Source organism: Cucurbita moschata, unplaced genomic scaffold (genome assembly GCF_002738365.1).
Source record: "Cucurbita moschata cultivar Rifu unplaced genomic scaffold, Cmos_1.0 Cmo_Scf00098, whole genome shotgun sequence".
Lineage (NCBI taxonomy): Eukaryota > Viridiplantae > Streptophyta > Magnoliopsida > Cucurbitales > Cucurbitaceae > Cucurbita > Cucurbita moschata.
In genome coordinates this window covers 168,929-302,149 of record NW_019268614.1, presented here as the reverse complement: position 1 = coordinate 302,149, position 133,221 = coordinate 168,929, and the positions used below count along the sequence as shown (strand labels likewise).

General features: G+C 37.3%; 6 protein-coding genes, 1 non-coding gene and 1 pseudogene across 11 annotated transcripts; 3 read left to right on the top strand and 5 right to left on the bottom strand.

Moving 5' to 3' along the window:
* Positions 1–42,204: 42,204 nt before the first annotated feature.
* LOC111439628 (DNA-binding protein BIN4) lies at positions 42,205–47,890 on the bottom strand. Its single transcript, XM_023077225.1, has 13 exons — positions 47,701–47,890; positions 46,151–46,317; positions 45,525–45,660; positions 45,208–45,269; positions 44,734–45,013; positions 44,474–44,553; positions 44,334–44,387; positions 43,982–44,099; positions 43,736–43,782; positions 43,527–43,553; positions 42,738–42,813; positions 42,532–42,659; positions 42,205–42,444 (listed from the first exon to the last, which is right to left on the bottom strand). The coding sequence occupies exons 2-13, from the start codon at positions 46,196–46,198 to the stop codon at positions 42,343–42,345; spliced, it is 1,158 nt and encodes a 385-aa protein (XP_022932993.1). The 5' UTR covers positions 46,199–46,317; positions 47,701–47,890; the 3' UTR covers positions 42,205–42,342.
* An 8,771-nt stretch (positions 47,891–56,661) lies between these two features.
* On the bottom strand, positions 56,662–58,422 carry LOC111439629 (protein EARLY RESPONSIVE TO DEHYDRATION 15-like). Of its 2 annotated transcripts, none has more exons than XM_023077227.1 (2): positions 58,254–58,422; positions 56,662–57,338 (listed from the first exon to the last, which is right to left on the bottom strand). In XM_023077227.1, exon 2 carries the CDS (start codon positions 57,300–57,302, stop codon positions 56,976–56,978), a length of 327 nt encoding a protein of 108 aa, XP_022932995.1. In that variant the 5' UTR covers positions 57,303–57,338; positions 58,254–58,422; the 3' UTR covers positions 56,662–56,975. The 2 variants fall into 2 exon arrangements, with proteins under 2 accessions (XP_022932995.1, XP_022932996.1); XM_023077228.1 differs by having other exon boundaries at positions 56,662–57,340; positions 58,259–58,402.
* Positions 58,423–59,567: 1,145 nt separating this feature from the next.
* Positions 59,568–59,649, bottom strand: TRNAS-CGA. The gene has a single exon. It is a non-coding gene; the product is annotated as a tRNA-Ser (tRNA).
* A 677-nt stretch (positions 59,650–60,326) lies between these two features.
* On the top strand, positions 60,327–60,764 carry LOC111439627. Its single transcript, XM_023077224.1, has one exon. It carries the CDS (start codon positions 60,327–60,329, stop codon positions 60,762–60,764), a length of 438 nt encoding a protein of 145 aa, XP_022932992.1.
* Positions 60,765–81,362: 20,598 nt separating this feature from the next.
* On the bottom strand, positions 81,363–83,801 carry LOC111439634 (lycopene beta cyclase, chloroplastic/chromoplastic-like). Its single transcript, XM_023077230.1, has one exon. The coding sequence runs from the start codon at positions 83,352–83,354 to the stop codon at positions 81,861–81,863; it is 1,494 nt and encodes a 497-aa protein (XP_022932998.1). The 5' UTR covers positions 83,355–83,801; the 3' UTR covers positions 81,363–81,860.
* A 5,292-nt stretch (positions 83,802–89,093) lies between these two features.
* LOC111439635 (RNA polymerase II transcriptional coactivator KIWI-like) lies at positions 89,094–100,468 on the top strand. 4 transcript variants are annotated; one of them, XR_002709829.1, is made up of 5 exons: positions 89,094–89,271; positions 89,358–89,463; positions 99,604–99,626; positions 99,736–99,935; positions 100,153–100,468. XR_002709829.1 is itself a non-coding variant. In XM_023077231.1 (4 exons), the coding sequence occupies exons 1-4, from the start codon at positions 89,155–89,157 to the stop codon at positions 99,802–99,804; spliced, it is 315 nt and encodes a 104-aa protein (XP_022932999.1). In that variant the 5' UTR covers positions 89,094–89,154; the 3' UTR covers positions 99,805–100,050. The 4 variants fall into 4 exon arrangements, 3 of the variants coding, with proteins under 3 accessions (XP_022932999.1, XP_022933002.1, XP_022933001.1); XM_023077231.1 differs by lacking the exon at positions 100,153–100,468 and having other exon boundaries at positions 99,736–100,050; XM_023077234.1 differs by lacking the exons at positions 99,604–99,626; positions 100,153–100,468 and having other exon boundaries at positions 99,736–100,050.
* Positions 100,469–102,012: 1,544 nt separating this feature from the next.
* Positions 102,013–110,650, bottom strand: LOC111439633 (auxilin-related protein 2-like). The gene is made up of 8 exons (XM_023077229.1): positions 109,754–110,650; positions 104,635–106,351; positions 104,410–104,548; positions 104,236–104,333; positions 104,056–104,121; positions 102,838–102,927; positions 102,562–102,738; positions 102,013–102,484 (listed from the first exon to the last, which is right to left on the bottom strand). The coding sequence occupies exons 1-8, from the start codon at positions 110,383–110,385 to the stop codon at positions 102,446–102,448; spliced, it is 2,958 nt and encodes a 985-aa protein (XP_022932997.1). The 5' UTR covers positions 110,386–110,650; the 3' UTR covers positions 102,013–102,445.
* A 2,339-nt stretch (positions 110,651–112,989) lies between these two features.
* On the top strand, positions 112,990–129,953 carry LOC111439626 (annotated as a pseudogene).
* The last annotated feature ends 3,268 nt before the right edge of the window (positions 129,954–133,221 follow it).

Sequence of the window (133,221 nt, the reverse complement as noted above, 5' to 3'; positions counted from 1 at the left end):
AAAAAAAAAGAAAAAAAAGAGAGGAGTTGTCCCATTTCACTTATAACTGAGAAGTGGGGGGTTGGCCTCCGCGGTAAAGGGGAGTCCCTCACTTCATTTTAGCATCCCATTCAAACGGTTCAATGTCGGTTGTAGAATACACTTTCGCTGATACGGCTTGAGTCTGATATGCTTGAACCATTTTCTCTTAGTTTCAAATTCTTTGGAAGCTTAAATTATTTATGCACGAATTTAAAATATTTATGCATAATTAGGCTTAGTTAGTTTAAATTATTAGGAGTAAGTTTTTATGGATAATTAGGCTGAGCTATTTTAAATATTTTAAATTATTAGTAGATTTAAAATTATTTTATGCAAAAATTAGGTGAGCCAATTTTCATGGTAATTCTAGTTTATGACGAGGTTGGACTCTCTAGACAGAATTAAATTTCAGAGAGCAATGTTACGTAGCACTAGCATCAAGGAGTCGTAGTAGCTTCAGCTTAGGCCAAGTAAGTGGTCTACCGTCATTTGGTTATAATTGCATGTTGTATGATGACATGTGCCTATGTCTTCACACGTGTGCCTGTATTTGCAAATTGTTTGCAAATTGTTATGAAATGATATGTATATGTTATGATATGAGATTTTTGTAATGTATTTGATGAATTGATATGTTTATGATATGATATGTTAAGATATGATACGTTGAAAATATGCTTGGGATATATTATGTGACTGTTATGATATATGATATGTTATGTACATGATGAGATAATTATGTCTGAAAGCATGAAACGTTATGATATGATATATGTGCGACATGAATGATATGATATGATTGACATGCAAAATGATGAACTAGCATGAAGTACAACTCCGGCATACGCATGAAAGATAAAAGATATGATAAAAAATGATATGATATGAAGAAGAGGCTAGCAGAGTTGTATTAAATGATAATGAAAGTAGAAAAATATTGGGATCTCATGCATTATTGTGTGCTCATGCATCGGGCGATATCCATACTCCTTCACGATAGTACGGACGCATCCACTACGAGACAAAGGAATGATCATTATGTTTATAATGCTTCCTTGACGGTCGCTACTACTAACGGGTGTCCGACATCAACAGTTACCAAAGAATGCTTGCCCGACAAAAAAGGGGCCCAAGAAGTGTGCAAACCGATTGGTGGGTCCATATCCACACGTGTATAGAAAAGTTAAGTACGCATCCAAGTTGCTCGTTATTATAGCTGTCGTAGGAAAATAAACTATTATGATAGGTCCCATTCATGAAATTGTATGTGTTTGCATTTAATCCCGGTAGGGGGGTTGCTTACTGAGTATTTCTTAAAATACTCCAGCCAAGCCACATGCTACTCTTATTTTTTAGGTAAAGGCAAGGTTCCCTCTACGGCTAACGACAACATTGCAATTCGAGACCATGACACATCCGTAAGGCAAATATACTTATTTTCTTAGACTTAGGTTAGAATAGGGTGTTTTTAATCTGAACATTTATTTATTTTATTTAGTACTTAGTTGTGCCGTTTTAAAGATGTGCCGTTTTAAAGATGTTTCGAATACGTAAGTCCATGACAGTGTTTTAAGATGAAGTTTATGTTTTATGATAAAGTTTAAATGCTTATTTCCATACAAAATGATTACATTATGATATCGGTAACAACTCTAGGTAAGTAGAAATCTAGGGTTACCTAAGATTTCAAGAAGTTTGGATCAAGTTTAGAACCTAAACCGAGTTAGGGATATAAGTAAAAGCACAAGGGAAAAGATTATGCCTAACGACTCCTTAATCAAGATTCATGATCTTTCTAGAACATTCAATGAACATTTTATGACTTTGTGATACGTTGAATGATTTGTGCATGTTAGTATGAAATGTTCATAACGGATGAGATTGAAAAAGGGTTTAAAAACTTAAGACTTATGCATCTAGAATGACCCTTGCAACAAGAAATTAAAACCCCAAGCGCAAATAAAACGCTCTTGTCCTAAAACCCCAAGAGAAAATAAAACGCTTTAAGGACAAGAGCTAAAGAGAAGTATAACACGAAGTCCTAAATCCACTAAGACAAGAAGAATGTTAGGTGCCACTCAGAAATAAAGGACTGTAGTCCTCAGACTCAAAAACTAAAGAAACCCTTAAACCTCCCACGGTAAGACATGTTCACAATCCAAAATACATCTATTGGAACGTAAGAAGCCTTTGATGAAGGTTTAAAGACTACATCGCTTGGAACGTAAGAAGCCTTGGATGCAGGTTTTAGACTACGCAGCTTGAAATGTATGAAGCCTTAGACATAGCTATTCAAACTATGCCACTTCGAATGTATGAAACTTTTGACATTGATTTTCATATTTCATCACTTAGAACGTATAAACCCTTAGACGTAGGTTTCAGACTACACCGCTTAGAATGTAAGAAGCCTTGGGTGTAGGTTTTAGACTGAATCACAAGAAACACATAAAGTCATGGATGTAGGTTCAGACTACACCACTTGGATTGTCAGGAGTCTTGGTATCTATAGAACTAGCTTATGATTTGTGATTGTACTCTTTGGAGATTATTAGGGAGTTTTTAAATTAATTTTCTCTTAATGATCTTATCATTAGTGATAGGGTTCACAATAATTCTTGAAAAGTTGGTTAAAGTTCAAATGGCATGAATCTTATAAAGTTTAGAATGCATAAGCCTTAGGGGGTTTCGAACCATTCCGTAACTATGATCTTATTCATATGAGTGTAAGGGACCACACAGATTGATGAGAGATGACCAGATTGAGGGTTGCTACCTCTTTATAATGTTTATGTTACGGGACCTACCTGAGTGATGGTAACTAAGTCCTATTAAAAAAATCTGAGAACAATGTGATGGAGGAAAAAGTCCTAACTTCACTAAGAACAATAATTGATCAAGATCGAGATAACTTCATATTTATTGGACTTGATTTCAAGTTAATATGTGAGAATTGTTAGGGTTATCAAACCAAATTTCTGACCGTGAATTTGTCACAAGTGACTAATGTCCACATAGCATCATAGTAACTAGCAGAAGCATATGGGTCACTCCCACTATTAGTACACAATGAGAGACCAATTAAAAGTCATCTATTAACCTTTAATAATAAATTGTCTCATAGACAAGGTCTAGATCGTACCATATTGGATTGGATGGTTTAGGATTGTGCCCTAATTAATTTCATTAAGTGGGATATTTAAAGGATTTTCAACTATCCTCTAGTAGTAAACCTATTCCGAGGGACGATGGTCCGCATAATATCGAGATAGCTGGTAGGTACATGGGTCATCCTAAATGATTATAACTATATGAAGACTACTAGAGAGCCACCAATTAGCCCTTAATAAAGAATTGTCTTGCAACACAAGGTGCATAAGTCCAGGGTTGGATTATTTAGGATGTTGCACCTCAATCATTGTGAAAGACTCATAGGAACGTGACACCGATAGTCAAGAAGTGCTTAAAAAAGTTAGATGATATGAACTAAATCATTGAAATAAACTCGGAGTTCGATAATGACTTAAAATTCACCGAACAGTTCGGTTATTAAATTTCTTCAAAAAGATGGAAGAGAAGAGTAGAGACTCTTTGAAACCTCTTAAAGCTTGGCACACAGGTTATTCAAAATAACGTTGGCCAAAAACCACCACAATTATATATATATATATATATATATATATGTATAATACAGATATATATATATATGTATATGTGTATATATATATTTACTACAGCCAAAATCAAAGCCGACAAAGAACAGAAAGACACTGTACTAAAACAGTAGCTGAAAGCTCAACAGTTTTGGTTGAACCTTTGCTGTTTTGTGTGGAATATAATCCCACTTGCATGTCCTCTAATAAACAACTCTCCTTTTGTAAACATCCCATGCAACTTCCCCATACTTTTCCCATGTCTTTTATGTCAATTCGACAATGCCGAGTTTGATTGACGAAACTCGTACAAGTACGTAATGTCGCCTTCGGGCTTGATGTATCAATGAGTGATATTAATTTCTTGATCTCGAGAGTCTATTAGTGAATTACTTTTAAAGTTGCCTAAACTAGGCTGATGATTTTTTGTTTTCTCATTTAATTACGATCCATAATGAAAGGATATTGAAAATGATTGATCCATTGTTTTCAAAGATGGATAGGAATGTGATATAAGAAAATGAGATCCAAATCTGATTCATATCTATCGTATGTGTTTCATGACTTTTTTGAATTATTTTAGATTTGAACTCATTAAAATAATCATAATTCGAATCTTAATATATTCAATTAGTAGGGATGAACGGAAACATCAAGTATAGCATTTTTCTTTCGTATTTTCTTTAAACTATATAAGAAATTTACTCTAAACTATGAAAATGAGATTATAATTTTATTTTCAAGCCAAACCTAGGACGGATAGAATAGCTCGTGGAGGTGACTAGGTGCCACTATCGGGTGTGAAAATAGTTAGGAGTCCCTTGAACAAGCTTGCTTTATTGTAAACTCGCCTTGAGAGGGGTGAGGGACCACACGGGCATACTGAGTAACTAGCAGGCATACGAGATCACTCCCCCAAATGTTGACTGTATGATTTTTCTCGTGGAAGGGTCGTCATAACTTTACACATATGTATTCAGATAAGATGTCATATTGTCGTATGAGATGTGATGAGGTCGCGCCTCAAATCAGGATACCATATCTTCACTGCCAGCGCTATATAAGCGTACTAAGCATGAGAACAGAAAGTTGGTTCACCCCGAGTTGAGATTCGTCATCAAGGAGATCTACAGTGCTAAAACATAATGAACAACTTCCAGATCCCGATAGGGTCTATGACATGTAAGAACCAACCAACTTGCTTGAAACTTCGAGACCTTCTCAGAAACTTAGATACTTATGGAATTAGCCCTTAACTTCCTAAACCCAAAAAACAAAAAAAAAAAAAATGTGAATACTTATTAGGTTAAGGATGCAATGAGAACCTACAAGTAAGTTGGTTACTTAATATTTTTATACTCACCCCTTTTCCGTTTCTTTTCTCAGGTGTTCGCATGCTAGCATACGAGGTGGAGGAGCATTCCAGAGCTGCATGGTCACAAAAGTGGTAATTCTAGAGCGTTCATCCGTTTTAGTATTTCATTTTGTTATTGTATCACAAACTCATTTTCTCCTTTGTAATAAATTTGAACAACTTGTAATGAAATTAGTTTTGTATTTAATTGAGGTGTTATTTGTTCGTGAGGGTTAAACCTCTGGTTCGCTATTCAACTTATTATAGTTTTAAAAGGTTGCGAAAATTATTGTTGTGTATATTTTTTTCGAAAAAGAAAAAGGGTATGATAGTTGAATTGTTCATATAACTAAACCAAATTTAACACCTGTCTTGAGAAATTGTTCGGTTGAGCTAAAACAGTGTGGCATGACAAATTTGAACGAAAGAGAAATTACACCAGCCATTTGAATTTGTATCTAGTAGTTATTAAGAAGTGTATGGATTTTCAAATTTATGGTTATTAAAAAGGGTCATTATGGTATTCATAACTTTTAGTCACTCCCTCCTTAGTAACCAATAGTTTGAATCTGTATCTAATAGTTATTAGGAAGTGCACGGATTTCTTAATTTATGGTTATTAAAAAGTGTCATTATGGTATTCATAACTTTTAGTCACTCCCCCTTCCTTCTAGTAACGAGCGGTTTGAATTTGTATCTAGTAGTTATTAGGAAGTGCACGGATTTTTTAAGTTATGGTTAGTAAAAAGCGTCATTATAGCATTGTTGTTGAATAATTTTTAGTAGGTCACTCCCGACCTTTTGGGTGCTTGAATCATTAATAACGGGTCCGACGAATGACCTAATTTTTCACGCAAACCATGAACATTGCTTCCCCCAAAGTATGGTTTTGGAGTGCAACAAAGGTCCCATCACCTTTAGTTTTTCTTTCACAAAATAATCGTTAACAATTTATAGCATACTACAAAACTCAAACCCTTCCTACAAACCATGTTTCATCCTTCCATTTATTCAAATTTATAAATTTGTTTAGGGTTTATACATAGTTAGGTCGTAGTTAACCATTTTTGAGTCAAAGTTACTGTACACTTTTTCTGATTCAATCATATTCCAATCGTTTAAGTTTGAACCGAGATTTTTTTTGTAAATTAAAGAGGGTTATCTTCATTGTTAGAGATTCATTAAAGTAAGTGACTTTTTTATTGGATAGCCTCATATAGCTAGATTAAATGGATTGGTTGTACATAAATGCATTGTGTGTTGGAGTGGCTCGGCTACACTAACCGAGTGCTAAGTCCTATTGGTTGATGTAAAGCCTATCAAAACTCCCTTACATGTAACTTGGAGAATTTATATAATATTTTGTCATGACGATCATATTTGGAGTGATTCTATTTTACTGATCCGATGTCAATTCTTATCAATTAGAGTAAAGTCTACTAAGATTTTTTGCCATACAAAATTTAAGTCCTACCGTTCCACAGTACATATTTAACTCCAACCGTCTTAACAGGGTTACTTATTCAGTATTTTAATACTCAATCTTCTAAAAAACACGTTTTAGATAAAAGGAAAAAACATAAGGGGGTGATGAACACATTATTTCAAATGTTTGTGATTTTTATTTCTAGGAGTGGAGCAATGAAACTATTTCAAATTTTGTATGTATTATATGCTTTTTTTTTATAGTATTTTTAAGGGATCTCAAACAAACTTTTGATTATTCTTTCTCGATTATACACCATTTTGTTTTCTTTTTGAGTTTTTTAATTTATAACAAATATGCATTTTGTGGTAGTAGCAGTCAAAGATTGTTAGACCCAACATCAGTTAGAGAGAGGAATGAAACATTTCTTACAAAGATGTGAAAACTTCTCCCAGCAAATGCTTTTTAAAATCATGAGGTTGACGAAGATACGTAGAAAGCTAAAGAGGACAATATTTGTTAGCGGTGGGTTTAGGCTGTTACGGATGGTATTAGAGCCAGACATTGAGTAGAGTGCCAACAAGGATGCTGACCCCTAGCCAGTGAGATCCCACATTAGTTGGAGAGGGGATGAAACATTCTTAACCCTGTGAAACTTCTCTCTAACATAAATATTTTAAAACCATAAAGTTGATGGTCATAAGCAACTTGATACAATAGAAAATATTTGCCAACCGCCCACCTAGACATTGCAATTGCAATCCTAGTCAACCTAGTTCTAAAAAAAGTATGGTTGTTACATTTTCTCCCAACCAAAAAGAACAATTTTCATCCTATACGGTAAAAGATTATTTTGAGAAATGTAAAATTCACAAATATATATATACCAAGAATTGGAGGAGGTCCGAACTATCCATGTTTCTATGCATATAACTATACACCTCTCAAGCTAAAAATATATAATTTAACACAAACGATATAAGATTTAACACGCTATTATTCTTTTTAAAGTTTCCAGACCAATAAATACACAGATATCAATAAGCTCAGAAACTAAATTCGTAATTTAACTCTATCATAACTACCTTACTCCTACGAGCCCTACAAACTTCAAGTTATGGTTCGTACCCCTCCGAGCCCTACAAATTTAGGGTTATGGTTCATACCCCTAAAAGCCCTACAAACTTAGGGTAATGGTCCACACAAAAAAATTCCCCAACTACAAGTATGTGCATGTTTTAGGAGGTGGGTAAAGAAAGAGAAGTCATAAAGTGGGTGGAGATAGGTGTATATTGGGAAGTTATCTAAGGTTTTTAATGATACTTCATAGTTGATATGACAGCACAAGGATCGTATATATAAAGAGAGAGAGAGAGAGGGGTGATTTAGATATGGCTTGAATTGACCTCTCCAACACACTTTGATCATCACAGCAGAAGGGCAGATATTAGAGTGAGAATGGTACAAACACACATCTCATTATTGCACAATTAAAGACTCTCTAAACCCTAACTGATTCACCTCTTTTCTTCCTCTTCTTTATTGCTTCTATACTCATTCACTTCTTGTCCCCATCCTTTTCTTTCTCAATAATGTCCTCCTACCTAAGCTCTATTCTTCCCTTAGATCCGAAATCGATCAAATTGAAAACTAGAGTTCGAGTTTGAGGAACCATTTACGAAAAGATAGGTTTTACTGTAATTGCATGTGATTGTATTTTCTGATCTTTTACTGAGTTTACTTAATGTGAGATTTCACATCGGTTGGAGAGGGAAACAAAACATTTTTTTTATAAGGGTGTGGAAACCTCTGTCTAGCAAACGCGTTTTTAAACCTTAAGGCGAAGCTCAGAAGAGAAAGCCAAAAAGAAGACAATATTTACTAACGGTGGGCTTGGGCTGAAATAGTATCAAATCAAGACATCGGGCGGTGTGCAAGCGAGGACCCTAAGGCCCAAAAGGGGTGGACATTAAGCGGTGTGCCAACGAGGGCGCTGAACCTCGAAGGGAGTGGACAATGGAAGGTGTGCTAGCGAGGGCGCTAGGCCCTAAAGGGTGATGGACATCGGACAGTGTGCCAGCGAGGACAATGGGCCCCGAGGGAGGTGCATTGTGAGATCTCACATTGGTTGGAGAAGGGAAGAAACATTCTTTATAAGGGCGTGTAAACCTCTCACAAGCAGACATGTTTTAAAGCTTTGAGGGGAATCTCGAAAGGAAAAAAACCAAAGAGACAATATCTACCCGCGATGGGCTTGAGGTGTTACACTCAAACTATGTTTTCTATACTTTTTTTCAAATAAAGATAAGACATTCATATACGACGTCGCTATCGAAGCCATGAAAATAAAATCAAGATAGTGGTATTTTTCATTTAAATGGTAACTCTTAGGTTATATGCCATTCTTTTAAATTGTTGTCGTTTTAGTTAAGAACAAGGTTAAACATATGAATGAAAAGAGATGTTAAAGTGTAATTTATATTTGGTTATGGGGGGGAAGGGTTGGAGGGTGACATAAATACACAACAGATTAGTACTATTCGTGGACAGTGCAACAGTGAAAGGAATGGGCTGTGGAAGGAGAAAGAAATGCGAAATGAGAAACAAATAAATCTTATTGTAAGACATTTTCAGAAGGGCACTGATTCCCACGTGCTAACTGTGTGTATGCACATGCCAATGTGTAATAATATTTCTCAATTTTGTACCCTCTCTCATTTAAACCTTTTAAACATTATTACATCAAATCATACATTCATAATCGAGCTCGTTGGAGTAGAAATCCGTTAAAACTTTGAATAAAAAACAGATTTAAAATGAGTATGTCGATGATTGAGAAGGACTGTAAAAATATTCGAGATTCAAACTTTGAAGGAAGTGATTTAGGGTTCGATTAGTAGAAACAGAAAACTAAGGCTTCAAATGAGCATGTAACAACTCAAGCCCATCGCTAATATTGAACGTTTTGTCTCGTTACCTATCACCCTTAGCTTTACGGTTTTAAAACGCGTAGATTAGAGAGATCTTTTCACACTCTTATTAGAAATGTTTCATTCGTTTCCCTCTTCAACTGATGTGGGCTCTCACAAATCCACCCCCCTTATAAGCCCAGTATCATAACTGACAATTGTCTAGTGTCAAGCTCACCACTAGCAGATAATGTCCACTTTGATCCGTTACATATCGTCATCAGCCACATGATTTTAAAACACGTCTACTAGGGAGATGTTTTCACACCCTTATTAGAAATGTTTCGTTCGTTCCACTCTTCAATTGATGTGGGATCTCACAATTTACCTCCGTCATCAGCCCAGCATCCTAACTAGCACACCACCTAATGTCTTGTTCTAATACCATTTACAAGAACTTAACCTCACCGCTGGCAGATAATGTCCACTTTAGCCCATTATGTATCATCGTCACCTCACGCTAGCAGCCTCACAATTTTATAAGTAATGTCTCTTTTCTCTCTCCAACCGATTAAGGATCTCACCGAAAAGGATCATAAGAATGGTCAAGATTCAAATTTTAAAATAAAAGGTTTAGGATTTGATTAAAAGAGAATAGTGGGGAGGTCTCCCTCATTCCTTTTGCCTTTTCAACCTTCAACCTCTGTGACTGTCATTCAAAATATTCATCTCTTTCTCCCTCCTCTTTTTTTCTTCCTCTCTCTCTCCTACTGTTTGGAACTGAAGTTAGACAGTGACCCATATTAGAAATGTGTATATATATATATATATATATGTAAATGTATATATAGATATACATGTGTATACATATGTGTATATATATATATATACATATGTATTTACATTTAATATTCATATTTATAAAATAATATATGCAATACAAAAAGACGGTTAATTTTACATATGACGATTCTACTCTTTTGCTCAAACCCCTTAAAAATCCTCCTCTTGAGCAAATACAAAACCCCTATGGTCTTTCTTGATGATCTTGAACAAACACAAAACTCCGAAAAAAAATTGTCTCCAAGTCTAGTCACCTTCTTTTATTTATTTATTTATTTATATGAAAAATAAATAAATAAATAAGATTTGATCATTGTGAAACTATATTCTAAATAGTATAAATTCGTACTCTAAATTTTGTTAGATCAGAAGGGTTACGAGTTTTGAACAAAATAGTGACTGAACTTGAAAGATTTTAGTAATCAATTTATTGTCTGTGGGAGATCTGGATCGAACATGTGATCTATTATGGAAAAGAGAAGGTGGGTACGATTTAAGAAATTTGAAGTGAGTTGAAAGATGACTATATGAAGAGATGCTCAACCATTCATTATATTAATTCGATCTAACTAAATCACTAATTTAAAAAAGAAATTAAATTGATAATTTAAGCCCATATAAAATTAAAATTAAATGATTTTTTTTTTTTTTTTGTGTTGGAGGAGACAAGCGTGGGGGCTGTCTTGTCATATCAGTGTACTGTCTCTTCTCTCTTTGACTCTGTCCTGTCTCTTCGTGTAACTTTTTATTTTTATTTTATTTTCTTGATTTTCATGATATTATTAGGCATTTTTTTAATAATATGTATGAAAAAATGAGAAGGATGTAGGGTAAATTATGGGGTATGGGAGGCTGTTTTGGAATTGAGGAGAAAAATAAACATATGGGCTATTGTTATTCATTCGTCTTAGCCCACTATTCTATCTTTTGGGTTAGGATAACAAAACAAAAGCCTTCAACACTTCAAATAATATTGAAAGCCTTATGACCTTATTTTTTTATTTTAAAAATAAGACACGACTTTGTGTTCAAAATAATTTTGAGAACATTTTACTTTAAAATTTTCTAGGGACTTGCATAATTCATAAACATTGGAAACGTGGTAAAAATATCATTGAAATATAGGTAAAAGACATGGTTGCAAAGTTTAAGGATCCTACCTATAGAACTATATCATAATGGTGAAAATTATATGTCAATGACTTTATTCTATGGTCACCTCACTTGATGCTGTCATTAGTACACAAGTGTTGTGGAGTGGCATGCGGTTTGGGTGGCGTGTGCTAGAGCATGTTGTGGGTGTCTGTTGAGTCGCCTGAGTTTTTGAACTTGTGATTCGATTTTGAGCCTACAATATAGGTAGGTGGGTCAGTAAAGCTGAGATTCCAACTCGAGTTTAAATTTTGAGTATGAGAGACGCATGTCAGACTAACTTTTCATCCGATTTATCCTTCCTCCAAACTTATTTATCCTCTACCATTTTTCACTCTTACTCTTTTTTTTTTTCTTTTTTTTTTCTTTTTTATATTGTTGCTTATTCTCTTTTTTTAGACTGAAATCCTAATGGGATCCCCTGCAACATATAAACCAAATCACTTTTTTCTCTTTGAGCGAAAATTGTGAAGATTGCAAAGAAATTTGGGACGTTTTGAAAAGGGAAAGAAAAATTGGGGATTGATTTATAGTAACAGTCTCTTCAAGCGATAATTTTTTCTTACTAATAAGATTGGATCGACGTAAAGTTGAGAGAACAAATTGAAACGTTCTAGAGAGATGGGTGATTCACTTTTACATGAAAGAATGGCAACTAAGGTTTGGGAGGGACTTAGTGATTTGAGGAAAAGATTAGAGCGTTGTGATATATAGGGGAAAGTAGGAGTTGCGATTTTTAAATTTTTTTATTTTTATTTTTTATAAATGGTTGTTATAGCATACCCATCTAAAAGAAACTTGACGAGCTTTATTATTTGGATGGAAGAATGTGTCGAGGGTTTAGACAATGCACGGTAAGACATTGTTCAAATGGTCTCCGGAATGTCAGGGGACATAACAACAATGAGGTAATTAGGGTTGTAGTGGTGGATTTGAGCACCAAGCTAAACCTCACCATGAGATGCAGTCCAATTTAACAAAATGAAGGTCTTGGAGCCCAAACTCTTTTGTGAAGCTTGAGATGATAAGACTTTGAAGAACATTATTTTTTACCTTAAACAATACTTTTGAGCTATAAATATCGTGACAGAAGAAGCAAAGATCATGTTCGCAATGATGCATCTAGCTGATGATGCAAAATTGTTGTGGAGATCCAAGTTCATGTATATTTGGAATAGTTGATGTAAAGTAGAAACTTGAGAGAGCTTAAAACAAGAATTCCACTTGATTTTTTTTTAGTAAATGTTGAAATAGTAGCAAAAGTTAAAATAGTTTTCTAGGCTTACATTAGATATTCATGATATGAACGAGAAATATAAGGTTTTTCAATTTTTCGAAGGGCTGAAGTTGTGGGCAAAGACCAAAATTTAGGAATACAATGTTCAAGAGCTTTTTATGACTTATGCTACAACGGAACGATTGTCAATAGAAATTAATGATTCAGCTCCCCTAACACTTGAAGACACTTGAAGCTAGAAGAGAGGATAGTGAATCCTCCCAATAGAGAGGTTGAACTTTATGGTGGAGGCCTCCCAACTTAAAAAAAGCTACCGTTGAATTTGGGAGGGGCCACCAAAAACCTAAGTTCCCACAAAAGGTGGCCGTTTATGTGTTCCAAGCCAAATTTGGAACGAATTCAAGAGTCAAGTATGAGACTGCCAAAGTTGAAACATAGCTGGTTGAAATTGTTCAAAAGTCTTGCATGGGAATGAGACAATGAAATGGGGTCTTATGTATGTCATTTTCTAGGTTATCTATAGAGCGGCCGTGAATACTATTTTCAACTTTGGAGCCATTCACAACTTCATAACGAAAACTGAAGTAAATTGCTTAAATATCCTCTAGCATCAAGACATAGGAAGGATGAAATTCATCAATTCGGTAATCCTACATTTTTTAAGAGTTGCAAAGAAAACTCCGATCAAGATGGAAACTTGGACTAGATGAACCAAATTTGTGATTGTCAAAATGGATAACTTCAACACTGCGTTAGGGATGGATTTTCTGCTCGAACGCAAAGTCATTCTCATGCTCCTAGTGAAATGCTTAATAGAAACAGGGTCTAACCCCACCATCATTCAAACTACACAACCGTCACCAAAATGGGTGAAGATGATGTCGACAATACAATTGAGAAGAGATCTTACTAATAATGGACTATGCTCATTGCCATTGTTATGGTTGAAGAAGAGAGCTCGAGTAAACTAACTCTAACATAACAATCGTGGTCATTAGGGGAACACCACGACGCAAGGCCAAAAGGTCAAACTAAGAATTTGACAAACCGAGAAGATACGAAAAGTTGAAAAATCGAGAAGAATTCCACCGCGAAGGAAGTAAAAAAGACTCGGGTTGAGAAAATACGAAGAGTTGACGGGCCAAGAAGTAATTTTCAACAATTCTTGGTAGATTGGAAGAGACTCCTTAATGTTGAGGTCAGACATGTCAAGAAACCTGAAGTCAGTTTCATCTTGCATTCATGAGTTCACAAAGAGTCAATTGAACGAGATGTTACCCAATTGAGTGAGAGAAGTGTCACGATCATATTTGTCTAAGGCATTTTTCCTATGGTTGTGTGTCAGATGTTCCAGTCATACTTGTCTAGGGCGTGTTGCCTATAGTAGCATCCCGTTCCAAACTCCTTTTTCTTTTGTTTTCATGTTTGTTAGGTTTTAAACCGCACCAAATTGTGATAAATTTTTTATTGATAGCCTTTGAAACATAGCCCTAATGTGTTACTTTTATTCCAACAACTATAAATTCATCAACTTATTCAACCAAAAATTACTTTCCCCACACTAAATTTTAAATTTGTGTCAATTTTAACCAACCTATTTAAAGTAAACAATATCCTAAATTATAGCTCAAACAAAACAAAAACTATTCTATTAGCCAAGAACATTTAACTCAATCATCTATATAAACATGTGTTTGAGAATTAAAAAGTCGAATTACAAAGACAAAAGGTTCTGTAAAACTAGCCAAACCGAGACCTTTGTAATTCCTATTCGCTAAACGATGGCTCAGAAAGGCTTATTTCCCTTCCTTTTCTTCTTCATTCTCCTTGTCACGACCACGGGTACCCTTTATTCCTTTTCTTCCTATTATTGTCTTTTTTAAACACGAATCGAGTTAGATCTTATTCATTGTGCATGGTGTTTTAGGTTGTTTGGGTAGAACGAAATTGGTAGAACAGCCAAGCAGAAGAGCCGTGGAGGAGACGAACCTTGCAGTCCGTGGCTGGACACCACATGGTGAGAATGCGTTTTTGGTGAAAGATTATGCACCGCAAACAAAGAGATCTCCCATCCATAACAAATAATGTGTGGAATTTAATATAATGAACAATATTTGAAGTGTATTGGGATTATTGATTCATAATCTGTGTATATGTTCTTTATGTTCATACATATCAGAAACATTTGATGAACGTAAACAAAACAAAGATTTGGGATTCAAAATAAGATCTGGGTTTTAGCAAATAAATATATATAATATGAAAAGAATGGTTATTGAATCTTGTTTAAATTATATAAAATTTTCAACAACTATATAGTTTAAATCTACGTTAACCAACATTTTAGAGATACAGACTTCACAACTTAACACTACACCAACAGTGTCGTACATGGTCTGAACGGTCATACGGTGTCGTACATGGTCTGAACGGTCATACGGTGTCGTACATGGTCTGAACGGTCATACGGTGTCGTGCATGGTCTGAACGGTCATACGGTGTCGTGCATGGTCTGAACGGTCATACGGTGTCGTGCATGGTCTGAACGGTCATACGGTGTCGTGCATGGTCTGAACGGCCATACGGTGTGTCATGCATGGTCTGAACGGCCATACGGTGTCGTGCATTGTTCGTCCGGTGTCCGATTGACACCAAATTTGGTGAGTATTCATATTTCATATGGACGGACTTAACTCCCGAATCGCATGCCCAAATTCCCTCTGGAACCCCGACTTTTGAAGTTAAGGCCCGGGGCCATACTTGGCCTTTCAACAAGCCTATCTTTGCCCCTCTTGTCTATTCGATGTTTCTATGATGCTTATGTCTCAACTTGTCTTCAATGTCCACTTCGTGTGGTATGTAAGATGATGCACCATTCTCCTTGGTCGCATCATGACACTCGTCTAGGCCCTCGTCTAAGCCTCGTGTGGCCGGATGGGCGACACTTGATGGTCGCCGCTTCTCTTGTCGCAACGTGAGGGTCACAACCTACTCTCTTTGTTGAACATTTTGGAGATTGAAAAATGATTAACATTATTTAATGCATCATCGATCAAATTAACGTTCATTCTCTTTCTGTCGAAAGAAGATATATTTCTAGCCTTTCAGTAAATAATGATAAAGTGAGACAAAAATTTTATGGTCCGGATCTCTCAAACCGATTCTGATTCTTCCAATCTTTCATTATTTAGTTGATTTTTCTCAAAAACAAAACTTTGTGACTTCCTCGTTGAAATAGATTGTGATAGCGAAAAAGCTTTCAACGCTGCCCGACGCCTCGATAATTTCCACAAGCACAAATCCCGCTTTAAATCAGGTGTTCTTCTCTTTCTTCTCGTTGAAATAGTAGTAGTTAAATAAAACAAAATGAATGGTATTGAAAAATAGTGATCTCTTCCTTCTCTTCGGGCTCAATTGCAATGATTTGATAAACGGCTTATTGAAATAGATGTAAATTAACAATACCTCAGAACCGTATAGACCGGTCCAATTTCGTTAGGGTCCATTTACTATAGAAGTTTTCAGAGAATTCACTAGAGAAATATTTCGGATAAAAAATGTTTGTTCTCGCCTATCCAAATTAATCCTCCATACTTTTCAATTGAATAATTATTTTGGAAAAATAGCATTAACAAAATGCTTTTTGGATAATGTTTTTCATTAAGAAGTTAGTGGATGCATCTTACAATAGATACAAAAAAAAAAAAAAAAAAAAGTGACAAATTACAATAATACCCTTAAAGAGAGTGAAAGTGAAAGTAATAGTGATAAAGAGAGGGCCAACCATAAGCCTGTGTTCACGCAAGGTGGTTTGACCTTCTCGCAATTATACATGTCTACCCATATGGAACCATCTATCTCAAAGTTAATAATGATGAAAACTTGATGGTGAACGGGAAGAGGGGGGGGAAGAGGGGAAGTCGTATATATTGAAGAGATTGTGATGCAAGACGTCACGACTCGGGGTGACTGGGGTCGGGGTAAGAATAATTGGTTAAAATTTGAAAGGAATGTACATGACTAAAATTGAAGGTAAGAAGGTGGAAGACGAGACTGGGACATGCATTGAATTATTAATTGCAAACAAACTTTGAAGTGTGCAGTAGTTGGGAATCGAAGCCACGCCTGACCGAGGTAGCCTAGCTAGACTATGCTTGAGCCAACTCACATAGTTGTGCACGTGCATGAGTTACATGAAAAGCGTGTGAAGTTCCTACCAGAGAAATTTCTTAGAATTTAGAGCATTAAGCAAGCTCAAAAAGACATGCACGCTTAAGTAAGTAGTCATTCAGACATTCTTTGAGTAATGCGTGTAGGACCACTAGGACATGGTAGCATGCGAGAATAAACTTGCTTCAGATAATTAGATTATGCGAATTTAAAAGGAAATTTGAATGAGAGTACAATGTTTGTTATGAAAAATTATAAAATATTTAAGATGAGATTTTTAAGATGCAAATCCTTGGAGAATTGAACATTGTGATTTGTTCTCTGGGCGATTGATTGATGTTATCTCCTAGTTGAGATTGCATGTATGTTTTGTTAAGGATTTCACTCATATTGAGCATGTATGTATGCTTATAGAATGATCTCTTTATGCTATGTAATTGATATTGCATGTATGTTTTGTTAAGGATTTCACTCATATTGAGCATGTATGTATGCTTATAGAATGATCTCTTTATGCTATGTAATTGATAGTATTATCCTCCTATTTAAAGCATGTGTAAAAGCATCAAATTAAGAATATGGTGCTAAAGTAAGAACCGTTTCACAATGATCTATGTCAAAATATTTCAAGTAGATTGAGCACATTAGGATCGTGAATAGCGATTAATGGTATAGATCCTATGTAAGGATCGAGACTCAATGACTCTAAATGGACAAACAAGATTTTCACTCTAAATGGACAAACAAGATTTTCGCGAAAACAAATAGAATTTAAAACATAAAATGTACATCATGTTTACATTATATCAAAATAAAGTTTATACATAAGTATTTAGAACACAACAGAAGGTTAAAACACAAAACATTTAAAACAAAAGGGTTGAAGAAGACGTGTGAGGCATGTCTATGACACCTGCTCTAGAGTCCACTCCCAACCTCGATCAACTCCTTGTATACATGAAAAACATGAGAAACATGGAATGAGTACAAAGACTTAGTAAGTAGCCTACTTGTAGGCTCTTAATCGTGTCTTTGATATGCTAGGGTACCACGCTATTTTTTTTTCTTGTTGTAAGTACTTAGACCCTTTAGCTCTATTATTTACTTGTGGGTTCTTATCATGATCTATCTTGAGGACCTTGTTTCTTAGATCCTCAAACCTTGATTCTAAAATAAAGTCCTTAGTACAATGGTTCTTAGTTCTTGGTTCTTGTTCTTAGAACTTGGATCTTGATCCTTTCAGAATTTAGTGCAACTTATTGCTAGTTTGAATTAGTTAAGATATTCATAATCAGTTAATATTTGGAGGATGTATTAGTTATGAAATATATCTTCGATATTCGTAATCAGTTAATATCTTTCCTTTGTGACATGATTAGTAGTATATTTTATTTTATTTTCAAGATTTTGTTAGTTTACATTTTTCTTGTAGGTATTAGTTGGTAGCTTGTATCCTATTGAAATGTTGTGAATATCAATGAAGATTGAACCTTCGATCCCAATTTTATTTCTCATTCTTAACTTTGTTTCGTATCCTTGAGTAATAACATTTTCAGATCTATTCACACTTTTGAGTGGTAGATATTGTGTCTGTTGGTATCAGAGCTAAGTTGGTAACCAAGGGTTTAATATTATTACTCAACTAGATGAATGGTGGAAGTGATCCTATGGGTATAGCTATGGAAAAGCTGGTTGGCAATAATTATAATTATTGAAAGTTATGTATGGAAGCTTATCTACAGGGGCAAGATTTGTGGGATTTAATAATTAAAGGTGATGACACAGAAATTCCAGCCGATACTCCATAGGATGCTGAATTACGCTGAAAATGGAAGATCAAATGTGGAAAAGCTTTATTTACCTTGCGAACTTTGATTAGTAAGGAATATATTGATGATGTTCGTGATTTAAAGTCACCAAAGCTAGTGTGGGAAACACTTCAAAAGTTGTTCCCTAAGAAAAATACCGCTCGATTGCAATTTCTAGAGAATGAACTAGCTATGGTAACTCAAGGTAATTTTTCTGTTGAAGAATATTTTTTGAAAGTGAAAAATCTGTGTTCTGAAATTTCAGAATTAGAAGTTGAGGAGCTAGTGAGTGATGCTCGATTACAGCGTTATCTTATTCGTAGATTATGAAAAGACTTTATGCCCTTTGTTTCCTCAATACAAGGGTGGGAAAATCAACCTACAGTTATTGAATTGGAGAATCTGCTTTCATATCAGGAAGTTTTGATTAAGCAAATGACGAGCAGCAATGAGCTTTCCCCAAAGTCAAAAGATGTGTTGTATGTCAAAGACCAAAGGAGACAAAATTTTCATTCAAAGCCTCATCAAGCAATGGGAATCAATTCAGAAGTGAGGAATCGTGAAATAAGCCATATAAAGCTTGTTACAGGTGTGGAAAACTTGGCCATTTTAAACGAGATTGTCGGGTGAAAGTGGTGTGTCATCGTTGCGGAAAGCCATACCATATTTAAGCCAAATTGCCTAGTCAAAATGTAGGAATTAGAAGCAAATGTTGTACATGAAAGTAAAAGTTCTTCAGATCCAATTTGGGAACACTGCTTAACCACTGAGGTTTTTGACCAGCCAACAAATGTGACTTTAGCTATACATCAAGAGGATGTCTCTGCAAATGCTCATGCCTTTATAAACTACAATGAAGAATGGATTGTTGATTCTGGTTGTTCTCATCATGCAACTGGAAACGAAACTCTTCTATTAGATGTTCATCTACATTGTCATAAGAAGGTCATTGAAGAAAAAGGGAATGTTCTACTCAAGGACGTTTATCATGTTCTTGGTTTGAAGAAAAACCTTGCTTCTATATCACAAATAATAGATTCAGGAAGGTGTGTTCTTTTTGGTCCTAAAGATGTTCAAATACTTTCTAATGTGAACATGTTGCTGCTGATATCCTGTTTTGTGGAAAAAGAAAAGAATCTTTGTATGTTTTATCAGCTAGTGATGAATATATCAAGAAAGTTGGTTATAATACAAGCTCAACTCTTTGGCATGCTCGTTTGGGTCATGTGGTTTTTCAGTTGTTGCAGAAAATATCCAAAAAATAACTCCTTGATGGTGTCCCTATCTTTAAAGATATTCAACATGATGAGATTTGTCCAGGTTGCCAATATGGCGAGTCTCATCGTCTTCCTTTCACAATCTCAAAGAGTAGAGCTTCAATAGTATTGGAATTGATTCATTCTGATCTTTTGGGACCGATGCGAACAGCAAGCTATACCGACCTTCATTACGTGATGGTGTTTGTAGACGATTTCTCTTGCTTCAGTTGGGTATACTTCTTAGAACACAAAAGTGAAGCTTTTTCAAAGTTTATTCAGTTAGCTCATCTTACATCAGTTTGCTTGTCTTGGTTGCATGCGAAGAATCTTCCAAGAGAGTAATGGGCACCAGCTTTTCAAATAGCTTGCCATGTTGTAAATCGGCTGCCTCCATGGGCAGGGACAGAATCATCACCATTCGAGTTGATTTATCATCGTAAACCCAATGTGAGTTATTTTCGTATGTTTGGGTCTATTTGTTATGTTCATGTACTGAAACATAATCGAACTAAACTTGACCCAAATGCCAAGGAATGCATTTTTGTTGGCTATGATACTCATAGAAAGGGTTGGAAGTATATGGATTTGGAAACAAAGATGGTTATTGTGTCCCGTGATGTGGTGTTTCATGAAATTTCAAGTTACAAAGACGATGCAGATGGCAGCAAAAGTACAATTAATGTTGCACTTTTTCCTGATGATTCTACGTTATGGAGAAAAGATTTTTCAATTGCGACAAACATTCAAGTTGAAGAGAATAAATAAGCCACCGCAAATATTAAAGTTGCCACAAGAAAAAATCCTCAAAGACAGAAAAAGTTACCAGGTAAGTTGTCTGATTTTGTAGTTGACATTAATCAATTTTCTTTCTGTCTTGTTTTTTTATGGAAGATACAAGTGAAAATGAGCTGAAGTTGTACAGTGAAGCTAAAGGAATTTCAAAATGGGAAAATGCAATGATGGAAGAAATTTCAGCACTTCAAAAAAATGACACTTGCGAGCTTGTTCCAAAGCCTCAAGATGCCGATTTAATTACTTGTAAGTGGGTTTACAAGGTAAAGAAAAAAGCGGATGGTAGAATTGATAGACACAAAGCTCATCTTATTGCTCGTGGGTTCCCTCAGCAATATGGTTGAGACTATGATGAGACTTTTAGTCCGATCGTAAGGATGGTAACATTACAAACAATCATCTCTTTAGCTGCTAGTAAAAGCTGGAAATTATGGCAGCTTGATGTGCAAAATGCTTTCCTTTACAGAGAGTTGGATCGTGATATTTTTATGAAGTAGCCGCAAGGATTTACCTCTAAGGAATATCCTGATTATGTCTGCAGACTTAAGAAGGCATTGTACAGACTCAAACAAGCTCCTCGTGCTTTGTTTGGTAAGATTGCTCAATATCTTAATTTTTGTGGTTTTAAGTCTTCATGTGCTGATCCGAGCTTATTTGTTAAGAAAACAACAACTTGATGCACCTTGCTCTTACTTTATGTTGATGTCATGATTATTACTGGTGATGATATTGTTGAAATCAGTAGTCTCCAAGATACCTTGTCTGTTCGTTTTGAAATGAAAAGATTAGTTGAAGCTGATTGTTTTTTGGGTTTGGAAATTAAGAAATGTAATGATGGTTATTTTCTCTCTAAAAAACGATATGCATCAAGTTTATTGCCGTGGTTTCGTATGGAGAATTCAAGAGGAAAAACTACTCCTATGGAACCAAATCTCAAATTAGCTAGAAATGAAAGGAAGTCATTAGTAGATGCTACATTCTTTAGTCAACTTGATGGTAGTTTATTCTATTTAACTATCATAAGGCCAGACATTGCTTTTTCAGTAGGAGTTGTGTCTCAATTCATGGATCAATCACATGAGACTCACTTAATTGCAGCAAAAAGGATTCTATGTTACATCAAGGGCACTCTAAATTATGAATTAATGTATGAGAAATCAAAGTCATTTTTATTGAGTGGTTTTGTGGATGCTGATTGAGCTAGTGACGTGAACGACAAACGCTCCACAGTAGTTTTTGTTTTACAGCAAGCTCTACTGCAATTTCATGGTGCAGTAAAAAGCAAAGCACCGTTGCTGTGTCAAGTTGTGAAGCAGAATATGTAGCTGCTACAATGGCTACTCAGTAATGTTTGTGGCTTAGGAGGCTTATTCAAGTAATGGTGACTATTCTAAGTCAGCCAATTCAAATTAATTGTGATAATGAAAGTGCAATAAAACTTGCTGAAAATCCAGTGTTTCATGCTCGTTTGAAACATATTGAAACTCATTATTATTTTGTTCGAGAGAAAGTGTTATCGCAGGATGTTGAATTGCAGAAAATACATACTAATGAGCAAGTTGCAGACATATTTGCTAAGACACTTGCTAAAGTGAAGTTTGAAGTTTTTCGTAAGGCTCTCGGAGTTATGGAGAAATAAGCTTGCACTAAGGGAGACTGTCAGAATTTAGTGCAACTTATTGCTAGTTTGAATTAGTCAGATATTCGTAATCAGTTAATATTTTCAGATCTATTCACACTTTTGAATGGTAGATATTGTGTCAGATCCATGTTCTAGTACTTAATTTTTGTCTTTTTCTTGGTACTTTCTAGTTTCTTCTTCTGTTCTTGGTTCGTTAACCAAGATACCCCCTAGGATTTACAATATTAATCATGAACCTGACAACTTATGTTTGAGGCTTCATGCGTTCCAAGTGACATAGTCTAAACCCGCATCTAGGGATTACCCTGTGATACGGTCTGAAAATCTATGCCCAAGGCTATATGCGTTCGAAGCGGCGTAGTTTGAAAACCTATATCCAAGGCTTCTTACGTTCCAAGTGAATTAGTCTAATCCTGCATCTAGAGTTTATCTTGTGATACAGCCTAAATACCTATGCCCAAGGTTTCATACATTTCAAGCGGCATAGTTTGAATACCTACGCTTAAGGCTACATACATTCCAAGCAGTGTAGTAGAAGTCATGAGCATGCTGTACCGTGGGAGGTCTCAGGAGGTTCTTGATTCGTGGCTAAGATAACTTACTCTCTTCTTGTTCCATCATGGCTCTAGATTACTTCCCATGAAAAACCAAAAAGCTCATGTAGTCAATGCAAACATAAACATGACATCCTGCAAATCTTAAGGTACCCATAACATGGTGTAGGGCATCTCATCTAGGTGAGGAAAATATGAGGTCAAACATGACATCCAACTAAGAAAAACATGATGTAGAGCATCCCACCTAGAAGAGGAAAACATGGGCCTATGAAAGCACCCTGTGGTAGGAGATCATGGGTAACATTGGACATGATTTGTGTTTACCTAGCATTCTTGAGTTTCTGAGACTGAGGACCTTGGTCCCTTATCCTTGAGTGATACTTAACATTCTTCTTACCTTGGTAGTTGTAGAGCTTGTGTGGTATTATTCTTGGTTCTCAATCTTGTAAGTCTTTTAGGTTCATAATTCTTTGAGACATAAGTTAAAACATACCTTCATAAAAATATGAACCCTAGCAAGCATGAGTTATTTTAGAAAGTCATAGAATCATAATGAATTATATAAAGGATTCTAGAAGAGTCCTTAGTCTTGAGATGTTTACTTTAGGTGTTTCTTGCGTCTAAACATGGTTTAGGTTTCAAACTTGCTCCAATCAACTTGAAATCTCAAACATACTTTCATTTATTTAAGAATAGGCCTTTTAAAAATTAATACGCCATTTGGAGCGCATATAAATCTTGAAATATCATAAATAGTCTTAGGGACATTTGGGTCATTTTAACCTTAATTCTTTGCTTTTCTATTTAATGTGTTCCAATGGCTTTCAAACTTCAAAACATTATCAATTATCATAAAATAAGATCTACTATAGAGTTTCATAGCATTTGAAGGTCATGTAGGTCATAAACCGAAGGTAAATTACCATAAGGGCATTATGGTCATTTTACACTGTTTCTTGGTTTACTTAGCCTTATCCAATGACAACAAAATTTCATATATAACCTCAACGTACCATAATATGCTTAACATTAAACTTTTACCGGCAGAAAAGTTAATTTATTGGGTTATTTTAATGTTACTTTAATCCTGAACAATTTGATCGGTTCGAGACCTTAACTCTCGGTTCTTGGTATTTTTCTTTCCTATATCCTTAATTGATACTTGTTTAAGGGTTCATATAAAAATCAATGTGATTCCCACAAGTATTTCTTAATAAAATTCCAAGAGGCTACTTACCTCATCGTCAACGTTTAGGACCTTTGTTATTGAGATTTCATTATCCGAATTACTTCAAATTTTCTTCCATAGATTCCTTTTGTGTCTAGTTTTTGGAACAATAAGATTTTGCATGAGAATTGGTCTAAAAGGGGGGTCAAAATTGAGAAAAACCAAGGTAAGTTGGATTTTGCGTTAACATGGCCGGTTCAGTTGAACCGGCCACATCATCGTCTTCTTCTTCTAAATAGGAAGAAGACGTGCGCGTTCTTCGCACCATCGTCTGAAACTCACCTTCTACAGCTCTTTTTACAGTGTTTCTTTCCTCGATTTCTCCATAAAACTTTAATATGGTGTTACAAGAAAGAGCTAGGGATTGATTTCATACCTTCTCGTGGATTGAAACCTAAGATATTTGCCTCCAAAGTTCATCCAAATTTTTTTCTTGCTCGAGCAAAAACAGAGGATTTCTTATGGAGCCCCCAATTTTAGGCATTATAAGGCCCAATTGCTTCATGGAACCTCTTCCTTGTCCTTCCCTCGAGATAAGGGAATTAGCTTTTAGGGATGTCTTTGAATGTGTGTCCCCAATTTTGGAGAACCGTTCTCGGTCTACAAATTGCCCAAAACACCAAATTTTCATTCTCTTGGGTAAATTGTTCTACAACGTTTCAGCTCTCGATTCCTTCATCAAAATTGTTCAACTTTCATCCTCTTAAGCTAAATAAATTCTCAATTTTATGGAAAAGGGACCGTAGATAGTTGTTCGACACCTACCCCAAATTTGAGCCCGAAACTTATTTCCTTAACATTCCTGAGGTTATTTATCTTCGTGATCTTCTATGGAAACACTCTTTGGAGGTGCAGAAACTCATTGAGATTGTCCTTGCTTGACGAATTATTATGCATCCTCGAATTGAACTTTTGAGTTTTCTTTAAGCTCATCAATGATAGATTGGATTGGGGGAATTGTTTCTAGGCACTTTCAACACTTGATTTCTTCATAGAACTTGTGGGTAATCTTGTTTAGAAAATGTTGGAACAAGTTTGAAGGGAAATGGTGGAGAACTGATCTCGAATTTAGAAGAAATCCAAGATTAGGAGACCCAAAATCTAAATGCTTATAGCTTGCTATTGGGAGCTCGACCTTGCTCGATTCTTGTTCCATACTATTACCCCAACTTCAAACTTTAGAGGGGAAGCTTCTACGTACGTTGAAACCACCATAATCTTTGTGATTTGAAGATTGAATTTTTTGGACAATTCATCAAAAATATCCTCTTTGATTGAATTTTCTTGAATTCTGACCATTTGATATGATGATCTGAGAACGTTCTAAATTGTGTCCAATTTTAGAAAATATCCAAAGGCTAGTCTTTTAGATTCGATGGTGCAGAAGGCCACTGCGGAAGTTCTAATTCAGGGCAGAAAAGGCATCGTAATTATATATATATATTTTGGTAATTTGGCATTTTTTTTTAATATTTTATATTGATTTTTCTCCAAAAATCAATTTTTTTTTTATAACGTTTTCATTGTTTGCAAGTCATTTTTCCTTTCATCTTGAAAAAAAATTGGAGAAGTAATTCAAAATCTAAAAAAAATCTTAAAAATTGAAAAAATGTAATTTTTTTGGACTTTTCGCTTGCCTTTTCATTTCTCAACTTTTTTCGAAAGCCTTCCATCCTTAAAATTACTTATTAGGGGATACAAATGTCTTTCTTAAGACCCTTGTCCTTGTGTAAATGCCCAAATTTCTTTCCTTAGTTTTTTTGGGTTACTTTTATCCTTACTTTGGGGTGTTACAAAAACTTTATAATTGATTCATTTATAATCTTAAGGACAATCATACAAGATCTCACGAGTGGATTAGAACATGTTTGGGGTATGAATCATGTGGAAAAGGATAAAAGTACTCCTAAAGACCCATTATAAGAAATCAAAGTTCTACGAATACCAAATGACTAGATGCTTAAGAAAGATTTATGCATGTGAAGAAATGTTGAGGATACTTATGGATGATGACTTACCTGTTAAGAATTTTACCTTCGTTATGCCTCAAGAGTTAAAAAGGAACTCTTAGAACTAGAACCCAAGATGCTCCAAAAACCAGATGGGAAGTGCACCAAGGTTTTATGACACATACTATACTGCAGGGAATGCATGAAGCCCTAGACATAAGTATGCGGATTGTAACACAAGGAACGTGTAACACCTGAAGTAAGGTTAAAAGTAACCCAAAAGATCAAAGGAAAGAAATTAATGCATTCGAGTAAGAACAAAGGTCTTAAACAAGTCATTGAAATGGTATAAAAAATAATTTTAGAGATCTAAGGCCTTTGAAAAACTATCAGAAAGGAAAAAGAAAGCAAAATGACGAAAATGTCATTTTTCAATTTGCAAGGAAATTTCCATATTTTTAATTCCTTATCTTCAAACTTTCCTTCTTCAATCCCTTTGACATTTTCTTATTTTCTTTCAAGAAGACTCTCACAAGTCTGGGCCTCGTGTTCGAATTATAGCACGGAAGATCTTGTAGAATGTGAAGAACTTCTGTGTGGTTGGAATACTTCAAGGAGTTTCACAAGCTTCGGTTTATACAAAGGTAAAATTCTTGCTCTTGAATTTATTGTTTTCTTTTAATTTTAATAAAATCAAAATAGTTCCTAATGCTTCCGCTATACGGATGAAGAGTTCATTCCCTTTGATCGCTTGTGGATGTATATAATAAAATGATGTAAAATTCACAAGAATAAGTGCAAGTATACACTATCACAAGTATAGCAAATAATAAGTAAATTATCGATTTCACATAGAACCTATCTTTTTGGTTAATTTTATCGCTAGAAATTAAGTTTTTGGGTAACATTCAAATGAGTTTAGGTGATTTTAACTAATTAAAAAAACTAATGCAAAGTATTACTTTTGACGAAAAACAGAAAATAATGAGAAAATCAATTATAATGAGGAAGGTTCGGTTAAAAGAGATTAAATTGATAAGTTGTTGAGTTTTGTGGTAGATTTTAATTCCTTTTAATAGATTCTCAAGCCCACTCTCGAGGGTCATGCAGAGTGATTATTTCTATAATCATTTTTAATTTCTATTAACAATGCTATAGGAGAAGAATTATTAGTAACTCTTCTATTACATTCAAGTATCTTTTCAATGGAACTGAAGTATTAAAGAAGATTTCATTGCTCTCTGTTCTTCCGAATAAGAGACCAACTATGTATGTAAAATAGCTAATTAAACACACATATAGATCATTAAAAACAACTCTTTAAAAACTAAAATCATCCGTCAACATACTTAAAGTATATAAGACTCTCTCGGCTCCCCTATAAAGTTTAGCTCCCATACAAACTGAATTAAACAAAAGAACTCACATCTCAATCATATAAAATTTATAGAATAAGAGAAGAAAGTAAGGAAATAGAGAGTTATCAAGCTTGTTGCTCTTCAATGAAAGTTCTCGGGTTCCTTTGAAATCTCACGTCCACCTATTTTCCTTCTGCGATCAACAGCGGCTGAATTAGGGTTTTATTTTCTTCTTCTTCTTCTCTGGTTTCAGAGCAGCAGAGGTTGCTGTTGGCTAATCTAAAAAATTTGCTTTCTAAAATGTGGTTTCCTTCCTTTTTTAGGTATCATTTTCCTTTCATAATGTTTGTTTCTTCTCATTTAGGGCCGAGAAAGGATAAAATCGTCCACCTAGGATGTTTCTAATTTGGTAGTCAATGACCCACGTGGATTGCTGATGTGGATTAAAATATCCATATCATCCCCGAAAAGTTTGCTTTCCGAGTTGCTTCAGCATCAGGGTCAGCAATTTATTTCTAGATTTGCTACAACATCATGGTTCATCATAAATGTTTTAAAATTTTACCAAATAACTCAATTAAGTATATAATTAAGCTCGATTCATGCAAATTGATTTTCTTTTTCATATCAAAACCACAATTGACTATTCCATATATAATAACTAGAATAAAAGAAGCGATTAATGAGAAAATGGTGAGTATTAGTGCAAAATTAACTCTAAAAAGACTTAATATAACTTACTTTTGGAGAGTTATCACACTCCAAACTTAAGAAATTGTTCATTCTCGAGAAATCATTCTCTCCACTCCCCATTTTTTTTTCTATATATTTATGTTGGCAGAGTATTCATCAAAGACATGATTTAGATCACACTCCTTATATTCCTTCCTCAACTCAGTTTTTCCCCACAATTCACCATACACTTATACCCAAATCTTATCGAAAAAAATAACACATTCCTCGCTTACACACTATTCCTAAAAACATTTCTAGAATGATTATCATTCCTTTTGCTTTTGCTTTTGCTTTTGTGACTTTGCTTTTCATCATTTATTACATTTTTTTTTTTTTTGTCACAAGAATTCTTCAAGCCATCTCCCTATTCTCTAGGTGTCTCCACTTGTGATGCAAATGACCTAATTCTTCGAGGGATGACTATATAAGCTAACCCTCATTCTCCCTTAGCTCAACTCTCTTGTTAGCATCCTGAAGCTTTCTAGCCACATTTGTGATGCAACTCACGTGAACCATAAGGATAACTTCTTTTTTCTTTCTTTTTTTTTACATCCCCATAACCTTTGATTCAGACACCTTCATTGGTGATGCAGATTATCTAACAATGAGCAATTAGAACAATTTGTTTGTTTTTTTTTTAATTTTTTTTTAGCATTGTGAGTTCAAGCTTTAGATTGAAGAGGAGTGGTCTCGTATATGAATTTTTTTTTTTTGTAGAATTACTTTAATACCCCCAAACTTAAACTAGTCATTGTTCTTAATGAGCATTGGTGTGGGTGTGGAATCATTCATTGAAGTAAATTGAGGTGTGGAAACTCTTGTTTATTGTTTCGGTTGGAAAAATGGTCTAAAGTTGTGAATTATGGGAATTCTTGCTAATTAACATGAATTATAATAGATTGGATCCTTACCTTACCTTTTTTATGAATACTCCTTTCCACTTGAACTTTAATTTCCTTAACTCTCCTTTTTTTTTCTTTGAGTTATGATTTATTTGTGTAGAGAAACACATCCCTCACCTTAATGTTTTATTATCCTTTTGAAACATTTTACAATGGATCCCTAGTGTTGCATAAAACATTTCTACTGCATATTTGAAAATGCATGATATATTACCCTATCTAATAAAGCTCATGTTTCTAGAGTGTATGCATGGACATCATTCAAAATTATATACCGTCAACAAAACAAAAATATACAACAAAATATGGATGCATGGTTCTAAACGAGATAATAAAATTGTAAAGGGTGTGCTTAGAGAATCCCCCATCTTTAGACATCGTGAAGATTCCTTGCAGCTCCATTCTTTTAAAATTTTCTCTAGAAACTTGGAAATACTGCTACTATAAATCCGCTATGAGTCCAATTGCTAGTGCTGCTGCAGTAAGTCTGCTACAGCATGTGAATTATGATGTCTAGCAACCCCTTTCTTATCATTTCAAGCTTATCTAAGAATGCACAAGAATTTTCTGTCCATTTCTCTTTTCCATACGAATTTTAGCAGCTGCAGTAAGTCTGCTGCAGCATGTGAATTATGATGTCTAGCAACCCCTTTCTTATCATTTCAAGCTTATTTGAGAATGCACAAGGATTTTCTGTCCATTTCTCTTTTCCATACGATTTTTTTTCCTGGTAGGGGGTTCGAAATCTTTTAGGATGTTCCTAAAAAAATTTCTTTGGTGGTGGTGCCTTGGCATGTAGTTGGATGAGAAAGTGCACAATATTCAAATAAAATAAAACCGTATGAAAAATGAAAATGAAGAAGGCAACTATGTGGCAAACTGCACTACAAGAGAATAATATTTGTCATCAATCACCTCCTAGGCACTAAGTGTAATTAGCCTCCTTAATATGCTTAAATTAACATTCCTAACTACATCTAAATCCCCCTAATTCATCTACAAAAATTGACTAACTTGGGCATGCGAGTCATTCACTACAAAAAGTAAAATAAAATCTAAAAAACTATCATGCTAAGGAAAGTGAAAATAACTATTTAAAAACAACTATGTAAGTACATGAATAAAAAGAGAAGAAAAACTAACTTGGTTTACTCGGAGCTTCATAAATTTGTTTGTAAATTGTGACTAGCTCCCTCTTTCTCTTTTCATTTTGTTTTAGTTATCCATCGTCAAATAAATGATTCCCCTTTGGAACTCTACATCCTGCGGTGGGTGGGAATAATTTCGTAAAGTCTATCCCCCATATATCAAATAGTTCTTCTTCTAAGATGTAGCTCAAGGGTGTGTCATCAATAGATAACTTCATTGATGAATTTAATCTTTCCTCTAATTCCAGTGATTCAAAAACTTGTACGGTTTTCTCCAATTCTGCTTGATGTGTAGTGCAATTATTCCACATGCTGTCTTTTTGTTGTTGTTATTTTTGTAACAACCCTAAATTTCCACATACTCAGAGTTGCTATTAACGTCTCATGTTCTCCAATAATGCAAAAATATAACTCTTACATGAACATCATTTATAACGTAAACTTTGAAAAACGCTTAAAACAACTTCTTCTTTGAAAAACACAACCATGGTCTTAACGTGTTAAATACGAAACACTAAAATTTAGAGAAAATAAAAACCAATACAAAATAATTTAAAACAATGAAATGCAAAACAACCTATTCTAACTTAAGACTAAGAATTTAAACATGAGTCTACCCTATGCACGTGCCACAGTCTCTGCTCGCAATGTCGCCATCCTCCGTACAAGTGTGCCTTGCCTTTACCTGAAAAATGATGTGGCACATGACCTAAGTATTTCAAAGAGTACTCAGTAAGTGGCCCCACTATAGGGAGCCATGCAAATGCAAACACATGCAATCACGATTTAGGGACCAATCTCTAATCATCATAAAGGTGGCCTCTAGTCTCGAACAAATTGGATATGTAGTACTTCCCTACACACGACTCACACATGCGAATGTGAATCCCCAGGGTGCTCGTACACCCCCTAGACCCTCTAGTCAAGCTAATCTATAGAAATGAGCGAACACAATGTTAAAACTTGTGAGAGCCTCTTAAAATAAAATGGATTACAGAAGAAAATTTTAAAAGAATTATAGGAGAGATTTATTCTCTGAATAAGGTGCGAGATATTAGTGTCTCTTGGCTCAACACAAGGGTTCTATAGATAGGTACTCAATAATTTTTATCAAATAATTATATCAATATCTCATCTATTTGGATATAATATCTTATTAAAATCATATTTAAATATTATAAAATATTTAATATGAGAAATATTAATTCGAACCTTTTAAATTAAATTAAATCTATTTTCTTTTTTATATTTAATATATATATAATATATTAAATATTAATTTAAAAATTTTCTTTCAATTTAATTGAACTTTTGAGTGTTATTAGAAGCTGGCAAGAGCTTTATGACCTACGGATTATAAATTTAAATGATATAAAGTTAATGAATTAAACTTTTTAATTAATCAATTTTCATTTATTAATTATAGTTCACTCCACTGTAGACCTAGAGTTGCACTCTTATGCATAGTAGAATAAGTTATGTTGATTGATATATCTATTACAAGTAAGTCAATCTTTCACGAGACATTCATAATTACAGTTGGGTCAAAAGCTCATTTTACCATACCACCAATTCTTTAATGAACAATTTGTTTATAATCTAATCATAAATCAAGTTCCTCTCGAGCCAATGAAAGGGTGGGCCCTGTTGTTCAAGTCCCAAAATCTGTACTTACGAGAAAAACTCATCTACTTCCCTTATATGGAAATGAGTCAATTCCATCTCATGATATTATGTTTGGAATTTCCTATTTAGTTAAGTTCCCAAAATAGTAGGCATATTGAATTGGCTACATTCGTCATTCTCACCCATGCAAATTAAGAACAAGTCATCACAGGTAGAAGTTCATAACTCACCTAGAATCAAAATCGAGTCAGATATGATCATGATGTGAAATATTAATCTTCTCAATTAACAAATTTATAAAGAGAGATGAAATATTTCTTGGTCTAGTATTATACAAACTCATTGTATAGGATACCCCAACCAACATGTCTTCACATAAACGATTTGGATCAAATCATGTGTAACAATTGCAAAGTGGGTTGTATTAATAGTGTTAACCGAAGAAGACATCCAACCTTATCTATATACTATAGACCCTTTAAGTTATTACTTAAACATTATCCTCCTATATTTCAACAACATATTATTCAAGATTACATAAATAACTTTTGATTTTCATACCATGGATAATATTAAATTATAAATAAAATAATAAAATTTATTATTAAAAATTAAATAAATAATTAAGAGGCTTTAGGGCATAAATCTTAATAGATCCAACTTCTAAATCTGCATTGACTCAGTCTAGTGACTCGACCTGTAACGACCCTAGATTTCTACTATAACCTAAAGTCGCTACCATCATCATAACCTATACTCTTATGCATAATTAAACATTTAAAATTTTCTCACAACACAGTCATGGACTACTTTATACTAACCTAAGTCTAAGAAAATAAAATAACATTATTCTATGCACGTGTCATGGTCTCTAATTGCGATGTTATCATCAACCGTACATGGGTGTCTTGCCTTTACCTAAAATAGAAGTAGCACAAAACTTGAGTATTTTAAGAAATACTCACTAAGTGACCCCACTATTGGTGTTAAGGCTTGCAAATACATGCAACTCATGATCAAAGACCTATCGTTAAAACCATCATAGGGGTGGCCTCTAGTCCTGACAAAATTAGATGTGTAGTACTTTCCTGCACACAACCCACACGTGCGAGCGTGGATCCGTAGGAAGTTCGCACCCCCTGGACCCATCATTGTCGACCTAGCTTCCCGTAGCGACGTCCGGAGATTAGCAAACCCCCGAGTGTCATGCGAGGCATGGTGATGATCATCATCATAGCATATGCATTCATACTCATTATCATCAATGAGAAAGTAACTCGATGTTTATGTACACACAAAATGCATGATGTCCCTATAGTTTTCATCCTTAAATCATCTTTATGACACAACCCTATATACCATTCACACATTACTCTAAGTAATATGCACGCATTAGTCTTCTTACATTCATCATCATTAACATTAATTAGGGTTGTGTGTTTGAAAACTCATCATCATAATGCATCATGACATTTAATACATACACATCATCTTAATATGGAACATCATCATATTAAATCATTTCATCATTATATGTCTCACATCATCTTGTTATCGTGCATCATCATCATCATGTCAATATCATGTACATCATCACAAGATCATATAACATCATCACATCATCATCTAACGTCATCACATCGTCATATAACATCGTCACATCATCATTTAACATCATCACATCATCACATCATCACATCATTATATAACATAAAGCATAAATGACACGTGCAAGGGCCACTAGGCACGTGTCGTCATAGATAAAATAAGTCTTCTGTCCGAGTCGATAGTAAGACTACTTACTTGGTTGGCTTTAGCCGACGTTCTATCCTATTTTTGAGATTAACTTGACTTGTCCCTCGAAGTTTGTAATGACCTACACCAAAGTATTCCACCATATTAAGAACTTTTGTCTAATTCTTGAAGAAAATTACGGGATGGAAGGGAAGAACTAACAAAACCTTGGAGTGGAGTGGAACGGAGCGAAACGTTGAATAACCCACTCTCAAATCAAGTTCGAGAACTTTTTGTAAAAATTGAAGTTACTAACCACTCACACCTTTTTTTCATTGTATGGTAGTTTTTGGAGTGCACGGAATGAGAAAAAGAAGTTGGTTGGGGAGAGTTTTGAGAGTATGAGTTGAAAAAAAATATGGGGGAGTGGTTGAAGAAGCCATATTTTTCTTTATTAATATCATTATTTTATTTTTATTTTTATTACTCATGACCTGATTTGAACTTTGTGACTCTTATCTTACTATTTTAGACCATTTTAGAGCTATTTTTAGCATTATTGGAAGCAATTAAGGTGAATACATCACCAATTTAAAGTAAGTTAAACTAAATTAGGGAATTATTTGAGACTATTAAGCTTTTACATATTTTAACTCATACCATATACCTATATGACTCGTGCTAAAAGGTAGTTTCAGACTAGCATCAATGATAAGATTATAACTCAAGCTTAGGCGAACCAAGTAAGTGACTTCACTATTGATTGGTTGGACAAATTGTATGACATGTGATGACGTGTTTCATGTGACTCTTGCACATACCATGATTATGATTGTTTGACATGTGGCACGTTGTGGTATGTTATGTTATGCTATATTATGCAATGTTATGCTATGCTTATATCATGTCATGTTTCATGTCATGTTATGTCAATAAGCTATGATATAATTGTTATGTTGTGGAATCACGATTTATTTTTTTATTTTTATTTTTTAAGATACATCACACCATATAAATTATGTTAAGTACGAAAGATAGGAAAAGAATTACGTATACATGTTCCATAGGCTCCTTATGTTATGAATGAATGGAGGTATCGAAAAGGCAATCATAATCATCAGCCCAACGATTCAAGCAAGAACCCTTCAACCAAAGTAATTAACTCCTTCTTGTACAAAATTTGGATCAATCAAGAGATAAGACTAGAATTAAATTACCTCTTACGATCGAAGATCTAGAAGCAAGATTTGGAAACTTGTTCTAAATTGAGTCACTCCACACTCGAAATCAAAGCCTTATCGAAGAACTCAGATGCAATTCTACACCATAATTGCTTGAAACTTAGAAATGGCAAAATTGATGCTCGGATTTCTAAGGAAAACATCTCAATTTGAGATTTCGATTTCATTCATTCATGAATCTGATTTTTACATAACATAGTATTTATAGTCTCCCGACTAAAGACGTTTGTGGTCGGAATTTATTCCCGATCCCCTTAATCTCCGCAAACACGAACTCAAATGACCATTTGACCCTTTCATAATTTATGAAATTAAAAATAACACATTTAACAAAGGTGGATGTGATTGAGTGACTAAAGAGATAGACTTGAAATCAATGGTTTGAACCGGTTGTTGACATAACTGCGATTCTTATTGGATATGACTTGCATCACAAACTTATGCTATAATTTTAAGCTATCATCTAATCATATCATGCATTTAAGTATGTCACGTGTTGTCAATGCAGATGCATGTACTAGTTTAAAGAATTCTGGCGTCCACACAACCACCACCCTTCAGAAACGCAGCTGCAAGAGAGAAAATGTGAGTGATAGAGAGGAGGGAAGAGGAATAGTCAGGAACTCAGAGTTCACCGCCGCCGATGAACGGAGCCGCGGATGGTCTCATTGTAACATAATCTCGCTCACATAAACGGTTTCAGGAAGCTAGAGAAAGTCGTCGGGTTAGTCAAGAAGACGAGATCCATCAAATCTGAATCTGGGTCGGGTACCCATCTGCAACCCAATATCCAACAACCCAACTCCTCTATACTCAACCAACCCAATCCCCAAGTCATGGCCCAGCTACCACTTGACCCACACTCAGTAAACGCCACCCGTCTGCAAAAATCATAACCTCGTCCCAATCGGCCTAGCCGGCCAAGGCGCCTCGGTCCAGACCCAGTAGCCCTTGGCCCAACTGAGTACATGGCCCAGCTTCGCAACCCACGACCCAATAACTTGCGCCCTCTACACGTAATGCAACCCGCGATGTGTCAGCTCCTCCTTGTGTTTGTCATGCTTGCAACCAGCAACCCGCTTTGGCTCAACCAGCAACCCGCTTTGGCTCAACCAGCTTGATTCGGTGCAGCTTCTCGGCTCAAAATTCAGCTATTCGGCTCGGTATAAGGAAATTTTACCCATTTCCACCTTTTCAACCGTCTCGTGGTTGAATTCGACCTTATTGAACACGGCTAAGGTCAGTATGATGCTAAATTCCTCGATTCAAGTTAAATTAGATCAGGAAATTTGAGTTATTAATAGAATTGAGGATATGTTCTATATGAAATATCTTGGCAATGCTTTGACACGTGCCCAATGGTTTCGCACGTGTCATATGTCTTTTATATGCGATGTGATTATAATATGTTATGTCTATGATATGATATGTCTATGATATAATATGTTTATGATGTGATATGCTTTGGAATACGATACATGTTGTGACATGATATGTTTACGGTATGACACATGTATGATATGAATGACATGTGATAAGATGTTTCGACATGATGCACAACCTCAATACACGTCTTGAAATCTATCCTAAAAATGATATAATATAAAGGAAAATGGAAGGGGTTGTTTTACATGATTTAATGAATGAAAATGTTAGGACCTCATACATCAGGGAATCTCTCCTTTTTATAATGGTATGGACGCGTACGTTATGAGGCAGAAAAAACGATCATTATGTTCATCATAATGCTGCGACTGTCACTATTCCTACCAGATGTTCGACAACAGCACCAGAGAATGCTAGCCTGACCAAGAACGGGACACAGGAGATGTCCAAACTAACGGGTGGGTCCATACTCGCAAGTGTGGGCTATGTGTAGAATATTTAATAAATTCATGATTGTATGTGCTTGCATCTAACCTAATAACAGACCCACTTACTAAGTATCTTATTTTTTCAAGAAAAGACAAGGCTCCCATGTAGACTGATAGTGGCATCGCAACTTAGAAGACCATAACACATGCATAAAGTAGTTTGTATTTAAATTTGTAGACAATACGTTAGTATAAGGTATTTCTATTTTATTTTACTTATGTCTATTTTAATTTCTGTTAAATTATTTTAAAGACCTTCGATAAGTACATGTAGGTCCATGACAACATTTTATGATTATAATTCAAATGATTGTTTCCACGTAAAATGATTATATTATATCTATATATATATTGTAGCGATCTTAAGCTAAGTAGAAATCTAGAGTCGTTCCATTTAGTACTGAATAGAAAGTTATTTTAACGTGTGGAAACTTAAAATTGATGAAGTGGTTGTTCCATTTTTCCTATGATTCATGTGCTATGACGTCGTGCTTAATTTTTAAGAAGGATGGAAGAATAATTAATAAATAAAATTTTATATATATATATATATATATATATATATATATATATATATATATAAATCTTAACAATAATTCGAGTCGGTTTAGTTCAACCAGCTCAACCAATTTGGGACCCAAGAAACCAAAGATCCAATTCAATCTATAGCCCAACTCAACTTAACCCAAATAAATTCATAATCGAAACCTTAAACCGTATCGGTTGGATTAGGTTAATTAAATTTTGATCATCGATATTTTTTAATATCCCTAATGCCCTATTTTGAATGAAGTCCTTAAAGATCTGACGTTGAAATACATGTAAGAACAAACCATAAATCAAAAGCAACAAATCATATAGAAATTAAATAACACGTAGAGGATGACATTATTACACTTAAATCATAAGAACATATACTAGGTTATATAGTGATGGTGCATAAAGAACATATACTAGGTTGTCACTTAGGAGCTCATTTCTTGTTATGTTTTGGACTCGGAGCAGACTTGTGGATCGGTCCCTTCGGCTTGATGTTTAGGAAAAATGAATCAGGTAATGGTTGCTTACGAAGTGGTGCAATATTAGTAATCGTTGTGACTTGTAACGCTTTTAGATCCGCCCCTAAAGGGAAGATGAGTCTAGAAGACGCCATGGGCATGGAAGGAAAAGACATGGTAAGGAGGAAGAAGAAGATGAAAAAGAGAGCTCCACGTTGTAAAGACATTGTCGAATGTAAAAAAGTAGACAGATTGGGTGTTGTGAATGATGTCTTAAATAGAATTTGAAACATTGATGTTCTTGTCTTTGTGTTTCTTTTTAGCCTCATTTTACCATACCCTTCTTATTCACCATATCTTTTTAATCAATAATTTACCATTACAATTCACCATATCTTTTTAATCAATAATTTACCATAAATTTTAAAAGTTACCTTTCTTAATCACCATATCTTTTTAATTAACAAAATTTTGTATTTCTTAAAAAATGAAAACAAAAATAGAAAACACTAGATGGGAATGAATAAATTTGGATCTAAAGCTTTAATTTTGATAGAAATAATATTTAATTTTAACTCCATTGAAATAAAAACAATAATAAAAGTAATATCACGTGATAGGAAGGTCTCTCATGATCAAATTTTCGACACTTCGAATTTCCGACCATAACTAAAAAAACATGACATCAGCAAACAAATGAAACCAAAAATATGGTAAAATTTAAATCGAATTAAAAACCCACAACACCTCAGTTAAAAATAAAATAAGCTCCTCAGTTAAAAATAAAATAAGCTGATGTTCAAATTTATTACAAATGGAGAACAGAGTTTGGGATACATTTACAAAATACAAAAGACTCAAAATATAAAGACAAACTTATGCCTCAGAATGACCCTCTTTGTGATGTGACTGTACAACTACCAAACGCCCTTCAAGATTTACCGGTAGTTAGCGAACACTTGAGAAAAATAAAGAAATGAGTGATTATAAAAATACTTATTGAGAAACCTACTTGTAGTCACTCGTCGCATCCTTAAACTAGTTGGTTGCCATAGGATTTTCTCTAGGCTATAAGAAATTTAGATCTGATTCTACATCTATCTAAGCTTTTGGGAGGACCTCAAAGTTCTGAACGAATCTCATGACCAACCCATCGTGGATCTGAGGTGGTTCACACATCTCTAGTGGCATATCCATGTGCAGAAAATCTCATCTCTAGGGGAACTACTTTACTGTTAGACTGAGTCAACTTGCATAGTCACAATAGTGAATGACGAGTATCATGGTTTGAGGCACTACCTCATTAAATCTATTAAGGATAGTATGACATCTAACCGGACTGTACATCATCCATGAAAGTTTAACTAGCATATCCTTCCATAGGGCCATAGACACTCTGAGTGTAGGGGTGCGACCTCATGTGCTTGCCAGCTACTAGGTTACTTGCATGGTCCCATGCCCCCTCTTAAGAAGAGATTACAGCATGAATATCATGTTTGGGAGACCCCTGGCCATTTCCACAAGATATGGCTCATGGTCGCCTCGATGTGCTACACTATCTGGCCCATGTCTAGCTACTTGAAATTATACAACTTAATATGGAGCTGCTAACACTAAGGGCATATTAAGTTTTCTTAGTCATCTTTGTCATAGAGGTGTGCTAGGTTAATGGGAGTTGTTTAGCACTTTAAATACCACCTCACATTTCGAGGATGTTCCGGGTTATCTCCTTAGAGCTAATCCAATCTTTGGGTACACTTAGGTCTAGACCTCTTATCTCTTCTCACGATCCTTGGGTGCTCGATTTCCTGGAAATATACTGACCTAGTTAACGTGAAAACCGTTCTAGTTCTAATGCTCTAATCTTCATTTGGTTTTCTCATGCATACTTTTTCAGGGAGATATTCCTATCAATCACCCAAAGCAAATAAAAAATAATATGAACATTCATGTAAACTCTACAAAGAAATAACATCCATCAATCATCTAAGCATAGATTGCACTATCTCATCTTCCTTTTTTTAACACAGTGGGCATTTCGGTAATTATTCATAACATACATATTCATCCAAATTATCTTTCTAGAATCCTAAATATGCATATTTTAACTACCTAAGATAAGATGTGCCCACATACTACACGATCCTAGCAATCCCTATAAATGGTATCTTAAGATAGCTCGAATGGCTACTTACATGATGACATGTGTCATTCCAAGCTAACTTTTTCATGTGTTAGATGCTCCATAATTTTTAAAATATTTCTGGTAGGTCCTAATTCAAAGTCATAATAAGGTTAATATCAAAATCGAGATGAAAAGCAGTTGAACGAGCAAAAAATTAACCTCATGTGCGTGACACTCGCTTAAACATGCCTGAAGGTAGCCCCACATGCGCTACAGGGGAAGGACACTCACGGGTTGGCGAGCCGGATTGGGTTAGTTAGAACGGGTTGCCATTCAGAGGAAAAGCATGTCACAGATTATGAATTGGGTCAAATGTCGAGTCGCGCATAGATCTTGGATCTCCCTTCGCGTCTAGTAATTATCTGACACATGTCCAAGAGGTCTAGGGGTGTTAAGCCATGACTTTTAAGGATCAAATCAAGTCAGAACACCCTTGATTTGGTGTTAGATACCATAATGGTAGCAAAGGCACAACTAGAAGCAAGGATGAGATATGGAGGAAAGCAAGTTGTTCAAGTCCACTCCTTAGTGTTATATTCCAAGTTTATGGTACTAAGACCAACCTCCCACCAAGGTGGCAACTTTTTAACACACCCAGATAGCTAGGTACGACTCTACGAGACTCGTCTCATGCCCTAATATCACCTTAGACCTCCCGATGGTGGTGCAACATGATCTCAGGTTTTTTCCCACCATGGTGGGGTACCCTGCCTATGTTTCGTTGCAGAATGTCATGACTTATACCACGTTGTAGAGGACACATGGAACCTTGAACATAGATATTCAAACTATGTTGTGGGGATGCATGAAATTCAAAACATAAGACTATATCAGAAGGGATGCATGAAACTCTGGATATGGTATCATGATAAGATTCATGTTGTTCACCGACCATAGGACCTAACAAGTCTTCCAAATGATCATATTAGGATCAAGACTAGTGTTGTGTATTATGTGTGGACTGGAAGTGGACAACCCATTAGGATCCATTCTTCTAAAACTCGTCCTAGGATGAGAGACCACACAAGCGAGAATAGTAGTGGGTCAATTTAGTCAAATTTGAACCTTCTCCGTAAAAATGGTTTAAAAAAAATATTGATTCAAACTCCCCAAATATTATTTGCACATGCGGGTTTGGATTATAAGGTCTTGTACACCTAGCCACAACTATTTTGTAGTCCTCATTTTAGTCTTACTATAATCTCTAGTGAATATTGTAAGAGACCGAAACAAGAAATAAATTTTTCTAAACATCTCAATAGCATTCTATTTCAAGAATGAAAAATGTCGTCAATGGCACCCTTATGGTACCCCTATATTGAAAATAACCCAAAGATGATTGAGACCGAAACATAAAACCCTAAATCCATTGCTTTGGTTGTAAGGTCTTATGGTTTAAGGTTTGAGTTTAGAGTTTAGGATTTTGAATTTAGAGCTTAGAGCGTTAGAGTTTCGGGTTTAGAGTTTTGAATTTAGAGCTTAGAGAGTTAGAGTTTCGGGTTTAGGGTTTTAGGATAAAAACTTAAAACCCTAAATCCATTGCTATCTTCTCTCTTGGCAAGTCTACTATTGCCCATAGATAATTTTGTCTTATAGCATTCATCCCCTCCATAACTATACGAACTCCCTTTTTGGATCATTTAAGGCTTCTTATATGTATTTGAGATGGTCTTCTTTTATCATAAAGCTTCTTATATGTATTTGAGACAGTCTTCTTTAATCATAAAACTTAAATTGAGGATCCTTTTTTGTAGTAATTTTCCCCAAAATTAGAAGTTTAATAGTTCAGATCGAGTTGGGTCGAGAGATTTTTTTGAACCAACCCAAAAGTATGGGTTGGTTGGATTGGTACCCAACCCGAAAATTCTCACAACCCAACTTAACTCAAACCTCTATTTTCAAGTTGGGTTCGAGTTGTTCCAAACTGAGAAGAGACAAGAAGTCGAGTAGAGAAACAACGTAGCACCGGTCGGAGAAGTTCGACGACAAACACAAACCGAAGAAGTCCAATAAAAGTGGAACGGAACACCGAGCTAAGAGATAGTCGACAACGTCGTCCGATGAGAAACACAGAGATGATGTCAAACAGAAAAATGGAAACTGAGAAGGTAGTCTAACGGAGAAATAAAGAGGCATCTAGTGAGCAACGTCAACTTCTGCTATGGGATGAGAACGATGTTGACGAAGAAATAAAGAGGCTAATAACAAAGTCGAATGCTGTGAGATGAGAAAGATGAAGACAAAGAGTAGAAAGACAATCAGAAAGATGAGAAATAAAGAGGCTAATAACTAAGTTGAATGTGTGAGATGAGAAAGATGAAGACAAACAGTAGAAAGACAATGAGAAATATGAGAACGATCAAAAGCATATTTCATCATTACAATTATTAATTCAATCTGACAGAGACAGAGAGTTATTAATTCAATGGGTTGGGTTCTCGAGAACTAAGGTACAAATCTCATCCATTTTGCCTCATGGGTACAATAAGAAACAACTATTTGACCACCTCGGTTCATAAGCATACAACAAAAATTCAAACCTCATTTCTTGCTCTTTGTACTTTTAGTCTTAGAACCTTGAACTTTCTTCCTCGCTTTCTTGGGTGCCTGCACCTTTCCTCCTGTTTTAACACGCTTCCGCCCCTACATTGCCCATTCCGGATCATAATCATACACTCATTCAACAGATAACATAAGCAATTGAATATCAAAGCTTAGAAAGAGACATACTGATGATTTTTCGTCTTTATTTTTAGATTTCTTGTTAAGCGCTTCGGCAAGCTCGTTTTGGTCTGTTGGAACTTTACTTATTTTCTCGCCCTCATCTTCAGAATCAAATAAGAAGCCATCCAATGTTCCTATAGATGAAGCAGATTGAATGAGGATAGAACAAGTTAGAGAAGTTGACAAAGGTTTAAATTTCAATGCAAGTCAACCTTCAACCATGGTTTCAGCCTCATCAACGTTGGAGAGTGCCTTCAGCTGTATGAAGTCATTCATGATAGATTCTATCTGATCAAGTGGCATACGTCCAATAAGTCATATTTTCTATGGCAGTTCTAGGACAATGTAATGAAAAATACAGCAAACGAAAAACAAAGAGGTGCTTAATAAGGAAAATGGAGAAAGTTCGTGAGAAATCAACCGGCCCAAGCCCACCACTAGCAGATATTGTCCTCTTTGGGCTTTTCTCTTTCGGGTTTTTCCTCAAGGTTTTTAAAACGTATCTGCTAGGAGGAGGTTTCCACACCCTTATAAAGAATGTTTCATTCTCCTCCCCAACCGATGTGGGATCTCACAATCCACCTCCCTTTAGAGCCAACGTCCTCGCTGGCATTCGTTTCCTTCCCCAATCAATGTGAGACTCCTCAATCCACTCCCCTTTGGGACCCAGCGTCCTGGATGGCACACCGCCTCGTGTCCACCCCCTTTCTAGGCTCAATCTTCTCGCTGGCACATCGCCTGGTGTTTGACTCTGATACCATTTGTAATGGCCCAAACCCACTGTTAGCAGATATTGACCTCTGGGGAGTTTCCCTTTCGGGCTTTCCCTCAAGATTTTTAAAAAAGCGTCTATCAAGGGAGGTTTCCACACCCTTATAAAAAATGTTCCATTCTTCTCCCCAACCAATGTGGGATCTCACAGTAAACGTTCCAACGAACTACATTATTATTAATATACAAGAGAATGTGAACAAGGTAATAGATGGGAGAAAAGGACAGACCTTCGCCTCCGACTGACCGAAGCTAACCTGAACAAGACAAGATCTACATCAACAAAGCCAGGTGGAAAATTTCTTAAATAATTCATTTTGGAACAATAAAAAGCAATAAAAAAAGGGTCGTTCATTTCAACATGACTTTCACGTACGGAGTTTGTAATAAAAAAAAAGTTCCATTTGAAGAATCAGAAAAGTGGAGAAGGATAACATACAACGCAAAATGTCCTTGAAGGAACTACTGCCGCTCTATAAATTGTACCTGAGTTGGGAAACCATAGGCAAGTTACCAACAATGGCAAGACATACCAATATCTTTGAAATAAGCCAACGAGGTCCAAAAGAACGATATAGAAACTCGACATTAATCACGAGTATGGAATAAATAAACATTTGCAAATATATGTTGAAGTATACCTGCCCCTTAATGGAAAAACATAGCACATATGAATGAAACATACCTTTCAAATCGAGGCAAAGTTCATTTTTTGCAAATGAGGAATCAGAAACTACAATTCGTCCAACAGCACCCATATCACCACTCAAATCTATTGAATTTCCTTCACACTCAACAAGTGCCTGCATAAGACAATAGTTTTTACAATCTTGTATTAAATATTCTTTCTTCACTTCCCCTCTTCCCTCCAAAACCCGACTCAGAAACTAAAAAAGATGTACACGGGCCCATAATAGAATGAACCTCATTTATATATATATGCGTATATAATGAAGCAGAAAGGTTTAAAACCTAAATCATGACAAGAGGCAGCTGCCAAAAGAACTCGTTTATCGTAACCTATGTTGCAACACTACCTTCAATCTCTGAACTTTGTCAGACAGCACCAGTGGCAACCTTGAGGAGGAAACCTGTAAATTGAATTGCTAAAGCAAATAAGTGGTCAGAGTATAATGAACTATATAGGTTTGTTCTCTTTAGTTTGAGCAAATCTTACAGGACGTTCGTTGCAGTCATCCAATGCATCTTTTTCTATGATCTCCACATCTCCACCATTGCTTACATAGCATTCAGATCCTGAATGGACGAAAGTTTTGCACAAAATATTCCAATACAAAATCATGCATAACAGGCAGTAGCTTTCATGCATGATGCAGCATACAAGATCAAGACTCGAGTAATTTTAATGTTTTCTTCATTAGTCACTAGAGATTCTACCTTTTAATGTTATGCATTATTATCGTACTATTCTCTCACCTTCCAACGTAAGTCGTTCTTTATTTGTATCAGAAATGACTATCTTCTCTTCGGGCGAAGTGCAAACTTGTGATTTGACCTGTTTTTTTGACAACTTTTTATCTGATATTTTCCTTGACTTAGATTTTCCACCTGCATTTTCATCCTTCCCTCTCCCTTGGAAGTGAGATGTCGTAAGTTCAGATAATTCTTCATGATGACCATAATCCTCCTTTATAAAACTATTAACAGGCGATAACTCAGAATCCGATGATAACATCAAAACTGACTGCTTTGAGATCTGATAAATGAAAACAAGAATCTCCCATCAGAAAAGTAGATTTTACTACAAACAATTTAGACTAGAATATTAAAAAGTTATCCCAACCATCCCGTACTATGTAGAACTCTTGAAACAAATTAGATGAAGATTACTAATATTCCTAATAATACACACACTCACAAAAGTAAAAATCCAGAAGTAAATTCTCTCACTTCATTCCCTGTACGTTCCTCAAGTTTCACTTCCTTTGCCAGATTATGGTTGTCACTGTCCCCTGCATTATAACAATCAGACAAAAGAGTTATTGATCCAGAAAGCATAATTTAAGGATGATAATCCAAGTCCTAGTAGTTAGGAATCCACATAAGGTCATTAAAGTTTCCAGCTTAGGATTATTAGAGTAACACCAAAACCAAAGCCCTTTATAAACATGATTTCTCTCTTGCCCTTAATTTCAATTCCTCTTGGGTGCCAGACAATGTTCCTACAAGATGAGAACTGAGACTTTTTAAGTTTAACTTTGATATACCTTGAATCTGATCTCCATCTGAATCTTGTGTGGTTTTAAGTGAAGATGGACCCTTTTGATCAATTGAATCATCCATTGATAAGCTACCATTCGTTGAAGATTCAGAATTAGAGGATAGCGCAGCACTAGTTGGTGCCTATTCAACAAAGTAAATTGTTCTTGTTGGTATCAATTATCATGAAAAAGATATGAACTTTGAAATGATCTCAAAGTGCAGGATTGATAATGAAGATGAAGACATATACTAGTAAATAACTCTGCAATAATTGCTTCACGATTTCAAACCTTTAAAGACAATTCAAACATACAAACTCTAGAAGGAAAAACATGACTGAAAACTTGTATCTTAACCTTAGTATCAGTGTAACAAATATATGATTTGTCTCTCTCCTCTTTAAGACAACTATTTCAACAACTTTTGGGAAGAATGAGTATGATAGTTCTTACAACTACAAATCAGCCTTTTGAAAAGCAAGAACGTAGAGTTGAAACCCCTGCAATTGTTCAAAATTACCTGGGAAGACAGTTTTTGAAGTTCATATATGAATAGAAAACTTGGAAAATTCAAATCCACGTGAAGAGTGATCTATAATAGTGAAACAAAACCGTCAAGTAGACAAAATTACTTGGAAAGAACGCATCCAATCCGGAGACTGCTCTCTCGAGCTGCTCATTTTGGCCTTCAAGCGAATTCAGAAGTCTTCTGGTCTTTCCACAGTAGCATGCCACTGCCAAATAATATCCTTGGATTGGAGATCCACTGCCAAGCTCTTCCCCAGCACTCTCCTCAAATCTAGTTGCAAAAGCAACACTACATTACTTATCATATCAAATAAAGAATTCCCATAAACATTAATCAAACGCGGCATGCCAAGAGCAGAAATAGTTTCGTCGAGTCATAAAGAATGCAGATGTTCTTAAACAAAATAATTTTCGTTCATTGCTTCTTCATTTGTAGATGCAATAAAATGCATAATTACCCTCCAATAAAGTATGTAGCAAAAGATAAAGAAAATTTTGACAGCAGAAATTGAAATTAGATCTCCAAATGAAAATTGTTTAGTACTAGCTCACTCAGCATAAATAACATAACCATAGAAATAGGGATTCCCAGGTAACGAGCACATGCACAGATTTTCAAATATTAACTAGAACACAGAAGAAAAAAAACCGAGCTCTAGTATTCTCGTCACAAGATCGAAAAACACTGTATTCAGTAAAAGATAAACAGCTCAGTTTTCAAAGCATCAAGTATAACAGAGTTGATGTTCATTCACGCCATGATACTTGAAGGACATAACATGAACAACTAGAGAGACCCCAAGTATTTCTATTGAGACACGTAATTGAAGGTTGTAAGTCAATAAGCTTGACTTAGTAAAAGAAGTTATTAACACGGAGCAACTTTATAAGAATTATTAGCCACTATTAACTTGTGGAGCTAAGTTTAGGAAAATGGTTAGTGTTTCCTTTAGGAGAATGGTCCATAGTTTTTAACTTGTAAAGTAAGTTTAGAAATATTGTTAGTACTTTCTCCCCTATAAAGGCATCAACAAAAAGAATTGAAAAACATAGTAATTAAAATTCTTTAGTACAAAAAAACTCTCCCCTCAAGTTGTTCTTTATGTTTCGGCTTTTCATTTCGGTGTGCTTTGATTGAGGATCAAAATCAACATTTGGTATCAGAGTCCCTCATTGCGTATCTAGTCGGACAAGTAAGTCAGGAAAACGAACCCAAGGGTTGAATGAAGACTTCACAAGTGCATCAAGAACTTGAGACAGGCAATGGATGCGTTCTTTCCAAGTGATATATCAACAAATTGATTGACCATCCAAGAAACTCTAAAGAAAGCCCTAAAAAACCAGCTCTCCAGATCTTAAAATAGTAGAATGGTATACCAGGAGAGCCGAAAAATAATGAGAAAATCAAAAGGTGAGTGCAGCTGGAAGGACCTTACAGAGTGCCAGATTTAACATTATCTCAACTCTAGAGACCACAACATCTAATTAAACGTATTACGAAGATCTGGAGATTAGGGAAAACAACAAATACTTAGCACTGGAGAGTCGCTTTAGACTAATAGAAAAGACATATGAATGTTTCGATACAGATGTTAAGGGGAATTGAATATGAGGTGCTAAGAAAAAGCCAGAAAAGGAACAGAAAATCACTCACTTGATCTTGAGAGGCCGCACGACAGCACCAGAGTAATGGAAAAAAAAACAATGAACAAACGACGGCGCGCTGTCTCCCTCCTCCTCGCTCTCTTCCTCCTCCTTCGGAAGCAGAAAATGTAATGGAACGCCAGAAAGTAGGACGGGGCAAAATTTCAGTCAGCGCCCGCTTGATCCACTTTTTTTTTTTTCTTTTTTTCTTTTTTTTTTTCTTTTTTTTCTTCTCTTTCTAAAAATAAATAAAAAGAAAAAACACAAACACCGAGGAAATGAGAGAAATCCGAAGGAAGAGCCAACCACAGAACCCGACCCAGACTCTAAGGATATTTAGTCTTTAATTATAGTTTAACATATCTATTTTATTTGATCTTCTATTATAAACCATGTTTGTTTTTGGTGGCAAGTATCTTTCCCTTTATTACTCTTACCATTTATTACTGTTTTCCTATCCTAATTTTTTTTATTATAAATAGAGAACTTTCACCCCTAGTAGGGTGGTTTTAGCAAATATTCTCTATAGCCTCTTTCGGTTTAGCAACTCTAATCTTTTATTTTCAATGGCTTCTGAATCCTCTACTCATATTCTTTTTCACCACCACTACTGGGTTTGATGCCGTAGGAGCAGTCTCTATGGCTACTGCAGGTGAAGCCGGTTGATTACTCATCAGCTCCCAAATCATTGGCCCATCTTTCGCCGTACTCTGTATATACAATCTCACTTTCTCTAACACAATTGGTTTCCCCTTAGCCAACATAGTCTCTTTCGTTTTCTTCTCAATCTTCCCTTCATCCTTCATAAAAACCCTAACCTTAGAATATACAAATCTCGAGAAGCCTATCGACCTTCTAGAGAGATTTACCCTCGGAATCTGGGTGTCGCACTAGCCTCTTTGCCAACCAAGTCGCCGCTGGCCTCCTTCACCCACTGTGGCGACTCCTCTGGCTTCAACACTATCTTCGTTCCTTGCTCCAGGGGGCGCGGCTCCCTCTCCGTCCATTGGAACTTCACCACCTACTATAGAGTCGATTACTTCTCTACGGGCTCCACCTACTATTCCATCGTCGACCTTCACTCCTGACAATGATGGTGCTATGAACAAAATCTATCATTGTGGCTCTTCACCCACTCCTGATGGTCTCTTTATTAGTCAATTAAAATATGCTCAAGATATTCTTACTCGTGCTCATTTGCTTGATAGTAAACCAATCCACAAGGTGCAGACCCCACTCTGTCTTCGCCCCTCTCTTTCTTTCTTCGTCTAAAACACACCTAGATGACGTTTTTTTTCTTCGTCTAGGAAGAAAGAAACAGAAAGTGCAAGAAAATAACAAAAGGAGCACGGGAACGAAAGCTTTGGAATTTGTTGTTGCTGAAACATGCGTACATTTGTTTCTCCTTTGATTGCCCTGTTTAAATAAAAAATCTATCTTAAAAATGTTCGTGGCCAACTAAACTTGGGCCACTTTCCTATAAACATGGCACAAATGTCCAATTAAAAATGCTTAAAATCTTCCCGAAAAAAAAAGTGAATAATCTAAACAAGAAAAACAACATGTTTTTATCAAACAATCAAATTTTAGGTGTGCCAGATACTTGGTGAAGATTTCTCTAAGTTGTTCCTCTGTTTGGATGAAGTAAATCTTAATAAGCCCCCGATCTGCATACTCCCGGATGTAATAGAACCTGATTTTATGTGCTTGCTTCGGTCGTGCAAAACTGGACTTTTGATCAGGGAGATCGTAGCTTTGTTGTCCACGTATAACATTGGTGGATCGTCTTCTCTTCCAATGAGTTCTTCCATCAGCCGCAACGCCAGACCCCCTGTGTGGTCGCCATTGAAGCGGCGATGTACTCTGCTTCGCAAGAAAACAGAACAACTACCTTATGTTCAGTTAATTGCCAGCAGATCGCGCCACCTGAGAGGAAGCAAATCATCCCGCTGGTGCTCTTACGATCATCACGTCACCGACCATGTCACTATCATTGTAGCCGACTAGCTCAAGCTTCTTCTTTTCTCTCCGTACACAGTATCTCACACCCTAGCCTCTGGTTCCAGCCACATAGCACAGGATGTGCACAGCCATGAGATGCTCCTCCCTAGGTGCTTCCGCAAACCTGCTCACTTATCCAATGAAATAGGCGAGGTCAGGGCGTGTGTTTACCAGATAGCGCAGACTCCCGGCAATGCGTAGTAATTGGTGGCGTCGACTGCCAGTGTAGTGCTAGCCTTCCTTAGCTGGAGTCGGGCCTCCATTGACATCCTTATAGGATTATTATGTGACTGTTATGATACATGATATGATATGTGCATGTTATAGATTGTTATGTTTGAAAATGTGAAAACGCTATGATATGACTGATATGTGACATGAATGATATGTTATGATTGATATGCAAAACGACAACTAGCATGAAATACAACCCCGACATATGCATGAAAGAAATGATAAATTATATGAAAAATGATATGATATGTATGAACTCTAGCAAGGTTGTATTATGATAATTAAAATGGAAAAATGTTGAGACCTCATGCATTATTGAGTGCTCGTGCATCATGGGTACCCCTATTCCTTCACGATAGTACGGACGCGTACACTATGAGGCAGGGGAATGATCATTGTGTTACCATAATGTTGCCGCAACGACCGCTACTTCTAACGGGTGTCCAACATCAACAACTACCAGAGAATGCTCACCCGACCAGAAAGGGGGCAAAGAGATTTACGAACTGATTGGTGGGTCCATACCCGCACGTGCGGACTGTGTGTAGTGAAATAAGTACACATCCAAGTTACCCATTAGGATAGTCACCGTAGGAAAATAGGCTATTACGATAGGTCTCATGCATGCATTTGTATGTCTTTGCATTATAACCCCAATAGGGGTCGCTTACTAAGTATTTTTAAATACTCAAGCCACGCGCTACTATATGTTTTAGAGTAAGGTAAGGCGCCCCTGTAAGCGTGATGGTGGCATGGCAAACTCCGAGATTGTGGCACATGCATAGGATGGATTTGCATTCAATTTTAGTAGACTATAGATTAGTATAGGTTCATTGCATTTTTTCCATTTAGTAGTATGTGAGTTAGGATAGGGCATTTTCTTCTGTATTATTTTTCATTTTATTTATTTTCTTTGTATAAGTTTTATTTCAAGGTAATAAATGAAGCACACAAGTTTGATGTCATAATATAGAATCAATTCCGCATTAAATGTTCAAGATATGGGTATAGTAACAACCTTAAGTAAAAAATTTAGGGTCGTTACGATAAAAACTCAGGATACTCTATCTTCATATTCATTTTATTTGAGCTCTATCTATTTAACAGCAAAATTTATGAGAAAGGTCTTAGCAAAAAGAAAGAAAAAAAAAAAGTTAACGATGGATGCCAGAAGTACGTAAGTGAGTTTTGGAGTAAGTGCTAGTAAATTTGGCACCTTCATTCCTTTAAAAAATCTTTGATCCGAGCATAATGTTCGTTCTAGAAAAAAAATTAAATTTGAAAAGGTGACAAGTGAACGACGAATAATCTATAAAAATAACAAAGTAAAGAAAACTTGAATTGGATTTGATGGGGAAGAACCCCAGAGACCACAATAAATAAAATTCAACACATGAGAAAATCTATGTTCATTGCGCGAACAAGACAATCGATGATTTTTCGCAAGTTGACTAGTACTGCATATTGATGGAGAAGTCAATAAAGACAAAGAGAAAGATGTCCTCTCTTATTTAAAAACGAAACAACAGAATAATTCACATTACCGAGGCGAGCATATTATAAAATCATATGAAGCATCGATAATTAATTTTTAAGGAAAGAAATAAAGTTAGAGTTGGCACACTCCACCACATAGAGCTCTTTATCCCTTTTCAACCTTTTTACCGGTCACCACCACCCTTCATATTTGACGATTTTAGACAATAAAAAGATTATTAGTAAATGTAACCGAGAAAGAGGGAAATCAAACCATTAATTTACTTATTGAAAGAAGATTTTTTGTGATATGAAAGACAACCCATATATCTAATAAGTGAATATTTGAAACATGAGAAAGAGTACAGTTGGTATTGGTAATGGGTAGAGAGACACTGTTTCCTATAATCACAGAGTCTTTACCCGTGTAATTTCTGAACTAATCCAAAATAGATGGATTTGTGGTCATATGAGCTGAAGACACCGTGTTCAAAAACCAATTTGCATATCACGTCCAGCAATAGAATTGGATATGTTGAAAGCTTCGACAAGGTGAACATGAGCTAAGTCAGTCCGAGCATACTCTTGGTCGCAGCGATTAGTAGAATGGCCCTCTGTGCGACATATTTGGCAGTGAGGTGATCGATGACTTTGACCATAGTGGGTTCCTCCTCGAGTGGAAGAGATGTTGCGTAACAACCCAAAATTTTCTACTTAATTTAAGGTCGCTACTGTATATGTACTATAAACATTGAATGCGGAAGACTTCATTGAAATTCCATAAAACATAACCTTTATCTTAAAACACAGCCATGGACTTACGTGTTTCAAAAACATCTCTAAAACGACACAACAAAAGACTAAATAAAATAAATAAGAGTTTAAGTTAAAAACATCCTATTCTAGCCTAAGTCTAAGAAAATAAATACCACTATCCTATGCATGTGTCATGGTCTCGAATTGCGATCCCACCGTCAGCCGTACAGGAATGTCTTGCCTTAACTTGAAAAATGTAGTAGCACATGGCTTGAGTATTTAAAGAAATGCTCAGTAAGTGACCCCACTATTGGGGTTAAATGAAGAACATGCAAATGCAATGACGGGACCTATCCTTTCAGTCTATTTCCCTACGGTACTGTCCTAACGGGTAATTTAGACGTGTACTATATACTCTACACACAGCCCATACATGCGAGTATGGGCTCACCAGTCAGTTCGCACACCGCTGGGGCACATTCCTTATCGGGCGAGCATACTCTGGGAGCTCCTTAGGCCGGACACTCGTTAGAACTAGTAACCGTCACGGCATCGCTATGCAAAACATAACGATCGTTGTCTTGCCATTGGATGTACGCGTCCGTACCCTCGTGATGGAATAGAGGTATCCCCCAAAATGCATGAGCACACATAATGCATGAGGTCCCCAATATTTCTACTTTTATCATTAATGAATATAACCCCGCTATCATCTTTCATGCTTAACATGTCATTTCTCATTTTTCAGTCTACGTATCATACATAATCCTAACGGGGTTACATTTCATTTTATTTATCTAAATTGTTGTATACATACAATTTAGAAAACATAACGCTCCATGCTTTTAATATGTCATTTCATACAACAATTGCCTCAATGGTCACACAAAACAATCTAAACATAACACATCACATCACAATATATCGTATTATAACATGTCATATCGTAAACACTTCGTAGTCATATCGTTCCCATATCGTAAACACTTCGTAGTCATATCGTTCCCTAACTTATCATAGTCTTAACGTTCTTATACCTATCACAGTCATATCGTTATGTCAACGTACCTTAGTCATATCCTTACAGGAACATATTCTAACGCTATTGTTCTATCAATCTAATTCATATAACAATTACCTCAATGGTCACATGAAACAATCTAAACATAACACATCACATCACAATATATCGTATCATAACATGTCATATCGTAAACACTTCGTAGTCATATCGCTCCCTAACTTATCATAGCCTTAACGTTCTCATACCTATCACAGTCATATTGTTATGTCAACGTATCTAGGTCATATCCTCACAGGAACGTATTCTAACGCTATCGTTCTATCACTCTATCACAAACCTATCCCTTTCTACCCATATTCTTTCATCAATCTCTTCTGTCTATAGCACTACGGTATGTAACCTAACCTTAACGTTTCATGAACGTATCTTACTTCTATCGTTACATTTCGTTTTGTGCATCCTTCTCATATCCTATCTCAAACATATCCTTGAACACATCGTACCATAATTATTATCATACAATCCACATATTATAACATAACATAAACATAATATAAACATACCGATTCACAGATGATTCACACATATCAGTATATATGACACGTGCAGAACCACAAGCATGTGTCAACATCAATATAAACATGTCGATAGTAAGGGCACTTACTTGGTTAACTTAAGTTGTCACAAATATATCCTTAATGAAAGTTCGATTCCGTCCTTTGAAATCCAAATCAACCTATGTGAGCCCATGACATCAGTTTCAAGTTTGAACTCTATAAAATTATTTCTCTAATTTACACTGGCCATTGTAAAATTTTGATATTTCTTATTAGACAAAATTTAATGGAGTTCCATGCCCTTCTATATTTACGGATTTATTTTTAAATTCTGTTTAACAAATCTTTCCTCAATCTTCCTCCTCTCTCTTTATAATTAAATAGCAATCTTCTCTCCTCTCTCCTTGTAATTATTTTCGGTAAACATTTTCAATTCTGTAAACAATATATTACTCTAACCCTGTATTTATTATATTATTGGCCAATTTTAATAAATTGTTTGGCTACTATCTTATAGATTTATAGATCTGCAACTGATTCTAACCTTATTTCCAACTTCAAATGCTAACAAAAAAAAATCTAATTAATTAAATATGGATCTGATTATTACAGGATCTGGTAGAATAGGAAACAAATTTGATCTTAAATTAATTTCTTATAACCATCGCTATAAAACAAAAAGTAAATCTGAGATAGGATTTTATCCTAATAACAGACCAAAACCTCTGAGGTAAATCTGCATAGTATCCACCGTTGAAAAGCATTTTACTTTTTCTCAAATTTAAAATTTTTATGTTTATTTTTATTTTCAAGTAATCCTTTTTAGTTATTTATGTATGAATTGTTATTATTATTATTATTATTTTGACGTATATATATTTTTTATTTGTTTATTTATTATTATTATTATTTTGGCTATTACATGTTGTCGTGGGGATGAGAACGATCTTGCTGGTTGCTACGGGAAGTAGGGTGACTTCCATGAGTGCAGCCATGATTTGGTTGTGAATACAACATAAGAGGAAGCATAAGACTAAAAGGAGCACCGGAACAACTCAAAACTTTAGTTTTAGAGACTAAAATTGCAAAATAAGGGAGAAGGATTAGAGTCATTTGAGTAGCAGTAAATTTTGAAAAATTGGTGTCAAGTTCACCAAGGAATTAGTGCACTTTATCCAATGTCCTCGTCGGGTCTACAAATGACTTGAAGTTGATCACATATTATTTTGAAGGTACGAGCATACTCAACAATAGGTTTGGTGTCGCATTTCATTTGCTGCAAACCATCCTTCAATGTCAATGCATGGGCTTTCCGATGATGACTAAACGTAGTCTTCAAGGTGAGTCAAACGTCACAAGCAGTGGAGAGACCAACAACGACAACAATGACTTCCTTGGTGAGAGAGAAGAGCAAGAGATAGAGAATTCATTGATTGACTGCTTTCACGCCAAATATTTGGTGTTGAGTGTTAAAAGAGATGGATGGTTCAAAGTAGGGTGGTGAAAGTAGAGTTCCATCAATGTGGCCCAACATGTCATGACTCTCGAGTAGATGGAGGAGTTGACTTCTCCAAACAAGATAATTGGAGTAAGAGAGCTGGATGGTGATGAAATGAATTAGAATGTTGAAAGGAAGAAGATAAGAACAAAATTCAAAAGCCATGGAGAAGAAAGGGATCGGGGTTGCTAAATCAGGCCGCCTTCGATATCGTGAGAATATTTGATAACACCACCGCACATAAAGGATGACTAGAGTTTTGTATGTGTAATCATTTACGTAATCAAATAAATAAGAAGAGAAAGGGTTAAATATGGTACATATATTAAACGGTAATGGAAGACTAAATATCCTCAACAATACAAGATGTTAGCCTATAATCAAGATACGGTAAGGGAAAATTAAGCATCGTCAAGTTGTAGGCAGAGGAGGCAATGGCGAGGGTTTCGGGTCAAGAAATTCGCATCTTCCATGGGGTGAAGGAGAAAGAGAGTGAAGAGATTGGTCCATGAAGAAGGAAGAATAAAGGGATGGATATGGGTGTGACCTGTGACTGTGAGTGCATTAATTTGATTCGTTATAAAGGTGCTATTGAGAAATTGTTGAAAGGGACTAAAACGTAATTCACCATGCATGGAATCCTTTTTGCCACGTCATACCAAATATATTTTAATTTTTATGTTTGAAATTCTGAAATGGATATTTTAACCCATGAATTAAAAAGATTATAAGTGTATATTAATAGTAACTAAAACATATATTTTGACGATTTAAATATTTAAATGAAATAAATTTAAAAGTTTAGAATATTGTTTTGAATCCACAAGGGGATAGGATAAGGGTAAGGATGGTAATTAGTTTAGTAGATCTATCATTCTTGTTTCATATAAAATTAATTTCAAACTCAAAATACTTTTATGTTGTTAGACATAAGCTAGAGAATCTAAAAACTGCAGTTTCAATGTTTTACTAAAATTGTTCATACCTAATTTCACAATGAATTAAATAAACTTCGATTGCATTGAATCAATTGAATTGAATGCAAGCTTCTACTCCAGATTGTAACTAAGTCTTTTATTAAGCAGCCACACACAAGCAACATGTGTGGCAAAACCAGCTTGAATTCCACATTTTTTGTATTCAATTGTTGCAGACACAAAACCAAGAAGGCAAAATCCACATTTGTTGTATTCAATTGTTGCAGACACAAAACCAAGAAGGCAAAACTGAGAAACCAAAGCTCATCGGCATCGATGCTCCAACATAGCCACAAACCTCATCCAACGTAGCCACAAAATCGAGTGAAAAATAAGAAAGTCTAGATCGAAATAGGGAATGATTCGTTCTTGCCTCCATCCGGTAGTAAGGGACTCTCAACTTTCTTATTCGTAACATAGAATAAGAAACCTATTAACAAATCCCACATCAAAATAAAATCCTAGAGAATGAACATCTCTTTCTCATTAAAAACTATTTCCCTTTTTTTTTTTACAATTTTTCGGGGACACTTATAATGAACAAGATGGGCTAGCAAATGTTGCAAAACAAGCAACCTTGCTTTGTAAACAAGTTACTTTAAAAAGAAGATGAAAAAGAACGAAAGAAAGAAATAAAGAAAAAGAAAACTGCGAATTGCTTCATACGCTTATCTTATCGACATGGTAAACCAGAAAATGCAAGCTGATCATGAAGGAAGAAGGAAGTCTCTTGCGGTCACCTTCTTAAGGTTAAGGTAGCTACTACTTCTCGAGGTGGTACCCTTCAGTAAGGGAAGCTTGAATGAACTCCTCAAATTCAGCTTCCATGGTGCGCAGTTCTTCATTTGCATCGAGATCGAATGCCTCTGGCAAAAAATCAGCAATGTCGTTACTCAAATCATCTTCGCCGTCCATGTAGAAGTCACCGTCTTCCTGGTGTTGGCTGAGCCAGTAATTGCGGTACCATGTCGAGGTTGTGACCAATTGCCACCATTGCGGGGAGAAGTCCTCCACCTGGTATGCAGCCGGGATGAAAAGTGGGGCGTTCGGGTTTAGCTTTGATCTTCCATCAACAGATGCTAGAGCCATTGTTTTGGAATGCAACTATACAATTGATCTACGGACCTTCAGAAAAACAAACAAAATCAGCCAAATGTAGAAAAGCTATTACAAAACCTTAACAGATATGCAAAGCAGGGCGATCTATTTCGTTCACTGTTCTTCAAATTTGCTAACATTGTTCTTATCAACAATGATTGTATTACTTATTTTCTCATCATGTTTCATCTTGTTTACAGAAGGATTGAAATTCTTTGTCAAAAGTATGAATCAAAACAAAAAAAAAAACACTCATATTAGATTAGTATTACTTAAACACACGATTAGATACATATACAAATCTGATTCCAGTCATCCAGATCAATCAAAATCAAAATCTCAGAGCATCCGTCTTCAAATCAAAATTAGGAATTCATCTCATATCACGAAGATTTAAATGTTCAAATCCTAGTTTATAAACAAAACAATTATAAGATTTAAATGTTCAAACCCTAGTTTATAAACGAAACAATTATCAGATTTCCAATCGAGAGATCAGAAATCCCGATCAACGAAGGAGAACGCGTAATTAAAACTCCGATCTAGATAAATTAAACCAAAATAATAAAAAGAAAAAAAACGTACAAAAAAGAATCCCCCTGTCCGCAACGATTTCCAAACCCGGCTCCACAAATCAGATTGCAAACAAAACGACTCACAACAAGTAGATTTAAACACCCATCAATGAATCAAAACCGCACAGATCGCAGATCAGAAATCAGAGAAATCACAACCCGGTCCATTAAAAAAAAAAACCCGAATATTCACAATCACAAACATCACCGCCATACTCTCCGCATCTAAAGCAACACCAAACGCACAGATCTAATACCAAAATTTCCCTTCCATTTCATCGTTCCATTCCCCCAGTATTCTCGAGATCGAAACGGAAAAAGAAAAACAGGAGACCAAATTCAACAGAAAAGGAGAAGAAAAATTTACCAGTTGAGAGAGAACGGGGGAATTCAGTTTTGACCAAATTGAAAAGAAAAAATCAGTGGGAAATTTCGAGGTCTTATCCTCTTCCTGAGAGACTCACAATTTCAACGAAGTCCACAAATGGGGTTACCGAAGTTGAAGAAGAGAGGGCCGTTTTTATAGGGAACAAAAAGGGATTTATTCTTTTCTTAATTTATTTTATTCTTTTTAAATTCCTTTCAGTTTTATCCAACTAATCCGCGTGATTTCAGCGGCCGAGCGCGAGTGGGATTTTTTTAAAAGCGCGTGTGGTGTAGTTCGTTTGACTTTGACCTATCCCTATCAGTTGGGAATGGGAACATGCCACGTTTCAAATTTGTCTGCTAACGACCGTACCTGAAAATTATTGGCTTCTGTTCGTTTTAAATTTACGATTTTGCCCTTTTTGTATTATGATATATATATATATATATATATTTTTTTTTTCCTTTCTTTTTTGGTGGAAAAGAAAAGATTTTTTTTATAATTTGATTTATGTCTAAAAGTAATTTTCAACCTCGATAACAGGATTTGAACCTACGCAAGCAAAGCTCAACCAATTTTGAGTCTATCTCCTTAACCACTCGGACATATCGACACTAATAAAAATTACTATTTAGTGAAAATTCTTTCTGTCGAAAAAAATTCACAACTAAGACAATGTATCTAAAAAAATACAGCAACTCGATCCAGCCTATGAAGACCCCGATTTCAAGATTCTCTTCGTAATCACTAAACAGATCAGCGTTACTGAAAATTATTATTTGATAAATTAAGTCTTAAATTACTAGAAGGAGACCGTTCTTAGAGCGTTAAGACCTAGAACTTTAGAATGTTAGTCAATTATTGTGTCTAACAGAGTACTTTAAGATGGGAGAGAGGTTAATTAATTAAATTCATTAAAATTACGGTTACTTACCCTTGTTACAAATATAGATTAAGATTATAAAAAAAATTAATTGCAACCTATTTTTAGATTTGGTATCTATTAAATCTCGAAATTTTAATTTATATTTTATGAGTTATACATTTTTAATTTTATGTTGAATAAATCTCTAATAAAATTTAAATTGTTAAAAATTAATTAATCTAATATATAAATTTAAATTCTTGTTATTGTTTTTTATTTAATAGATTCTTTAATTTTAAAAAATTTAAAAATTTTGAAACTAAATAATCACTCAATTTTGTATTTTAATTAAATTTTTTTTATTTACAAGTATAAGTTGTATTTAAAGGTTATGAATATCAATAAGAATCAATTCAATTGATCTAAAAGATATATATTTTCACTCAACCCGTCGATAGCAGGATTTGAACCTACGCAGGCAAAGCCCAACAGATTTCGAGTCTGTCTCCTTAACCACTCGGACATATCGACATTGATAAAAATTATTATTTGGTAAAAATTATTTCAATTGAAAAAATTCACAACTAAGACAATTAGCTAGGTCTAAAAAATATTGCAACTCGACCCAACCTATGAACATCCTGGTTTCAAGTTTGTGTCTTTAACCACTCAATCATATCACATTATTGAAAATTATTATTTGATAAAGGTACTTGAGTTGATAAAAATTTTGTTACCAGATTTTCTGTAAATTTTTAGGTAAATTTTTTAATTATCTATTTATAATCTCAGTATATATAGAGCTTTATTGCACTTCATAATACAATCTTCTCATCAACCCTTCAATCACTCATTCTTTCGCTAACAAATTGGTATAAGAGTAGTCTTCTTAAGGGATCTGTAAGATCAAATGGAAGGGGAATCCAGTTTTTTAGCTGTTGCACCACCAGTCTTTGATGGAGACAATTATCAAATGTGGGCAGTTCGTATGGAGACTTATATGGAGGCTTTGGATCTTTGGGAAGCAATAGAAGAGGATTACAAGGTCCCTTCACTTCTAACAAATCCTACTGTAGCACAAATCAAAGCACTGAAGAAAAAAAAGACAAGAAAATCAAAGGCAAAAGCTTGCCTATTTGCAACTGTATCTAAATGATCTGCAAAACTTGCCTATTTGCAACTGTATCTAAATGATCTGCACGCGAATAATGTCCCTCAAAATAGCAAAGGAAATTGGGGATTACCTCAAGACTGAATATGAAGGAGATGAGAGGATTCGTGGAATGAAAGTCCTGAATTTGATTAGGGATTTCGAGTTGCAGCAGATGAAGGAGTTTGAGTCGGTAAAAGAGTACTCTGACAGACTTCTCAGCATTGCCAAGAAGGTGAGATTGCTTGGTTCTGTGTTAAATCATTTCAGGATTGTTGAAAAGTTGCTGGTCACTATTCTAGAGAAGTTTGAAGCCACCATTACTACTCTGGAGAACATCAATGACCTATCAAAGATTTCTCTTACAAAGCTCTTGAATGTTTTACAAGCACAAGAGTATAAGAGGTCTATGAGGCAAGAAGGGCCATTGAACAAGTGTTTTGTGTCAAATCTAAATCCGATGGAGAAAGAGCAGATAACCCTTCTTGCCTCATAGACCTCCTTTGTTTTTGTGCTGGTAAAGCATTCAAGAGCTCTGTAAGAGAAATCTTTGATAGGTTTTTGGTGTTCTCCAGAGTAGTAAAGGTGGCTTCAAACTTCTCTAGAACAGTGACCAGCAACTTTTTAACAATCATGAAATCATTTAACACATAACCAAGCAATCTCACCTTGTTGGCAATGCTGAGGAGTCTCTCAGAGTACTCTTTCACTGACTCAAACTCCTTCATCTTCTGCAACTCGAAATCCCTAATCAAATTCAGGACTTTCATTCCACGAATCCTCTCATCTCCTTCATATTTCCTTTGCTATTTTGAGGGACATTATTCGCACGAAGATCATTTGAGATACAGCTGCAAATAGGCAAGCTTTTGCCTTTGATTTTCTTGTCTTCTTTTTCTATTGTGTTTTGATTTGTGCTACAGTAGGATTTGTTGGGAGAGGAGGGACCTCGTAATCCTCTTCTATTGCTTCCCAAAGATCCAAAACCTCTAGATAAGTCTCCATACGAACTGTCTACATTTGATAACTGTTTCCACCGAAAACTGGTGGTGCAATAGTGGAAAAACTTGATTCTACTTCCATTTGATCTCACAGATCCTTAAGAAGACTATTCTGATACCAATTTGCCAGTCAAAGAGTGAGGGATTGAATGGTTGATGAGAATTATACTATGGAGAGCAACAAGGTACATGGAGAATATAAAAAGATATTAAAAAATCTACCTAAAAATGTGAAAAAAAAAAATCCAGTAACAAACAAGTAAATTAAATCAAAACTAATAACTCCTAATTATAAATAGATTTAATCAGATACTAACGGACAGTTATCTAAACAAACACGTGATCGGTCACTTCTTCTACCGTTAGGTCGTTCATGTCAAGCAATGTCTCGATTGAAATCCCGACTTGCTCGAGGTGATGTGGGCGACCTGGGCAACCTGCAGCATCTTCTTCACGATTTCCGTCTTGTTAATGCTCCTACCATGAGTGGTGATGCTGTTGGCGAGCCCCGTGATCTGCATGGAAAAATCGTTGACAGATTTGTCGTCCTTAAAGCGGATCTCTGAGAACTCCTTCCGCAATTGTTCGATGTTGGACTCCCATACTTGCCACACACCAACCGAGACGGATTTGATCCCCTCCCAAGCCGATTGCGCAGTGCGCTTGGTGGACAGAGACACCAGCATCTTTGGAGGTACAGCCCACAGTATGGCGGCGAATGCTAGTCGATCCTCCCGGTACTTGATTGCTTCTCCTTCCTTAGGCTCGACGGCGTGCCACAACCCTTGTGCCTATAGGTTGACGCGCATTAGCAAAGCTCACTCATTGTAGTTGGACCTTGTCACATCAGGTACTGCACCAAAGCAGTCGTCTCCTTGATCACGCGCTCAACGACGACTCAACGTTCGTCTTCGTGGCGCCAGCCTCTGGTGGTGGTGATGGAGACATTGGCGCTTGGCGGCGACGTAGAGGAGAGCGTGAGTCTGTCTGGGATGGACCTAACAACGTGTGCATCTTCGTGTTTTGGTGCATCTTCTTCTACCTTGAACCTAAGCTCTAATACCACTTGTTGTCTTTAACCAGAGCAGCTCGCTGACGGTGAAACCAGGAAGAGATAATAGAAGGTGTAAGGATGAAGACGGTAAATCTTGTTGCAAAAGACAGTGCATATGTTTCTCATTTGATTGCAGTATTTAAAACAAACCTACACTTTAAAAATGCCCAAAGTGGCCAACTAAACTTGTGTCACTCCTCTCTAAACATGGCCGAATGGCCAGCTAAAATTATGCTTCTCTACTCGACGTGGATGCATCAAATTATCTAACAAAAAATTCAACTGAAGATGAAAATTATGATTAAAAAAAAAAGTTTATCTAACCATCATCCCTCTTACAAAATAATTTGTGATACTTTCATTCTTATTCATCTCTAGGGTCTCAAATTTTCTGGTTAATGCATTAAGAAGAGATTTCTTCACTTTTTAGTTTCCACCAAACTTTCGCATCATTGAGTCCAAAACAATGTGTTATGAGACGATCTAAGATTTGGACAATACGATCAATTGCCTAGAAGAGGTAATACGTTACTTGGTGATCTTTGAGTCTAGGATCATCAAGGGGCACTTTTTGCGCCTAGTTAGCTTTGTTCCTTCCAGTAGTTCCGAAAAATCAATCTCTACCATACTCCATAGACTCTTTGCTCCATGAGCTCACTCTAATGATCATAGGGATCTTCGTTAAAGTTTTGTCTTCACTCATACTCCCTGTATTTGATCACTAAAAAATTTGTACTCTATAAAGCCTAGTGGTGGCTATTATACCAATTGTGTAAGGTTTTGGCAGAAAATAAGTAAGCCAAACAAATAAACAATTGGAGATTCAAACGATGATATTATTGAATACTAATCACAAATATTGCGAAGTAGTCAAACTAAATAGCTAAAAAATACTCTAACTATCCTACTGGGAACGGTCTTTATTTAACCATGTTTGATAGAATCAAATTCTTCTCATAGCATAGTAGGAGAAGTCTATGCTACGAATAGTAATCATATATTGTTAGTATTTGATTTTGATAAGATATATGAAAACTCAATACAATTTTGGATTCCTAAATTGGATTACCTTTATTGGAATGGGCAGAAAGTATCTAATTATGATGTTCACGTATGTATGTCATGATTAATCAATGTTATTTTTTTGTTAGCGGAAATTGACTGCTTTAGTTTGTCATATATCACCGTCAGCCTTGCGGTTTTAAAATGCGTCTATTATGGAGAGGTTTCCACATCTTTATAAGGAATACTTTGTTCCTCTCTCCAACTGATGTGAGATCTCACAATCCACCTCCTTGGGCCCATCATCCTTGCTAACACACCTTCCAGTGTCTTGCTTTGATATCATTTGTCATAGCCTAAACCAACCGCTAGCAGATATTTTTCGCTTTGGCCCGTTACGTATTGCCGTCAGTCTCATGGTTTGAAAATGTTTCTACTACATAGAGGTTTCTACACCCTTATAAAGAATGCTTCGTTTCCCCCTCCAACTGATGTGAGATCTCACAATTTTGCCTATTTACCATATACAGGATACACTCATTTTGGCTATCAACCGTGCGACAGCTGCTAAAATACCACTTGAAAGACACTTGCATGCCAAAAGATCTTCACAGTTTTCCTTCGTGGCCCGACATTTCTTTTGCGTCTTTGAATCTGGCGATTGAACTTTATCAATATTTACTTCAACTGTTTGATGTTCAACATGATAGAACCCAAAAAGAACTAGATCATATTGCAAGGTAAAAGATGAACTTACAAGATAAACTAAGTAATTGGAAGAACTTCGACCCTCTCTTTCTTGTTCTTGTGATTGTTAGGATCGCACAACAACGCACACACTCGATCTAGATGAACACAAAGAAAAGGATAGAGAAAAATGCAAGGAGAACTCTAGCTAAAAGAATTTTTTATTTGATGATTTCAGGTATGTACAACAAGAGAGAGTATAGAGAATAGAAAGTACATCTTCAAAGCTTTACTGGACGGGATATATATATGGTTCAGTCTACTAAATATAGCTTTACCAGATTTAACCATCTACTATATATAGCTATTTACCATATATAGCTTTACCGGATATAGCTTTACCATATATGGCTTTACCAAATATAGCTTTACCGGATATAGCCGTTGACCAAGCTATAAATACAGGGAGCAGACTCCATAACTCAACAATTCTCCCACTTGGAGACTGATCCTACACCATACCAATTAGGGCTTTGCATAACCTTAATTTTTCAACATCAACACATTTTGTCAACATGTCTGCTGGATTCTTTGCACCCTCTATCTTCTCCAAACACATATCGCCTTCTTCCACTAACCTGCGAGTGAAATGGTACCGTCTTCTAATGTGTTTTGTCCTTGAATGATAGACTGGGTTTTTCACCAACTGTATGGCACTCTGACTATCTGTATGAAGGATCTTCTTGCACTGCTTCCGGCCTAATTCTTCTAGATAGTCTGTCATCCATATCATCTCCTTTCCAACTTCAGCTATAGCCACGTACTCAGCTTCAGTAGATGAAAGAGCAACGCATTTCTGAAGCTTGAACATCCAACTCACTGCTGTTCCATCTATAGTGTAGATATACCCAGATGTGCTCTTGCTGAAGTCTACATCTCCACTCAGATCAGCATCCACAAAACCTTGCAGAACTACTTTGCCATTGCCATAACAAAGTGTAGTATTGGATGTACCTCTCAGATATCTCAGAAGCCACTTCACAGCTTCCCAATGTTCCTTCCCTAGATTTGCCATGTACTTGCTAACAACTCCCACGGCATGTGTTATGTCAGGTCTAGTGCAGACCATAGCATACATCAAACTCCCAACTGCAGAAGCGTACGGAACTGATGCCATGTGTTCACGTTCCTCAACTGTCTTGGGAGATTGCCCCTTTGACAATTTAATATGATTTGCCAAGGGGGTAGTCCTGGGTTTAGCATTATTCATCTTGAATTTGGACAACACCTTCTCAATGTATGTTCTTGGGATAGATTTAATGTGCCAGCAAATCTATCTCGAGAAATCCTCATCCCAAGGATCTGCCTCGCTGCACCTAAATCTTTCATCTCAAATACTGAAGACAAGCTTGCCTTCAGGTGGTTTATCTCCCTCATACTTGATCCAGCAATTAGTATATCATCCACATACAGGAGTAGAAACACATAAGAATCAGTGTATTTCTTGAGGTAGCAACACTGATCCTTTTCACTTCTGTGGAAACCACTCTTGCTCATGAAGAAGTCAAACTTCTTGTACCATTGTCTCGGTGCTTGTTTCAGTCCATACAAGCTCTTATTGAGCTTGCACACCATGTGCTCCTTGCCTGGAGCTGCAAACCCTTCGGGTTGTTGCATATAGATCTCCTCATCTAGATCTCTATGTAAAAAAGCCGTTTTTACATCCATTTGCTCGAGGTGCAAATTCTCCGATGCAACAATACTCAGCAGAATTCGGATAGTAGTTAATTTCACAACTAGAGAAAAGATCTCAGCATAATCAATACCTTTTCTTTGTGAATATCCTTTAACTACTAACTGGGCCTTAAACCTCCTTCTGCCATCTAGTTCAACCTTGATTTTGAACACCTATTTGTTCAACAGAGCTCTTTTTCCTGTAGGCAACTCAGTTAGCACCCACATATTATTTCTTTCAAGTGAGCTCATCTCATCATCCATGGCTTGCTCCCACTTGGTTGAATCTTCCACTTGTAGGGCCTCATCAAAGAACTCTGGTTCTCCTTCGTCAGTCAGCAACAAATAATGTAATGAGGTTGAATATCTATCTGGTGCTCTGGTAGTTCTGGATGATATTCTCAACACCTGCTCAGGTGCTACTTGCTCCACGTCTGGTTCTTCAGCAATAGGATCAGAAGTTTATTTTGCTTCTGTTGTACCATCACTGCGTGAATTTTCTTGCCACTCAAGTTCAACTCCCACTTGCTTCGTAGTCTCAAAGTTTATCTTCTCTCTGTCCTTGTACATGACATTTTCATCAAAGGTCACATCACAGTGTCTTAGGATCTTCATATTTTTCTCATCCCAAAACCTGTACCCAAACATGTCAGAGCCATAGCCTATGAAGTAGCATTTCACGCCCTTAGCATCAAGCTTATCTCTCTTCTCTGGATCAACATAGACATACGCAGTACAACCAAAGGTTCTCAAGTGAGAGTACTTGAGTTCTTTTCCTGTCCATACTTCTTCGGGCAATTTGAACTCCAAAGGTACTGACGACCCTCTATTAATCAAATATGTTGCTGTGTTCACAGCATCAGCCCAGAATGTCTTTGGCAATCTAGAATGAATCCTCATGCTTCTTGCTCGCTCATTCAATGTTCTGTTCATCCTTTCTGCAATACCATTTTATCTTGCTTTACCAAGAATTGTTCTAATTAATCTAATTCCCTCAGCTGCACAAAATGTTATAAACTCTGATTTGTTGTATTCTCCTCCATCGTCAGACCTCAGGCATTTGATCTTCAAGCCGGTCTGATTTTCAACTTCAACTTTCCACTTCTTGAAGGTGGTAAACACATCTGACTTGTGTTTCAGAAAGTAAACTCATACCTTCCTGCTAAAGTCATCGATGAATGTGACGTAGTACCTTGATCCACCAAGTGATGAAACTGGAGATGGTCCCCAGACGTCAGTATGAACCATTTCCAACCGCACTTTCTTCGGTTCTCTGGCAGCCTTTGTGAAACTAACTCGTTTCTGTTTGCCCGTAACGCAGCTCTCACAAAGACCCATATCAACAGATTTTAAGCCTTCTAAAGCTCCTTTTGCAGTTAGCATCTTCATTCCTTTGACGCTCATATGTCCAAGTCTATTGTGCCATAGACTTGAATTGGAAGCACTCTCAGCAGCAGCAGTCATGTTTATACACTCTGCAATTGTGTATAAGGTTCCGGATTTTGTGCCACGCGCAACAACCATGGCGCCCTTCACAATCTTCCAGGAACTCTTTCCAAACTCTGCTGCATAGCCTGTGCTATCCAACTGATCAATAGAGATCAGGTTCTTCTTGAGACCAGGAATGTATCTGACATCTTGTAATGTCCATAGATTTCCTGCTGGAGTTTGTATAGAGACATCTCCCTTTCCTTCAATCTCCAAGGCTTTGTTGTCGGCAAGATACACCTTCCCAAAATTTCCTGATTTGAAATTCCGAAACAATTCCTTACTTGGAGACGAATGGAATGATGCACCTGAATCCAAAATCCAGGATTCAGCTGGGCTATCCACACTAAGGATTAAAACGTTCTCAGCATCTTCTGTTGTGTATATAGAATCATCATCATCTTCAGATTTATGATTCTGCTTCTTCTTTAGTTTTGTACAATCTATCCGAAAGTGTTCTTTTCCCCCACAGCTCCAACACGTTACGTTGGGTTTGTTTGGAGATTTTCTTCGGTTCTTTGATTTTGAACGTCCATGTTTGTTTGAGCTCTTTGATTTGCTTCTTCCCCTTCGATCAACACTGAGAGCATTGCCTGATGAATCTCCAGTTTTCCGTTTGCGAATACTTTCGCTGAGAACTACATCTCGAATTTCATCAAACTTCAGTTTATCAGATCCTCGAGAACTGCTGATTGCGGCAACAACAGTATCCCATGACTCGGGTAAGGATGACATCAAAATCAACGCTTTAATTTCATCTTCGAAATTAATTTCCACCGAACCCAGTTGACTTATGATCATATTGAATTCATTTATATGATCCGCAACACGTCCACCTTCAGACATCTGTAGATTGAACAATCTACGCATCAAATACACTTTGTTCATAGCCGACGGTTTTTCATACATATTTGACAGCGCCTTCATCAGATCTGACGTTGTCTTCTCCTTGATAATGTTAAACGCCACGTTTCTAGATAGCGTCAACCGGATCATTCCTAAGGCTTGTCGATCCTTGAGCTTCCACTGTTCCGTGGTCATGGTATCCGGCTTCACCCCCAACAGAGGTTCGTGAAGATTTTTCTGGTACAGATAATCTTCAATCTGCATCTTCCAGAAACCGAAATCGGATCCATCGAACTTCTCAATTCCAATCTTTGAACTTTCCATCTTCACAGATCGTGGTGAATTTTGCCTTGCTCTGATACCAGTTGTTAGGATCGCACAACAACGCACACACTCGATCTAGATGAACACAAAGAAAAGGATAGAGAAAAATTCAAGGAGAACTCTGGCTAAAAGAATTTTTTATTTGATGATTTTAGGTATGTACAACAAGAGAGAGTACAGAGAATAGAAAGTACATCTTCAAAGCTTTAATGGACGGGATATATATATGGTTCAGTTTACTAAATATAGCTTTACCAGATTTAACCATTTACTATATATATAGCTATTTACCATATAAAGCTTTACCGGATATAGCTTTACCATATATGGCTTTACCAAATATAGCTTTACCCGATATAGCCGTTGACCAAGCTATAAATACAGGGAGCAGACTCCATAACTCAACAGTGATCACTTAAGCCCTAAATTAAATGAGTACCCAACTCTTTATGGGAAACACTCGCACTCTTTATTAAGACAAATCGAGAAGAGGTTACAAAACACTCTATAAAATACTATGCTCTCTGTGCTTTGTATTTCTTAGAATGAAAACGTACTTAGGGTGAATGAGTATTTATAGTAGAGACTACACAATTTAATAATAAAATTTATGAACCTTTTTCTAAAATATCTAAATCTTTTTCCTAAAATATTTACATATTTTTATGGCTTAAAATACCTAAATTATTTTCCTAAAATAACTGAGTATCTCTTGGGATGACTCCAACTTAATTTTCGAATCCTTTTAGTGGTTCATTTCATCTCCTAGTCCAACTCTCCATGCAAGAAAACATTCTTCACATTCATCTGCCAAAATTTCCAATATTTATTTACCAGAAGTGCTGGAGGAACCTATATGATAATGATATTCACCACTTGACTAAACGTTTCATCAATCTAATTCATTATGTTGAGAGAACCCTACATCTATAGTCTGAGCTTAGTATCTCACGATTGATCCATCCGGGGTACACTTTATTTTGTAAATCCATTTGCAAAAGATAGATTTAACATCTTTAATTTTGGCACTAGTTCCCAAGTTTGATTTTTCTCCAAGGCCATAATCTTTTCCTCCATAACCTCTTGCCAAGCCATATTTTGTGATCTTCATAACCTCTGGTCCTTTAACTTCGTCTTTTATAATAATTGTATTGACATACTTTGGCTTTGGCTTTTGGATTCTTTTTGATCGTCTGAGTTGTTGAGGTGCCCTTTGTTTTTCACTAGGTTTGTGTAATGACTGAAATTCTCTACTTAATTTAAGGTCACTACTGTATACATATCATGAACATTGAATGCGGAAAGACTTCATTTAAATTCCATAAAAAATAACTTTTATCTTAAAACACAGTCATTGACTTACGTGTTTCGAAAACACCTTTAAAAAATGACACACAACAAAAGGTTAAATAAAATAAATAAACGTTTAAATTAAAAACATCCTATTCTAGCCTAAGTCTAAGAAAATAAATACGACTACCCTATGCATGTGTCATGGTCTCGAGTTGCGATGCTATCGTCAGCCGTATAGAAATGCCTTGCCTTAACCTGAAAAATGTAGTAACACATGACTTGATTATTCAAAGAAATATTTAGTGAGTGGCTCCACTACTGGGGTTAAATGCAAGAACATGCGAAAGCAATGAAGGAACCTATCCTTTCAATCTATTTTCCTATGGTACTATCCTAACGGGTAACTTGGATGTGTACCATATACTCTATACACAAACTCATATGTTCAAGTATGGACTCACCAGTCAGTTCGCACACCGTTGGGCTACTTTCCCTATCGGGCGAGCATACTCTAGGAGCTCCTTAGGCCAGACACCTGTTAGAACTAGTAACCGTCACAGCAACATTAGGTTAACATAATGATCGTTCTCTTGCTTGGTCTTCGTAACATTATGATAATCATAATAATTGTTTTTCTGCCTCATAACGTACGCGTTCGTACTATCGTGAAGGGTAAGGGGGTATCCCCCAATGTATGAGCACACAATAATACATGAGGTCCCAACATTTTTTCATTTTCATTACCATTTAAGACAACCCCCCTAGCGTTCAGTACATATCATATCGTTTTCATATCATTTCACATATCGTTTATCATATCTTTCATGCATACGTCGAGGTTGTATTTCATGCTAGTTGGCCATTTTGCATGTCAATCATATCATCTCATTCAAATTACATAACTATATCATATCATAATATTTTATGCTTCCAGACATAACAAATTTCATCATATACTATCATACATAACATATCGCATCACAATATATCATATCATAAACATGTCAATTATCACATATCTCATACCATAACATGTTTCATATCATTTTCATATTATATATACTAACTTATTATAGCCTTAACATTCTTATATATATCACAGTCATAACGTTGCATGAACGTACCTTAATCATATCATTACAGGAATGTATTCTAATGTTATCGTTCTACCAGTCTATCATAATTCTATCCCTTTCTACCCACTTTCTACCCATAACCTAACCATATTCTTTTATCAATCGATCGTGACCATATCGTTTTCATCTCATTTCGTTAGTAACTCAAAATTCCTAACTCAATTTAGCTTAAATCAAGAAATTGAACCTTATACTAACCTTAAATGCCTTAAATAAGGTAGATTTCAGCTTCGAGATGGCCAGAACAATGGAAAATTGGCTATTTTTCATTATCGAATCTAGGGACTGCGTTTTGAGCCACCAAGCTGAGCCAAAATCGAGCAGTGTAAGTTGAGGGACTTTTTGGCTGCGGTGCGACAAAAATACATTGTTTTTTTTTTATTATTGTTTTGTTCAATTTCTTTTATATTATTATTTGGTTTAATTTCTACAATAATTTCTTTTATATTATTTTGTTTAAATTTTTTATATTATTTTATTCTTTTTAGTTTCTTATTTGGTTTAGTTTCTTTTAGGTATATTTAATATACCTTAATATTTTATACTAATTTAAAATATATTATTTATAATATAAATAAATTAACACATAACTATTCCTACTTTTATACTATTTTTAAATACATGAATGAATAAACTAACCAACCATCGTTAAAATTAAGAATATGGTTTAAGATATGTTTATTAATTATGATTGTGCGCACATTTAGATTATTTTGAAACAAATACTTATAGGGTTCAATATTCATAGATTATATTTGAATCATTTTAAATCATATTGTTTTCATTTTACAGACTCTAAATGAATTTTTTGAAATTGAGAATTTCTATATTTATTTTAGTTGGAAAGAGACTGAAAGTTTTTTAGAATTCTTTCTACTTTCTCTCAATCAGTTTTATCATCCTACTTTGTGGAAAGTAAATAAATTTAAATAGCCAATTTTATTCAAGACCAACTATTCTTTAACATCTAAAATAGTAGAAATAAAATTGGATAATAGAAGGCTAGTTTAAATAAGTTTAAAGAAGTTAGTTTAAATAAATTTTATTATAAAATCGGAGGAATAATTCTAAATTTGATGTATTTATTATCTATTTATTGCAATATTATTATATTTTAATTTATAATTTTTTATTTTTCTAACCGTTTAGATCCTCTAACTCCATCAGGTCAAAGGTTACCTTTAACATTTAAAAGTAAGTATATTATAATTAAAATATTTTTATAGTATTTTTTATTTTTGTTATATAGGGAATCTTTAAAGCTAATAATAGAGTTTGAATTAGTTACTACGGAAGAGAAGGAGGAGGTGAATTCAATTTCATCCACAAAACTCTCAACCAACTCCGGGAATCCCCCTATAAAAGGACCTCCCTCCCCATCATTCAAATCACTCCTCCTCTCAATCTCACCTCAGTTTTCTGTTGTCACCAACAACTGGTATCAGAGCAATCTTGCAGCAGCAAAAAATGGCAGCAGAAAAACAAGTTGAGAGCTACGTTCGGCCCGCCATCCCGAGGTTCGATGGTCACTATGATCATTGGGCGATGTTGATGGAAAAATTTTTCAGATCAAAGGAGTTCTTTGATATGGTGGAAACGGGTTATGAAGAGCCAAATGAAGGCGAGGTACTCTCAGCTGGTCAACAGCAACTGTTGCCAGCATCGAAGTTGAAGAACCTGAAGGTCAAGAACTATTTATTTCAGTCCATTGATAGGACTATCTTGGAAACAATACTTCAGAAGACATCCAAGGAAATTTGGGATTCTATGAGGAGGAAGTATCAAGGCTCAACGAGAGTAAAACGTGCTCAACTACAGGCAGTTAGGAGAGACTTTGAAATTCTCCAAATGCAAAAGGGAGAAACGATGAATGATTATATTGGCAAGGTTATAAGTCTTGCAAGTAAAATGAGGATGCATGGTGGTTCAATCACAGATGTTGCGGTCGTAGAAAAGATTTTGCGATCACTAACTCCAAAGTTCGATTACATTGTATGTTCTATCGAAGAAGCAAACAATGTCGAAGAGATGCAAATAGATGAACTCCAAAGCTCCCTATTAGTACATGAGCAGAGGCTCAATCGTACAAGTGCAATAGAGGAGATGACAGCCTTAAAGATATCCACACCAAGTGAAACTTCAAGCTCTAGAGATAGAGGGCAAAGAAGAGACAGGGGTCGTGAGAGAGGCAGTCGAGAAAGAAGTGGAGATGTTGGCAGGTCAACAGATCTAGTCAGAAACGATTATGACAACAAAGGCAAGAGACACTTTGACAAGTCTAAGGTGGAATGTTACAGATGTAGACGCCTTGGACATTACAAAAATGAATGCTATACCAGACTCCAAAAGGAGAAAAGAGATCAATCCAATTTTGTGGAGAGAAGAGAAGAAGAAACATTATTAATGTCATTCCATGCTATGAAGGTTGCAGATCAAGGTGTATGGGTCGTAGACTCTGGATGCAGCAATCATATAACAGGTTGTAAGGAATTCTTCTCAACTCTAGATGAAAATTTTCATACTACGGTTTCTCTTGGCAACAATTCAACTCTCCAAGTGATGGGGAAAGGAACCGTAGATATCAAGACTAGAAATGGCTTTGTAGAGTCTATTTCTAATGTATTCTACATTCCTGATCTGAAGGCCAACTTACTCAGTATCGGTCAGTTACAAGAAAAGGGGTATGTGATCACATTCCAAAATGATGAATGTGAAATTTATGACTCCAAAAGAGGATCGATTGCTAAGATGAAGATGACCACCAACCGTCTATATTCGTTGACGTTAAATATTGTTGCCAAGAGTTTGATGGTGAAGAAAGAAAATACCACCTGGCTTTGGCATTTTAGGTATGGTCATCTACACTTCAAAGGATTAAAGACGTTGTCCTCAAAAAGATGGTAACTGGGTTGCCAGATATTACTCCACCAACGGAAATTTGCGAGAGCTATGTAGTAGCAAAACATGAAAGAAACTCTTTTCCATCCGGAAAATCAAGAAGAGCTCAAGCAATTTTGGAGTTGATTCATTCAGACATATGTGGTCTCATCTCTCCAGCATCAAATGGTAACAAGAAATATTTCATGACCCTCATCGATGATTTTAGTCGAAAAACATGGACTTATTTCTTGCACGCCAAATCAGAAGCCTTTGATTGCTTCAAAAAAATTTGTGCTACTATGAAGACGGAAACTGGAAGAAGAGTCAAGGCTTTAAGAACTGACAGAGGTGGAGAATTCTGCTCGAAAGAGTTTATTCAATTTTGTGAAGAGAAGGGCATACAGAGGCAGTTAACAACAGCATATACACCACAACAAAATGGTGTGGCTGAAAGGAAAAACAGAACCATTCTCAACATGGTTCGAAGTTTACTAAATAAAGGAGAAGTCCCGAAGGAATTCTGGCCAAAAGCTGTTGTGTGGTCCGTTCACATTCTCAACCGGAGCCCTACTTTTTCTATTAGAGATATGACTCCACAAGAAGCATGGAGTGGAAGAAAACCTGCAGTAGACCACTTTAGAATCTTTGGGTGCATAGCATATGCACACGTTCCTGATGAGAAAAGGAAGAAACTTGAAGACAAGAGTTTGAAGTGTGTATTCCTTGGAGTAAGCGAGACCTCTAAGGCGTACAAGCTTTATGATCCTTTGACAAAGAAGGTGGTGGTAAGTCGTGATGTAGTCTTTGATGAAAAGAAAACTTGGACATGGGAAGAAAAGATCACTGTGAATCAGCAGATTCCTGTAAATCTTGAAGAAGAACAAACTGAAGCCCCTATTCAGCCTCACTATGAGCATGGAGAGAGCTCATCACAAGCTCAACAAGAAGAACCAGTAGAAGAAGATCATGATCATTATCAAAGACACCCAAGAACAAGAAAGAGACCAAACTGGATGATTGATTATGAGATGGACTATGAATCAAGTGATAGTAGTTATTTTGCATTCTTTATGGATAGTGATCCAATTGTCTATGAAGAAGCAGTAAAGGAGAAGAAATGGAAGGAAGCTATGGACAGTGAAATCAAATCCATAGAGAAGAACAAGACTTGGGAGCTCATTGATCTTCCTAGAGGGCAGAAAAAAATCGGAGTAAAATGGGTTTTCAAAACCAAGTTGAATGAAAACGGTGAGGTGGATAAGTACAAGGCGCGACTTGTTGCAAAAGGATACAAGCAAAAGTATGGAATTGATTATAAGAAGGTATTTGCACCAGTGGCACGTCAAGACACTATCAGGCTCATAATTTCTATTGCAGCACAGAAATCTTGGCCTATTTATCAACTTGATCTGAAATCGGCCTTATTACATAGAGAGCTTCAAGAAGAAGTATATGTGGAGCAACCAGAAGGTTTTGTTCAAAAAGGCAAAGAGGAACAAGTATACAAGTTGAAGAAAGCTTTGTACGGTTTGAAGCAAGCTCCGAGAGCATGGTACAGTCGCATTGATTCTCATTTTGAAAAGATGGGATTCACTAAATGCCCGTATGAACATACGTTGTATGTGAAAACTGAAAAGGGAGGTAACATTATCATTATTTGCTTATACGTTGATGATTTAATATTTACTGGCAATAATGAAATGTTTGAATTTTTTAAGAAGAGCATGATGAAGAAATTTGAAATGACAGATCTTGGCTTGATGAGATATTTTCTTGGAGTAGAAGTTACTCAAACTCCCGCGGGTAACTTTATCTGTCAGAAGAAGTATGCTCAAGAATTACTTGAAAGATTTAAATTGGATGAGCGCACATTTGGAACTTCATCAGAATTGGGTTTAAAGTTGCACAAGGATATTGACGGGCAAGAGGTTGATAATAAGTACTTCAAACAAATTGTGAGAAGTTTGATGTACCTAACTTCAACAAGACCAGACATCATGTATGCGGTTAGTATGATAAGTCGTTACATGGAGCATCCAACGGAAAAACATCTCAATGCAGCAAGAAGGATACTTCGTTATGTGAGAGGAACCTTTGATTTGGGGGTATTCTACAAGAAAGGAAATGATCCGAAGATGGTTGGCTATACAGATAGCGACTATGCAGGTGATATAGACGATCGTAAAAGTGCTTCAGGAAGTATTTTCATGATGAGTTCAGGAGCTATTTGCTGATCTTCAAGGAAGCAACTTATTGTAACACTCTCAACTACAGAAGCAGAATTTGTGGCAGCAGCAGCATGCTCGTGCCAAGCAATTTGGTTAAGAAAAATGCTTGAAATTCTTAATCAGAAGCAACCAGGTACGACGGTTATATATTGTGATAATATGTCAACTATTAAGTTGTCCAAAAATCCTGTGTTGCATGGAAGGAGCAAGCACATCGATGTTCGATTTCATTTCTTGCGTGATTTGTGTAAAGAAGGCATTATTGAACTCAACTTTTGCCGAAATGATGAACAAATCACAGACCTATTCACAAAACCCTTGAAACAACCATTGTTCGAGAAGCTTAGAAGAAAGATGGGGATGTGCAGAATCCAAGATGTATATCAAGAAGATGAAGTGAAGTCCTAAACTGATTTCCGCATAATTCAGTTTAAGGGAGGGTGTTGAAGCTAATAATAGAGTTTGAATTAGTTACTTCAGAAGAGAAGGAGGAGGTGAATTCAATTTCATCCACAAAACTCTTAACCAACTCCGGGAATCCCCTGTAAAAGGACCTCCCTCCCCATCATTCAAATCACTCCTCTTCTCAATCTCATTCAGTTTTCTGTTGTCACCAACCTAAACTAATCATTTTTATTGTTTATTTAATTTCATGATCTATTATTATATTTTTCTTACTTTAATTAATTCTTAAGAAGTATCGGTGTTTAATTGTCTTTAATTTTATGATAATGTTGAACTATGTTAATATGTTACCATTTTCGCTTATTCACTTGATTGATTTTTTTTTTAATAATTATAGATTATTTGTGTTTGGTTGTAAACTTTTAAATATATTTTATAAAAAATTGTATGAATAATTATAAATCGTGGAATAATAAAACTTTTTTTTTTTAAATAATTTTTTTTAACATCCAAAACCCAACCTGACAATTTTTGGGTTGGGTTGTGAAAATTTTCGGGTTGGGTTGAGTTACTAATCTAACAAACCCGAACTTTTGGGTTGGGTCAAAAAAATCTCTCAACCCAACCCAACCCAACCTAACTCGGATCATGTACACCCCTAATCAGCCCTCGATTCCTTCGTAAAAACTGTTCCATTAGTTCCCACAAAGCTAGCCCAATAGAAATCGGGTTGCTACACCTATTTATGACGTTTTTCTTATCCTCCCCTTTATTTGGCTTTGCTATGGCGTAATGAAATGTCAAATTTGTTGTACTGATACTCTATGAATGTGTATGATGATTTGTTAGTTTGAAAAGTCACGTCGTGACGACATGCTTCATTGGTATTTTAAATCGAACCTCTTTTAAGTTAGATATTCTCTATTTTAATTTAGTTTATAAAATTTTAAAAATTCCCTTTTTTTTTTTTTTAATAACAAATTAAAATTTTGAAACTATAAAAGCTAAATTAAAACAAAGTTTAAACTATAGGGAGCAACCAAGGATTAATTTTAACTATAATATATCAAGAACCTTGTTTTCTTTTAATATTAAATAAATAAATTCAAGTGGACAACATGATATATATCAAAGACAAAGACAATAACATAATCCAAAAGTCACATGCATAGTGATGATACATTTTCCTTTACAAATTAAATATATAACCAACTTTGCTTTCACCTCAATAAAATATAATTTTATATAGATATCCAACGAGAGTGTTTATATGACTCGAGAACCCGATCAATTAGACTATTCAATTCAAACCATAAAGATTGGGTTGGGTTAGATTTCTTTTTATTATTTTTTTTTTCGAGTTTGGGTTGAGCTGAATTTTTAAAAAATCGAAAAAATTTAAGTCAGTTCGCAGTTGACATTTTTTTAGTTGAATTAGCCTGATTAACTCAAAAATAGATTTATAACCCAACCCTACCCAACTCGAAAATGGAGGGTCGGTTAGGTTAGGTTGGCTTGAGTTGTGAATTCTATTCGGGTTACTTGAAAATGGAGGGCTAGTTAGGTTGGGTTAGGTTGAGTGGTGAATTCTATTTGGGTTGCTCGAGTCACCAATCAAACCAACTCAAAATTTCGGGTTGATCCAAAAGATTTCTCTGACCCGACCCAATCCAACGATATTGAACCTTTTTAACATTAGAATTCAAAGACGAAACGAAATTATGGATCAAAAAAGGAAAAGACAGAAAATAATAGTCAATAATCTTCATTTTTGTTTGATTACTCATAGTGATGATACATCAATTAAATCTGAAGAAGCTTATATATAGTTACAAGTTTTCATTACTCATAGGAAAACAATAAACATTAAGGATCAAAAACCAAAACCAAAAAAAAAAAAAAAAAACAAAGCTTTTTTGAAGAGAGCCCATGATTGAATCATTCATGAGATGAATATTCAGAGAGTTGAAGAATCATTCTTGACTTGATGCTTGAGAATCAAGGGTGACCTATCACCCTTTTGAATGCTCAAGCTTTTGGCTCCATCACCATGATCATCTTCTTCATCTTGATTGCCTCTTACAGGTTTTTTGAAGGTCACACTTGCCCTATTAATGGCGTCCGAGGAAGAAGAAGAAGAAGAAGAAGAAGAGGAGGACGACGATGGCTTCGGGTAAAGGAGATCGGTCGGGAAGAAGTTGTATTGGAGCCCCGCCATGGCAGACCACAAACCTCAAAAACCCTAACTTTTTTTTTTTTTTTTAACAAACAAAAAAAAAAAAGGAGAGTTTCTAAAAAGTTTCTAACTTTCTTTCTTCTTCCAATACTTTTTGGTGTGCAATGGGAATGGAGTCCATGGCTTTCATTTATAGGGAGAAAACCACGACACGTGGTTGGTCATGATTCGAGACCCTAAGAAGGGTTTGAAGAGATTTTTTCTTTTTCTTGTTTGGTGGGTTCTTAAAAATAACATTTCCTATTTGTATGTGGTTTATATTGAAGAAAGAAAGAGGAAAGTAAATGGATTTTAGGCCATGTGATGGTGTCTTCAATGAAAAAGAAGTTTGTGCATTGTATTGATGCACAAGGGTTGGTAGGACCCATGGGAAAAATCATGTGTGACCTAATTTTTGCTTTTGAAACTCGAATTAGGTTACCATTGACCTTTTAATTAATGAATCGTTACACGAGTATTCAAAAGAACCCAAGCCCACGAAAGAAAGGAGCCTAAACTAAGGAAAATAAGATCTAAAAGCTTATTACAGAACATTTTCGTCAAAAACGTCCAAAGAGAAACATAGAACTTAATAAGAGATCAAAAAATCATTGGGGTTTTCTCGTCCCTTCTTAAGATCTTATTATTCCTCTCAACCCACAAGTTCTATTATGAGATCTCATGTCGGTTGGAGAGGGGAAATAAGAATTCCTTATATGGGCGTGGAAATCTTTCTTTTGTAGATACGTTTTAAAATCGTTATATTGACGGCGATACATAACAGGCCAAAACGTACAATATTTGTTAGTGGTGGGCTTGGGCTGTTACAAATGGTATGCCAAACACTAGGGGTGTGCCAATGAGGACGCTACATCGGTTAGTGAGGGGAACGAAACATTCCTTATAAGGGTGTGGAAACAGCTCCCTACTAGATGCATTTTAAAACCATGAGGCTGACGGCAATACATAACGGGTCACATGGAAAATATCTATTAGTGGTGGGCTTAGGCTATTACAAATGATATCAGAGCCAAACACTGGGGATGTGTCAACGAGGACGCTTGGCCCCCGAGGGGAGTGAATTGTAAGATCTCACATCAGTTGGTGAGGGAAACAAAGCATTTCTTATAAGGGTATGAAAACCTCTCTCTAGTAGACGCGTTTTAAAATCGTGAGGCTACGACGATACGTAACGGGTCAAAACAGACAATATCTACTAGCAGTAGACTTAAGCTGTTACACCCACTATACAGGACAAAGCTCCTGTTTCCCACAAGAACTTCACCTTTCGAAAAGACGAATGGAGATTGAATTTCTCGATCATCTCTCCCTGATATCTTTATTTTTAAGAAATTGAAAACTAATCAATGGTCAATATTTTTATTAATATCTATATGATGATTAGCTAGTTAATAGTCTTACAAACTCTATTAACTATCTAAAACAACTAGGGACCCTCCGTTGTGTACCTAACATAATGTTTTGTCTTGGTTGGTGTCATCCTTACCAAACTCCTTCAAGATAGTGTCCATATGATAAATGTGTCATATTTCTTTCTAAACATTGAATGAATTGATGGATGATTAGTAAATAAGACAAGTTTTCGATCCAAAAAAAGTAATACTCCCGTTATTTTGGAGTTCTTACAAATGCATACATCTTTTATTCGTATGAAACAAATTCTCAAAACTTTGGCAATGATAATACAACTTTTCCTTTTAAAGACATTCAATTAACAACCTCTATTAACATAGTATAGCATAAATACATGTACAGTTCAAACCTATAACGCCATAACAAATTTACTAAACCGAGATTGTAAAAGCTAAGTTACTAATCTCATGAAAGTATTAATGCCACTGAATGACCTGAGTGGTCGAGAAGTCGTTCTTTCATCATAGAAACTTTTGCACTCAAATTTCTAAAGCAAACCGTAATGACGTCAAACTAACTACAATATTTTGTATGATTAATGAAAACTTTCAAAGTGCTTGTTTATAAGAAGTGAAACACTTGGAAATTCAATCCAAACGAACGAACGAAGAAAAACAAAACTTTCAAGAAGTAGATAGATTTCCTTTTTTTAACTAGAAGATCACGCAATGTTGAAGTTTAAGCCTGTGAGATGCCACATCGTTGGAGAAGAGAACGAAACATTATTTATAAAGGTGTGAAAACCTCTTCCTAGCAGACACGTTTTAAAAACCTTGAGGAGAAACCCTAAAGGAAAGCTCAACGGGCACACTATCTCCTAACAGTGGGTTTAAGTTGTTACAAATGGTATCAGAACCAGATAGAGACAATGTGCCAGCAATGACGCCGGGTCCCAAAAGGGGGTGGATTAAGAGTCCCACATTGATTGGAGAAGGGAAGGAGTGCCAACGAAGATGCTGGACTCCAAGGGGGATGGATTGTGAGATCCCACGTTAGTTAGAAAGAAAATGAAACATTCTTTACAAAGGTGTGGAAACCTCCATCTAGCAGCCACGTTTTAAAAATCGTTAAGGAAAGTCCAAAAGAGAAAGCTCAAAGAAAACAATATCCGTTAGCAGTGGGCTTATAGACTACTCTAAAGCCTCCACCTACCAATCAAAGATGATCTAAACGTGTCTCTCCTCCTAAACATGAACGAGAGTGCATCTACAGACCAACTAGTTCAACATGAAGTGTGTAAGGCTGGGCAGTAGCTCCACAACCTTGTACTATATCTAGACGAAACACCGATTAAAAAGGTGTAGCCGATTGTGTTACGTTTAAAAGATTACCCAGAATTTCGACACAACTTCTAGAGAGAACTCGACTCAAATGACTGCTTCATTATGTCATTTCTGCACCTGTTCTTCACCATGAATCTGTAAAATGTTGTTAGAGCAAGTACATTTCAGACACATGCTACAAGAATGCTACACTTCTGTGGAACAGCTGCATCAATATCAAGGAAACTTCAACACAAAAGCAATCTCCATACGAGCCATCTCCCATCATTTTATCTCCATTACATTACTTAAACCCATGCATTTCAGAAAAATTGTACCAAAAATGAATGATGCATCAAATGGAACGAACAAAGATAGCAGTTCCTCACCCGGGTATCGACCAAACATAATGAAGATATCACAACGTGCATAAAACGATATGATCTAAGCAGATATCATATGTATATTGGCTGACAGGTGTGAACTGAGAAGAACATGGTAAAGATATAAACGGCCATAAGCTATAGCTAACTCATAATCTTATGAACAATGTGATGATGCAGTATGATGATTAGCTTACAACACAATAACTCTATATTCATCTTACTCTCTATCCTTTACCAGATTTCCGATCATGTTTACCAAAGACGGAGTTCCCTTTGCCATGATTTCAAGCCTAGAGGCATTAGATGCGTTAGAGAATAACGAAAGCCCAAAGAGTATAAGCTCGGGAAGGAACAGTCGTGATGACAAGAATCCATGCCAGTAGCGAGGTTCGAGATCAAAAAACGCATCAAAAAACCTTCTTGTACCTTTTAGATCAAGCTTCAATAAAATATCCATCCCAAAACAGAAAAATTCCCTCTGCCTCCTCCGTTCGATGGGCCATAGATCTTTCCAAACTTCAGAGGATATCTCATCTCCCTTGAAACGTCCATCCGAACCGAGGAGCCGAACGATTGCACTAGCAACAATAGGTGCTGCTGCAAGAGTTCTAGCTACCATATATCCCGTTGAAGGGTGCACCATCCCTGCCGTTCCACCAATTCCGACAACTCTTTGAGGTAGAACGGGCAGCGGACCACCCATTGGAATGACACAATGCTCATCCTCTTCAATGCTCTTCACTTTTATTCCCAAGTGCTTCAATCTCAACTCCATTCTTTCCTGGATATCGCTCATTTGTAATCCCGGTCGAGCTACCAAAGAAGTTTCTTCCAGAAATATCCGATTCGATGAAAAGGGCATCGCATAGAGAAATGTAGGAATTTTGCTATTTCTCTCCTTTAAAATCATGTTGTTATCCAGATGCGAATCCCTCCAATCCATAAACACCATCTTGTCGACGTCGAACGGATGTTCCTCAACCTCAGCTAAAATTCCATAAGCTACTTGGTAGCCCGGATTATAAGGCTTATTATACTGAACAAGGCATCGAGAGAAGCCAGTAGCATCAAGAACAACAGCAGCTTGAATGGTAACACCATCATTGCAAATCAACAAGGATTTGAATTCCTCATGTATAACTTTAATAACCTTAGCTTCATGAAACTTAACACCATTAGAAATACATTTCTGCAACATTTTCGACTTCAGCTGTTTTCGATTAACCCTCCCATAAGGGCGAGCAAGATCTTTTGTCGATTGTTCATTCGTGAACACAACAGCACCGGACCACGTCGTGTCGAGGCAATCGAGCAAATCCATCGCCTCGAATTCATCCACCCAAACCCCATAATTGTTTGGCCAAATCAACTTGGGAGATGGATCAATTGCACAAACTGAAAGCCCTGCCTCGGAAACCTGCTGTGCAACAGCAAGCCCTGCTGGGCCACCTCCCACGACAGCAAGATCCACGACAAGGCCCTTTGAAGGATCATACATGGGAAGTTCAAACTCAAGATTCTCCTTCTTGGTTTCAGGAACAAGCTCCAAAAGAGCACTATTCCTCCATTTCACACGACCCTTCCTATGGCCAAATCCTAACTCCCGACTCTGAATCTTCGTACTCCTAACACCACTCCTCAATTTCTCCGAAACCCCATGAGATTGTTGCAGAAAACCATATTTGTTATTGATTTTAAGCAAAGTATCCATGGATTAACAAAATCCCCAAACCCCAAACTAATGATATATACTAACACAGAGCAACACAAACAGAATCTTCAGCAAATCCGAAAAGAAAATCCCCACAAAAGACGCAATATCCAGAAATCTCAACAAACGAAGAATCGAAAAGGGGTAGCTCAATGTTTCATGAAATCCCCCAAAACTGGACAAGATAAGTTCAATTGAAATCGCGGTTCAAAACATGAAGAGGCGTGTGTTTGGAGGCCAACCTGAGGACGCGATGGAGCTCCATTTGCTGGAAAGATGTGGAGCGCTAATGGCCAGTCCAATTTTGAGGAACTGATGTTGCCGGGCGCTGTATTCCAAGAGATGGGAGTTGGGTAATTGAAGGGAGATTGGGAATTTGGCAGTGTCCTCTGGCATGGATGAATCCATGTTGTCGCTAATTAATGGTGGTGATAACTGATAGCGACGTGAGAGTGAATATCGCTCGCTCAATTTGCTTTCTCCACTCCTTCAAATATCATACTGGTGGGTGTTCTAGTTTCATCATAATACTCAAAAATTATGTAGGTATTGTGCTAGTGACATTGTGGGTACGAGTTCCACCGGGGTGTGCCCTAACCATTTTAAGGTCACTCTTAAATGATGCACATAATACTTCCATATTTATCGTGACATAAATTCTTTATGAGATGTATATATGATAAATCATATTTTCTCACTTAACATAAATACGATCATATTAATATAAAAGGCATCACAAAAAGTCATCCTAATATACATCATCAGTTCCTCCAACTGAACTCGAAAACGTTCCAACAGTAAGCTCACTTACAATTTTGAACTAAAATTGGAGTCCCAACTACTTGAGAAATTCAACACGTAGCCACATAACATGTCTTCTAGCATTTGAATTAGATATTGGGTTTACCTGTCTTTCTGTGGGTGAAGTAAAGGGAACTTACGATTTTTTTTCCCTTTTCACGGGTCTAGACCACTACATGCTAGTTCTTCGTTAAAAATGGTCTACTAATCTAAAAAGTTTTGTATAAAACTTTGTTGTATAAGACCATCGAACCCTAGCTTAAGGGCTCATTATGTTATTCCCTTTAGTCTCGGGTGAACCTATACACACCATCGGAAACAAGTCTGGAAACCCCTTTGAAGATTTGGATCATAAAAACCACACAAGCTATTGGGCATTAGTGAGTCCAAAGATATCATAGTAACTCAAAATGACGGTGTCAAACTTGAGAAAAATCTTTGAAATATTAACCTTATTGACTCGTACTTGAAGGAACCTTTGTTCGGGACGAGTACATGTTCTTCATCACATTCTTCATCAATTCATGTTAATCAATATATCGTCACATGAATCAATTCCTTCGTCTTAAGGATCAAATCTAATGTGCTCGCTACAAAATACTAAGGCGTCTAAAGTATGACCTAATAAATCATGTGTCTATGTACTTGTGAGGTGCCGTTTTATGACCATGAAGACACTTTAAGCTTATAAAATCTATAAGCCTAGAACTTTGATACCAAATATAACGACGCTACTTTTGCCTTTAAAAAATAAGACCTCTAATACATGCATGATAGGATAAAACAAGGGTAGTATGCATGAAGTATGTGCCCGATAACTTTAACGAGCAAATGTGCTAACAAAAAGATATTACAACTACGTGTTTCAAAAATTTTACATTGGTATTTATAATAATCTAATTTATTATAAGAATCTATTTTCACTTCTCGACTCCAATTTATTTATTTTTTTCTCTCGAGTCTTAAATGCTTTTATTTCATTCTTAAATTCACATAATTTAATATTTCAAAAATATATAAACTAAACCAAGAAATATCTTATAACTACATATAAAATATTAAAATATGGGATGAAGAGGTGAGATTGAGAGCTCGTTCTCAACTAAAGAATCCCACATTGACAGTTTTGATATTATACGTAGTTTTTATAAGTTGGTTGACGACACCATTGAATGCCGAGCTTAGTAATGTAAGCTTGTAACCCATTAGTTGTTTGGGGTTTTTGGAGTTATTTGTTGGCCCGTCCATTTCAAGTAAGGAGTTGGGTCTTGGGCCTTGGGCGAAGGTCCTTGGGTCATGGTCCTTTGACGGATATCGTGTAAGGCTGGTTTCACAGAGCAGCGTTACCTTCCTCTCCTGTCAGTGGAAGGATGGCGGGCCAGTTCTCCCAAACCCAATTGGTGTATCTAATTGTAGTGATACCTCCAAAACTCATATCACCTTAAAGCTCCCAAACCCAATTGGTATCTTAGCTTAAACTTTATAATTAATTTCAAGATAAGGAAGTTTCTATATTTTGCTTCTTCCAAAACTCATATCACCTTAAAAGACACCCGTTGCATTTTAAATTTGTACGAGTCACATTATGATATGAAGAATGCACTTTTTACGAAGACCTATATTCATAAATTGTATGTGTTTGCATTTAACCTCGATAGGGGATCGCTTACTGAGTATTTCTTAAAATACTCAAGCCAAAGCTTCTCTTATTTTTTCAGGTAAAAACAAGGCTCCCATGTACGGCTGACAATGACATTACAACCTACACGATTATGGCACATGCTTAGGATGGTTTTTCAATTTAAATTAGCAAACTATAGGTTAGTATTATAAGATAGTTTGCATTTTCATTTAGTAGTATATACGTTGGTATAAATTCACATCATTTAACATTTTGAAAACACATAAATTAAACGAAGAAATATCTTATAATTATAAATAAAATATTAAAATATGAAACATCAAAAATTGGGAGCTTGTTCTCGACTACAAGAATCCCACATTGACAGTTTTGATATTATATGTAGGTTTCATAAGTTGGTTGACGACACCATTGAACGCTGAGCTTAGTAATGTAAGCTTGTAACATATACGGGGTAATAAAGTGGTTGGAGGTTGGCTCACCCATTAGTAAGGGTTCTTGGAGTTATTCTTTGGCTTGTCCATTTCAAATAAGGAGTTGGGTCTTCGAATGTCAATGGGTCATGGTTCTTAGAGTTGAAGGAAATAGCGTAAGGCTGGTTTCACAGAGTAGCGTTATCTTTCGCTCCTAACAGTGGCCCTGATGGATAAATCTGAATTTCATCGAAGTTATGGAAAAATTATCGTTATGCCCCTCAGATGAGATTTTCGAGAACCATGTTGTATAGTGCATTATGTGAAGCTAGAAATATAATGTGCATGACTAGAATATGAGTTGAGCAATAAGGACGAGTGTGGTATGCATGATGTAAGAAATTACAAAATGCCCCTATGATAAGATTTGTGATGAATTATGTTTTATATGTTTTCCGTTGTGTTAGACAGGAAGATCGACTATTGTGATCTGTGCTCCAAGTGATTGATGGATGTCCAGTAGAGTGTGTTTATCTGCACAGATCTAGGGTATTAGAGTTAGGTTGGCTAGAGGATAACCTAGGTCGGGACGCTTCTAGTAGACTGAGCAGGATCATGAGCGACGATTAGAGAGTTTATACCCTAATGCTTCCAGACTAAGAAAGACTCAAGGAGTTTGAATAGAGAAATTTGGAGCATGAAGTCCACGTTGAGCCAGCTAGTCGGTCCAAGATTTCAATCGGCCTACTCGGTTCTCAGATATGACTAAGGTTAAGTTTGAATTGTGGATTACGTGCTTAGGTGATCAATAGGAATATTTCCCTGGTAAATCATGCATGAAAGAGCTTAGTTCAAATTATGGCGCTACAACTAGAACAGTTTACCTGTTGACCCAAATCATTATGTTTCCAATAGACCTTGCACCCTAGGATTGTGAGTCAGAGGTTTAAATTTGTGTGCACCTAGAGATTGGTTTGGCCCGAGGATCTAACCCCAAACATTCTTAAAATGAGATACAAACTTAAACCGTCTAGACGCTCTAGATACCTTAAAGACCACCACATCAACCCTGAAAAAAAAAACAAGGGTAGTCTATAGGCAAATAGCAGCCGGTACAATGTTTACTGAGCTTCCACCTCCCATTCCGCTCTGGTACAGTACGTTGAGCTAGGCGTGAAGCTAGTTAGGAGACATGTGACCTGAGAGAGAGTTTTGCTGTATTACCCTTCACTGTATGTCAATCATATGGGTAGTTAATAGAGTTGGCACTTACAGGGGTAGTCGCTAACTACCTCCCATGGATGAGGAGTAGGCTATCACTCACCATGCTACCCAAAATACTGTGCACAACAACAACAATACACCTAAAATCTAGAGTAAAACTCGTTGTTAGTAATGGGTAAGGTCTCATTCATTCATTAATTTCTCCTTCTCAACCAATGTGGGATCTCACAATGCATCCCCTTTCGAGGCCCAGCATCCTCGGTAGCATCCGTTCTCCTTTTCAATCGATTGTGGGACCCACAATCCACCTCTCTTTGGGGTCCAACGTCCTTGCTGGCACACTGTCTCGTGTCCACTTCTAGTATCTGGCTCTGATATCATTTGTGATAGCTCAAGTAAGCATGAGAAACAAACCCAACACTTATATTTTGAGTTAGATCAATTAGGGTTTTCGACTTTTCGAGTTTCATGTATACTCCTACCCAAGTTGATGTTCGTATGATCCTACTCATCGAGGTTTAGTTTCGAAACTAACTCAGAATCGGCTTCTTTCACTTTCTTTCTTCTTCTCCTTTCTTTTCGCCCTCAAAAGTACTTTAAACTTACCATCTATCTGTAGAGGTTCATAGTCTCTAACATGGTCAGTCAAGTATATACTAAACACGGATACATGGAATTATGCATCGAAGAGAGGGAAAGTGATGGAGGCTCAACCCACCACGGTTTGAATGCAATGTGACCTTTTGATATCTTCAGCAAACCTAGAAGAAATTTCATGAGAAAACCTCTAAAAATTGTTGATCCTCTTGAAAGATCTAGTTCATGAAAATTATACAAGTTGTATTCTAGGACAAAACTTAGAATTTGGATTTCGAATCCTGGACGGAATCCTAGGTATGGGTGTAGCTTCAAGCTATTAGTACCAACCATGTGACTTAGCTGTCTATCCAGAGAAATGCTTTAGGTGCAGAACTTAGAACTATGTATTGTGTGTTGAAACAAAAGTCTCGACACCCAAATAGGATCCTCATTCCATAAATCCATATTAAAATGGACGAGGGATCACATAGATACATAGTATAGGGCTTAAGCACAGGTTGACGAAGGACTCAAGACTTAGATTCTCATAAAAGAATCATCATATATGTTTGAAATGTATGTGTTCCAAGACTTTGTGTCTTTCAACACACAGGATTGACACTTCAGCAACCACTCCAATGCTCCCACGACCATAGTTAGCCACATAAAATAGCTCTGGATCGTTATCCTTGGAAATCTGTCTAGTACTTTTGGGTGGTGTGGCCAATTCCATGGAAATAGCCTGTGATCATCAAAAACCCATTATTCTTTCTCATCTCTCCTGCACAACACCTTCAAATTAATCATTTTTATTGTTTATTTAATTTTATGATATATTTTTATATTTTTGTTACTTAAATTGATTCTCAAGTAATATCGATATTGAGTTGTCTTTAATTTAGTTTTAGACAAGGTAAATATTTTTGTTTGGCGAATATTTATAGATTGATTTGTAAAAACATCTAGGAGCCAGCTACACCCCTAATAAATAATATATATGAGAATTGGATAGAAATTTGAAAAGGACTGTTTTTTTATTACACAGGAAATTGTATAGGTTTAATTTCACGTTCGTACCCGATTTCCGTCGTACTCACTTGAGCACACATACTCGGGAAGAAGAAGACCAAAGGAGGAAGAAATGTCTGCAAGAGGAAAGCGAAAAGACGACGAAGATCATGTATATGAGGGAGATGCTCCTCCAAAGAAGACATTCAGGAAAGATTCCGATGAAACTGATGAAATCGTCGTCTGCGAGGTCTTTCACTTCACCTTCCTCCTCCTGTTTTTACTGCCTTTTATGTTGGTTTCAATTTTTTTATTGGTTTTTTTTCCTGACCGCAGATTTCAAAGAACCGTAGGGTTATGGTGAGGAACTGGCAAGGAAAGATTGTGGTGGATATTCGGGAGTTTTATGTCAAAGATGGAAAGCAGATGCCTGGAAAGAAAGGTTCATCTCATCATCGTCTTCTTTTTTCTCTCCGTATCTCTCCGGTTTTTCGTTTTTCTTGTAGTGGATGAAATGATTTTTCGTTTTGGATTTAGAAGTCGGTTTGCTGTTTTTCTAGGGTCTATGTTTCACTTTGAGTTTTCTGTTGTCTTCGTTTTCAGATTTGTCTAGGTATTTGTTTTGAATTGTCTAATGATGGTCGAGGGAGAATTTGGTGGTGAAATGAAATTCTAATGTGGGGAACTTTTCTTGCTTCATACTTGTGTTTCACTGTCTACACGATCACTTGGGCTGAACCGATAGTTTTTTTCAGCTCCCTTTTAGTTGTTGGAGATTCTTTTTGCATCAGATATTGAGATTGTAAAGCGTTACTCCATATTTTTTCTCTCTAGAATTTGATATAGGGGTTTGAGTAATGATGTTTGGAAACTGCATTTATGGCTTTATCATAGATGTTTGTTCAAAGTGAAGAGGAAATATTTTTGGATGACCATATATATTCTTATGAACTTCATTTGGTCTACAGGCAATTTTATAAAATTTACCTTTCTCTGGACTTTTGCTATGACATAATTTAGTGAGGTTCCAATTTTTATGATCCACCAAGAATTTTGATTTGGGGATAGTTTTCTTATCTGGTTGATGTAAAATAGTTGTTGGGAATATTTAAGGAAGAACGTATGTATAGGGATGAAAGAATAGATTTTGAAGGGCTGGGTAGAGGGTTTGAAGAAAAAAAAGAAAAGAAAAAAAGATGGTGAAGAAGAGACTTGAGTATGCCCAATTTGGCTGGAAACATACCTGACCAGACGTCAATTTCACACTAATTGATACAGTATTACGGAAGCCTTAAAGGAAGGTTATACATTAAGAATCACATGCTCAATCCTTTGCTATGAAGAGTAGTCAAGGAGGAGTTAGATTAAGGTGGGCTTTCTCGCTCAAGTTGAAAGGTAGATTGGCGAACAACATGGTAAACTTGACATGAAGTGATACCATGTCATGGGGAATGGAGAAGCTTCATGAAATACCTTTGATGTTATGGAAAGAAGAGATTGTTGAAGCTATATGTTAAAATTGCGGGAGAAAAGCTTTGAATATGCCTGCTTTCTTGGAGGCTGCAAGAAAACTATAGTGACTTCCACCATTTGAAACGGAGATCCATATCCTAACGAAGGAAATTATGTGGTTCAAATAGTTGGTAGAGTGAGGAGTGTCCTCGGAGGATTTTTAGAAGCAGCTTCCAAGTTCAAGGTATTTAATTCTGTTTGAATAGTTGGTGTTGAAACTTCAAGTGAAGTAGGAGTAGAAGGTGGGCCGAACAATATTTTCACAATTCATGTAAGATAACATGGGGGTTCAAATGATAAAAAATTCTGTTGTTGTTGAAGTTTACTTATACAAGTTGCTGATTAAGGAGAAGGTGGAATGTCTGGATTTGGAAGAGGAAGATGGTTTATTTAAATATAAATAGTTGGTTAATTTAATTGACAAAGATGGTTTATCGCAAAGTCACTTGTTTATGCAATGTACATATGCTCAGAATTTCTGGATAACGATTCTCAATATATTCGGATGACATCTCATATTTCGTAGGGAGGTAAAGGAATTTTGGGATACGACCTTAATGTACCACCCTTTCAAGAACGCAAAAGCCCTGTTGTGGAAAAACCTCATCATGGCTTTCTTTTGGAACCTATGGAAAGAAAGAAATCAGAGAATATTTGCAGACAAGAAACAGACCAACATAAAACTTTACGACAATGTTGTTTACCAAGCTATATCTTGGTGTTAATTGTCTAATATTTTTACTTCCTATAGTTATACTTCCCTCATTGCAAATTGGGAAGGTCTTTTGTAAACACCATGGATTATACATTCCTCTTGTAAATTTCAATCATCAATGAAATTGTCTCCTATAAAAAAAAAAAAAAAAAAAAAAAAATTAATTGGCAAAGATGTTAGAGAAAAAGTCATATGCCTATGGGCTTAGCATGGAAAAATGAAACTTAAGAGTTTAAAGGGAATTTGGAAAGGTTGGAATCGGTGAGTTCTAGAAATATATTATAGAAGGTGGTTGGTAATAAGTTTGGGACGCTTTTGGCAGTGGTAACAATAGGGTTTTGGTGGCTGAAGAGGTGTTAGTGGGGTATTATGTGGAAGAATTGGTGTACATAGAAGTGGAGGACTTTTGATAAATGTTTAAAGAAGCATGAGGGAACAAGGGAAAAATTAAAAAAAAGGTGACAATGAGTTGGCATTAAATAAGGATCGATTTTGAAAAGGCTTGTGACCATGTGGATTGGAATTCCCTTGACAAAATATTGACAATAAAGATTCTAGTTATAAATGGAGATCTTGGATTTGGAGTTAGTGTCAAGTCGATAAAATTTTCTGTTCTCATTAATGGAAATCCTAAGGGTAAGATCACAACTTCGTGAAGTCTTAGGCAAATGGACCCTTTATCTCCTTTCTTATTTTGGCTTGTTGTAGATGTTTTGAGCAGAATGGTCTCCTAAAATATTGAAGGTAATAATTGTGGTAAATTGTCATAAGTTTTGATTTGATTTGGTTATTTGGAATAGATTTGATTTGGTTATTTGGATTAGATTTGATTTGGGTATTTGAATTAGATTTAGTCATACCCACATTGAAATTTGATATCGGGATTTGGGAGTTTTGTATGTCACATTGTATTTCTTGAGTGACATATTGGTAGGAGCCTTTGTAGTGTGATAGTGAGGTATTCACTTGGAATGCTTTGTTTTATTAGTGATTGGTTGCTACCCGTGGATGTAGGGGAACTTCTTCTCACTGAACCATGTAAATATCTTGGTGTCTCTTTGTGTAATTATGTTCATTGGTGTTGTGAATACATTTGTTTCGCTTTCGGCGCACAACAATTGGTATTAGAGCCTGATTGTGGTATTTGGGGTATTGTGAAAGTTTTGGCCTCATCGACCACTAGACGTGCTCACAATCGTGCTTATTTTCTTGAAAATCAATTTTCAAGAATTGTGTTTTTAATTACATCCAGATTACTTATTGCAAATGGCATAATCATCTGGAATTAAATCACGGCGTGGATCTAGATTTTTGAGTTCTAATTTTGAAGTAGAGAAATTTGATGGGACCAATAATTTTGGTGTTTGGCGAGGCAAAGTTAGCGATTTGCTGGTCATGCAAGATCTTGATGCTTCTCTTCAAGAGGAGATGCCTGAAGACATGACAGACGCTGAATGGACGAAATTAAATCGACAAGCTTGCGGAATTATTCGATCCTGTCTTGGCAAGGTTCAGAAATATCCATTTATGAAGGTGACCATGGGGAAAGAACTATGGGACAAGCTTGAGGCGAAATATATGCAAAAGAGTGGAAAATAAACTCTATTTGAAGAAGAAACTCTTTCGTTTTGACTACAAGAAAGGTATCTCAATGGCTGAGCATTTGGATGATTTTAACAAAATCATCACTAATGTGCTCAATCTTGATGTTAAGATTGATGACGAAGACAAGACGTTGTTGTTATTAAATTCTTTGCCGGAGTCCTATGAGTTTTTAGTAACCACTCTACTACATGGAATCACTAATATTGATTTTGAAGATGTTTCAAATGTCTTGATGAATAATGAGGTCCGAAAGAAGGAGAAGGAGGCATATCAAGATTCTAGCTCAAATGTTCTCACTGCTCGTGGAAGGACTTCTACTTTGAAAAAGAGCGAACGTGGAAAGTCTCGATCAAAGTCGAGAGATAGATCTGATAATTGGAGAAAACTTGATAAAAATGAGTGTGCATATTGTCGACAGAAAGACCATTGGAAGAAAGATTGCCCAATCTTAAAAGAGAAGGGGTCGAAGTCCAATGTGGTTAGAGATGACGACACTGATACAGATAATGCCTTGACGATCTCCTTATCAGTCAGCCAAACCATTGAATGAATTCTTGATTCTGGGTGCTCCTGTCATATGTGTTTCAACAGAGAGATGTTTTTGGACTTCAAAGAGTTCAATGGTGGAGTTGTCTATATGGGCAATGATAGTACTTGCAAGATGATGGGAATCGGTTCAATACAAATCAAGATGTTTGACGGAGTTATACGAAAACTCAATGATGTGAGGTATGTCTTTGACTTGAAGAAAAATTTGATTTCCCTTGGCGGTTTGGATGCGAGTGGTTATTGTATCATTTTGGAAGGAGGGAATTTGAAAGTAGCTCGTGGAGCTTTGGTGGGAATTAAAGGAACTAGAAGAGGTAGCACATACTACCTCAACGGAACCACAATAATTGGGCATGCTGCTGTGGCAAGTTCGAAAGAACAAGACATCGAAATGATGGCACATGAGACTTGGGCATGCCGGTGAGAAGGCGCTTCAGACATTGGTGAACCAAGGAGTCCTTAAGGGTGCCACAACTGGTAAAATTGATTTCTGTGAACATTGTATATTTGGTAAACAAAAAATGTGAAGTTTTGTACAACTATACATCAAACAAAGGGCATTTTGGATTATGTTCACACTGATGTATGGGGCCCCACGAAGAATGTCTCATTGGGAGGAAAGAGGTGGTTTGTCACCTTTATTGATGACTACTCGACGAGAGTCTGGATGTATCCCATGAAGCACAAAAACGAGGTTCTCCAAATCTTCCTAGAGTGGAAGAAAATGGTAGAGAATCAGATGGACAGGCAAATAAAAAAGCTGAGATCAGACAACGGTGGAGAATATACTTATGATCCATTCTTAAAGTATGCTGAGATGAAAGGATCGTTTGACACTTCACTATTCCTGGTAAGCCACAACAAAATGGAGTTGTGGAGAGAATGAACCAGACATTAATAGAGAGGGTTCGATGCATATTGTCTCAAGCAGGATTGAGTAAGGCATTTTGGGCTGAGGCTTCAATTATGCAGTTCACTTGCTGAATCGTTTACCTGTTTCTGGAAATGGTGAGAAAACTCCGCTTGAGGTATGGTTGGGTACTCCTGTTAGGGATTATGATAAATTGCATGTGTTTGGGTGTCCTGCTTATTATCATGTGACAGACTTAAAGTTGGATCTTGGAGCAAAAAAAAAAAAAGCCAAGTTTATGGGCTTTAGCAAAGGTGTGAAGGGCTATAGGTTATGGTGTCTAGAAACAAGTAAGATTGTTAATAGTCGAGATGTGACATTTGATGAGTTTGGAATGTTTTTGCAGAAAATCGAAAATAATGACGAGGCATTGAAGCAGGTGGAGAAGGTGGTGTTCTCTCCTGATATGGTTGCTCCTACTGAAGAACCTATTGATCAGGTAGATAATAACTTTGATGTCTTAGAACAGGGGGAGCAAAGCCTTGTAAATGAAAGAGTGGAGGAACCTGAGTCCATCGCCAAGAATAGACCACGAAGGGAAATTCGAAAACCTGCAAGGTTTGATGATACGATAGCATATGCTTTCTCTATGATTGATGGAGTTCCCAACGGTTACAAAGATGCTATTTAGAGGCCGGATAGCTTACACTGGCAAGAGAATATGAATCAGCAAATAAATCAAATTTGGGATTTGGTACCACTTCACAAAGTAAAAAGGAAATTGGTTATAAATGGGTTTATGAAGAAAAAGAAAACCCAACGGTTACAAAGATGCTATTGTTAGAGGCTGGATAGCTTACACTGGCGAGAATATGAATTAGCAAATAAATCAAATTTGGGATTTGGTACCACTCCACAAAGGTAAAAAGGAAATTGGTTATAAATGGGTTTATGAAGAAAAAGAAAATTCTTTTTGGTATACATATTGAGGCTTGAGGTGGTGGCAACCAACTCAGTTATCAACTTGGAGATCTTATGACAAAGTGGAGATTGTTGTAAATTGTCGTAAGTTTTGATTTGATTTGGTTATTTGGATTAGATTTGATGGGTTATTTGGATTAGATTTGATTTTGGTTATTTGGATTAGATTTGATTTTGGTTATTTGGATTAGATTTGATTTGGTTATTTGAATTAGATTTAGTCCTACCAGATTTAGTCATATTGGAGATTTGATTTTGTAATGCTATATAATAGCTAATTTTATTCTTCAATAGTATGAGAGATTTCTCCCTCCATTCCTAACTAGTGGTATCGGGATTTGGGGGAGTTTTGTGTGTCACATTGTATTTCTTGAGTGACATATTGGTGAGAGTCTTTGTAGTGTGATAGTGAAGTATTCACTTGGAACGCTTTGTTTTATTAGTGATTGGTTGCTACCTGTGGATGGACGAGAACTTCTTCTCTCCGAACCATGTAAATATTTTGGCGTCTCTTTGTGTAATTTCGTTCATTGGTGTTGTGAGTACATTTGTTCCACTTTCGGCGCACAACAAGAATATCAAGGGTTTTGAAGTGGGTAGGATAAGGATATCCTTTCATCTACCCTTTGCCTATGATACTATCTACTATTGTTTTGTTTGGGTAAGGAGTAGTCTTCTTAATTTTGAACCACATCCTTGCTTTCTTTCAAGCTACATCGGGTCTTAAAACCAATAGGGCTAAATGCTGGATTCTAGGTTTGAACAGTGATCCAGTGAAGGTGAGTGAGTGGGCTCTGTTGGTGGGGTGTGAAACTGGCAAATGACAACTTTCCATCATCTTGCATGTGCCTTCCTCTCCGAAATAACCCAAGGCATACTTTCATTTGGAGTCCTATGGAGGACAAGGTGTGAGAGAGATTGGCTTCTTGGATGACTTTTTTTTTTCTCGAAAGGAAATAGACTCGACCTAATTTGGTCGATTTTAAGTGGTTATACCTATTTGTTTTTTCTCGCTCTTTAGAGCCCTATGTTTGGTGTGCAGGAGCTTGGAAAAACTTATGCGGGACCTTCTATGGGAAGGATTGGAGGAAGGTAAAGGAGTGCACCTGCTTATTTGGGAGGTCGTAAGGAAGCCTATGCACCAGGAAGAGTTGGGAGTTAGTGAATTTATGGGCTTGTAACATAGGGTTATTGGCAAAGTGGTGACGGCGTTTCCCCTTTTGAGTCTACTTCTCGTTGGTATAGGATTATCGTGAGCTAGTATTACTCTCATTCCTTCTAATGGACGTCGAGTGGGGTTAAAGGCACATTCAAAAACCTGTGGAAAGATATTTTCAATGAGCCTTTTTCTTTTTCTGATTTAATTAAGTGTGTGGTGGTGATAGGAGTGATACATTTTTTAGGGACAATAGGTGGATGATGGATCGACCCCTCTACAGCATGTTTCCTGGTCTTATCATTTATTCTCTATGAAAGACTGGTGTTTTACTGATGTACTAATTCATTTTGTCATTTGTTTAGGTTCCGTCATTTCTTGGACAGGAAAACAATGGAGGTAATGGCTTTCCTTTCTTTAACCGGAGAGTTTGAGCTTAGATCGGAAGAGGATTTCATTTGTGGAGCCCTAATACTTTTGAATGCTTTTCTCATTATTATTGTGCCCTTTTCCATCTAGGGAGTCTATTTCTTTGATTCTTTTGAAGGTGAAAATTCTAAAAAAGTTGAAGTTATTTATTTATTTTTCGGCTGGTTATCCATGGAAGAATTAATACTTTGGATAGGCTTTTGAGGAAGTTGTCATTTTGGGAAGGCCTATATGTTGTATCCTTTTTCAGAGGGCTGTGGAAGGTTAGGATACTTTATTTTCAAGTTGTGATTATGCTCAAATGGTGTGGAATTACTTCATTGGTGTGTTTGGCATATAGCTTGCTTGACACAAAGATTTTAGTGAAATGATCAAACAGTTCCACCCCCATCCGCCATTTTGGGAGAAAGGATGTTCTTTATGCCAAATGGGTGTGTACTTTATTGTGGGCATTTGGAGAGAGAGAAATTATAGAAAGTTGGTCTCTTATAAAAAACAAACAAACAAAAATTTCCCGGTATGAAAGTTTTTACAGCTTTTGTTATCATTTTAATTGGATAGAGGGATATTTGTATGCTTCTAAAGGAGATTTTATTCCTTTTAACCTTTCATTATTGTGGGGAAGTTTAAAAAACGTAACCTTACCTCTAGGCTTTAGGCTTGGTATTGAAACTTATCCAAAAATTTGAAAATTGAGACACACCCCCTCATGCATCTTCTCTACCTCTTACCAAAGCCACTACCTGGAAAAATAGCATCAAGGAATTCTAAGCTTGTTAAAGGTGTCTTTACTTTAGAAAGTTTAGAAACTTTCCCGGTGAAGGTAATCTAGCTTGTTGTATAAACTTGTTTAGGTTCAAATAAACTGAACTCTATTGATATGGGGAACATATAAACTCTGTTTTGAGTAGAGTATTCGGTATTTCGCACACACTTGGCATGTGTCAAACTGTTGGGTATCTTCCTTATTTTCCTTTGATGGATAATAGAAACCAACGATGAGTTCACAAAATAACAAGGTCATACTTTACTGGATTGAAGCCCCTTCTGTAGATTGATTCTTGTTTCCCCTTTGTTTGTGGACTATGCCCTTCTACTCTCTCAATAAATTTTTTTGTTTATCATCATAAACAGAAAAAATATATATATTGCATCAAGATACAAGGTAGAACTCCCCAGCCAATTTGCGAGTTTTGGTAAACTCTCCCAAGAGACTATTTCTCCTCAGACTAATCTCCTAACCAATTTCCTACACTACTCACCCCTTCTCAACTTTCAGACACCACCCCCACCAACTGTCGCCTTTTGTCCTGCTTACTAGATGTATGAACTTTCGGAGGGCTGACATAGTATTTCAAAAAGCTCAAAAGGTGCAAAACTTATTTTTTATTTTTAAATTTGGATATGCTGAGATGTAGCAGAAGCATACTTAGCAGAGAACTCGTTTGTTATTGGAAAATAAAGAACAATTATGGTGTCTTCTGCCGTTCCATGATTACTATCACCCAAATCTCTCAGACAAGGATATAGAGTAGTAGAGAAAATTTAGAGGCAGACTTAGCATAAGAGAAAGAGAACCATATGAACGAGGGAGAAGGAGAAAGATAGTTGGGCCAATAGTGGAAGTGGGAATATATCTAGCGAAGAGTGATAGGTTGGTTTCAGTGCAGGAGAAATCAATTGTGGAGGATAGAAGTTTGATTTTTTTGGTTGAAAAGTTATTGCAAAAAAGACTTCTGATTTGGATGGGTTGGAATCCGACTTTCTTGTTTTAAAAGCTGTTGAAACCGAGGCTTCAAATTTTGATTTGCAGTGGTTCAATCTTCATAACCCTTTTTTACACTCCAAAAGGGATTTATTACTACTACCATTTATTTCTGGGCTGTCATGGAAACGTTTTAAATATATTGGTACTTGTTCAAAAAAAGGTCTGCTTATGTATAGGTAGGACTACACAACTTCTTGTCCATCCCTTGATGCATTTCAACAATCTCAGTTCTAATGCTTGCACCCTTTCGGATTGCAACACTATGCATGCTATATTGTGTAGTCATATATATAAATATATGAAGTTGCATATGTAGCCAAGCTTAACATAAAATAAGATAGTAAAACACTGAAAATTTTGGATCTCACGTTATCAGCTGTGAAGTAATTTGAACAGAAGAGCGTTTCTCCAAATGAAAAACTATGCAATAAAACCTCTGATCGGCCTCTATTTTAAATCTCTCTCCAAGTACAAATGGGGGAATTAATCCCTGATGGCATTTAGAGTTTTGGTAGGGTACTTGTTTAAATTTGAGTTTAAACTTGTGTGGCTAAGGACTTTAGTTTTTGTTCATTATCTCTCATTCTTTTAAATTTGAGCTTTTCTTTGGTAGCTTTGTAGTTAGTCTATTGTTCTTGGGCCCTTTTGTTTTAGTTTTTTTTTTCCCTTTATTGTCTTTGTATATTTCATTTGTTCTCGATGGAAATTGACTATTTCATTTTTTTAATGATTAATCAAGATTTTCTTTCAGAGAAAACAAGAACAAGAACCCACAAAATGTTGGCCTTTGCATTTAAAAAAATGTTGCTAACGATAAACTTGCATTGACAAATTAGTCATGATTTTCGTTCCAGTCTATCATTGATTTAACTCACAATGGAATATTTGGACGCTCTTGATATTTTCTATTTTATAAATATTAACTTACCATAGACGATATAATTATATGAGTGGGTTGCATATAATACTGCAAATGTAGAAGTTGAGTATGCCGTTTGATTTTCATTTTGTTTCCAGGCATCTCGCTATCCTTGGATCAGGTATGCACTTATTTTTATTTTCTTAAGCTTCAATATCTTTTTGTGTTTCTTTGTTCTTTTAGAGAAGTTAATCATCTTTCTACTTTTTACAATGGTTGTCTTTCTGCAGTGGAATGTTCTCCGTAATCATGTAGATGAAATTGACAAGGCTGTTAATGAAAACTCGTTAGGTGATTAGTGAGGCATCTTTGGTTGATATTAGTAGCAAATGTATTACTCCGTAGGGTTGTTTTGCTTTATGACAACGAAAGTATGCCTTTTGTACAGCCAATGGGCTTGTTTTTGGTGGAAATGAAGACCAGAGAGCAGGTATATTAGCAGTTGTATTTGTGTAAACTGGATCACTGGATTGACATTTTGAATTATAGCATGGCATAACTGACTATTACAATTCTCGATGAGTATCAAATTGATATTTTGAGCATCAAATAGAGAATCTTCTCCTGGGTTAGATATTGCACCATGTTCCAAGCAAAAGAAGTTTCTAAATGGCCAAAACTCGACTTCGTACCGATCCCTCTCCTAGGCTACATATCATCTTGGAGTAAGCCAATACGACCTGGAGGAGCTTATCTCTCTCTTTATGACAATTGGGTAGCAAGCTTCCCAAACTATATGCCAAGATCGAAGAAGAACATGGAGCCTTGACATGATGTCATGGTTTGAGACGTGGCAGAGCATGTTGCACCATCGTCCTCGAAGAATGGCTCTCGAAAGCAACTTGTTTCCTATGGTCAGGTAGCCAAAGTGAATGAGCTGTCTCCATTACTCTTGTCATGTGCAACATTTGAGATCATGTTTTGTCATACCAATAATTCTTTTTACAGCATGTTTGATAGTGCTTTTGTTTTGTTTTCTAATAGAGTCTTGAACGTTATTTGCGATTTTTCTTGTTGGTCTAATTTCATTATATGTAATAGATAAATAAATATAAAAATAGAAACTGTTTACGAGTAAAGGAACGCACACCAATATGGAAAATCACTCTGTCTATGGAAGTTGACTCAATGTTATCAGAGAAGACTCTTCGATACATAAAGAAATATTGAAGACATTTTTTTGATACATAAAGAAATATTGAAGACAATTTACGTCCCAAGCAAATTATTTAAAAAGAAATGCCTTTTTCAAACTTACAATAAAGAAGAGCAACTAGTCTAAGAGCTCAATGATATTCAATATCTGTCGCATATGTTTTTTTTACTCCTCTATATATGTATATGTTTTAGCCTTGATTGCCTAACTTTTTGACACCAAAAGAGGAAGAGATTCATCTTGCTAATGTACTTGTTTATTGGAGTGAGTGCAGGGTAGTTACTTTTGACTAAACCGCTCTTTGTTTCACCCAAGATGCTGTTTTATTCTATGAATTATATAGAAGCCAATCTAGGACCGAAACCTTTAGATGGACCATTACTGAAAAAAAACTTACATACACTAAAAAGATAATTGACGCAATAATACTTACTATTTACTCACAAAAATAATTTTTAATTTTCTTTTTAGATAGACGGGACACAACATGATTGAGACAATGGGATGGACGAGCCAAATCTGATCCAAATCTGAGATCCTACTTAATTGAGACTTCAGAGATCCTACTTAGATCCAAATCTGATTTAGGTTGCCTACCTCTGTTATGTTCTAAACTGGATGTGTTTAGTTGTTTACAATTTTGTGACGTAATTATGTAAGTATATGTAAATCAGGTTTTTTTTTTAAATTTCTTTTACATATAAAATAATTTCTACAAAACGTACTCCGAGTCCGTAGCAATGACAGTGAATCAAGCTTTTCAATGAGTAGGTGTTACAAGTTATAAATATAAATATAAATAAATAAATAAAGGGAACAAGCGATCAAATGAGATGAGACCCAAAAATGCATTTCCTGTATGAACGCCAATTTGCTGCGGGAGTACCTAAGCTTAGTTAGCAAATAATCAAGTTAATCTCTAAATTATAATTATTTGTCTGCGATGAATTCTAGGGTAGCGACAACCGAAGACTTTCCAAAAAAATCAAAATTATACCTAAAAAAAGAATAGAAAAAAAAGGAAGAAACGCAACGCCACTAAATTCAGGTTGAAACTCTCGTTAAAGAAAAATCTTGAAAAACCCAATAATATAACAGCATTGAACAACGAGCTTGACTCGAGATATTTGAAAAAGTCATTCATATCAGTACAAGGATCTAAGTTTTTAAGATAAAAAAGCTCAACAAAAATCGATAGAAACTGTAGCCTATCAGTTCCAAGTTAATCGCATTCACAGTGGAAAAGAAATTGATATCATTATTTAATAATTTGATGAGCGAGAACAACGTTGAGCTGGGATCGTGAACGCTAATGTACTTTTGCTTCCATATACTCAAAACATAGAACAAATGCATTGAAGATTTCATGTTACTAATATAATGGCAAAGAACTTAATGTGTGACTTATAAATACAACTTCTACATATATTCACCCAGTTTGTACACATCACAACCAAGAATTGGCGAAGAAACGAATATAGATAAGCAAAAACCACACAACTTCATCATATTTCTACTTTATATCTAACTCTCTCCCATCATTTACCATTCATTCATTCATACACTGATCTTTCTCTCTCTTATAGACTCAGGAAGATCATCAATTATACAGAATAACAAAAAAAAGGATGAGCAGAAAAAGAATGAGAAACAATGAAATCATATTACCAGTCGGACGTCGTCTCGTCCACCAAATTGCAAAGCCACGCCTTTATCGGTTGCGTTGGCCCTCTGAACCAAACATTCATTCTCCCGTTTCGTCTTTGAAAAATCATCCATTGAACTTAGAAAAGTTCCTCCGAGTTAAATTTGTTCCATGCTTCCTGTTGTTACGAGATAGAAACGGTTAACGTGCGCAAGTGCTCGTATAACATCGATAACAAACTGGAAATGTTCTTACCTTTAGAATGTCAAACACCTTCTCAGCAACGTACTTTTGCTGAAGAGTGGCACCTTTTTGTTGCACCTTATCAGGGTGAATGCATAGCGTGGCTTTCCTGTATACTTTCTTGACTGAATTTGGAATAACCATCTCAGTCAAAGAAACTGGCTGCCACCCACACTCAGGCCAGAGCACCTAATTGTAACATTTAACAGTGAAACAAACTACTCAGCCCATGACAACATACAACACTTGCTCGCAAGATTGTTTAGCTACTAAATTCACAACACTTACGTATTGCAAAGTTGATAAAAGAGCACGTAAATTGCCCTCCTTCCCTGCAGCCCAACGCTTGATCTCAGCATCCAGTGTTTCAGCAATTCTCTGCACAGGAAAACCGATTGTGTTGGAGAAAGTGAGGTTGTAAGGAGAAAGTGAGGTTGTATGTACAGAGTATGACGAATGGTGGAGCCGAAGAGTAATCAATCGGCTCCATGGAGCCAGCCGTAGTGGTGGAGAAGAAGATGAGTAGAGGATTCAAAAGTCATGAAAATAAAAGATCGGGATTGCTAAACTAAAAGGGCCCTGATACCATGAGAATATGTGCTAAAACCACCCTTCCTAAATGGGGTGAAATTTTCTATTTATAATCATCAAATAAGTTACCAAAGAAATGGAAAGAACAATACATGGATACAACCTATGAAGGAAAATCTACGGAAATACAACTGAGCACCATTTTTCCTATCAGACAACATTGAGTACTTCATTATTTCATTGACAAATCTACGTTCAGTCTCTCAGGAAATTTAAGAAAAATAAATGAAAACAGGAAGAAAAAAATAACGACAATATGAAAAACCAGGTTTTCTCCGATCCACTCAAGGAACATAGCTTCAAAGCAGTAAAATCATAGTTCCAGCACGCACAGAAGAGAAATGGATGAACTTAAAAATGGAATAGTGTGAGATCCCACATCGGTTGGAGAGGAGAACGAAACACCCTTTACAAGGGTGTGGAAACCTTTTCCTAGCATAAGCGTTTTAAAAACCTTGAGGGGAAGCCCGAAAGGGAAAGCCCAAAGAGGACAATATCTGCTAACGGTGGGCCTGGGCTATTACAAATGGTATCAGAGCCAGACACCGAGCGATGTGCCAGCGAGGAGGCTGTTCCTCAAAGGGGGTAGACACGAGGAGGTGTGCTAGTAAGGACGCTGGGCCCCGAAGAGGGGTGGATTTGGTAAAGGTCCCACATCGATTGGAGAAAGGAACGAATGCCAGCGAGGACGCTGGGCCTTGAAGGGGGGTAGATTATGAGATCCCACATCAGTTGGGGAGGAGAACAAAACCCCTTTTATGAGAGTGTGGAAACCTTTCCCTAGCCGACGCGTTTTAAAAAACTTGAGGGTAAGCCCGAAAGAGAAAGTCCAAAAAGGACAATATCTGCTAGCGATGAGCCTAGGTCGTTACAAATAGAAACAAAAGGCAACATGTGTCAAGAAAATGAACTTACATGTCTCTCGGCTTGTTCCCTTTGCATTTGAAGATCTCGCTCATTTTTCTCAGCCAGAGCTTTTGCCTGAAACAATGCACACAAAGTTCAAAAGCCTCATAAAAGCAGTGCACATTGTATCTCTATTCTCAGCAACAATATGTTTTGTAATGCATATTTAAACAGAACATAGAAGCTTACCGCACGCGTTTGTACCCTCTGGTGGCGTTCCAATCTGGCTCTTCGTCTTTCCTCGCTCTCCCCATCGACTTCCTGGAATTCTCCAGAAGATGGAGGACCTTTTCCAAAATAAATAGTTAAAGTCAACATTCATGACCAAAGTCCAACTTCTGTTGAAGTGTATTGTAAAAGTACCTCCAAAGATAGATGAAAGATCATCAACAATATTAGTGGTTGAAGATGCTTTCCTCATACTTGATGAAGTGGTGGTAGAAGGCTGTTTAGTTGTCTGCGGCTCTGGTCTACTTGGTGATTGGGAATCAAAGAAGTTGTCCTGAAAACAGTCCTTGATGAGAAACCAGAGATTGAAAAGAAAGCGAAGGGGACCGGGTTACAAGATTTACGAACTTAAGTCCTCACCATAGGGTTGGCCCTGGGCCTAGGTGCACTACTGGCTCTACCCATGCTGAAAAATGACTCAAGGTCGTTTTCGTTCTTCTGTTGGCTTGCCCTGGCTGCTGCTGCAGCCCTCTCTCGAGCATCTGCAGCAGCCCTTTCTCGAGCCTCTGCAGCAACTCTTTCCACGGCAGCTCGCTCTGCCCTGCTCCGTGCTTCAGCTTCTGCCCTTGCAACAGAAGCTTTCTCTCGTGCTTCCTTCTCTTTTGCTTCTGCAGCTGCCTTTTCTACTCTTTCCCGTGCTTCTGCTGCAGCCCTTTCCGCTCTTTCTCGGGCCTCTCCTGCAGCCCTTTCACGGGCCTCAGCTTGAACTCTTTGAACTGCAACCCTTTCAGCACGTCCTCGAGCCTCCGCGTTTACCTTTTCAACAGCAGCCCTTTCAGCTTTTAAGCGAGCTTCAGTAGCTGCCCTCTCACGTGCTTCCCTTGTGGCCCTTTCAACAGCCTGTCTGGCTTTTATCCTTTCCATCTCAAGCTCCCTAGCTCTTTCCCTTTCCTTTGCTAACCTTCTTTGTTCTTTCTCTTTCTCCTCTCTTTCCCTCTCAAGCTCCCTCACTCTTTCTTTCTCTCGATCAGCTCTCCATTTCTCCTTCTCTTCCCTTTCCCTTTCTCGTTGGAACCGTTCATGATCCATGCTCTCCTCATCTTCAACTCTATTATTTCGCATGGCTTTCTCATCTCTATCCCAATATACAGATTCTTTACTTTTAGAAGTTCTTGTACTCTCTCTTTCCCTCACTTCCTTAGCATGCTTAAACTTAGCCTCTGCTCGATCCATTGCCTCCTTCATGGCTGCAGCAGCAGAGTTCATCTCTGCTTCTTCATTAGAAAGACCATTTACTAGATCATCAGCATTACTCTGATTCCTTCCCATGGCAAATTCCTCGAGTTCATCCACCAAAGATACTTGATCTCTCGTTGAAGCAGAAGCAGATTTAGGAATCTGATAATGATGTGTAGAATTGGGAACTGAAGAAAAGTCATTAGCATTCATCTTTGAACTTCGAGACCCATACGGACTCGTTCCTTCTTTTGGAACCTGCTGCGGTATAGGAGGTGGCGGTCTTGAGGGGGGCGGAGCAACAGTGGGTTGTGTAAAAAGAGGAATCTCTGATACAGTAAGCCATATTTCCTCTGATTCAACACTATCTTCAAATCTAGACGTATCGCCCATCACGTTTTCATCTTTCGGAGCTGGAGGAGATGTTGATTGAGGAACAAATTTATGAGAACTAGTTGGAACTGCAGGAATGTCGAACACCGGCTCATCAAATTGTCTGTCATTCTTAGCCGACACCTCCTTCTTCAAAGGTTGTCCAGAAGTTTTTCCAGATAGTTTCTCCATAGTATCTTTACTCTTAGAATTCTGAGGCCCAGCAGAACTTCCATCTACCTTAGGAGGACTCCTAGCCTTACCTCTATTATTCCCTTCTGATGAAAATGCAGGCACAGATTTACCAAGGCTAGCAAATGGGTCCATATCATCAAAACCTTTATTGTTTGCACCAGAGGAAGGGTAGCCATCAAATTTTGGGCTTTTAAAATTACCGATGTCACTAGCTTCTTCATGGTGTGGATCATCACGCTCCCTTGACACGCCAAACGGGTTTTCCATTGGCATGGAGGAAGTTTTACTTTTAACTGAATTTGGCTCTGATGACCATCTGCCTCCTGCGTTCGATCTGAAAGTAATATTACAGGAAGATTTTTAAAAGATAAGGACACGTTTATTAAAATCTAGGACACTAACACGACAAGGACGCATTTATTAAAATGTATATCATTTTATTATTGTTATACAAGAAGGAAATTCAAAGTCAATAAGTTCATGGATTTATACGCTTAAAAATGAGTTTCATGAATTTCGAACCGACTCCTTTTGAGCACACCAAGAAACACTGTGCCATTAGTGAGCCACTACAATTTTCAAGTCAAACGGTTGTCCTCTCAAAAGAAAACTGCACACAAAGCCTTCTTTTCAAAGATCCTAGGAACATAGTAGGATTGCCCCAAACCCAAGATTCAGATGGCCTTCATTTTCCAAGATCCTCCTCGACCTCGATGCACCATCTACTTGTCCTAAGCTACTTGTGAGAATGAAGACAGTCCTACGTACCAACATAGGTCCTTTCAACATGATTTCCCTTACTAACATGTTTTTTAGAAACATGTTTTTTAGAAATTTTTCCTAAGAGTTAAAATTGCTACAAACCAAAAATATCAAACGTTAGAGATCCTATGATTAGGTCACTGAACATGAAGGTGCATCTTTAATGGTATAACTAACAATTCTTTTAAGCTTTTCTTAACCATGCTTGCATCGCCTTTAATGTGTTACTGGTGGCATTTGAAAGGAATCTCTTTTTGTATGATGAAGTTGAGATCAATCAAGGCAAAAGTGGGTGGACATGTGACATGCAACTAGAGAGGTACATAAATGAGCTGGCATCGCATCCAAATTAGGGGATCCTATGGCTATGCAAGCATGGTTAAGAAATGCTTAAAACGTTGATAGTTACTATCTATACGAAGAAGGTAGATCCTTTTTTCTCCCCAAAGCATCCTATAATGACACACCCCAGCTTGGCACAAAAGTCTTCCATTCGAGGATGGGGTAGGAACTCACATTTCTATACAATCTCTATGTCTAGTCTATCCCACACAAACTCCTAAAAATAAGTTTCAAACTACATAAGCAAAGCGATAACCCTAAAGAATATCATCAAGATCTTCCACAACTCTCCTACTCAAAATGTTCACTTTGAACATTCTTGGCTCAAAACAATCCTATATTGGATGACTTCATGAAAAAAAAAATTCTAACGATCACGTCAATGAGGGTAGAGTGTGCTAAAAGACCTATGTTGGTCTATAGGGATAGTCTTCACTGTCATAAGTAACTCGTGTAAGGTATATGACACATCTAAACCTGAGGAGATGCAGACGAATGTTAGGACCGTCAAGTGCAAAATTCAAAATTTGAACGATTGGCCTAGGGCACTACACAAAGTTTAAAAAACGCACACACTTTAAGGAGAAATCTGGAAGAGAAGAAATCCTTACACCTCAGTAATCTATTAAAGAAATCAATCACAATAACAGATAAAAATAGAGAGAACAGATCCATTTGCCTCAAGCCTCAAAAAGACAAAATTCACCTCTTAGTTAACTTTACAAGATTGAAAAGTTTGTATTAGAGATTAATTGACTCCGTAATTTATAGCTTTTTAACAGTAAGATGTCAATAAATCTCCATATTCCGTCCTTTCAAATCTTGCTTCAAAATTTTGAGCTTTTCGACTTAAAACTTGACTATTCCTCCACACAAATATAATGCCATCTTCTCTTCTAAATCGAGAAGTTGTGAAGGGAAAGCCAAAAGTTTTCAGCTTTAAATGGCAAAGGCCCCGAATAGAAACACAAGCCTAAATTCTTTTCCCAACATTGAGTGATTATCTAATAGGGAGGTCAATAGTGATATGAATCCTAAGGCTGTTCAAGGACTAAAGCCAACAAGATTTATAAGGCATTGCAAAGCATTCAACGAGTTTGATGGCTGGGGCTAAACAACTTATTGAAGAACAAGATCCATAGAAGTCAGCTTCAAAAAAAATCCTAAAACGTATTTAAAAATCGAACGAGTAAAAGAACCCAAGAAATGTAAATACAGAATTACATTGAAGATCAAATATGTCGAGGGAAAGAAGATTGTTCCGTGTTTTAGATATGAATCACTCCACAGAAAAAATTAATCCAGTCAAACTTGAAGAATTCTAATCATGCTAAATTACGTAAAATTACAAAGAAATTTAGTTCTACGGTAAACGAAAGCACAAATAATCTATATATAGCGTGCAAGTAACCTACGTACATGAATGTTATAACAATGCTAACTTCGAAGTAACCTACCTAAAAAACATAGATGAAGCATTTAAAACTAAAATTACAAGAAACTAAGCAATAAACCTGAGAATAAAATCCATCGATCAGCCTTAAAAGCCTTCCTAATCTCTCGTGTATAAATGAAGCTCCACTCGACGTAGTTGCAAAGGTGGTTTCATTGGTAGATACTTGACTTGGATTTGTACTAAATGAACATTGAGATACACTTGTGTTCATTTAATACACAGCTTAAATTCCTACCATGCAACTAGAATTCACTTTAATGCAACTCGACTTCATTTAATGAACTTGAGTTCAGCTTTGGTTCGTCATAAATTAAGCCCGGGTGCATTTAATGCAACTCAAATCTAAAGATCTTCTTGGTATAAAACAAGTGAAATGAACTCCTTGCAATGTCTTATTAATCTTCTTGGCCTTATACCTTGAACAGCCTTAATCCATATCAATTAGTTCTTGGTCGTAGTTCGCTGCAAAGGAAAAGGAGCAAATTTCCTCCTTGTTTGAGACATTGTAATTAGATACCAAATTTTTCTTGGTTAAATAGATGAACAAGAGTAAATGTGAGACCATAAATCCCATTTTACCTTTCAAGGAGGTTAGGAACTTGGAAGGGAGGTTGAACAAGAACAAAAATTAGGTAGGCAAACTTGACGAAACAAGAGTCCGCAAGGCTAAATCTCCCTCACCGGAAACGATAGCATCATTTTCATATCTCTAACCATTTAGAGACTCTCTCAATAACAGGGATTAGGAATCCAGCTTTTCAGTATCATTTTCCAATGGAAAACCAGGCAACAGCATTAGTCTCTTTTCATTTTTTTGATGAATCGTTTTGCTTTTATTAAAATTTAGCGATAGTACTCGAGAAGATTGACTAGCACAGGTTCTTACAAAGAACTCCATGTATTAGCTACAAAGCAGCCCCATAAACCCAGGAAACAGCAACAATTCATTCTAAAGTGCCATGTCTATAAATCCAAACATAAATGCCGAATACAATGATTGCTGCAATGAAACATCAGTTCAAAAAAAGCAACCGAACTGCACAATTTAACATCAAAAGTTTAAACAATAAGCATGAAAGAAAGCAATCCAAACTCAAATTGATCAGTAAACAATTAAGAAGCTTAACTAAACTACAGAAGCCCATTTGAAGATTGCACACCATCACCATGTTATACCTGTCACCAGGGGAGCTGCTGCCTCTAAACCCAGGTATCAAATCATCAAAAGCAGAAATCTCTTTATCCTTACTCTTCGATACACCTCCCGATTTGCTAAATCCCCCAAGAAGATCATCGAATGCTGAATCTGCTTTAGGCGGCGAAGACATTGATGAAAACACATCATCATACTGAACTTTAGACGAGTTTTTCAAGCCCGGAATGCCATCAAAGATATCATCATCATACACGGGTTTATCATAAACCGGTAAGTTCGAAGCCACCGGTTGACCAGAATTACCAGCCCCATGAAACAGAGAGTCGAGATTAACATCGGAATCACCAGCACGACTCTCCGATTTTCTGGAGAATCTTGACGACTCCCCAAGCAGATCATCGAGACCACCGAATTCGCGATTTTCATGAGCACTCACCGATCGATTAAGCGAATCATGGTCATCGGCGAGAGACCCAGATAGGGAATTGGAGTTCTTAGTGGATCGGAAGGAGGCACGAGATCCAAGATCGAAATTCGGTGAGGTGGTGGGGTTGTTGATATTGGAAGTACCCTTTGAAGCAGCCATTGGGGCGGCTTTACCTTGGGGCTTGAATCCATAATTGGTAGCTAGAAGACCCTCAAAGTCGTTCATGACGATGAGTTAAAATACAAATACAGAGTGATTGAGAAACAAAAACACAACGATACAGAGAGAAGAGAAGTAAAAATTGGGAGAGGGAAAAGGGATCGCCGAGGAAGAGAAGGAACGGAGATGAAGAGATCTGAATTCGGAGGGGGGAGAGAGAGAGAGAGAGAGAGAGAGACCTCCTGCAATGAAGTGCAGGGGGCATACGGTGGAGGATCGAGAGAAGAAATGGATGGTAGAATAGAATCAACGAAGAGGGATTAGTGGAATTAACCCACTTCTTAATCTTTCCCCTTTATTTATTTCCAACATTTGTGTCAAAACCAAGATCGGGATGTTTTCTTTCATCGTACTCTATTTATCGTACGAAATGAACTTAATTTTTTTCCAGGTTTGAAATGAGTTGAATTTAAAAGTTTTTATGTTTGGAGTGTAGCAAAAAAGAAAAGAAAGACCTTAATTGTTTTAGAGTTCAATTGGATCAATTTTCCCCGCTTTGGTGACATTTTCTTCTTGGGTGCACTCAAATGGCGGAATCTCTTACTGTTGGCTTTCCATGGATCATGTGCTACGAGAGTGACGCCCCAAAACCTATTATTAATACATGTAATGGATTCTACTACGACAACTTTAGTCCTAATAATCCTAACGGCCCAAAAATGTTTACTGAAAATGTAACGATCCAAGCCCACCGCTAGTAGATATTATACTTTTTGGGCTTTCTCTTTCGGCCTTTCTGTCAAGGTTTTTAAAACGTATTTGCTAGGTTTTGTATGAGCGTTTCTTTCCCACGGTGACGGTCGATTCTAAATTTTTCTCTTCTAGATTTTTCTCTTCTAGGTTTTTATGTTTGGAGTGTAGCAAAAAAGAAAAGAAAGACCTTAATTGTTTTAGAGTTCATTGGATCAATTGGTGCACTCAAATGGTGGAATCTCTTACGGTTGGCTTTCCATGTATCATATGCCAAGAGAGTGACGCCCCAAAACCTATTATTAATACATGTACTGGATTCTACTACGATAACTTTAGTCCTAATAATCCTAACGGCCCAAAAATGTTTACTGAAAATGTAACGATCCAAGCCCACCGCTAGTAGATATTATACTTTTTGGGCTTTCTCTTTCGGTCTTCCTGTCAAGGTTTTAAAAACGTGTTTGCTAGGTTTTGTATGGGCGTTTCTTTCCCATGGCGACCGTCGATTCTAGATTTTTCTCTTCGAGGTTCTTCCAGGACTTTGGCCATTCTTAATGGTCTTTGGGTTAAATGCCTCCACCATGTGATGGGTCTTTGGGTTCAAACCCAAAACAAATTTTTCCATCATCTTTTCCTCAGTGTCTACTAATGATGATGCAAACCTCTTCAACCTCATGAACTCCTTGTCATACTGATCTATGATGCGTTCGCCCTGAGTCAGATAATTGAACTCTTGTTGTTTTTTGACACGGGTTTTCTTCGGGTAATATTGTTTCAAGAAGGCTTCCTTAAACTTGGCCCACGTCATGATCTCCCTCCTGGGTTAATACCACTTTTGTTATCTACCCACCAAACTTCTACGTCATTTTGTAGCATATAGGTCGCGCAGACTACCTTGTGGTCGTCTAGGCATCTCATTGATTCGAAGGTGGTTTCCATAGTTGCGATCCACAATCTGAGCTGCTGTGGGATCTTCCTTCGAACCGATGAAGGGACGTGGGTCGTACCATTTGAAGTCTCGTAGCTAGTTCACCCCTCTGTCAGGTTGCGAACTATTGGCTTGTTGTGTGGCCACCATAGTTTGCATCATTGCCTGAAATGACTCCTACATTAATCGTGTAGTGGGATCCAGTCCAGCCACTGGTGGTATCGAAGGTGGTGCAACTTGTGGGGGAGGGGTGACTTCTGGAGAAAGTGCAGCTTGTGGAGGAGGTGTAGCTTGTGGAGGAGGTGCAGGTTGGGGAGGTGGTTCCATTGGTGATACAACTAGTGGTGCAGGTGCACAGGGTCTAGTTGTCGACCCTTCTTGGGAAGAGCTCCTTCTAGCCTCTCCTCTTCCCCTTCCTTTAGTGGAAGGTCGTTCCCTTTCTCTTCTACCTCTTATGCGTCCTCTGAGCAACATAGTTCTAGAAACCAAAATAATTCTATCTAAATCTATTGTTTGCTATATATAACATAAAAATAAATAATACTATAGCTTAAAAACATGTCATATCATAGAAGCATACATTAACATAACATTCGATATTTAAAGCCAATCGCATTAAATATTATCACAAAAATGTTTGTCATTTTCTCATCTTACGTAAGGCGCACCTGACGGTGATGGGGCATCAATGATTGGACCGTGGAACATGTCAAACCTACGTTGTAGGTTAGTATCAAAGTTCTAGGTTAGACTAAGTCTTGGAATAACCTCCAGAAGAGAAAAACCCAGAATCAATGGTCGTCGTGGAAAAGAAACGCCCATATGAATTCAGGCAGACGGATTATACAAAGTTGATCAAGAGACCCCGTTATCATGACAGGTGACCTGCTCCGCCGCCAGTGGACAGAAACCCCAAGGATATAAAGAGGGGACAGGGACGTGAAAAGCCTTTATGTCGCGATTGTGGGAAACAACACTAGGGCAAATGTATGGCAAGCTCTAGGGTATGCTTTAGGTGCGGTCGTGTAGGTCACACAGCCAAATACTGCACTGGAAAGGACACGGGGAACCCAAGGGGACCACCTAGAGGCCCAGACAGTGGCGAACACCCCATGCAAACCCGCGCACAGGCCAGGGCATATGTAATGACTAGTAAGGATGCGGGAACGTCTGGCATCGTGGTGACAGGTACCATTTCTATTATACTAGGACACTTTGCATTAACATTATTTGATTATGGCTCTACACATTTTTTTGTTTATCTGTCTTTTGTTAGTCAAGCAAGGTTCACAATAGAACCCTTATTGCATGTGTTGTCTGTTGGCACTCCAGTGGGGTAGACCTAGTTACTGAAAATAAGGTAAAAGATGGACAAATAGTAGTAGTTGGACGAACTATCCATGTACACCTGAAAGTAGTAGATATGACAGATTTCGACGTCATATTAGGAATAAATTGGCTAGCCGAAAACTGTGCTAGCATAGACTGCCATAAGAAAGAAGTAATATTTACGGCACCAAACAGACCTAACTTCAAATTCAAAGGAACTTGCGCGGGAGCCACCCCAAAAAGAATATTGATGATGGAAGCCAAATGCCTAGAACTACAAGGGGGTTGGGCTATACTAGCCTGTGCATTAGACACAAAGGGAAAAGAGAAAATAATGGATGTGGTACCCATAGTAAACGAATTTCCAAATGTCTTCGTCGAGGACTTGTTAGGAGTCCCTTCTTTACGAGCAGTAGACTTTGGGATAGAACTTGAATTAGGAACGGGACCCATCTCCAAAGCATCATGTTGCATGGCCCCAGTGAAATTAAAAGAACTTAAACTACAACTACAAGACCTATTAGGCAAAGGTTTCATTCGACCTGCGTATCCCTTTCGGGTGCGCCACTGTTGTTTGTTAAAAAGAAAGACGGTTCGATGCACCTATGCATTGACTATAAAGAACTAAACAAGAGAACAATATAGAACAAATACCCACTGCCACACATCGAGAACCTATTCGACCAACTTCGAGAGGCTATGATATTTTTCAAAATAGATCTCTGATTAGAATACCACCAAATTAAAGTCAGAGACAAAGATGTACTAAAAACAGCCTTTCAAACCATATATGGTCACTACGAGTATCATTTGGCCTCACCAACGCTCCAACGATGTTCATGGAATTAATGAACCGTGTATTCAAGGAGTGCGTAGACATGTTTGTGATCGTGTTCATAGACGACATCCTAATATACTAAAAAACGCACCAAGAACACCTCCAAAAAGCCCTAACCATCTGGAGGGAAAACAAGTTGTATGCCAAAATTTTCAAATGTGAATTTTGGCTACGAAAAGTTTCGTTCTTAGAATATGTAGTGTCTAAAGATGAAATTTTAGTGGACCCCACTAAGATAGAAGCTATCACGAAATGGGAACACACAACTGTGGTCATCGAGGTACGTAGTTTCTTCAAGCTCATCCAAGAGGCTGGGCTTTACGTTGTCATGAGGATTGGTCCTTACGTGTGTGCCAAGTGGAACTGCGGAGGCTTTCCACTATGGTTGCACAATATGCCGGGAATCCAACTAAGAACTAACAATCAAGTCTACAAGAATGAAATGCAAACTTTCACGACGAAAATAGTGAATATGTGTAAACAAGGCAACCTCTTTGCATCGCAAGGAGGGCTAGTAATCTTAGCTCAAATCGAGGATGAGTATGGAAGCGTGATGACACCTTATGGAAATGTAGGAAAAATATATATCAATTGGTGCGCTCAAATGGTCGAATCTCTTAATATTGGCGTTCCATGGATCATGTGCCAATAGAGTGATGCCCACAACTTATCTTTAATACATGTAATGGATTCTACTGCGACAACTTTAGTCCTAACAATCCTAATAGCCCAAAAATGTTTACCGAAAATTTGGTGGGATGGTTCAAGAAATGGGGTGAAAAAGACCCCTACAGAACTGTAAAAGATGTATCCTTTTCTTTGGCAAGATTTTTTCGCTTATTATATTTTAATGAAGATGCGAAGAAAATGTTGTTGAAATTATCAAAAAATATTTCAATTCATGTCACATTGAAAGAAGAATGAAATTTCATTGTTATAAATTTTGGGTGGATTACAATTTAGAGTAATTTAGAGTTATTGTATTTTAATAATGTATTTTAAGATATTTTATTTACTTTAAGTTACATTTACATCATGGTTAATGATGACCATAAAGCATGAATGTTACCACTCTTGAAATGCTTTTAATAGTTTCATTTTGAGGCTATATAAAGACATGTATGTTGTATTTGTAAGGAGACTTGGAAAATATAGTAAAAAAAGCATTTATGCTCTCTTTAGCCAATGACTAAGTTTCTTTGCAATTTGATGTAGTTTAGGTTGTATGTAGAATCATTCAAGCTCGACATGATCAATCTTGCTTGTAGAGTGATTCGAATCTCAAACAAGTGTTCTTGCGTTGAGATATTTGATCAACAAAAATCATTCAAGCTAGACATGATTGATCTTACTTGTGGAGTGATTCAAATTTCAAACAATGTTCTTGCCTTGAGATATTCGATCAACAAGGTAATCCGAATCTTACTCCCCTTATAGTGATTTCCACATCACATTGTGGAATTAAAAAGAATAAATTTTCTATTTTTTTAGCTTGGTTGAGATCGATCATGTCAATCTTAAATGATTCTACATGCAACCTAAACTACACAGAATTTCAAAGAAACTTAGCCATTGGCTAAAGAAAGCACAAATGCTCATTTTACTATATTTTCAAGTCTACTTACAAATACAACCTACATGTTTTATATAGCCCCAAAATAAAACTATTAAAGACATTCCAAGAGTTGTAACATTCATACTTTATGATCATAATTAACCATGATGCAAATGTAACCTAAAGTAAATAAAATGTTATAAAATATATTAATGAAATACATAACTCTAAATTACTTTAAATTGTAATCCACACAAAATTTATAACAATCAAATTTCATTCTTCCTCAATGTGGCATGAATTGAAATATATTTTGATAATTTCAACAACATTTTTTTCGTATCTTCATTGAAATATATTGTATGATTGATGTCTTTTGATTTATATCACTATCTTTATTACATGTAATGGATTCTACTGCGACAACTTTAGTCCTAACAATCCTAACAACCCAAAAATGTTTACTGAAAATTGGGTGGGATGGTTCAAGAAATGGGGTGAAAAAGACCCTTACAGAACTGCAGAAGATGTACCCTTTTCTGTGGCAAGATTTTTTTGGTCGGGTAGCATGTATAACAATTATTACATGTACCACAGAGGTACCAACTTTGGAAGAACATCAGGAGGTCCATTCATCACTATGTCTTATGATTACAACGCCCCACTGTTAGATAAAAGCCCTGTGATTTTTTCTTATTTAGTTTATTCACGTTTTTACTTGAATTAGTTAGTTGAAGTTTTGTTAGATAATTTGACGCATACACGTGCCAGTGGAGTAGCATAATTTTAGTTGGCCATTTGGGTCATGTTTAGAATGGAGTGGCGCAAGTTTAGTTGGCCACTTCCGTCATTTTTAGAATATAGGTTTGTATCAAATACTGCAGTGAAATGAGAAACATCAGCGTAGTGTTTTAGCAACAACAAAACTAAAGGCTTTCGTTCTATTGATCCCTGTTATTTTCTTCCAAACTTTTAGCTCACTTGCTTTCTGTTTTTTTTCTTCCAAACATTTCTTGTTTTTCTTCCCTTCTTCCAAACATTTCTTATTGCTCTCACTAGCGGCCTCCTCAACCAGTCGCCAACACGAAGCCTCGACGGGAAGACACCACACGAGGTCTGGAAGCCTGCGGTACAACATCTTCGAGTGTTCGGTTGTGTCACGTACATGAAGATCACACGTCCTCACCTCGCCAAGCTCGATCTCAAGGGGCTGAAGGTTGTCTTCATCGGCTACGAATCAGGGAGCAAGGTGTCACGGTCATGCTTGTCCAGGGCGTGTTGCCCATGGCCGCATGCCCATGACAAGCCAAACCCTTGTAATGTCTTTTCATTCTAGTGTTTTTCCTTTTGTAATTCTAGGGCGTATGATGCCTAAAAAATATCATGTCTAGGCCTGCCAGACCTAAAATGGCTCAGAATGTACTATAGGGGGATATGACTAGTTGTCAACTTCTCCCTACCCAAGGTTATATGTGCTAAGCCGTTGTTATCTTTCTCTTGCTTGCTTATATAACGTCTCTTTCCAAAATCTCTCTTTCTAAAATCTCTCTCTCTCCTCGTTTTCTAAAACCTTCTTTTAAAACCGAGGCTAGAGGCTCGATCATACGTTGCTTGGCCGTAGGCGACGCAAGAACAAATTGGCTTAAGCTCACTTGTCGTTGGAAAGTGAGTGCGCACAATCGCTAGTCCGCTGCCTTCGAAAGCGCGATTGTGTCAAGTGGTATCAGAGCTTTGTTAGCTCCGTAACATCGTACAGACCGAAATCATGTCGACGACAAAGTCGACAACCAAAGCACAAGCCGACCGGCTTACGCTAATAGAGGAGGAAATGCTGTTCCTCAAAGAAGTCCCTAACACCCTCCACTTCCTGGAAGCACGGGTGACCAAATTGAGTGGGAAAGTCGTAGAGATCGACGCCATAGGCAACCGCCTGGATAGGTTGCCAATCGCAGAACTGATGTTTCGAGTGACCTCGCTCGAAGAAAGAGTTGCTCCTACGAGCAGCCCAAAACTATCTGGTAGTCCGGATAGCTCTATCGCGCACAAAGAGGGACGTGGCGAAGAGTTCGACGTACTACAAAATACAATGATGAGTTTGTTCAATGGATTAGCTGATGAATTCAGAACAACAATCGACGACCTCCAAGAAAGGATGGCCACCATGAGCACTCGAATGGAAGTGACCATGAAAGCCGTGGAGGGCGTCACGGCTAGGCAAACTAATGTAGGATCCAACAAACTAAGGTTCCCAGACCCTAGAGCCTTCAAAGGGAATCGGGACGCCAAAGAGTTGGAAAACTTCATCTTTGATGTCGAATAGTACTTCAAAGCCACAACGGCTTGTACGGACGACAAGAAGGTGACTGTAGCCACGATGTATCTCATAGACGACGCCAAACTGTGGTGGCGTACGAAGGTGCAAGACATCGAGGATGGATTGTGCACCATCGACTCATGGGAGGACCTCAAGAGAGAGTTGAGGGAACAATTCCTCCCCGAAAACGCAGGACATATAGCAATGGAGAAAATAGTAGCCCTGAAACATACTAGAAACATACGGGACTATGTCAAACAGTTCTCAACCTTGATGCTAGATATCAGGGGCACAGCAGAGAAGGACAAGGTGTTCTTCTTTATAAATGGGCTACAGCCATGGGCCAAAACAAAGATACATGAGAACAGGGTCCAAACCCTAGCTGCCGTAATGGCCTACGCCGAGAGACTCTGATATGATAAAGAATCAATACAAGGGGAATAAGATTCGGATTACCTTGTCGATCGAATATCTCAAGACAAGAACATTTTGTTTGAGATTCGAATCACTCCAGAAGCAAGATCGATCATGTCTAGCTTCAATGATTCTTGTTGATCAAATATCTCAAGACAAGAACACTTGTTTGAGATTCGAATCACTCCACAAGCAAGATTGATCATGTCGAGCTTGAATGATTCTACATGCAACCTAAACTACATAGAGTTGCAAAGAAACTTAGCCATTGGCTAAAGAAAAGCACAAATGCTTCTTTACTATATTTTCAAAGTCCTTCTTACAAATACAACATACATGGCTTTATATAGCCTAAAAAATGAAACCATTAAAGGCATTCCAAAAGTTGTAACATTCACACTTTATGGCCATAATTAGCCATTATGTAAATGTAACCGAAATTAAATAAAAAGTCTTAAAATACAATAACTCTAAATTATAACCCACCCAAAATTTACAACAATCAAACTTCATTCTTCTTCAATGTAGCATGAATTGAAACATCTTTTTGATAATTTTGACAACCTTTTCTTCACATCTTCATTGAAGTATATTGTATGATTGATGTCTCTTGGTTCATATCATTCTCCACTTCTTCAAGAGGATTCGTCCTCGAATCTATTTGTGTAACTTTGCTGCAAAAAATAAGTTATGGAAATACAAAGGACCTCACAACACTCTCTCACGTGTATACACTCAAGGAATTTTAGGCCACTCTGTTTGCACTCATTTACACAAATGAAGCTCTCATTCTCACCTCTCAAAATTTTAAATAGAGCAAAGATTGAATTTTGAACTTTGGGTCGATTAAAAACTAAAAAGATGAAAATAAATAAAAATTAAATTGAGAAGAAACGCAAAGGAAACATATATCCGATCTTGAGCCTGAAGCTCTGATACCAAATGATAAGATAAGGAATCAATACAAGGGGAATAAGATTCGGATTACCTTGTTGATCGAATATCTCAAGCCAAGAACACTTTGTTTGAGATTCGAATCACTCCAGAAGCAAGATCGATCATGTCTAGCTTCAATGATTCTTGTTGATCAAATATCTCAAGACAAGAACACTTGATTGAGATTCGAATCACTCCACAAGCAAGATTGATCATGTCGAGCTTGAATGATTCTACATGCAACCTAAACTACATAGAGTTGCAAAGAAACTTAGCCATTGGCTAAAGAAAAGCACAAATGCTTCTTTACTATATTTTCAAAGTCTTATTACAAATACAACATAGATGGCTTTATATAGCCTCAAAAATGAAACTATTAAAGGCATTCCAAAAGTTGTAACATTCACACTTTATGGCCATAATTAGCCATTATGTAAATGTAACCGAAATTAAATAAAAAGTCTTAAAATACAATAACTCTAAATTATAACCCACCCAAAATTTACAACAATCAAACTTTATTCTTCTTCAATGTAGCATGAATTGAAACATCTTTTTGATAATTTTGACAACCTTTTCTTCACATCTTCATTGAAGTATATTGTATGATTGATGTCTCTTGGTTCATATCATTCTCCACTTCTTCAAGAGGATTCGTCCTCGAATCTATTTGTGTAACTTTGCTGCAAAAAATAAGTTATGGAAATACAAAGGACCTCACAACACTCTCTCACGTGTATACACTCAAGGAATTTTAGGCCACTCTGTTTGCACTCATTTACACAAATGAAGCTCTCATTCTCACCTCTCAAAATTTTAAATAGAGCAAAGATTGAATTTTGAACTTTGGGTCGATTAAAAACTAAAAAGATAAAATAAATAAAAACAAATTGAAAAGAAACGCAAAGGAAACATATATCCGATCTTGAGCCTGAAGCTCTGATACCAAATGATATGATAAAGAATCAATACAAGGGGAATAAGATTCAGATTACCTTGTCGATCGAATATCTCAAGACAAGAACATTTTGTTTGAGATTCGAATCACTCCAGAAGCAAGATCGATCATGTCTAGCTTCAATGATTCTTGTTGATCAAATATCTCAAGACAAGAACACTTGTTTGAGATTCGAATCACTCCACAAGCAAGATTGATCATGTCGAGCTTGAATGATTCTACATGCAACCTAAACTACATAGAGTTGCAAAGAAACTTAGCCATTGGCTAAAGAAAAGCACAAATGCTTCTTTACTATATTTTCAAAGTCCTTCTTACAAATACAACATACATGGCTTTATATAGCCTAAAAAATGAAACTACTAAAGGTATTCCAAAAGTTGTAACATTCTACTTTATGGCCATAATTAGCCATTATGTAAATGTAACCGAAATTAAATAACAAGTCTTAAAATACAATAACTCTAATTTGTAACCCACCCAAAATTTACAACAATCAAACTTCATTCTTCTTCAATGTAGCATGAATTGAAACATCTTTTTGATAATTTTGACAACCTTTTCTTCACATCTTCATTGAAGTATATTGTATGATTGATGTCTCTTGGTTCATATCAGACTCGTAGACTGTGGGAACGAAGCAGGATCCCAAAGAAGAACGACACCGGCCCCAAACACTGGGGGCAAAACATACAAGCCACCAGGTCATCGAAATGGAAGCCCCAACAGACCGAGTGGATGGACGGATAGACCTCCTCAGAACAATCAAGCGGGGACATCTCGAGGACCTTACCATCAAAGAAACCACCTGACGATGCCTTTACAATGCATGTTGTGTAAAGGTCCCCACAAAATATCCTACTGTCCTCATCGGGCCTCTCTCACTACGCTCCAAGTGTCTATTCAAGAGAGCAATGAAGCAAGGGTTGAATCTATGTTAGACAAGAAGGAAGATCAAGACAATCCCTGGATGGGCGCGCTTAAATTCTTATTAGCCCTCCAACGGAAGGTCGAACCGAAGGAGATAATAGAAAAAGGACTCATGTTCGTAGATGCGGTAATAAATTCTCAACCGAGCAAGAGCACTCTGATAGATTCAGGAGCAACCCACAACTTTATCGCCGATCAAGAAGCCCGAAGATTGGGACTCACCGTAGGAAAGGACCCGGAAAAAATGAAAGCTGTCAACTCCGAGGCCTTGCCTATTGTGGGAGTTTCCAAAAGAGTCCCCTTCAAGATAGGGGATTGGACAGGGGAGCTAGATCTTGTCGTGGTTCGCATGGACGACTTCGACGTGGTACTGGGGATGGAGTTCCTCCTGGAACACAAAGTCATCCCAATGCCATTGGCAAAATGTTTGGTGATCACCGACCGCAACCCCACAGTAATACCTGCAAGCATCAAGCAACCAGGTAATATTCGAATGATCTCGGCCATACAATTAAAAAGGGAACTCGCACGAGAGGAACCCACATTTATGGCCATACCATTGATGGAAGAGGCGACCACCGAGGAAATCATCCCAAATGAAATCAAGGAAGTACTATACAGTTATGCTGACATAATGCCAGAGAGCTTACCCCAAACATTACCACCTCGTCGAGGCATTGATCACGAAATCGAACTCCTCCCTGGAGTTAAACCGCCAGCAAAGAATGCATACCGGATGGCTCCGCCCGAGTTAGCCGAATTGAGAAAACAACTGGATGAGTTGTTGACGGCAAGATTCATCCGCCCGGCAAAGGCACCTTACGGGGCCCCCGTACTGTTCTAGAAGAAGAAGGATGGGACGTTGCGTCTGTGCATAGACTATAGAGCCTTAAACAAGGTGACGGTACGCAACAAATACCCACTACCAATAATATCCGACTTGATCGACCAGCTTCACGGGGCCAAATACTTCACGAAGTTGGACTTGCGATCTGGGTATTACCAAGTACGTATTGCCAAGGGGGATGAGCCCAAGACAACGTGCGTAACAAGATATGGGGCCTTCGAATTCCTAGTAATGCCCTTTGGCTTGACAACGCCCCAGCTACTTTCTTCACGTTGATGAACCAAGTTTTCTACGAATACTTGGACCAATTCGTCATAGTATACCTCGACGACATAGTTGTCTACAATAAAACTCTGGAGGAACACAAAGTGCACTTGAAGCTGGTGTTTGACAAGCTGCGACAAAATCAACTGTATGTGAAGAAAGAGAAATGTGCATTCGCACAGACATGCATCAACTTCCTTGGACATGTCGTCAAATGTGGACAAATCAGTATGGATAGCGACAAGATAAAAGCTATCCAAGAATGGAAGGTTCCTACTTCCGTATCCGAGGTGCGATCCTTCTTAGGATTAGCCAACTACTATAGGTGGTTCGTCGAAGGGTTTTCACGACGAGCCGCCCCATTGACAGAGCTGTTGAAGAAAGACCACCCTTGGTCGTGGTCAAATGATTGTCAAATGACCTTTGAAAATCTGAAAACAACCATGACGAGGGGCCCTGTCCTCGGGTTGGTAGATGTTACAAAGCCATTTGAAATAGAAACGGATGCTTCCGACTTTGCTCTAGGTGGGGTCCTTATTCAAGAAGGCCACCCCATCGCTTATGAAAATCGAAAGCTCAACGATGCCGAACGAAGATACACTGTCTCCGAGAAAGAAATGCTGGCTGTAGTCCATTGCCTTCGAGTCTGGGGACAGTATCTCTTGGGATCACAGTTCGTAGTGAAGACGGATAACAGCACCATTTGCCACTTCTTAAATCAACCAAAATTAACGGCAAAACAAGCCCGGTGGCAGGAGTCATTGGCCGAATTCGACTTCAAGTTCGAACACAAAGCAGGAAAGAACAATCAAGCAGCCGACGCACTGAGTCGGAAAGGCGAACATGCGGCCCTGTGCATGTTAGCCCATATTCATTCAAGTAAGATCGATGGATTGATGCGCGACATCATCATGGAACATTTACATAAAGACCCATCGGCCAAAGCCGTCGTCGAACTAGCTAAAGCTGGGAAAACACGACAGTTTTGGGTTGAGGGAGACCTCCTGATGACCAAAGGAAACAGATTGTATGTCCTAAGAACGGGGGAACTGAGGAAGAAGCTCATCCAAGAATGTCATGATACCTTATGGGTCGGACACCCTGGGTGGCAAAGAACATACGCACTAATAAAGAAGGGGTACTTCTGGCCAAACATGCGAGACGACATCATGCAATACACCAAGACGTGCCTCATCTGTCAATAGGACAAAGTCGAGAAAACCAAAGTCTCAGGACTCTTGGAACCTCTACCTGTGCCAACAAGACCCTGGGAAAGTGTATCTCTGGACTTCATAACACACCTCCCAAAATTCGGGGAATATGACACCATCTTGGTTATTGTCGACTGATTCTCAAAATATGCGACATTCATCCCCACTCCCAAATTATGCTCGGTGGAACTCACAGCCCAACTATTTTTCAAGCACGTTGTAAAGTTATGGGGCATTCCTTCGAGCATCATCAGTGATATGGATGGCAGATTCATTGGGACATTCTGGACTGAGTTATTCGCCTTCTTGGGAACAACCTTAAACATCTCCTCGAGTTATCACCCTCAAACCGATGGACAGACAGAACGGTTCAATTGCTTGCTCGAAGAGTACTTACGTCACTTCGTCAACGCTCGCCAGAAGAACTGGATACAACTGTTAGATGTCGCCCAATTTTGCTTCAATTGCCAGACAAGCTTGTCTAGGGAAAGAGTCCCTTCGAAATTGTAAGTGGAAGACATCCGACCTTATCCCATATTATTGATCATCCCTATGTAGGAAAAAACTCTACCACCCTGACCCGAGCATATTTGGAGAAGGCTTCCAAGCATATGAAAAAGTGGGCAGACAAGAAGCGTCGCCCCCTTCAATTCCGAGCAGGAGATCAAGTGCTCATCAAGCTGAGACCAGAACAGATCAGATTTCGGAGCCGAAAGGACTAGAGACTAGTTCGAAAATATGAAGGCCCGGTTGAAGTCCTTAAAAAGATCGGGGCTACCTCCTACCGAGTTGCACTACCCGCGTGGATGAAAATCCACCCAGTAATTCATGTGAGCAACTTGAAGCCCTACCACCCTGACCCAGACGACGACCAACGAAATGCAATCACGAGACCAAGCATCGATCTAAAGCAAAAAGAAACAAAAGAAGTAGAAGAGATCCTAGCCGACAGGGTTAGGAAGATAGGAAGACCTGTACGGACGATTCGTGAACTCCTTGTCAAATGGAAGAATCTCCCTACAGAGGAAACCAGTTGGGAACGCGCCGAAGATCTGAACTCCGCCGCCACCCACATCGCAAGGTTTGAAAGTAGTCGGTTGACAGGAACGTCAACCAATTAGGTGGGGGAGGATGTCACGGTCATGCTCATCTAGGGCGTGTTGCCCATGGCCGCATGCCCATGACAAGCCAAACCCTTGTCATGTCTTTTCATTCTAGTGTTTTTCCTTTTGTAATTCTAGGGCGTATGACGCCTCAAAAATATCATGTCTAGGCCTGCCAGACCTAAAATGGCTCAGAATGTACTACAGGGGATATGACTAGTTGTCAACTTCTCCCTACCCAAGGTTATATATGCTAAGCCATTGTTATCTTTCTCTTGCTTGCTTATATAATGTCTCTTTTCAAAATCTCTCTTTCTAAAATCTCTCTCTCTCCTCGTTTTCTAAAACTTTCTTTTAAAACCGAGGCTAGAGGCTCGATCATATGTCGCTTGGCCGTAGGCGACGCAAGAACAAATTGGCTTAAGCTCACTTGTCGTTGGAAAGTGAGTGCCGCACAATCGTTAGTCCGCTGCCTTCGAAAGCGCTATTGTGTCACAAGGCGTACAAGCTCTATGATCCTGCGGGGGGCGAGCTCACGTGTCGCAACGTCGTCTTCACGATGAGAACTCCTTCTGACAGTGGAACGATGTGACTGAGGAGGGCCAAAATCCATATCAATTGACAGTGGAGTACCTCGTCACCGAGCCAGGAGAAGAAGGAGATGTGACCGAGCTAGGACACTGTTACCGCTGCCAACAGCTGCATCGGATACACCTACACCAACACTGGCCGCAACTCCTGCTACGCCCCTTGAACCAGTGGAGTTCGCAACACTATGTACTACGGATTCGACGCTGGATGCTGATCACGATGATGGTCTGGCAGCTGTTGGATTTCGTTAATCAGCCAGGGAAATCCTTTTCTTTTCGGTCAGAGGAAATCGTTGACGGGAAGTTGTTGGAAGAAAATAAAAATCGTAAAATAACAAAGAGAGAGAATTGCTGAAATTTTGACTGTGCTTTAAAATCAGGTCGTGAAATCTTCTGAACATGGCTGGAGAGTGGCCAACTAAATCTGTGCCACTTCCTAGCCACTTCCTAGCCACTTCCTACAAAATTGCCGTCTAAAACTTTGGTAATCCCTTCGACGTGTTTGTCAAATCTTCTAAAACCTAGATGTAAAGGCAGTTTGCCGTGCACCGAACTTGCGTGAGCAACCATCGTCGATCATCGCGGATCCTAAGTAGCCCGCGCTTGATGAAAATGTGGCAGCCGACCTTATCGAGTTGACCCAGGCTCACAATATTACCATTCGACGTGTTTGTCAAATCTTCTAAAACCTGGATGTAAAGGCAGTTTGCCGTGCACCGAACTTGCATGAGCAACCGTCGTTGATCATCGCGGATCCTAAGTAGCCTGCGCTTGATGGAAATGTGGCAGCCGACCTTATCGAGTTGACTCAGGCTCACAATATTACCATTCGACGTGTTTGTCAAATCTTCTAAAACCTGGATGTAAAGGCAGTTTGCCGTGCACCAAACTTGCGTGAGCAACCGTCGTTGATCATCGCGGATCCTAAGTAGCCCGCGCTTGATGGAAATGTGGCAGCCGGCCTTATCGAGTTGACCCAGGCTCACAATATTAGCCTTAAGCCTCGGGATGAAGTAGACGCCTGCTTCCATACATTTGATTTCGGTTTACAATTATAGCTTCCATACCTGTCCCAAAAGTAAACCAACCCCTTGGGACTGCTACGAAAAACCCCATCAAATTTCAAAGTTGACGCCGATTAGCCTGTCATCGGGGTGTCGACCTCTTCGTGGTGGTGATGGAGATGCCAGCACTTAGTGGCGGCGTGGAGGAGTGAGAGTAAGCCTACTCGGGATGGACCTCACGATGTGTTTATTTTCACGCTTTACATTTTTTTCTACTCGAACCTAAGACCTAGGCTTTGTTAGGTTGATGCTCTAACCACTTGAGCTATTCAACTTGACTATTGATAGGTTGGCTCCTCCGCAATGATATACACCGATGGCTTCAACCGGGCTCTGATACCAGTTGTTGGATTTCGTTAATTGGCCAGGGAAATCCTTTTCTTTTCGGTGAGAGGAAATCGTTGACGGGAAGTTGTTGGAAGAAAATAAAAAGCATAAAATAATAAAGAGAGAGAATTGCTGAAATTTTGACTGTGCTTAAAATCAAGTTGTGAAATCTTCTAAACAGATTTTCTATTTAAATATAACTTATCCTAAGATGGCTGGAGAGTGGCCAACTAAATCTGTGCGAGTTCCTACAAAATTGCCGTCTATAACTTTGGTAATCCATTCGACGGGTTTTCAAATGGTCAAATGGAGGTATTCAATCAACTAATGAAATTGTGTGAATCTAAATAAGAAAAAACTCAGGTTTTATCTAACAGCAGCCAATTACCAGAAGATTGAAGACTTACTAGGAGAAGGTGAACCACCGAGACTGGCGGTGTGTGAGCTCGAAGAGGAGGTAGCCGAACTGCATGCCATCAGCGTGGATGAACATAACTCTTTCGCCGAAGCAGAGAAGAACCTATGCTGGCTGAAGGCAATGCAAGAAGACATGACGTCCATCACTGAGAACAAGACGTGGAGTCTGGAGGACATACTGCTAGGACACCCAGCTATAGAACTCAAATGGCTGTTCAAGCTGAAGTGTAACGAAGAGGGAGAAGTTGTGAAGCACAATGCCTGTCTGGTGGCGAAAGGCTACGTCCAGAAGCAAGGGGTAGACTTCAAAGAGGTGTTTGCGCCGGTGGCAAGGTTGGAATCCATCTGCCTGTTGCTAGCGATCGCGGCAGTCACTCTTGGGAGGTCCACCATATGGATGTGAAGTCTGCTTTCCTCATAGGAGAGTTAAAAGAGACCATCTACGTCCGACTACCACCTGGCTTCATCGACGACAAAAATCTCGCTAAGGTACTGCGCTTGCACAAGGCGCTCTACAGACTTCAGCAAGCATTAGGAGCCTGAAACACAAAGCTCGACAGTACCTTGTTGACGCTCAAGTTCAAGCGTTGTGCTTCTGAGCATGGCATGTACACGCGCAACCATGGCGAGCAGCGCCTGATCGTGGGAGTGTACATCGACGATCTCATAATCACTGGAGGTGACATGGAAGTTTTTGAAAGATTCAAGAGGGAGATGTTAACGACCTTTAAGATAAGCGATCTGACGTGCTCAGCTATTACCTCGGCATCAAAGTGCAGCAGAGTACTGCCACCATCACCATATGTCAAAGTGCGTATGCAAAGAAGCTGCAGGACGCAACTGGGCTAGCGGGCAGTAACTCTACAAGGACACCAATGGAGGCCCGACTCCAGTTAAGGAAGGCCGGCACTACGCTGGTTATCGATGCCACCAATTACCACAGCATCTTTGGGAGTTTGCGCTATCTAGTAAACACTCACCCTGACATCGTCTATTCCGTTGGATACGTAAGTAGGTTTATGGAAGTACCAATGGTGGAGCATCTTGCGCTATGTGGCCGAAACCAAAGACTGGGTGTGAGATACTGTGTAGGGAGAGGAAGAAAGAAGCTTGAGCTGGTTGGCTGTAGTGATAGTGACATGGCAGGTGACGTTGATGATCGTAAGAGCATCAGCGGGATGATTTACTTCCTCTCAGACAGAGCGATCTGCTGGAAATCAACTAAATAGAAGGTAGTTGCTCTGTCTTCATGCGAAGCAGAGTACATTGCCGCTTCGACTGCGGTTACATAGGGGGTTTGGCTTGCGCGACTGATGGAGGAGCTGATCGAAAGAGAAGGCAATCCACCAATGTTGTACGTGGATAACAAATCTACAATCTCCTTGCACGACCGGAGCAAACACATAGAGATCAGGTTCCATTACATCTAGGAATGTGCAGATTGGGGGCTTATCAAGATTGACTTCATCCGAATAGAGGAACAACTTGGAGAAATCTTCATCAAATCTCTAGCGCGGGTAAAATTTGAGGAACTACGCTCAAAGATCAGAGTTCAAATAATAAGGTAGATATATCACAGGTTTTAGGAGAAGATTGTTTGATAATAGCCCTATGATTTTTCCTTATTTAGTTTATTCACGTTACTTGAATGAGTTAGTTGAAATTTTGTTTGATAATTTGACGCATACACGTGCAGTGGAGTAGCATAATTCTAACTGGCCAGTTGGGCCATACTTAGGAGGGAGTGACGCAAGTTTAGTTAGCCACATCCGTCATTTTTAGAATATAAGTTTGTTTTAAATACTGAAACATTTGTTTTAGCAACAACAAAACAAAAGGCTTTCCATTCTCTTGCTCTTATTTTCTTCCCAACTTTTAGTTCACTAGCTTTCTGTTTTTTTTTTTCCTTCCAAACATTTCTTTTAGTTTTTCTTCTTCTTTCTCCTTTGTTTTCTTCTTTCAAAGATTTCTTACTGCTCTCACCAGCGGTCTCAGTCAAAACATAGCACCCACTTGATGAATATAGGAACTTGAATCAACTCAAATGGGAGCATCTCAAACTTCATGCATTGATCAAATTGGGAGAGAAGATTCTCACTAATGGCACCAGTTCAGACCAAGACTTTGGCAGATCGGTAACTTTAACGAAATTCTCTAACCAAGCAACATGAAAGATGTTCTGCTTTTTTAGCAACACATATGGGAGAAATGATGTTCCTATAGATTTGCAGGCAAATGGAAAATATTTTGTACTAGCTTGGTCTATGAGCATTCTTGATGGTTGCAATGGTTAGATAAAACCTGAGTTTTTCCTTATTTAGATTCACACGATTTCATTAGTTGATTGAGTACCTCCGTTTGACCATTTGACAAACACATTACCAAAGTTTTAGACGGCAATTTTGTAGGAAGTGACACAGATTTAGTTGGCCACTCGCCAGCCATTTGTAGGATAAATTATATTTAAATAGTTAAATCTATTAAGAAGATTTAACCACCTGATTTTAAGCACAGTCAATATTTCAGCAATTCTCTCTCTTTGTTATTTTACGCGTTTTATTTTCTTCCAACAACTTCCCGTCAACGATTTCCTCTCACCGAAAAGAAAAGGATTTCCCTGACCGATTATCGAAAAACAACAGCAACAAGGAGGTTTACAACACTGCAAATGTTAATTCTCAAACATCCATGTACGTGAAAGAACAAAACGAGAAGGAAAATGCACGACTCTCGTGGACTTGGGCTTTGGATCCCATGAGAGACACTCTACAAGGAAATGGTAGATTTAAGGCACACCTTCTTTCGGAACAAAATGGAATCATTAGTGAGACTGAAGAATTACGATGCATTTTATGACACGGTGCCAATAGAAATTGATGGAGGTCCCATTTATCTAATTGGAGATGGAAATATCACAACAGATTTGTCAACAAATTTATGGTCTTATAAGTCTCGCAAGCACTAAGTTTAAGTCATTCTTTGACAGCGAGTGCGGGTGTGGCCCAAAGGATGATTTGTCAATCCAGCGTAAGGAAAAGCTTTCGCATGTAGTTAGACAAATTCTTTCTTCTAGGACTCGGGTATAGTTTCAACCAAGGTGCTCCCAAGAAAAGATTCTCGGGCAAGGTTTGAAATCAAATTCCGTTCAAACACGGGGACGAAGTGGCTTAGTGAGAAGAAGGGACGATAAGCTGAAATGGTGAGTTGCGCTTACGCCTGAATTACCTACTTTTTCCAATCTTAGCTTGCCATACGAGGTGCTTGGGAGACTTTACCCTACAATGACCAAGACCGCCAGCTCCCGAGGCAGCATGAACCCTCTTTACTTTATGAGGGAGACAAGGAGGAGTCCACTGTATTTAACCTTAACCATCAGCTAATGGCTCCAGCCTTGGCAAATTGGCAACTTTCTATCTAACAGTTATCCATCAACTAGCTCAGATTTCCGAGATGCTAGCACAATTGACCTTGAGGACAGACATCGAAAAGCCCTTTCTTTAAAGTACTTATCTTACCGAACCCATAAAGACCCTAAGTGCTTGAGTAAGTAAGTAGTACGTCTTTCCACCAAGAAGATAGGGAGAAAAGGAAAAGGGCACAGTCCCCTCTTTCCGCCTTCCTCGTTCCCCTAGACCTTCCCCGCAGAGTACTTCCTCAGGGCTCGAACCTGCCGCAATGCACCAACTCCTCATTGTTGGACCGAATGAGACCTCTATAGAAAGAAGCCATTTTGTGGACTAATATGAACTACTCTTCACTTCGCAGACTTTCACGCTCACAAGGATTGGTACCCTAGACATTAGGTAGACTGACGTTCTGTTTTAGCTAACAACTGAACTTAGAGCCCTTTATAGATATTACACACGACTGTAAAGACCTGATAAAGTAAGCCACCCTGGATGGGAGGAAGGATAAGATAGCCAGCACGTCTGATAAGATGATGAGGAATCCTTAGACGGACGGGCTGGAATGCGCCGCTTCGCTTAGTCGACTGAAAGAGAATCGAAGCATCCTACTTCACTGTAAATGCCGCTACGAATTCCATCCAACGAGCTAAAGGTCATACTAAGTTCCTTCTCTTTTCCTGCCTGAGACGGGTACTCCTGCCTCTGCCCCCAGTAGCTTCCTCTCTTGCATCCATTCACGAATCAAAATCAGGATAGTCAGTAGCTCCTCCAGCCTTGTCGGCATATCCTGAGAGAGGTCTCTTAAGAGTGTATAAACAAGAACTCAATCTAGTAATCCCGAGCATCAGAAGAAGATTTAGAAAGTCTTTTCCCACCCACAGGGAATACCTGGAGGCTTCTGGGGAATACAACCCCTAGAACAGCAAGCACTCCAAGAGGCTCGGCGGAGAGAGGGCCTGAAAATGAGGAAAGATTGATTCAAGCTAAATCACTGAATCAAATATGATAATCCTTCTTTCTACACCTTCTACTTCTACATTAACGCTGGAAACTGGATAGAAAGATAGCACACAAGAACCAAGAACAAGTGATTTAGCTCAAGCATTTACTCGTCTTGGGGCTAAGGTGGGATCTACTCAAGGACCTACTGGAGCAACAACCGTCTTTTTTATTGGTACCGCAGTAGCCCTTTGGTGGATTAAATGGAGAAATGAAGTAACTTTACCATCCGATGTTCTCACATAGTACCAAATGGAGCGCGTTAAATGAAAAATCTACCGGAAGGTGAATGACATGGTACAAAGCTAGCTTTAAGACCCCTTCGGGAACTGCCCAGTCGCATTGGACATGCAAGAGATGGGCAATCAGACTTGGGTAAATGGGCAAAGCATAGGACGATTTTTGCCTTCTTTCATATCTAGAAACGATGGTTGCAGTTGGACCTGTGACTACAGAGGTGCATATGACTCTAGCAATTGTGTTAAAAATTGTGGGAGTCCCTCTCAAAGATGGTATCACGTTCCAAGATCGTTTCTGTCAAATGACACAAATACATTGATTTTATTTAAAGAAATTGGTAGAAGTCCTCAACAAGTTACTGTTCAAACCATCACTATAGGAACTATATGTGGAAATGCTAATGAAGGAAGCACCTTCGAGTTGTCTCGTCAGGGAGGACATATCATTAAAAAATACTAGTATGCTCTTATAAACCGGACAAAAGTACTAACTGATGTTGTTTACAGCTTTTCCCCGTGTTATCGTTATTTTACCAAATAGCTTCACATACAAATCTCGATAAATAATTAGGTATATTTGTTGAAAGAGCCGTGTACTCGTAGCGTTTCTGGAATAAGTTATGAAAAAAAATGTTGTTACTTTTATTTTATTTATTTTTCTTTTTTGGTAAATAAAACAAAATTTTCTATATGTATTGTTAAAAACTTAGTAATAAAAAACGTATTTAATATAGTTTACGAAATTTCCATAAGGCTTTGACCACTGACTTTGACATTTTGTATTTTTCTCCCACTATTTTATTTTACATGTTTCTCGAGTTCGTTTGCATATTTTAAGATCCTTAGTAAAATCCATCAATGAAGAAATTGAAAGGAAAGGTTGGGAAAGCTGGTACTTTCCTAGCCTGGTGTTACAGCACAAAAGTCTCACGTTGATAAGAACTCATTGAGTAGTTATATCGATTAAATAAGGTCGATGCCTCACAAATTGAAATCAAATATAAAACTTTAGTATGCAAATTCACGTTGGGAACGTAAATTTTCGTCCATCAGGTGTTCATTTCTAATGCACGATAAGTTATTACCTTGATAAACTTTAATACTACTCCTCAAGTAGTTCTCTCTTCGGATGCCTCACAAATTGAAATCAAATATAAAACTTTAATAGGCAAATTCACGTTGGGAATGTAAATTTTCGTCCATCAGGTGTTCATTTCTAATGCATGATAAGCTATTACCTTGATAAACTTTAATACTACTCCTCAAGCAGTTCTCTCTTCTTAAAATATTTTGTCCTTGAAAGTTGCTTGTGCCCAATTCTAAGGATAGGACATCCTCTTGTCCACTTTTCTTGCCCAAGGTTCTACGTTATCTCAATGGTAATTGAACTATGACTATGGATGTCTACATGCTGCACACTCACCTATGGATAGTGAAGACACGAACCTGACAAATTGTGTCCAAGATTTCATGTGTTTC

Excerpts from the sequence above, each read along its gene's own strand:
- LOC111439629 (XM_023077227.1), bottom strand. The coding sequence starts at position 57,302 with ATGGCTCTAGCATCTGTTGATGGAAGATCAAAGCTAAACCCGAACGCC.
- LOC111439633 (XM_023077229.1), bottom strand. The coding sequence starts at position 110,385 with ATGAACGACTTTGAGGGTCTTCTAGCTACCAATTATGGATTCAAGCCC. Across the intron at positions 104,334-104,409 it reads TCTTTCATCTATCTTTGGAG|GTCCTCCATCTTCTGGAGAA; the intron begins GTACTTTTACAA and ends ATTTTGGAAAAG. Across the intron at positions 102,739-102,837 it reads TTTTATCAACTTTGCAATAC|GTGCTCTGGCCTGAGTGTGG; the intron begins GTAAGTGTTGTG and ends TGTTACAATTAG.
- LOC111439635 (XM_023077231.1), top strand. The coding sequence starts at position 89,155 with ATGTCTGCAAGAGGAAAGCGAAAAGACGACGAAGATCATGTATATGAG. Across the intron at positions 89,272-89,357 it reads ATGAAATCGTCGTCTGCGAG|ATTTCAAAGAACCGTAGGGT; the intron begins GTCTTTCACTTC and ends TCCTGACCGCAG. Across the intron at positions 99,627-99,735 it reads TCTCGCTATCCTTGGATCAG|TGGAATGTTCTCCGTAATCA; the intron begins GTATGCACTTAT and ends GTCTTTCTGCAG.
- LOC111439634 (XM_023077230.1), bottom strand. The coding sequence starts at position 83,354 with ATGGATACTTTGCTTAAAATCAATAACAAATATGGTTTTCTGCAACAA.
- LOC111439628 (XM_023077225.1), bottom strand. The coding sequence starts at position 46,198 with ATGAGCAGCTCGAGAGAGCAGTCTCCGGATTGGATGCGTTCTTTCCAA. Across the intron at positions 44,388-44,473 it reads ATGACTGCAACGAACGTCCT|GTTTCCTCCTCAAGGTTGCC; the intron begins GTAAGATTTGCT and ends TTCAATTTACAG. Across the intron at positions 43,554-43,735 it reads CTTCAAGGACATTTTGCGTT|GTTAGCTTCGGTCAGTCGGA; the intron begins GTATGTTATCCT and ends TGTCTTGTTCAG.
- LOC111439627 (XM_023077224.1), top strand. The coding sequence starts at position 60,327 with ATGTCCCTCAAAATAGCAAAGGAAATTGGGGATTACCTCAAGACTGAA.